This window comes from Coenobita brevimanus, chromosome 97 (assembly GCF_032717465.1).
Source record: "Coenobita brevimanus isolate Jiangsu-jjx chromosome 97, ASM3271746v2, whole genome shotgun sequence".
NCBI classification, from domain to species: Eukaryota; Metazoa; Arthropoda; class Malacostraca; order Decapoda; family Coenobitidae; genus Coenobita; species Coenobita brevimanus.
The window spans coordinates 32,612,887-32,757,065 of record NC_137050.1 but is presented as its reverse complement, the minus strand read 5'-3'; the positions used below and the strand labels follow the sequence as shown (position 1 = coordinate 32,757,065).

Below are 144,179 nucleotides of genomic sequence, written 5' to 3'. Positions count from 1 at the left end.
ATGGTGCCATCTTTCTTCTTGACAAGGGCAACGGGGGAGGACCATGGGCTAGTGGAGGGTGATACAACACCGGTATCGAGCATTTCCTGGACTTGCCAGTCTTCCTGAGCCTGTTGTTGTTGTTTTTTTTGCCGGGATGGTCAGCGAATGTTGGGTCCTGTGGTATGTATTTCATGCGTCAGGTAGGTGGTATGGCCGATGTTGGTAGGGCCTGATGCAAAGAGGTCTTGGAAATCCAAGAAAAGGTGGCGGAGGCTATCCGCTTGGTGGGGGAAGAGATGTTTTGGTATGGGTGGTAGGGCAACGGGGGGAGTGGGGGGGATGGCGCAAGGTTCGGCCTCCTCCATCTCTCCTACTACTAATCCCCTAGATAGTGTGAGGGTGGTGGTGGAGATGTTGGCAATTCTGACTGCTGCGACGTGGAGGGGGAGGAAGGTGGGGGACAGCAGACAGGCTGAGAGAGTCCTGGGTGGTAGGTTGGGGGAAAACAGGATGGAGGTGCCAGTAGGCCTGTTTAGATGTAACCAAGCCTCATGGTGGGGAGGGATCATTAAAGCGAAAGCAATAGTCGCTGGGAAGGTGGGGTGTGGGGGGTGGGCTGGGGGAGGAGCAGAGGGGGGAACAGGGGGGATGGAGGGGAGAGGGGTGTCTGCATGTGCATATGGGCTAGGGGGGGGAGTGGAAGGGGGGTCTGGGGGCTTCTGGAATTGGAGCTGCTGCTTGTGGCAGTCGATGTTCACACGTAACTTCTGCAGGAGGTCCAATCCCAGATATCCATCATACGCACGGCAGTTCAAGTCGAACACAATAAACTTGTGCTCAGTGGAGACTTCTTGGTGGGTGTCGGTGCATAGGGCCCGGGTTTCCCTACAGATGGGTAGGGGGCCATCCCCTGCATCCATGAGATGACCTGATGTAGGGAAAAGCGGGCCAAAAGCCAACTTATTACAGGAGCAAAAATTACTGTTGAGGCAGGATCTGGCCGCTCCCATGTTGACCAGTAAACTCGCTTTTACCCCATTCAGTCTCATCTTGTAATGGGCTGGGGGGCGGTATTTCTGAGAGGTGGCCCCCGCCACTATGGGGAGGTGTGGGGGTGGGCCTAAAAATCCAGCTGCTGCGGGGTCTTGTCTTCCTCCTGCCCCATTTCCTCGGGGTCAGTGTCTCCAGTAGGTACGCTGTCATCCTCGAGGCCCTCGTTATCGAGGGAGGACACTTTCCATCGTCCCTGGGTGGCTGGTCTACGCCTAGCAGCCTTTAATTGTTCTCTGATGTCGTGGAGTGGGCATCTGTGGCTTCAAGCGGTATAATTCCCATGGGTTAATGGAAACTAAATTTTGGTTCTCCTTAGGGTTGGGGTTCTTGTTGTTGGGGTGCACCCTGGGTAGGCTGGGTGTTGGCATGGGGTTGATGTGGGTTGAGGGTGGCTGAGGTTTGTTGTATGGCGCTGGTCTTTGTGTGGGGAATTTACTGACGACGTTGATCTGTTGTGGGGTGGAGTGGGAGGTTAGGAGGCGTTGTATGAGCTGGATGTCTTGATTTAGGTCTTCCGTAGGGTCATGTATATTAAAATGTTCCTTGACCATACTGGGGAGAACTCTTAGCAGCGTGTGAATGTGTGTTGTTCCTGGGTTAATACATCCATTTCCGGGTATGCGGCATTGACGAGTCGCCTGGTCTGTCATCCAGGTTTCCATCATAGGTCAAACCATCGAGTTGCGAGAGTGCCACAACTCTTCCTAGTGATGGCGTGATGGCCTGGATCATTATTTTGGTAAAGTTCGCCCATGTTAGCTCCGGGACGACTTTGGGTGCAATGCTGGCCGCTACTTTGCCCAAGAGGGGCAGGGTGACTGCTTTTTTTTGTCTGTTGTCCTTGAACCCTATGTCCAGCAGCAGTTTGATTATAGATAGGTAGGTGTGTATGTCATATTGTTCCTGGTCAGAGTTAGGTAATTGCAAGTGAGGTTTAGTTGCCATTTACGCTGTTGTTCCTGTTTGCTCCTCCCTGTATTCTGCCTGGGTCAAGAACCACCACTGGCCACCAGTGTTGTGGGTATAGGCTGACTTCTTGTCCTAGAAACACCGGCGATAGAGCCGGGGTCCTCTTTTGAGACTGGAGCTAGAACACAACGAGAGGAGCAGGACATAAAAACTCTGGACAACAATCTTACACATGTTTATTTAAATTACAACCTTCATACAGTACGGATGGGAGTTGTATACGATACACTATTTACTATCAATTGTGCTAGACAGACTAGAGGGTCCTGACTGGTTTGTGGGTATCATGCAGGATACTATCCAGTCAGAAGGACACTGCCCAATAAGGGATATTAGATTTCACATAGTTCATTACTTGGGCTCTGGTATCAATCTGAATATAAGTATCTCACTGTATACCACACAGTGGCAAGAGCACTAGTGCAACACAGTACACACATAGACATAGAGGCACACTACATAGTCACTAGGGCATTAGTTCGACACTGTATATATCACGAGCACTATAGTCACAATAGGTCTGGGCAGTCGCTGTTACACTAGGCAGGCTGGGGGACTCCGGCTAGGCTTCAGGAGCCAGGTGGTCCGGATCCCCATGTGTCGGCCAGGTGTTGGAGGGATCCCGTCTGGTGTCCCTTCTCTCAAGGGCCACGGCATGACCCTCAAAGGTGACGTCATCTGCTGGGGGCTGCAGTCGGGCGTGGTGGGATACCCTCTACTCATGGGACCTGGCAGGGTAGTCTGGTCCCCCGGGCTTGGGCCAAACAGCGCGAGCAGGTGCGCTTGTCTGCGCCTATCCTGGGGAGGAGGTCGCCATCATCTAGGGTTGGAGAGGTCTCACCCCTGGGATGTGGGTGCACTGCGGGGAGTCCGGCGTCTGTGGTCTCCCTTCCATTGGGCCACTGTCAGGGTCGGACTGCGATGTTGCTTCTGGCAGGAGTCCGTCAGCTGGTCGTCTCCCACGGGCACCAGCTGGATGGCACACACTCCCGGGGACAGCACAGGACCTCACCACACTTGCCTACCTCCTGGGGCTGCCTCAGTGGAGAAGAGCGGAGGAACATCCCGCTCAGCTACAGGAGGGGCAAGCTGAGCAAGGGTCGTCCTCCACTGGGGAAGTCTCAGGGGGTGAGAGGCTTTGGTGGTGATGCCTCTCCCTGGCGCGGCTGGAGGCCGTCACCAAGGTCCCAGAGGCAACAGGGGGAGGGTGGCTACAGGCGGTCCCTTCCCTGTCGGTGCGGCTGTAGGCCATCACCGGGGCCTGACTTCCTAACAGGATCGTGAGTGAGGTGCGGGCAGAGGCCATCACCTGACCACGGGTGTGACTGGAGGCCGTCACCTGTGTCCTGCAGGGGGAGTGACGTGCAGTCGAGGTGTGGGCAGAGGCCATCACCTGCCTGCTGGTGTGGCTGGAGGCTGTCACCAGTGTCTTACTCCCGTAGGCAGCTGCGGAAGGAGAGGGTGCATACCTTGCTCTCCCTGTGTGTGGCTGGAGGCCGTCACTGGTTTCTGCAGGAGGGGGGTGTCAAGCAGCACCTGAGTGGCTAGAGGCCATCTCTATAGTTGTGTGGCTGGAGACCATCACGTTTTGTGTGCGGCTGGAGGCCGCCATGTTTTGTGTGCGGCTGGAGGCCGTCATGTTTTGTGTGTGGCTGAAGGCCGTCACGTTTTGTGTGCAGCTGGAGGCCATCACGTTTTGTGTGCGGCTGGAGGCCGTCATGTTTTGTGTGAGGCTAGAGACCATCACGTTTTGTGTGCGGCTGGAGGCCGTCACGTTTTGTGTGCAGCTGGAGGCCATCACTAGTTTGGAGTGGCTAGAGGCCACCTCCTTGGTTGTGTGGCTAGAGGCCGTCACAGGGGTGCTGCTTGTGGCTGTCTTTTCAGCCCCACCCTGAACCTGTCGAGGGCTAGTCTGGTCAGAGGGTAATGCGCGTGGACTGCGGCACTCCCGCAGGGTCTGTTCCTGGGAATAAGGGCGCAAGGTACTCGGGGACATATGTCCATACTGCCTTGACATCGCACGTGCGTTCAGAGCCCCTCCGTGGTCACCTCCTGGGGGGTGTCACTCTGTCCCGGTGGTACTCATTTGCCTCAGTCGATATTTCAAACAACATAAAAGAAATCCCTATTGGTTTGTACAGTAAGTCCTCAGTATACAAAAACTCAGTGTATGAATTTTCGATGGTATGAAAGCAATGAATGTTAATCTTTTCTCTCCGTTGGGCTCCTTCAATCACAACCTTATTACCTTAACCCATCCTATCACTCCAGTACGGCCTGTGGACCCTCCAGGGAAACGTCGTCTGTGGCATTTTGGAGCCATGGACTGGAAGGCCCTCAGGCAGTACTTCTTTGATTTTCCCTGGAATGATTATTGCTTCCATGGCCGTGAGCCATCTGAGTGTGCCTTGCGCATTACGTTGGTTATTCTCTTGGGCATGGAAGCATACATTCCTTTCTCATATACTTTGACTAACGCAAGAAAGCCTTGGTTTAATCACGCTTGTTCTAATGCTGTCCGCAACAAGGAGAGGGCCTACAAAAGGTACCGGAGCCAACCCACCCCTGAATCACATCATCTTTACGTTTCTGCCCGGAATCGTGCTAAGTCTGTTCTTCGCTCTACTAAAAATAATTTCATCCATACTAAATGCTCTCAACTCTCCAACTCGAACTCTTCCCGCTCCTTCTGGCACCTTGCCAAAAATCTTTCTAACAACTTTACCTCATCATCCTTCCCTCCTCTTTTCTACTCTGATGGTTCTGTAGCTATTTCTTCTACTGATAAAGCAGATCTCTTCGCACAGACTTTCTCCTCCAATTCCACCTTAGACGATTCCGGTGCTGTTCCTCCATCACTTCCCCCCTCTGACTTCCTCATGGCTGACATTAAAATTTCTTCAGTTGATGTATTTTCTGCCATCACTGGCCTCAGTACTAACAAGGCATATGGGCCTGATGGGGTCCCTCCTGTTATTCTCAAGAACTGTGCTTCTGTGCTTACACCCTGCCTAGGCAAACTCTTTCGCCTTTGTCTGTCAACTTGTACCTTTCCTTCTTGCTGGAAGTTTGCTCTCATTCAGCAAGTCCCAAAGAAGGGTGACCACTCCCAACCCTCCAACTATCGTCCAATTGCTTTAACGTCCTGTATTTCAAAAGTTTTCGAGTCAATTTTCAATAGAGAAATTTTAAGGCATCTTTCCTATCACAACCTTCTTTCCGATCATCAGTATGGGTTCCATCAGGGACGCTCCACTGGCGATCTTCTCACTTACCTTTCAGACTCCTGGTCATCCTCCTTTCGGGACTTTGGCGAAAGCTTTGCCATTGCACTTGACATCTCAAAGGCTTTCGATCGAGTCTGGCATAAATCTTTAATTTCCAAACTGCCCTCCTACGGTGTCTATCCTTCTATCTGTGCCTTCATTGCTAGCTTCCTTTCTGGTCGTTCTATAGCCGCTGTTGTAGACGGCCATCGTTCTTCTCCTAGATCTATCAACAGTGGTGTTCCTCAGGGCTCTGTCCTATCACCAACTCTCTTCCTTTTATTCATCAATGATCTTCTAAGCTTTACATCTAACCCTATCCACTCATACGCTGATGACTCCACCCTTCACCTTTCCATTTGGTTCCCGCAATGCCCATCTCAACAGTTACTTCAACAAACAAGGGATGAGGCTATGGCACACCTAATGTCTGACTTGGCTCGTATCTCTGACTGGGGTAAAAATAATATGGTTGTTTTTAATGCTTCTAAGACTCAGTTCTTACACCTATCAACCCGACAAAATCTTCCACAGGTATACCCACTAATATTTAATAATATTCAGCTTAATCCTGCATCATCCTTGAACATGCTTGGGGTTTCATTTACTCGGGACTTATCTTGGAAAGATCATATTATATCTCTTGTAAAATCTGCTTCCTAGAGATTGGGTGTGCTAAGCCGACTCCGCTCTTTCTTTACCCCTGCACAATTGTTGATTCTATACAGGGGTTTTATCTGCCCCTGTGTGGAGTACAACTCTCATGTGTGGGGAGGCTCCCCACATACAGCTCTTCTCAATAGGGTGGAGTCAAAGGCTTTTTGTCTCATTAACTCTCCTCCTCTTACTGACTCCCTTCAACCTCTGTCTCTTCGCCGCACTGTTGCATCTTTATCTCTTTTCTATCGCTACTTTAATGGTCACTGCTCCTCTGAACTGTCTGCTTGCATTCCTCCACCTCTACGACGGGCGCGTAGCACCCGTCTGGCAGCAAACTCTCATCCCTTTTCTGTCCAACTCTCTAATGCAAGAGTTAACTGTTACTCCCAGTCTTTCATTTATGCAACAGGTCAACTCTGGAACTGTCTCCCTCTGTCTGTATTTCCTGCTGCCTATGATCTCCGGTCTTTCAAATGCAGTGTGTCCAGGCATCTCAAAATGATCAGATCTTGAATTTGGCTCTCTATTGTATTTTGTTTTTCTCTTGGAGGGAACTGTTACTGCGGGCTCATGGCCTTTGGTTCCTTCTTCCTCGCATTAAAAAAAAAAAAAAAAGGACAAATTCCATAATACAAAAAGTCTCTGTCTCAATGGTAGAAAAAGCGATATGGGAGGAAATACGAAAAATTCAAAATGGGCGTGCTGCACAGCACCGCGCTCGCTTGCGGTGAGTAAACGAACTAACCCCTCTATGGTAAACACATTTTTGTGCGCTTCTCAGTCAAGTCACATCCGTCCTCTCCTCTCAGCCTCACTGTACATTATGCTGTTTTTCGCTGTTCTTCACCTTTTCGTATTTTCACCATGCCTCCCAAGCGCCCTGCATCATCTCCAGCATCCATGGACCAGCTGCAATGAAGAAACAGCATTGTACTCTCACTCTTGAGAGGAAATTGGAAATAATAAGACACCATGCGGAAGGGCAGGATGTCTCGGAGGTTGGGCGAGCTTTAGGCCTTGCACCGTCTAATACTACAGTACTACAGTACTAATACTACAATAATTAGTTGGATGTTTGATTTTTTAATGTCTGTACAATAGTATAGTACTGTATACGTGTATTGCATACTTCAAAATAGGAGGGGTAAAGTTTAAGTGGGGAGTCCAGTGGGGTCCTGGAATGCATCCTCCCCTTTCTATGTTTATTTCAATGGGGAGAAATCGTTCCAATATACGAAATTTCGCATTACGGAAGTTTTTTTTTGGTTCCTGTCTCTTTAGTATATCAAGGACTCACTGTAATTGGTACCTTAACCTTTGGCCATAAGTGACCTTGAAAGGTCAAACTCAGTCACGGATATTCAGGGGGCTATAACTCGAAACTCGTTGAAGATAGATATGTACTATTACCAAGATATAGGAAGTCTCATGGGCTTTCATTTGGCAGCATGACCTTTGACCTTGAGAGACCATTAAAGGTCAAACACAAGATCACGGATTTTCAGAGGGCATAACTTGAAAACACTTGCGCCATTACTTTAGACGTTAATTGTGCACTGGTTAAATACTAGATGGCTTGTGTCAGGGGTGGGTGAGTATAGGGGTCTCTGGGCTAAGCACTGTACCTTGCAGTTGTAGGCTAGGCTATACGTGTATGACAGAACCTCCCCCAGTGGAGAGCTTCTCTTGGTCAATGTGCACACACTGGCTGCTGCTCCACCAATCGATGATACCATGCCCTCCCTAACTTTGGTGAAATCAGAATGGCAGTAGGCTTGGTTAAAAACTGGTAGGGCAGCAGATGTTCATATCATCCCTGCAAAACAAGTCAAAGCGTATGGCAGGTAGGTTGATGAAGCCATGATCCAGGGATTACTTGCAGTCATAGAAGCTGTTGACAGACTGATATCACTCCTGATGTTGCAAGGGATTTGGTTATCCCTATCTGGAGAGGGGAAGGAGACTAACGTGGCTGCAGTATCTACCCCACAGTGTTACAATGCTCAGAGTGCTTGATAAGGTTCTTATTTATGTGCTCTTGCTGTGTATCTGAGGCCATTGATAAAGTTTCTGCTCCTAAGTAATCCAAATATACCCTCAAGTAGTCTACATCTCACTAGATCACAAATTTGGGCTCTCGTGGAACGCTGTCGTAAGTTTTTTTTGGCAGGGACTCCCAGCAGCCGATGTTGATCCCAAGAAAAAGTTTGATCCAGTAAAATGGAGGCATTACGGGAACACCTGCTATACCATGGGACCTCTGCAGAGATTATCCAGTTTATAGCTGGCCTGTATCCAAAACACCGAGTGCCATCAAGTGTAGAGGAGGGAACGATTTGTTCTAGCAAATTCGTGATTGAGACAGGAAATGTGTTCATGCTGCCACACTTTTCAATACTGAATCGCACTGTAGGTCAGAGCAACTGTGGAGTATTAATTTTCATTTTCATGGATCCTTATCATAACTGATGATGATCAAGTTATTGTAGCAGTCACAGGAGACACTCTTGAATGCCCGCGAGGCACTTCAGGAAGAAAAGCCACTGGAACTAAAGGTCTCTTAGACCAAGAACAGAGTCCAGGCATTTGGTGGCTTGTTGCATGAAACAGTGCAGTCTGTTCATGTTGGTGGTAAGAACACAGAAGTCTTTGAGAAATTCACCTGTCTTTGAAGTGTGATCCATCGATAAGATGACAGTAGTGTTATTGACCCACTCATTTCGGGTACTTGATAATATTGGTATTTGTGCATCGTCAAGGCGCTGGAGCACCCCGTATTGTTTTATGGCTGAGACATGGACATTCAGCAGTACCCTGGAGAAGTGAACTGACTCCTTCGGTACTAAGTGCATCTACAGGATTATGGGGTACTGCTGCCACCACCAGATGCACAGCGAGGGAGTACTCAGTGAGTACATGAACACCTTCGCCAGGTATATGGACACGTTAACGTTTCCCTGAGGCTGATTCTGCTCACACAGTGATATATGAAAGAGTTAATTTGGGGTGGAGGAGACAAAGGGGAAGACCACAAAACTCATGGCTGGAGCAAGTCGATCATTCACGATAGGAGATACTTGGAAAGGGAAAAGTTGCTGTGCAGATGCTTACAAAGGCAGCTTGCGTAGGTGGAGTTGTAAGGTGAATGAGGCAATGGGCTGTGCAACATTTGACCTAAGTAAGTTAGTGAGTAAGGATTAACTCCTATAGAGGATGAATCCCATCTGGAGGATTGCTCATCCAAACTAATCCCTTGTGGAGAATCACTCCCTTGCAGAGGAGTAATCCTCTTCGGAGAATTAATTTTTAGAATATTAACTTCCTGTAAAATTATCCTTTCAGATGATCGATCCTATTGATTAATCCTCTTTGTTAGATTAATTCTCTTTGGAGTGGTTCTTCCCTTCAGTGAGTATAATCCTCTCTGGAGGATTAATCATCAGAGGATTAATACTTTTATTTATCACTCCAGCATTTATGTTTATTTTCTGTGTCTCTGACACTAGATGTAGATTTGCTAGTCCATTCCCTAAGGTTCAGCAGTATTACGCGCCACACACCTTCAGACGTCACCACTTCGGCATCAGTACCCACGGCCAAACTGAATATAGACGAGGGCTGTCTCATTTAGGGCTGGTGTAATGGTACTAATGTTTTTTTATTACATGTCAGTGGGTCTTGTGGAAAACTAATAAAATCTGTTTTACTGAAATGCAGGTGATCAAATTGTTCCCGGGTCCACTGTGGGATCAGGCTGTTTTTCTAACCACTCGACCATCACCTTCCTTTAGTGGAATGATAGCCTACAGAGGATAATTCTCTTTGAAGGATATAGTCCATAAAAAAAAAAAAAAAAAAAAAAAATCCCGTCGGGAAGACTTCGAGAATCAATTTCCCATAGACTTTGAGTGTACTTTACCGTTAGGGGATCGGGAAGACTAATTCCCCTCAGATAATAAAGATTATTCCTTTCAGAGAGTTTAATCCTTTTAATTCCTTAGGAGAATCGATTCTTTTTGAGGATGTAGAGAATTAGCTCCCTGTTGAGCGATAATCCTCTCTGGAGGTTTTGAGGATTCTGATCAGAGAAGTAATCCCATTTGGAAAATTAAGAGAATCAACTCCCTTACGAGAATATCCTTCTCAAAATAATCCATTCCAATAATCCACTTTGGATGATTACTCCTCTTTGGTGGATTAACTCTAGCCGAGTTGCAGACCTCATATTATGGGGCACAGTGAAGGTGCACGGGGCAAGCTGCAAGCTTTATAATTATGAGGTACAATGTACACTGGTTATAAAACAATTATTGAGGTGAGGTAAAGACGAATTAGCCCAGCAGGGGTTAAATCCTGCGGTAGATAAATACCATCAAATTAATCACCTCTAGAAGAATACTTCCTTTTGGATTAATCCAACTAATTCCTTTTGGAGGAGTTATATTCTCTGGATGATTTATCGCCCCAAAGGATTAATTTTCAAAGGAGTAATTCCCCTCAGAGGATTACTTACTGAAGGATTAGTCCCATCGAAGAATTAATGACAGTGAATTATATTAGTACCCCTGGGAAGGTTAATCACCTTTTAAAGGTAAATCTCCTTTCGAAGATTAATTATTTATGAAATATTAATATCCTCTGGAGGATAAATCCCCTTCGAAAAACATTCTTTTCAAGAATTCATCCACTTTGGAGGGTGAATTCCTATTTCAAGATTTGTCTCCTTTGGATTATTAATTTCCTGTGGGGGATGTATTAACTTTGTAAGCTAAATCTTTGAAGTAGTTGTTATTCTTACTTTACGTTCAACCCCGGTCTGCCTGGCCCAGCAGACCCGTCAGCCACAGGTAAGCAACTGCCTCAAAGGGTTCTCTACACCGTTGATGTTGCGTCTGCATCTTAGTGACATGCGCTGTGCATTGCTTCACTGTGTTGTGTGGGTTTATTCTACAAGCATGCCACGTGTCATCTGTGGTGCCACCCAACCCAAATCTAAGTTGGTAACTGGGAACGGCTGGTTGATGGTTTGACCCTAGCTACACGTAGGTGAACTCAATTAGGCTTATTTAAGGATATCTCTTATGGGTGGATGTATGGAGGATGGGCTTGTAGTAATTTTTTCTGACCTAGGTGTATTACCCTTTGCATGAAATGAGTATGTAGGTGTTCCTTCATTGCAAATGTTACAGTGTCTAGAGGTGGGAAATTGTTGAAGGGGGTCTGGTAATGTTTGCATGACCGTTTTCCGAGCTTAATCGTGTTGTTTGGTTCAACCTTACAATGACGGGTATTGTGACATCATTGGCTAGTGCATAGAATTTTGTACCTCTCATAATATATTCTTATAAAGGGAGGACTTTAGTTTCAAAGTGTAAGTGAGCTGTGGCAGTGGTATTGGTGCAGCCAGTGATGATGTAGAGCATAGTTCTGTATGGTCTGCAGGATGTAGTGAACGTTAGATGGAATGGGGACCCATGCTGAGGAGACACAGGACATCATTAATCTGATATATTGTCTGCAGAATGGGGAAAGTGTTCCTTTTTGCTGCCGAGAGTGTATCCCTGTATGTGCTCAGAGCGCATCTAGTCTGGAGGTGCACATCTCTTTATGCCTTGTCGGTGGTCCTTGACGGTAAATCCATTACCATGCGGCACTCCAAGGATCTCAGTGGAGGGGATGTGTGGCACAGTTACATTATTACCTGTGACGCTATGAGTGGACCTGTGCTCATGTTTGCTGTTGGTGATGAGTGCCGTGGAGAATTTGGCTGGAGCTATCGTCAGTCTGTTTTCCTTGACTCATACCTAAAGTGTGTTGAGTAGTCTTCTTGTTCTGTGCTGGCTGTACCTGCGATGTGGTGTGTGAATGTTGTAGTAAATGAAAAACATTGTGTGTGGGTGGCTGGGTTGAGAATATCTTCCATATATAGGCTGAAGCATGTAGGTGAAAGAATGGAGCCCTATGGAACTCCATTAGGGACGCTGTGTGTTTGTCATGACTTAACCTGGAGTGTAACATGTGTTTGTCTACCAAACAAGCAATTGGCAAGCCAGTATTTGGTGTTATTCTCCATGTCTGTGTTGTAGATTTTGGTGAGTAGCTGGTGATGGCATCAAGGGCCTTACTAATGTCTGTTGTTGTAAGAAGTGTACGTCTTGTGGGTCTCACAGAGTTGATGCCGTTAGATCCGTGTTGTGTGAAGTTGATTAGTTAGTTGTTTCTGGAGTGTAGCGCTGTAAAGCCGTTATGTGAGTAAGCAAGGGGGACACAAGGTGTGGCTCTGTTTGCTAAGTAGTGTAATGGGTTTATATGAAGAAGAGTGTGGTGGGTCCTTATTTAGGTTTAGTGATGATTGTTCCATGTTTCCAAGCGTTGCAAATGTTACAAAGTACAGTATGTAAAAGATGCTGAAGGTGATGGCCTGCATGCGGTGTGGTCCTGAATGTTCCAGGTGTAGGCTGTTGATGACATCCAGCCCTGTTTTTAGTTATCTTGATAAAGAGTCTGTTCTGCAGTAAAGGGCCGAGTGGAAAGGACTGCCTACGCAGAGGTTGTTTTTCAGACTTGAAAGGTGTTGGTGTTAGGAGACTTAGGCTTACGTTGTAGTCCAGGAGTATGTCTGCTTATCCTTTGGGGGAAGCGATATGTTGAATGTTGGGGGCGATTGTGAAATGGGTCTTGGAAGTACTTGTGTGTAATTAGTGATACTTTTAAGTGTTTTTGTATGGCCAAAAAGGGTCTTTGGAGTGGCTGAGTGTTGCTACAAAGATTTTCCAGTTTTCTGTTTTCTTTGTACTAATTTGGTTGTCAATTTCGTTGTTTGATTGCTGGAGCCTTGTGATGACGGTAGAGGGTAGTTGTGTTTGAAAGAGTCGCGTTGTTTTAGGAGGCAGGCAACCCCAGTATAAAGTTTGAGTTATAGTGTTTTCTGCTGCCTCGTGAAATGTAGTGTTAGTTAAGTACGATGTTGTTAAATTTCGCCATGGGTGTGATGCTTCGTGCGCTGAAGTACTGTTCTGTAACTTCAGTGAATTGTGTCCGGTCTGCTTTTTTTTTTTTTTTTAGCATGTGTTAGTGATGTTTGATCACTCTGGTTCGGAGTGTATTTCTATGGAGATAGTGATTGGGAGTTTGGGTTCTTTCCGCCAGACGGTGTTGAATTGTATAGGCGAACACATGTAATGTCTGAGGTGGTGAGTGGGGAGGTGGGGGAGCAGGGTGCTTGGTGTGAAATGTTTAGGTGTATTTGTCACTGAACATGTACTATCACGATCCAAAGTTTCTTTACCCCCCTGAGTGGAAGAAGGTCGAAGCCAAGGTTGTAGCAAGACCAGATGATCGGACACTGCCAGTATACAAGACTAATAATGGTTCATGATACCGTGATTCATAAATAGGCTCGTGTGTTTCATCCGGGTGATTCTTATTATCCTAAGCTTCAGGTTAGTGAACCCCTCCATCATGAACTGGCCTGTGTTCGGTGGCCCGTCACTTCTTCAACCTTGGCTTCGACCTTGCTCCACTCAGGGGGGTAAAGAAACTTTGGATCGTGATAGTACATGTTGAGCTGTTGTGTAATATCGAGGCCTCAGCAGTTGTTTTGTACATGTTGAGCTGTTGCATAATTCGAGGCCTCAGCAGTTGTTTTGTACATGTTCGTACCAGGCAGTAGTTTTAGCAAGAAAATCACCAGGAATAAAATTAGGTGCCTGAGTTAGGAGGAAGAGCTGAGGGTTGTCCTGCACAGGTATGGCAAAAAAGGTGTCAGGGGAAATGTATAATTTTTATTTCTTGTTTGTGACCAGAGCTGATATTGGGTGATGGTATTATTCAGGAAGAATGATTGTGTTGTCCCTTTGTGGGGATGTAATGATTCATGGCCATCATACCTGTGTGTGCTGATGTTTGAGTAGGGACTTACGTTGTGTGTGTGTGTGTGTGTGTGTGTGTGTGTGTGTGTGTGTGTGTGTGTGTGTGTGTGTGTGTGTGATGGTATTATTCAGGAAAAATGATTGTGTTGTCCCTTTGTGGGAATGTAATGATTCATGGCCATCATACCTGTGTGTGCTGATGTTTGAGTAGGGACTTACGTTGTGTGTGTGTGTGTGTGTGTGTGTGTGTGTGTGTGTGTGTGTGTGTGATTCTTTGTATTTTGTTGGAGTGCAGTGTGTATGTCGTGACTTTTTTTTTTTTTTTTTTTACGTGTCCAACTCAGGGCAAAAGCTTCAGGGACTATTTCTCGGGGGCAGTGGCCTATCCCAAGGCCCAGTAGTCCTCCTACACCTCCACATGTCATCAATTCGGCGCTAATACCCACCATCCATATTGAATACATGCTAGGGCTGTCTCATACAGGATTGGTGTATTGGTATCAGCAGGGGTATTTTTACGACATGTCGGCGGGTCATCTGGTAGATCAGGAAAGTATGCTTTCAGGGAATTCAAATCCTTTAAACTGTTCCCTGCCCCAGCTGGGATTCGATCCTGGGTCCATTAGGACTGCAGGCCACCTCTCTACCGATTCAGCCACCGCTGAAAGTCTTCATAAAGTGGTGTTTTGGAGCAGAGACCATCATCAGTGAAATAGCAGCCGTAGCAACCGAGGGCATCACAACACCCCCAGGAGGTGACAACGGAGGAAATAGGTAGGGCGTGAACAACCCAGTCCCGGGTACATTACCCTCCAACCAAGCCAGCCCTCGCCAGGATTGGGGTGGAGCTACCAACTTAGCTCCAGGCAGCACCCCAGTGACAGCCGGTAGCTGCACAACTAATAGACAGCCTGTAGCCGCTCAATAAAAGGAACGGCTTGCAGCTGTGCAACAGTGACAGCCGGTAGCTGCAGATACAATTGATGCCTGGTAACCGCGCACATAAAGAAACAGTCTTTAGCCGCTCATAGTGCTGCCCCCCCCCCCTGCAGAACCCATGACGGCCGGTAGCCGCACGTGGGGAGAGAAAGGTACACCCTCTCTCCTTTTGTAGTTGCCTTGAGGGGCACGACACCGGTGACGGCCGGCAGTCGCACCACTAGACGGGGGACAGCCAGTAGCTGCCCCTCGCCTACGTGTCGCCCCTCATACGGGATTTCAGTGATGGCCAATAGCTGCACCCATAGGCAGGTGATGGCCAGTAGCTGTGCTTCGTCTGCGGTCCCGTCAGGAAGTCGGGCCTTGGTGACGGCCGGTTGCCACACCAACAGGAAAGGGACGGCCTATAGCCGCCCTCTTCCCGTTGCCCAAGGGACCTCAGCGACAGCCGGTAGCCGTGCCAGGGAGGGATGCCATAAAAGTCCTTCGCCCCCTGTGACTTCACAACCTGAGGGTGACCTCTGCTCGAGCTGCCCCACCAATGGCAGAGTAGGTCCCACTTCCAACTCCCCAGACCGAGGTATCCCTCAGAAGGAGAACCTCCTTATAGAGGAGTGGTGGAGAGGCCCTGTATTGGAGTTGCACGTCATCCAGCTGGCACCAGAGGGAGACAAACGCCTGTCGGACTCCTACTGTAAGCCACACCGCAGCCCTACCCTGACAATGAAGCAACGGGAGCGAGACTGCAATAGACGGGCTCTCAACAACGTCCCTAGTACCTCGGGGTGCAACCTCCCCAGTCCCAAGTAGGAGCGGCGCCCTTCCTACACTGAGCGCCTTCAGAGGCTGTTCGGCCTCAGTCCTGAGGGTCAAACCCCTGTGCCCAGCCCTGCCAGCGCATGGCCTTTCACATGCTTGACCACAGCCCACAACGGAGGATGACGCCCCTGTGCTTGGTCCCGTGGACCCTAGACGAGAGGACGCCTGAAGGGACTCTACTGACACCAGGCCGACACCTGTGAGTCGCCGCCCGCTCCCTTACCCCATACACCTACCATGACTGTGATTCAAGTGCCTATGGAGTGAAAGTGAGAACTGACAGCCAGTGTTTAGAATGCTAGTGACAGTGCCTAACAATCCTAACTCCACTGAGTGTGAAACGGGACACAAACGCTAGTAACAGTGCCTAACCATCATAATTCCACTTAGTGTAACACGGGACATGAACGTAATAACTTTGAAGTACATGCAGCCCGAGAACAAAATGTGATTCCATCTCCACTGTCTTCCACTCTTGAGACTGCCAGTATCCTGCGTGATACCCATAATCTATCTGCCAGTTCGAGTCTTGACTCATGTGTAGAGTCCTGTGAGATTGTCTGTATGTCCTGTATTAGAGAATTTGGTAATATATGTGTAAGGTGGTTGTCCAGAGTTTCTCTGCCCTGTTCCTCTCACATTGTATCTTAGCTCTGATCTAGAAAGGAAACCCAGCTAAACCTTAGGTGTTGTTAGGACGGGAAGCCGACCTAAAAACACCTAGCATAACACTGGTGGACAGTGGTTCTTGACCCAGCCGAAATAGAATAGAGAGAGGAGCAAAACAGGGAAATCACCAAAATGGCAACAAAACCGTATGTACAGTTGCCCAGATTTGACCAGGAGCAGTACGACATACACATACCTATGCATAGTCAAGCCGCTGTTATTTTTGGTCTTGAAGATGACAGACAGAAAATTGCAGCCACCCTACCACTCTGGGGCAAAGCAGGCAGCCAGTATCGCACCCAAAGTTGTCCCCGAACTGACATGGGCAAATTTCACTAAAATAGTAGTTCAAGCCATCGTCCTTTCCCTGGGAAAAGTGGTGGCGCTGTCACAACTGGACAGCCTAACTTACGACAGGAACATAGATGACACCCTTATCCAGGTCAGGTGGCTTGTCACCACCGCATACCTGGAAGCAGGCACAGAAACCCAGGAACAGCATACCTTCAATACCCTCCTCAGAGTTCTCCCCAGTATGGTCAAGGAGCACTTCACCATACACAACCCTATGGGAGATCTGGACAGGGACGTCCAGCTGATACGGCGACTCCTGACCTGCTCCACCCCTCAACAAATCAACGTAGTGAGCAAGTTTCCTACAAATAAACCAGCCCCACCCAACAAACCTCAGCCACCACCAGCCCACACCAGCCCTATGCTAACACCCAACCTACCTAGGGCACACCCCACAAACAAGCGCCCTAGTCACAAGGAGAACCGGAACATAATTACAATCAACCCTTGGGAGTTCTCCGCGTGTAGCCACCGGTGTCCACTCCACGACATCCGGGAGCAACTCAAAGCTGACCAGCACAGACTAAACACCCCAGGCTGACACAAAGTATCTAAAGCTGCCTGGTGCAGACTAAACACCCCAGGCCGATGTAAAGTATCATCACTAGAGAACGAGGGCCCTGAGGACGACACTGCACCAACCGGAGACACTGATCCTGGGGAAATGGAGCATGAGGAAGATGAGATCCCACAAGCGCTGGATTTTTAGGCCCGTACCTGCACCTCCCCATGGTGACGGGGGCCACCTCTCATAAATATCATCCCCGAGTCTACAATAAGATGAGACTGAACGGGGTAAAAGCGAGGCTTCTGGTCGACACAGAAGCAGCCAGATCGTGCCTCTACAGCCTTTTCTACTCCTGCCATAAATCTGCCTTTGGCCCACTTTTCTCTATGTCAGCTCATCTCATAGACACGGGATGACTCCCTACCCATCCGTGGGGAAACCCTGGCCTTACACACCGACACCCACCAGCAAGTCTCCACCCAACATAAATTCATTGTTTTCAACTCAGCTTGTCGCACCTACAATGGATATCTGGGACTGGAACTCCTACAGAAGCTACGAGCAACCATGTGGCAACTTCAGTTTCAGGAGTCCCCAGTCCCCTCCCCCAACCCCTCACAACCCGTGTACCTGCAAACCTTCCCCCGCCCCTCCCCAGCACTGTACATCACCCACCTATTTCCCCTCCCCAGCCCCCCCACTCACCCCATCTTCCCCACTACTACCACCACAATTCCCCCTTATCACGAAGCATGGCCGCCATTGAACAGGCCTACCGGAACATGTCCTATTCTCCCCAGACCTGCCGCCAGTAACTCTTTCAGCCTGCCTCTTGTCCCCCACCTTTTTCCCCCCTCACATCATGGCGGTCCAAATCACCAACATCACAACAACCCGTCACACTACCTAAGGAGCTTGTGGTAGGAGAAATGGAAGAAGCAGAGCCATGCACCACCACCACCCCCTCCTCCTCTGCCCCACTGCCCCCCATACCCGAGCCTCTCTCACTCCACCAAGCTGACACTCTCCGCCATCTGCTCTTGGACTTTTAGGACCTCTTTGCGTCAGGGCTTACAGATACTGGCCACACTACCTACCTGGCGCATGAGATACACACCACAGGACCGCCTGTCCGCCAACCATCCCGACGGAAAAACCCGAAACAACAAGCAGAGGAAGACCAGCAGATCCAGGAAATGCTCAGTGCTGATGTTGTTTCACCTTCTATCAGCCCCTGGTCCTCTCCTGTCGTCCTCGTCAAAAAGAAAGATGGTACCATGCGAATTTGGATGGATTACCACCGCCTCAACGACGTTACCATCAAGGATGCCACCCCACTTCCCAGGATCGACGACTCCCTCGACTCCCTGCACGGCGCCTCCTGGTTTTCTACTCTGGACCTTCAATCAGGGTATTGGTGGGTCCCCGTACACCCAGAGGACAGAAGGAAGACAGCGTTTTCCATAAGAATTCAGTGTCCTGCCATTTGGACTCTGCAACACCCCCGCCACCTTCTCCTGACTGATGGAGTCCGTCCTGAGTGGCCTAACCTGGGAAATCTGTGTAGCATACCTGGATAACGTCATCATTTTTAGCAAGACATGGGCCGATCAGCTTCAGTGCTTCAGGAAAGTTTTTCAGTGCATCCACCAGGCGGGCCTCAAGCTCTGGCCTTCCAAATGCGTCCTGGCCACACAGACTGTTGCTTTCCTGGGGCATATCGTCTCGAAAGACGGAATCTCACCTGACCCTGACAAGCTGCGCACCATCGTGGAGCTCCCCCTGCCATGAGACGTCCACAAGGTCTGAGTCTTCTTGGGCCTCACCTCATACTATCGAAGTTTTGTAAAGGGGTTCACCAATATCGCCAAACCCCACCACGACCTAACCCAGAAGGGAGAACCCTTTACCTGAACTGACGAGCAAGGGCTGCTTTTCAAGAACTTAAGGACAGACTCGTAACTCCCCCAGTCATCACCTTCCCCGACTACAACTTGCCCTTCCGATCATGCACCGACTTCTCCCAGATCATGATTGGTACTGTCCTCGCACAAGTCCAGGAAGGACGAAAGCATATCATTGCCTGTGCCAGCTGCACCCTTAACCAGGCCAAAAAGAACTATGCCACCACCAAGCGAGAATGCCTGGGTATCGTCTGGGCCTTGGAGCATTTCCGGGCCTACCTATCCGGAACAAGTGTCACGATCATCACGGACCACTAGTCACTCCATGGCTACGACAGTCCAACACCGATAATGCCCAACTTATTAGATGGAGGGAGACAGTGGAGGAATTAAACTATGAGATCTACAACCCCAGCAAGCTCCATACTAATGCCGACGCACTCTCCTGCTTGCCCATCCACGCGATCCGATGCGAGCCGGAACTCCTCCAACAATGGCATGGCAAGGACTGCCCCCCCTGGATTCCACCCCACTTATTTGCCAAACTCCACCAGCAGGGCAACAACTTGTTCACCCCATCAGGGCACATTATCCTCGACCAAGATACAGCCTTGGATACCATGAGACACCTTCACTCTGACAATGAGATCCACCTAGGTTTAAAGAAACTCCTCCAGGTGTTCAGTGACACTTACTGGACCCAGCAACCTGGCCAAACAAGTCACCCAGTCCTGCTGAGCCTGTGCATTAGGCAAGGATACCACCCACACAGCCGGCCCATCAGTAAGTATAACTGACCACAAGCCTTGGCAGTTACTCTCTGTGGATATAGTGGGGCCCCCTACCACCCAAGTCAGGATACCGTTACATTATCACACCTTCGTGGACATGTATTCCAAGTTCCTCATTGCATGCCCATCCAAAGAACACCACACCGTCACCGTGGCCAATGCCCAAGTCCGCCACGTTTTTCCATATTTGGAATACCTCAGGCCTTACACTCGGACAACACCCCCAAGTTCACCAGCAACGTCTGGCGAGAGCTAGCCAACATATTCAGCTACCGCATCTCCCACTCCTCTCCATACTGGCCACAGGGGAACAGAGTTTGCGAGAGGAGCCACCACACTCTCATGAACCAGGTGCACACTAGAATCGAGGAAACTGAAAATGAAGATTGGCCAGCCTACATTAAAATCGTCCAGTGGGAAATCAACTGCTCCCGAGAAGAGAGTATATCCCCTCACGAGTGGATATTCGGGGAACCCCCTCTCCAGCCACTATGCCGACACCTACAGCCTCCCACCATGTCCCCCACGTCCGACCCCCTCCACCACCTCAAGAGATGCCTTCACCACATACAAAACAGCCTGGGCCTCCAACCTGACGCCACCCCCTCAAACCCCTACAAACCGGGTGATTCCGTGATGGTTGCAAAACTGCCAATTCCCCATAAACTCTCCCCCAGCTTTATGGGCCCATACACTATCACCTACATCCCTAACCCCTACCAAGTTACCATAGATTACCATAACACTCCACGAACTTTCAGAAATCACCGGGTGCTCCTGTTCCGCACCACTGCCTCCCCTCAACTCACCCTGCCCACCCCCTGCACTGCCTCACCTCCACTCGCCACCCCAGACCCCCCTCCCAACTTCTACAATTGCTACATCACACCCTCCTCCTCCCTCCCATTGTCCCCCACTACCTCACCACCAGCTCCCTAACCTTCCACCCTTCACGCCACCTCACCTCCCGCCCGCCACCACAAATCCTTTCCCCCAGCCAACCTCCTGCCCCCTCGCCACCATCTCCCTCGACTCCTACACCTCACCTGCCAAACTGCCACCGCCATACCGCCCAAGCACACCAAAACCACCCACAACCAGCACACACTCACACGCCCACACACCATCCCCTGCCACCCTCACCTCAGCATCACCACTCCCCGTCATCACCTCATGTAACCCCCTCTGCCCCCAAACCCCAACCCCAAATGCCACCACCTAACGTCGCCCACCCCAGTGCAACACCACGTGCAACCGGAGCACCACGAGGCAGCACTCCTACCTTGCCACCCACGCCCACCCTAAATACCACCATCACTTGCTCCGGCCACCTCACACCTTCCCACCAGATATACCGCCACCCCCTCTGCCTCACCTCCCCCACTAGACTCAATCACCCCCAGCCCCCCCCCCACACCCCGAACACCACTCCTATTACACTCAGATTACACCAAGCCCAACTGAAATATCCATCCACCTCTATCCCTGGGGAAAACACCTGTGCTTCTCCCCAGCATAAAACCACCACCCCTGCCTCAGTCGCCAGCATTCAGCTGAGACCATCGGAGAAGCGACCACCTACAGCCATGAGGACCCGACACACCACCTGGGCACTGACCTACGGCTGGAAACGCCGCATCCGAAGGCCTCATCACCCCCTCCAGATCCTCCGCACAACTTCCCAAGCCTCAACCCTCTACCTAACCTGCACCCCTCACGACAAAAACCTGGCAACCACGCAATAGATCACCCTCCTCGATCTGACTCCAGATCACAGCACCACTAAGACCTACTACTTCCAGCCACGGGGACGTGACTTTTCTCACCACAGTGGTGGTGAAATAGCAGCCAAGGCAACCGAGGGCATCACAACACCCCCAGGAGGCGACAATGGAGGGGTAGGTAGGGCACGTGCGACATCCATGTGATATGGGCATACATGCCATATGGCCGCACACCCCTCTTCCATGGAGTGCACCCAGCATGAACATCTCAGTCTGGGTGCATTCCCTTCCAACCCAGCCATTCCTCACCAAGATTGGGGTGGAGCTACCAACTTAGCTCCAGGCAGCACCCCAGTGATGGGTAGTAGCCACTCAACCAAAGAGACGGCTCAATCTGTAGAGGTGGCCTGCCGTTCTAATGGACCCAGGTTTAAATCCCCGCTGGAGCAGGGAACAGTTTAAGGATTTGAATTTCATTAAATCAGGCTTTACTGATCTACCAGAAGACCCGCCAACAAGTCGTAAAAATACCCACGCTAATACCAATACACCAGTCCTGTATGAGACAGCCCTAGCATGTATTCAATATGGATGGTGGGTGTTAATGCCAAAGTGGTGACATGTAGAGGTGTATGGTATGTAGGAGGACTGCTGGGCCATGATAGCAGCTGTGAAGCCTATGCCTAGAGTCAGACACATAAGAAAAAAAAAATAATAATAAAAGCAATAAAAATGCACAAGCAACGGCCTGCAACTGTGCAACAGTGACGGCCGGTAGCCGCACATACAAGTGATGGCCAGTAGCCACGCACATAAAGAGATGGCCTGTAGCTGCTCATAGTGCTGCCCACCCCCCCTGCAGAACCTGTGATGACCGGCAGCCTCACGTGGGGAGAGAAAGGTACTCCCTTTCTCCTTCTGCAGTTGCCTCAAGGGGCACGACACCAGTGATGGCCAGCAGCCGCACCAGTAGACGGGGGACAGACTGTAGCCACCCCTCGCCTACATGTCGCCCCTCATATGGAATGTCAGCGACGGCCAGTAGCCGCGCCCTTAGGCAGGTGACGGCCAGTAGCCGCACTTCATCTGTGGTCCCGTCAGGAAGTCGGGCCTCGGTGACGGTCGGTTGCCACACCAACGGGAAAGGGATGGCCTGTAGCCGCCCTCCTCCCATTGCCCAAGGGACCTTGGTGACGACCAGTAGCCGCACCAGGGAGGGACGCCATAATAGTCCTTCGCCCCCTGTGACTTCACAACCTGAGGGTGACCCCTGCTCAGGCTGCCTCACCAGCGGCAGAGTAGTTCCCACCTCCAACTCTCCAGACTGAGGCAGCCCTCAGAAGGAGAACCTTCTTATAGAGGACTGGTGGAGAGGCCCTGTGTTATCCCCAGGGTTGCACTCCATCCAACCAGCACCAGAGGGAGACCAACACCTGTCGGACTCCTGCTGTTAGCAACACCGCAGCCCTACCCTGACGATGAAGCAACGGGAGCGAGACTGCAGTAGACGGGCTCTCAACAATGCCTCTAGTACCCCAGGGCGCAACCTCTCTAGTCTTGAGTAGGGGCGGTTCCCTTCCTGCACCGGGCGCCTACAGGAGCACCTGCAGAGGCCGATTGGCCCCAGTCCTGAGGGCCAAACCCCTGTGCCCAGCCCTACCAGCACATGGCCTTTCACCACGCCTGACCACAGCCCACAACGGAGGTCGACACTCTTGCGCGTAGTCCTGTGGCCCCTAGACAAGAGGACGCCTGAAGGGACTCTACTGACACCAGGCTGACACCTGTAAGTCACCGACCCCACCCCCAAGTCGGCCTGCTCCCTTGCCCCATACACCTACCGTGACTGTGATTCAAGTGCCTGTGGAGTGAAAGTGAGAACTGACAGCCAGTGTTTAGAATGCTAGTGACAGTGCCTAACTATCCTAACTCCACTGAGTGTGAAATGGGACACAAATGCTAGTAACAGTGCCATAACCATCATTACTCCACTTAGTGTAACACGGGACATGAACATAATAACTTTGAAGTATATGCAGCCCGAGAACAAAATGTGATTCCATCTCCACTTAGGTCCAGTGTCTGTCTTCCACTCTCAAGACTGCCGGCATCCTGCGTGATACCCGTAAACTATCTGCCAGTCCAAGTCTTGATTTATGTATAGAGTCCTGTGAGATTGTCTGTCCTATATTAGAGAATTTGGTAATATACATGTAAGGTGGTTGTCCAGAGTTTTTATGCTCTGTTCCTCTCACATTGTATCTTTGCTCCGGTCTAAGAAAGGGAACCCAGCTAAACCTTGGGTGTTGTTTGGAGGGGAAGCTGACCTAAAAACATCTAGCATAACAATCAGTACTGTAATATATCTTGTATGTTCAAGGCGGTGTGCATCTGAAATACCGGCCATGGCAACCCAGGTCACCACCACACCCCCAGGAGGAGACTACGGAGGGGTAGACAGAGCGTGCGGCATGTCCAGTCTATGCGGACATAAGTTCACTCGGGCCACATGCCCTTATTCCCCGGAAGGCGCTTGACGAGATCATCCCAGTCCGAGTGCACTACCTCTCAGGCACGCTAGCCAGGATCGGGGTGGAGCTGATCCTACGGCTCCAGGCAGCACCCCAACAACAGCCCAAAGCCGCGCTAACCAAGAGATGGCCCAGAGCCACTCTGCTAATAAGGAGACGGCCCATAGCTGCTCTGACCAAAGGGCCAAGGCCTATAGCCGGACCCCAGTGACGGCCAAAAGCCACACACAAAAAAAGGCCACGGCCAATAGCCAGGCCATCAATAAGGAGACAGCCCATAGCCACTCCGTCATGTGCTGCCTATGCCCCCTGCAGAACCATCGACGGCCCATAGACGCTCCATCATGTGCTGCCTACACCCCCTGCAGAACCATCGACGGCCCATAGCCGCGCCGGGGAGAGACAGGTACACCCCCTTTCCATCTGCAGTTGCCTTGGAGGGCACAACACAGGCGACGGCCCATAGTCGCGCCTGTAGGCAGGAGACTGCACATAGCTGCTCCTCGTCTACACGTTACCTTCCATACGGGACTTTGGTGACGGCCCACTGCCGCGCCGACAGGCAAGCAACAGCCCATAGCCATGCTTCGTCTGCATTCCCATCAGGGAGTCAGGCCCCGGTGACGGCCCAAAGCCGCACCGACAGCAAGGGATGGCCCATAGCCGCCCTCCGTCTGTTGCCCAAAAGAACCCAGCGACCGCCCATAGCCGCGCCGGGGAGGGACACCAAAGCCCCTCGCCCCCTGTGACTCCACAACACGAGGGTGACCTGTGGTCAGCCCTGCCTACCAGCAGGAGTGCAGGCCACCCCTCTGTTCACCAAGACCAAGGCAACCTCCGGGAGGAGGACTGGTGGAGAGGCCCGGTGTTATCTTCAGGGTTCTTTTCCATCTAATCGGCCCCCGAGGAGGACCTCCACCTGACAGACTCTGGCTGGGGGCGATGCCGCTGCCCCAACCTGACGGCGACGCCACGAGAAGGAGACCACAGTCAACGGGCCTCTGAGGCCACCCCCAGGACCCTGGGGCGAGACCTCACCCCTCCCCGATAAAGGCGGTGCCCTTCCTCCACCAGGTGCCTGAGGAAGCTTTTCCAGGATCTGTTTGGCCCAAGCCCCAGAGGCCAGACCCCAATCCCCAGCCCCAACAGTTGGGGCCCTTTACCACGTCCAGCCCAAACCCTTGACGAGAGATGACGCCCCTGAGAGTGGTCCCGTGGTCGCGGAACAAAGGGACTCCTGAAGGGACTCCGCCTACCCCAGGCCAACGACTGTGAGTCCCCCAGGCTGCCCCCTTCCCCTTTGCCCAATCAGTGACATTCCCTAACAGTGACAATGATATATGACTCTTACAGACTGAAAACGAGAGGCCAGGACTGTGCAGTGTAAGTGAAAAATGTGATTCAGTGAAGTCAGGAAAAACACCTGAAACAGTACATATCTATTCTGTGTAAGGCGAGAGGCAAACACTCAGTGTCACTCTTATAACTTTGTGTCAGTGTTCTGCCACCCGGTGTAGATCAAGAAACAGAAAACCGTGACTTGACTCTTATAACTATCATGAAACTAGAACCAGAGTCAGTGCCAGAGCAAATTCCCCTGAACTAGTAAAACCTGTGTTTGCCTCCCTAGTGGAAAAGACCGTCTTGTGCAGAGATTGTAAAAGTCGTATATTGCCCCTCAGACCAGTTAAGACTCCTATCTATCTAGTGTCCTGTGCGATACTCCACACCCACCTACCAACCTATGTATTAATTTTGATTAGCATATTGTGTACACATCTTCTTGTTCAACAGTAAAGAATTTGTCAATACACGTGTAAGGTTGTTGCCCGTGTTTTTATGCCCTGTTCCTCTCATATTGTGTCTAAGCTCCGGTCTAGAAAGGGAACCCAGCTACACTCTAGGTGTTCTGGGGACGGGAAGCCGACCCTTAACCGCCTAGCATAACAGCGTCTAATATATGTCTGAGGTGTAGGTGTAGTGTTTGTGCGCAGGGGTTAAGTTGTGGTGGCAATGTTTTGTGTGAGCAGCGGGAGGGGGGGACTGATGGAGGGGGTAAGGGGAATTGTTTTTTGAGTGACAAGTGTTTGTAAATTCCCATTAAAAAAAAAAAAAAATCAACCCCATTGGGAGATTTTTCAAGTTTATCCCCTTCGGAGGATTAGTTCCCTTTGAATTATTAATCCCATCTTGAGCTTTAACTCCCTGTTGAATAGTAAACTTTCTGAAGATAAGTCCCATCAGAGAAATCATTCTTCTTGAGGGATTAATACTCTGCAAAGAATTCCTTTAAGAAGAGTAATAACCTTCCGAGGATACATTTTTCAGAATACTTCCCTTCAGAGAATTACTGACTTTTCAAGGATCGATCACCTTCGTTCAAGGGAATTCCTTTAAGAAGAGTAATAACCTTCCGAGGAAACATTTTTCAGAATACTTCCCTTCAGAGAATTATTGACTTTTCAAGGATCGATCACCTTCGTTCAAGGGAATATACTCTCCTACTCCATCTAGAAGGGTTATCCCCCAAGAGGTGTTGCCCCAACTCGCCTTCCGAAAGAGGTTACTGCCCCTCACCCCTATAAGTGGACCTACCCCCTTAGAGTAGAATGGCTGCTCAAAGGGAATTACCCCACTCTTACCCCTAAGGGGATTGGACCACTTACATCTCATAAGGGGATTACTCCCTAACTTGTATTAAGGTTACCATCCAAGGAGTTTGCCCCAAACTCTCTATGGGAGTTCACCTTCCCCTTTGCCATTCCATGGGAAGGTTACCCCTCAAGGGAGGTTACCATCCTTACCCCCCTTTCCCAGAGTGTTACCTTTACCCGCCAAGGGGAGTGCTGAGGAGAAGCCTGCATGTGGTGGTGTTACGTACCCTGGGTGGAGCAGTTGCAGTGTCCAACCAGAAGCCAAACCTCCTATTTCCTTGCATCACGCCTGGTCCGACTCTGGTGAGGCACTGCCTAACTCAAGAGGGTGTAGGTACCCTACATGGTATATGTGCTGTACTGTACTGTACGATGATCCCATAAAAGCAGTTGCTTACTTGTGGTCAACAGGTTTGCACGACCACAGAAAGGGTTAAGCAACAACTCCAAGGGATGAGGTGCCCCTTTACCCCTCCCCAAGTGTAGGCTGCTTTCCCTTACCTCCCCCAAATGAGAGTTTATCTAATTACCACCTAAAGGGAGTTACCCTTGATGGGTTACCTTCCATGACCCCCAGTGGGGCACTGGGCATTATTCATCCCAACCCTACCCATGGGTTTTAGTCCTAAATTAGGAAATATAACAGAAGGAAATTTCTAAATCCAGAGTTGCATTTTATCTCATAAAAATTACCACAAAGGTCAATGCATTCCAAAATGATATATTGTACTGTAAACAATAATGCTTTTATGATTCAATAATAAAATTCTTCATTGTAGCATCAGTGCCTGAGCAGTATATTACCTAAATATCCATTACAAACTGATTCTGTTAATAAAATTATACAAAGCAGCCATGTGTACTTGAAGATGTTTTATAAAACCAGTTTCAAATAATATGTGGAAAGGCAGTAAATTCCTAGTCTACATCTTAATTCCTGTAGATCCTTAATCAGTCTCCATGGAGTCACCCTGCAAAAAGAAATTATTTGTTTTTATTAACATATTTCCCAATCCATGAACAGCTGAAGCTTCATTGTAAGAATGAGGATGTAAATGTTTACAGTATTGCAAAATTTTCAGAATCTCTTATATTCAAACTTTTAAGATAGTCTTCCATAAAACAGCGGGTATCCAAATATGCCTCCACAATATCATCATGTTATCCACAATATCATGTTATACCAAAAAACTGAGTGAAGATATTGGAAAAACACAGCAACATATGATGCAGCTTTAAAAAAAAAAAAATAAATAAAAATAATAAACATACTGGAAAAACAAAGCAACAACATATGGTGCAAATTATTCAATATTGGTATCAAGGATATGTGTTTCTGTGCATTCTCTCAAATGTAAAGTTAAATAAACATATGGTTGCTAACTCAGGGCCTATTTGGTATCAAAAAGTGCTGGACATTTCATGCGGTAACCTGCCATACTATAGTCGTGGCGCACGACTCTGAGGTTGTCATTATTGTACCCTGGCAACCTACCATTCAAAGTGCATCTGATTTCGTATATGATTATACACGAATCATATTATTATGCACGAATATATTATACACGAATATTATTATACACAAATCACATGCATCTCATATTTTATACACTATATCATATGCACTTTTGAATGGTAGGTTGCCAGGGCACGATAATAACAACCTCAGAGTCACGCACTGTGACTGTAGTACAATTTCCATGCAGTGGAATGAGTAAGGCTACAAATTACAGACTTTGTACAAGTACACACACACACACACACACACACACACACACACACACACACACACACACACACACACACACACACACTCTCTCTCTCTCTCTCTCTCTCTCTCTCTGCAGATTAAACAGTTTAGTATTACTCACTTGAAATGATGAATAACTGTGAGTGAGTGAGGTGGAGAGAGGGAAAGGGAGGGTGAGACAAGGATGAGATGGAGAGGTATGTGAGTGAGGAGAGGTGTGAGCTGGTGGAAGCGCATCGAAATGGCAGGGGACAGGACAACATGGGGGCGATTTGTTTCCTAACAGGATTGGGGCATCTGGCAACAGATTGACAGACTGATGGATAAAAGCAAATCACAAATAGCTGCTGAACCATGTTTGGACTGACACATTACCAGTTGGGTGTCTGCCCACTTCATATGGAGCTCATATAGGGTATTACAAGTGAAACCAAGAGTATGCACAGGTAGGGGTCAAAGCGTCTAGAGCCCTTGCCTTTTTGCCATGCCATTTACAATGTGCCCTCTTAAACAGATCATAAAGGCTTATGGTGTTCTCTGTGAGACTTGTGTAACTGATGTTACTGTGCAGTGCCATCACATTCAAGATCAGTCTCATGAACATTAGCAAATCCACTGTAGCCAAACCAGGGAGGTGTCGTATTATATCATATCTTTTATAAAGGCTCCAACATGCTTGCATGCATCGGCCTTGCTTAGTCTTTGGCAGCCTCCCTATTCAGTCCCTTATCCCTGAGGTCAAACTCTATGACCTCGTCTCAAGTCTTTTTCAGTCTGCCTCTCACAACCCTACCCTGATGTTTACACTTCCCACTTTCCACACTCCACTGCCATCTTTCATCCTCTCCACAAGCCCAAAACATCTCAATCTGTCTTCCCTCATTACAACACCGTACACTTCAGTCCCATCCTTCCTCTCCAGCCCACCCAAGGGCCCACATTCAAGGACGCACTACACATCCATCTGACCACTCTTATTTCTGTAGGTCTGAACCTATGATTATCCTCTGCCTTAACTGCCCAGGTCTAACTACCATATGGCATTACACTCCAAACTGCGCTGCATACAATGATCCCTTAGCACAGATGGAATGCCCTCTCAATGTCAGGAGGGACAAAAACTCCCTGAACTTCCTCCAAACACTCCTTACCCTAGCCACAAAGCTAGCTCCAGCCCCACTTCCAGCACATAACATGTTCCACAAAGAAAAAAACACTCTTGCACACACTCAAAAGGCTCACACCTGATAATCTCCACATGCTGCCCCCAACACACCACACACACAAAATCAGCATTGTTTTGCAGCCTCCTCCTAATACCAGTACATGTCTCATGCACCCACTTATCATCAGTACTGCATAAGATGGAGTTACTTCCCACACCACTGTGGCAAACCACACACGGGCACACTCCCTCTGCTTTGACAGCACCACCGTGAGCCCTACGTATCATCACTTTTGTTTTATCCACATTTATTCTCAAACCCTTGTGCCCCAATCTGTCTCTCCAATTCCCAAATCTTTCCTCCACTTCCTTTTCATTCTCTGCTATCAACACCAAGTCATCAGTACACAACATCTCCCATGGGAGTCCATTTCCAAAGTCACATGACAAAGCTTCAAGCACCAAGACAAACAATAATGGGCTCAAGACTGATCCCTAATACACACCAACATTCATGGAAACTCATCCCTCACATCTCCAATCACTTCACCTGAGTGCAAGCACCCATATACATACCCATAATCACTCTAACCAGTCACTCCTTGATCCTGAGCTTTCTCATTGCCCTCTTCACCACCTTCCTAGAGGACTCTGTCAAAGACCTTCTCCAAATCAATAAAACAAAGTACAGCTACCTTTTCTTTCCCATATATTTTTCCTGATGCTGAGAGACAATGAATATGGCATCAGTAGTCCCTATGCCTGGCATGAACCCAAACTGCATCTCATCAACATTCACCATTTCCCTAATCATACCTCCTAGGACTCTCTCCATTACCTTCATTATCTGGTCCAAAAGTTTTATGTCTCTAGAATTTTCCTTTTCCAAGATATCACCCTTCCCCCTGTACACATTTACAATCAAACTCTTCAGCCAGTCATCTAGGTCAAAACACTCATATATAATAATCTTTTTCATATTTATCAAATCAATAACTAATGCCACACGTATTTCTCCTGAGACCTCCAGCATTGCAGCAGCAACCCAGAAACACCTACTGCCCTTCTCAACCGTATCCTGTCTACTGCCCAGCTCACAGTAGCAACAACACTCAAAGGCCAAGGGTCAAACACTGCATCCAATGACAAACCTTCCCAGCTCCAGTCAAAATCCTCATTCAGTAACTGGTTATAATGCTCTCTCCAGGCATCTTTAATATCCTCAATGTTCACCATTACCTTTCCTTCACCACTCTTCACACTGCTCACCTATGATATTCCTGTTTTCCCTCTTCATCTGATCTGCTGCCTTAAATACCATATTCTTCCCTTCCACACTATTTAGGTTATTCAGTAAAAGTCTAAGAGACTGTTTTTGCCCTGTACATCTCCTTTCTAGCCCTGCACTTGGCAGCCAAGTATTCCTCTCAATGACTGTAATTTTTCCATTCCTGGAAAAAAGCATCACTTCTTTCTAACTGTGGCTTCAACACCCTCATCCCACAATAATGTTACCTTATGTACTTACAGTACTTCATATTAAAGGAATACACTCAAACCTCGATTTAAGGGACTAAATGGGGAATCAACTTGTCCCTTACTTGAATATGTCCATTGTTTTACTACATATAAAGACAATCTTATTATGAAATGCAATGACTGTTTCACTTATTTATATGATTATGAATATTATTTTACATGTACTGTATAAAAAAACATATTAATGTGTATAACCTAGACATTAAGTATCATTTTTGAATGGTCATGTCCATTTGTCAGGTAGAATATGGAGTCTCTTAAATCCGAAATCCCTTAAATGGAGGTCCCTTAAATCGAGGTTTGAGTGTATACAGTTGACTCTCTTTTATCCGAAATTCTTTTAACCGTAATATGCCATTAACTGCAAGTTTTACTAAAACGTTCTCATTTTTGATTAACTGTAAAAATCTGAAACCTATCCAAAAATTCACACACGGCGGTCTTGTTTCACGCCACTAGTGTTAGTTTACGGTTGCTCTGCTAGTCACTAGAGCAAGCGTTGGTTGCACCAGTGAATTACCTAACTGTTTTGGTGAAGGTTTATTTACAGTAAGTTTATTTGAGTTAAGATTTAAGTTGACAATTTCTATTACAGTTACAAAAGTGCAGTTACATATGTGGTTACTACAGTGTATTAAATGTTTTGGTGATGGCTGTGTGGCTTTTAGGGTGCTGGTGCTGGTGGTGGGCTAGATGTCACCAGAAATGGATGATGAGTGAGTACATTACTGTTCCCTTATATCCTACATATTATTACAGTATCTTTTGTCTGAAAAAATCGATTAAACAAAACTTTGAAAGTCCCATGATATTCAGATAAATGAGACTCCACTGTATTCAGTTACATTGTTTCTACCCTTTTTCTGGCTTCAAGCATATGAGGCGTCTTGTGACAGAGTGACGTATGCGCCAAAAATGGCCGATGGTGAGTTATTCCCGCAAATATGTAGGTGGAGCCTTCTAGATCCTCCCTGTATAAAGCTACATACAAAAAGGACCCTTATGGCTGGCTGGCAGATGGGCAAGCATCGCGTGTTTTAGGCCCTGAAAACCCTTAGAGGAAGTCTGCTCCCACATGGCAGAAGGACATACGGGCCACGAGCAGCTAGCCATTGGGAGGCCGCGTCTCAGTACTAGCTCCCAGCCACAGCCAGTCCCTCACCAGTGTCTCCCAAAACCTCGCTTGTGGTTGATGGGCTGCACTGTCCTCTGCCCATTTTGAGTGTTTTGAATGCTTTTAATTAAAAATTTACAATATAGAAATTAATTAAAAAACAAGAAATTGCATTATTAATATAAAACTTTCACAGATTAATTTTTGTTTATTTTTATTTGGATCACATAATTATAACCCATGTTAATATTTTGTATATGACCCCCAATAGGGGGATGTGCATTTGTGTTTGGTTTTGGTTTTTGTTTGTTATTTTTTCTAAACAATGGATTCATTAAATTGCATTTTTTGAGAGCATTACATTGATATAAAACAACATTAGTTTTTTCTTTATACCTTTTATGTACACATTCTTCAAATTTAAGCTTTAATTACTAGAACGTAATCCCCTGGTGCATACATCACTCTGCCGCTAGACGCCTCATATATATATATATATATATATATATATATATATATACACTGCTCGTCAGAAGTATGGAGCGCCCTGCGTCCCTCCTAAGAAACAAACCTTTCAACATTGAAAAAACATATAAATAATGGATTTTATTTACCTTTAGTGCTTCGTAGGGTAGCCTTTACGCTTCTTCACAGACCTGAGACGTCTTGGAAGTGAAAGGGCGAGACTCCTGAGGTGCTGGAGGGGTATTTTGTCCCAGGAGTCACGAATGGCGGCTTCCAGCTTAGGCAGAGAGCTCACGTCCTTCCCTTGGAGACTCTTCTTTACGAGGTACCAGAGGTTTTCAATCGGGTTGAGGTCTGGGCTATTTCCTGGCCAGTCTTTCATGAATGATACCTCGCAGTCATGAAGCCAATTGGTGACCGATTTGGCCTTGTGAGCAGGTGCACCATCCTGCTGAAACACTCGTGCACCTGTTAGCTCAAAGGAGTCAGGTTAATGATCACACAGTAGCTCCAGGTAAACATCCTGATTCACTCTGAGGTTCTTGGGAAGTACAACAAGCTTCCCCAAACCCTTCCCTGAGAAACAACCCCATATCATGAGTGAATCAGGATGTTTTACTGTGCTTCCCGTATACCGTGGGTCAAGTGGGTCACTACCTTTGCGTCGATACACACGTGCTCCTCTGTTACAGGTAATACTAAACGTTGCCTCATCAGACCACAACACTGACAGCCATTGCTCCTCACCCCAGTTTAGATATTTATTAGCAAAGGCAAGCCTACGAATTCTCTGGCTCTTGGTGAGAAGAAGCTTTTTCACAGGCCTATGACTTGTGTAACAAAGCTCATGCACCCTACGAGACACTGTTCTCATTAACACACTCACCAAACACTTCTGGGTTGCTCTCCTTAATTTTCCTTGCACATACGAGGATTAAACTCCACTGCACGTTTTAAAACATTAACAGACCTTGGGGAAGTTTTCCTAGGCCTACCAGACCTCGGTTTCTTTGTGGAAACTTCACCACTGTTTTCCAACCGAAACCGCGCACACCAACGACGCACTGTCGATCGTGCCACACCAACCAATTCACTAATTTCCTTTGTCTGGTGGCCTGCCTCCTTTAGAGCAATGATCTGGGATATGATTTCACTCGATAGTTCACGGGTAGGTGCCATAACAAAGTGGTAAACCCCAAAACACTGCGGGACACTCGGTAAAAAATGGTGCAATTTGAGAGGGACACGCAGCGGAGTTCCTCTCTCTCAGGCAGCCCGTGGGCGACTGGGCCGGGAACCAACCAGCGCGTCGGAAGGCCTCAGGCTACCGTGACGTCATGCTCGCGGCGCAAACTTGTGGCTCAATTTTTACCCCCAAAAATGGGTGATTCTTTTTGGGCCATAAGTATTGCGCGCCCGGCGGACAATGCTGAATAATTTTGACGAGTACTGTGTATATATATATATAGTAATTGCTCCAATATCCGACATAATAGAGCCATAGGTAGGTCCGGATATTGGTTCTGTCCGGATATTGGGCCCCAGCTTATGGACTTGTACTTATGGACCCTAACTCAGAGAAACACCTATACAACTCCCTCTGGACATGCATAGCACCTATTTAAGACCCAAATCACACCAATAAGGCACATAAATGACTGAAATAAATGCAAAAGAAACATAAAATGAGGGTTTAGAAGTAGGTTCATACAATAATAAACATTCTGGTGACTGGCTCCTGGACTGGTACTTATGGACCCAAACGTAGCCTGACTCAGAAAAACACCTTCCTACTGCACATGCATAGCTTCTAACACCCTATTCACACCAATAAAGGACATTAAAGAGTGAAATGAGGTAAGTATAGTATGGAAAAAAGTACAGTATGAAACATTCTTATGTCCGGATAGTGGGGATGTTCGGATATTGGGCGTCCGGATATTAGAGTGATTACTGTATATGTATATAAACTGTATATGCTTGAAGCCGGAAAAAAGGTTTTATATATCCATCCATTCATCATCCAATCCTATGTCACCCCATGAGGAATGCACGAGCCCGGGGCTAGGCAAGTTGGTCCTGACATTTAAGATGAGAGTGACCAGCCTCACCCATCCTTGAGTAGCATTACATAAGCAATAAACCCCCGCCACTCCTAGGATATAAACCTACACAGGATCAATCTGATGGGAGCACCTTAACTACCCTCTAAACCACCAGGTGCCATAATTTGGTTAAATGGTTACCAACCGGCATAGTAAATGACTTCTTGGTGTACAGGAAACCATCTGGCTTGTCACTCAGTGTAGAGTCACCCATAGGCAGAGGGAAACGGAAAGCGTGAAGGAAAGAAAGACAGAAGAGGGAGTGTCAAGTCAACCATAGGCAGAAGGAAAAGGAAAGAATGAAGGAAAGAAAGACAGAATAGGAAGGAAGAAAGAGGAAAGGGCAGACACCCAAAGCAGCACTACATCGAGTGAGTGGATGGCGAGCGCACTCACCTATCGCTAACATATATATATATATATATATATATATATATATATATATATATATACATACTGTACAGTGGAGTCTCTTTTATCTGAAAATCATGGGACTTTGAAAGTTTCGTTTAATCGATTTTTTCGGATAAAAGATACTGTAATAATATGTAGGATACAAGGGAACAGTAATGTACTCACCCATTTCTGGCGACATCTAGCCCACCACCAGCACCAGCACCCCAAAAGCCACTCAACCATCACCAAAACACTTAATACACTGTAGTAACTACATATGTAACTGCACTTTTGTAACTGTAATAGAAACTGTCAAATTAAATAAATCTTCACTCAAATAAACTTAAATAAACCTTCACCAAAACAATTAAGTAATTCACTGGTGCAACCAATGCTCGTTCTTGTGACTACCAGAGCAACCGTAAACTAACACTAGTGGTGTGAAACTAGCCCACCGTGTTTGAATTTTCGGATGGATTTCAGATTTTTGCAGTTAACCGAAATGAGAACGTTTTAGTAAAACTCATGGTTAATGGCATATTACGGTTAAAAAAATTTAGGATAAAAGAGACTAAACTGAATATAGATACATATATATATATATATATATCTCATCACCATCATCAAATGATGAGGTAAAAGAGAGAGAGATTGTTCAGGTGCTTGAGGGTGCGAAAGTGGATGTATGTGGATTAACTGAAACAAAATGGCGAAGAAAGAGTGTGGGAGAATGGAAGTATGGATAGGGTATATGTGCAGGAGTAGGTGAGAATGAGAGGGCAACAGAAGCAGTGTGTATTGTCGTGAGTAACATTTCTGTTTTCATTTTTAAAGGCTCCAACATGCTTGCATGTGTCGGCCTTGGTCACCTAATGGCGGCTCTCCACGCTGCACGATCCATTGCAGCCTCCCTGTTCAGTCCCTTAACCCTGAGGTCACACTCAATGACCTCGTCCCATGTCTTTCTCGGTCTACCCCTCATAACCCCACCCGCAATATTAACACTTCTCACCTTCCTCACCAAATTATCGTCCCTCATCCTCTCCACATGTCCAAACCACCTCAATCTACCTCTCCTCATCACAACACCAATACACTCCAGTCCCATCCTACCTCTCAACTCTTCCATCGTAAACCCAGCCCCTCCAGGCCTGGGGCGCAGGGACGCACTGCACATCCACCTAATCGTTGTCATCTCTGTACGTCTGAGCCGGCGAATATCTTCCTCCTTCACTGCCCAGGTCTCACTACCATACAGCATTACACTCCTAACACATGCTGCATACAAAGACCCCTTAGCACGAAGGGAGAGTCCTCTCAATGTCAGGAGAGGTAAGAGCTCCCTGAACTTCTTCCAACCACTTCTCACCCTAGCCAACTCCAGCCCCACCTCCAGCACACAACATGTCTCCCAAATAACAAAACTCTTCCACACACTCAAGAGATTCACCAGCAAGTTCAATCTTTTCACGTCTGACAATCTCCACCAGGTCACCCCGACACGCCATACATATAAAATCAGCATTTTCTCGCAGTCTACCTCTGATAACACTACATCTCTTATGCACCCATTTATCACAAACACTGCACAAGATGGAATTACTTCCCATGCCCTTGTGGCAAACTGCACATAGCCACTCTCCCTCGTCTCTGACAGTACCGCCACCAACCCTAGATATCATCACTTTTGTTTTATCTGCATTTACCCTTAAACCCTTGTGCCCCATACCATCTCTCCACTTCCTAAACCTTTCCTCCACCTCCTTTTCGTTCTCTGCAATCAACACCAAATCATCAGCATACAACAACTCCCATGGGAGTCCGTTTCTAAAGTCACGTGAAAGGGCTTCAAGTACCATGAAAAACAACATGGGACTCAAGACTGATCCCTGATGAACACCAACATTCACGGAAAACTCATCACTCAAATCTCCATTCACTCTTATCTGGGTGTGAGCACCCACATACATAGCCATAACCACCCTAACCAGCCACTCCTCCAAGCCAAGCTTTCTCATTGCCCACTTCACCACCTCTCTAGGGACTCTGTCAAAGGCCTTTTCCAAATCAACAAAAACAAAATAAAGATCCTGTCTCCTACCAATATATTTTTCCTGAAGCTGTCAAACAATGAATATAGCGTCAGTGGTCCCCCTACCAGGCATAAACCCAAACTGCATCTCATCAATATTCACTCTTTCTCTAATCATACCTTCTAAAACTCTCTCCATTACTTTCATTATCTGATCTAAAAACTTTATACCTCTATAATTTCCTCTTTCCAGGGCATCACCCTTCCCTTTATACACATTTACAATTACACTCTTCAGCCAATCATCTGGGACAACACACTCATAAATAATCCTATTTATCAGGTCAGTGACTAACCTCACCCCTATATCGCCTGAGGCCTTCAACATTTTGGCAGTCAACCCAGACACACCTGCTGCCTTCCCCACCTTCATCCTGCCTATTGCCTCACTCACAGTAGCAGCATCAATCAAAGGCCAAGGGCCAGACACTGGATCTGCTGGCTCCAAACCTTCCCTGTCCCAGTCAAACTACACATTCAACAACCGGTTATAATGCTCTCTCCATGCATCTTTAATATCCTCACTGTTCACCACTACCCTTCCTTCATCATTCTTCACACACTGCTTACCTATAATGTCCCAATTATCCCTCTTCACCTGACCTGCCACCCTAAATATCATATTTTTCCTTTCTCCATGATTTAGGTATGGATCAGTTGGCTCAAGGATTGTGTGGGTAAAACTGAAAAGTCAGACTACAAATGTGGGCGACTGTGTGCGTGTATGCACCAACGCAAGATCGTGCAAGTAGGGAGAGAGAAGAGTTTTGGACAAATGTGGAAGTGTGCATGGAAAAGTCTGAAAGGAATGAGAGAGTGTTTTTGATTGCTGATATGAATGGTAAAGTAGGGAATGTGAAGGTGGATAAAGTACTTGGTGAGTGGGGTGTGCCTGCTGAGACAGATGAGAATGGCAGTGCGTTACTGGACATTTGTGCCGGGAAGGGGTTGGTGATAGCCAATACCCTCTTCAGGCACAAAATGATCCACAGGTATACATGGCAAGGGACGAGAAGGGTGGGTGGTGAACTGAATGAATGGAAGGCAATGACTGATAATGTGTGTGTGGATGAAAGGATGCGAAGATTTGTAATGGATGTAAGAGCATAAAGAGACTGGGGGAGTGGACTTTCTGACCACCACCAAGTGGTGGTGAGAATCAAGGTCCAAGTAAAATGGAGAAATGGAAGAAGGGAAGGACAGGAGGAAGGAGTAAATACAAGGAGAATGGAAATGTTACAAGAGGATGAGGAAAAATGGCAGAATATAAGAGAGAAGTGGTGAAACAATTGGGTAAATATGAACGAGCAGATGGGGGACGTGGAAGGTGTGTGCAAGATATTCACTGAAGAAATATGGGCAGCATGTGAGGTGGTGTGTGGGGTGAAGAGACAACGAAAGGGGGTGCAAGGAACAGCATGGTGGAATGAAGAGGTGAGACAGGCTGTGGCACAAAAGAAGAAAGCATATAATGAATGGATGAGAAATAGGGGCATGGAAGAAGTTGAGAGAGAGAAGAGAGAGTTATATGTAGAAAAGAAGAGAAAGGTGAAAAGATTAGTGAGAGAAAGAAGAGAGTGGATGAGGAATTTGGAAGAAATTTGAGTGTAAAGTGGAGGGAATGTCAAAAATGTTCTGGAAAGAGGTAAAGAGAGTTAAACAGGGTGGCAGTGAAGTTAGTAGGGGAGTGAATGATAAAAATCGTAGATTACTAGTTGAGAAGGGAGAAAAAAGAAGCAGATGGAGAGAACACTTTAAGGAATTGTTGAACACAGAGAATGAAAGTAATGTGCGTATAAGTGGCTGGGGAATGGCTGGGAGAAGGAGGGAGGTGAGAAGACAGGAAGAAATCAGTAGGATGGAAGTTGTAGAAGCAATGAAGAAAGTCAAAATGGGGAAAGCCCCAGGAATTGATGGAGTGTGTGGTGAAAGGCTGAGGCATGGGGGAGAGATAGTAGTAGAATGGATATGGAAGATGTGCAGATTGGCATGGGAGTAAAGCAGAGTCCCGGAGGATTGGAAATCAGGTATAATTATTCCCTTGTACAAAGGAAAACGGAAAAAAAGAGGTGTGTGGTAATCATAGGGCATTTGTCTTTGTGTAACAGGAAAAGTATATGGTAGGATACTTATTGACAGAGTTAGAGAAATAACAGAGGAATTACTTGGAGAAGAACAGGGAGGCTTTAGGAAGGGAAGAGGTTGTGTAGATCATATATTCATACTTAGATCTTTAGTGGAAAAGTTTCTAGAGAAGGGAAAGAAGTTGTATGTGGCCTTCATGGATTTGAAGAAAGCATACTGGATACACAAGGATTGTGGAAAGTATTAAGAATATATAGAGTAGATGGGAAGTTGTTGAATGCTGTGAAGAGTATGTACGAGGGTGCTAAGGCTGCAGTGCACGTGGATAGTGAACTGAGTGAATTTTTCTATTTGAAGGTTGGGTTGAAACAGGGATGTGTCATGTCTCCATGGTTGTTCAATATGTACATGGATGGGGTTATAAAAGAGATACAAGGTAGGGCAGTGGATGTTGGAGAGGCCCTAGTATGTGAGGGTAGTGTTTGGAAACTCCCTGTACTGTTCTTTCCAGATGATACTGTGTTGTCAAGTGAAGACGATGGGGAGCTGCAAGACTTGGTGGATGAGTTTGGGAGAGTGTGTAAGAAAGGGACTCTAAAGGCGAATGAAGGGAAGAGTAAAGTTATGGTCTTCGAGAGAAGTGAAGTCAGTGAATGTACAGTGAGGTTGGATGATGAGGAAATGGAAAATGTGAGTATGTTTAAGTACTTGGGTAGTGTGATGAGTAAGGATGGAAGTTTGGAAGGTGAAGTGCTTGAAAGGGTACAACAAGGAAGAAAGGTTGTTGGTTCCTTGAAAGCAGTGATAAGAAACAGGGAAGTGCGCATGGAAGTGAAAAAGTTACTACATGACGGTATTGTCATACCAACTCTACCGTATGGAAGTGAAGCTTGGACGTTGTTGGAGGGACAGAAGTCAAGAGTGAGAGCAGTGGAAATGAGTTATCTGAGAGGAGCCTGTGGAGTCACATGGAGAGAGAGACTGACAAATGAGGATGTAAAGGAGCGTTGTTGTGTGGATGTGGATGTGATACGAAGTGTTAGGAGAAACACACTGAGTTGGTTTGACCATGTAGACACGATAGAGAGTGAAGGACTGACAAGGAGAGTGTGTGTGAGTGAGGTGGTGGGAGAGAGAGGGAGGGGAAGGCCAAGGATGAGATGGAAGGATATAGAGTGGAGAGGTATATGAGAGAGGGGGGGTGTGAGTTGGAAGCAGGGCAGTGAAATGGCAGGGGACAAGGTGACGTGGAGGAGATTTGTTTGTGGCCACCCCAAATGGGATTAAGGCATCTGGCAATAGATAGATAGACAGATCATCATCCGGACCTCCTTTCCCACCCTATGGCAGGGTAAGGAGCAGCAATGTCCAGACAGCCCAAATTTGCCTAATCCAATGGGCCACACTTCCATTCACTCACCATTCAAGCCCCTTATATATATATATATATATATATATATATATATATACACAGTAATCCTTATAATATCCAGACGCCCATTTTCCAGACATCCCCAATAACCAGACATTTTCGTCCCAGGATCCATTATTCCCAAAACGGGCCAAAAACCACAAAAAATTTGAAAAAAATCAGACTTTTTTTCCCACCCGTAATCTGAAATTGCCATGTGGCGCCGAACAGCTGTTACACCATGGTCCCTTCACCCCTTCCTTCCTCCCCCCTCTCCTGTCAGGGTTGCCATTTGGTATTTTTCATTACCAAATGTGGGCCAATTTGGTAATGAAAAATTCGTTTGGTAATGAATCAGAATAATGCATTACCAAATGGATTTTTCACACGTATGAGGATACACAGGATGGAGATGGTGGATTGTTTGCTCTCTCTCATTAATTTGGTAGCCTATATAGCATGATAATAAACATGCTGTTAATTATAAGAAGAGTGATTACATGTATTATCACTTGTGTATATAATTAGTGAAGAATACATGCTAGCTTTACGGATTTGGTAATGAAAGTTAAAAATGGTAATGAAAATTGAGGAGTTTGGTAATGTGGCCATTGCGATCTGGCAACTCTGTTACCCTGCCATCATCAACAGTCATAGCCTAACTCCGATCGAGAGCAAATGCTTATAGCAATGCAAGCCACAGGTGCTCGTTTTTTGTGAATAAACAGTGAATAAACTGCAATACCTCGCCACTAGAACACACAGGAATTTACAGTGTTGTGCAGTATTAAGAAATTAGAATTTAGAGTGCAAAGGATTAACTGTGGACTGCAAACTGGCAGTTCAAACCAGTCCAGGAGCCAGGGACTTGTTGTGAGTACCCAGAATATTTAATATTGTATAAACTCACCTCTAAAACCTCATTTTATGGTTCTTTTGCATTTATTTCAGTCTTTTATGTCCCTTATTGGTGTGATTTGGGTCTTAAATAGGTGATGCATGTCCAGAGGGAGTTGTATAGGTGTTTTTTTGAGTTAGGGTCCATAAGTACAAGTCCAGGAGGCTGGGGGCCCAATATCCGGACAGGATCACTATCCGGACATGCCTTTGGCTCTATTACATCGGATATTGGAGGGATTACTGTATATATATATATATAAACTTTTTTTTCTGGCTTCAAGCATATAGATTCATAGATAGATATAGTCACTGGGACAGCTCTAAACAGCTGAATACTTTGTAAATCTATTGCTTTCTGTCAAAGTGTGTCACAACAGAGAGTTTTTTCATTAGGTAAGACGAATATGTGTAACAATAAGTTTAGTGTTCAAAAGTGCAAATAACCTTGTGACATCAGCAGCAGGTAATTCAAGTAGTAACCAGTTAGAGGTGTGTTGTGCCCCCCCCCCCCCTTTATATCTTGAGCCCCTACCCTGAAACTGTCTGTGCATGGCACTAAGTACACCTGTATGAATTCTATAAATTTTAACTTTACTCATCAAGTAAAACTGAAAGTACAGTACTGTAATCTGTAACTTCTTGCTTAACTCATTCTAGTATTGGTATTTTACATACTGCACCATAATAGTATCATGAGATGTTGGTTACTTACTGTGTCTGTTCTTCAGCTCAGAGTTACACACTTCAACAATCTTTTACATTTTTCCCTTCAGTGTGATCAGAAACACATAGCTTGGATACCTAAATAAACTTAAGGAACTGCTCTACCAGCTGTTACTTCATTTCTTCACATTATTTTAGCACCATGAAATGTGGCCAATGGGATGCCCTGTATGGTTTGGGTAAGACTGAAAGAACATCAAAGTGATTCCTCCTTACTGTTTACCTGTTCAGCTGGCTGTGAAAGAAAAAGCATCTGCAACTCACCAAACTTAAGCAATACTCAATTTTATTTCAAGCGTGTTTAAAATGGCTTAGAATTCTACTTACAATAATTAACTTGCTTAAACTCTAACTCAAAGATAGCAACAGATTGCAGTACTAACAGCAATATTCTGCTCTACATTTGTCTTCATTTCAAAGCTAAAGCTGGAATATGCACCGAGTTACAAAAAGATGATATACACGTTTTGAGGTATAGTATAATGTGTAGTTCAAGGGACTAAATAAACATCTGTTTTGAACAAATCATTTCGTCTCCAGACCAACTTACCAACAGGCCATTACTCTATTATCTCAATATCCTACTTTACCATGCAGTGACAAGGATCTAAAAACATAGAGAAAAAACAAAAAATGAAACTCAACAGAGTACCAGTGGTCTCAGTCCTACATATACACATCATTCAGATCTTCAAATTTTTCATCTCCACCCCACAAAACATCAACATAAGTTTCATTTCATTTGTAAGGCAGACTAATGAGGTGGTATGGATCCTGAAACAGAAGGTGGTAAGGTCCTGAAACAGAAGCTGGTAAGGATCCTGAAGCAGAAGGTGGTGAGGATCCAGAAACAGGAAATGAAAAATAAAGTAAAGCAAGGCTTGGTGGATGAGTTTGGGAGAGTGTGTAAGAAACGGAATCTAAAGGTGAATGTAGGGAAGAGTAAAGTGATGGTCTTTGAGAGAGGTGAAGTCAGTGAATGTACAGCGAGGTTGGATGGTGAGGAATTGGAAAATGTGAGTACGTTTAAGTACTTGGGTAGTGTGATGAGTAAGGATGGAGGTTTGGAGGGTGAAGTGCTTGAAAGGGTACAGCAGGGAAGAAAGGGTGCTGGTTCTCTGAAAGCAGTGATAAGAAACAGGGAAGTGAGCATGGAAGTGAAAAAGTTACATGACAGTATATATTGTGATACCAACTCTAACGTAAGGAAGTGATGCTTGGACGTTGTTGGAAGGACACAAGTCAAGAGTGAGAGCAGTGGAAATGAGTTATTTAAGAGGAGCCTGTGGAGTCACATGGAGAGACAGGCTGACAAATGAGGATATAAATGATAGGAAGCATTATGGGGAACACACTGAGGTGGTTTGGCCTTGTGGAGAGGATGGAGGGTGAAAGACCGACGAAGAGAGTGTATGTGAGTGAGGTGGAGGGGGGAAGAGGGAGGGGGATGCCAAAGATGAGATGGAGAGATGGGGTGGAGAGGTATATGAGAGAGGAGGATGTGAGTTGGGAGCAGGGCAGTGAAATGGCGGGGGACAGGGCGACTTGGAGGCGATTTGTTTGTGGCCACCCCAAACGGGATTGAGGTGTCTGGCAATAGAAAGATAGATAGGAAAAAAAAAAAAAGGGGGGTGGGGAGTGCAGCCCATGTTATGTATAATATTATAAACACATGTTTCTTGCATTATCACCATCTTTTATGCCCTCCTCCCTCCTGGGAATCCTCTGCCAGGGGATGATCATAACAGAACTGCCACCAAACTACTTTGTCCTCCCATACCTCTCTGCAACACACCTCTTCCTTCTCACTCACCAATTTACCGCTCCACTTTCCACTTTTTTCTTCCACACTAAACATTACATATGTACATAGTAAACTCTCATATCCACTGCCACATCATCTGACATGCATCTTTCTTTGTCACAAAAAAGGAGGGGAGAATTTTAAAAATCCACTGGAAGCTCAAAATTCAAAATCTGCAGGATTCGGCAGAAGTCCTACCACCAAAACACAGTCATTAGTTACTTTGCTAAAACACTGCTTTTGATGCCATCAAATTTGATAATTTTCTTTGTAAATTGTAACCTGCATGTCCCTGTATTTAGCTGTTTTCTCATGTTCAACATCAATAATGTAAATCTCTCCTCTTCAAAACTATTCATACTCTTATTTCATGTACCTCATCCCAAAATGGATAACATGTCAGTTCCCCCCCCCACCCTCAAGGCTGCTGCTCCGAGCTCCCCCTCCACATGGCAGTGTGCAGACAATGGAGTTTGTCGTTTGTTTCATCACCCCTGTCCTTCATGTCCTGCTGGCCTTCTGTTAACACACTGGCAGGTGTCTGCCTTCTGTTAACACATTGGCAGGTGTCTGCCTTCTGTTAACACATTGGCAGGTGTCTCAATTTCACCAACATGGGCCAAGCACGCAAAGAATGTCCTATCCAATGAAAAGAAGTGGAAGATTATCTAAAAACTGAACTAAGGCTGGAGTGTGAGTTGAACGGAGAAGATGATGCAGTGCAACATCGCCACCTGTGCCACTGGGCCTGGGCCATACAGGATTTATGTCATTAACCACATGAGATTAACTGTAATGTAAAATACTTTAAAAAGAAATTCTCCGAGTACTTCCTCGTGAGTTTATTTCCCCTAATATCTTCGGTTTTATTTCTGTCATTCATGCCTCAAACGTCTCTCTCCTCATGCTTGGTTTAGACTGTCTGTTCTCTTTCTGCCTAGCTTGCTAACCTGTCTTACTCTGCCTAACTCTGCATCCATGTGTCAATAGTACAGTGTGTGTACTGGTTTAAGTAATGTACTTTTAATCACTGGCTTAAAATTATGCGATATTATTGATCTAATGTAAAAAAGAAAAAAGAATAGAAAACTAATGTATACTATCCATTACATTGGGCATATGATGCAGGCCTACTAGATCACTCCCAGTGCATGGGATGATTCAGAATGTAGTTACCAATCCTGGCGGCAATTTTTCCCATCCTTTCCTTCTCATCATTACTGACTTGTTATACTGTACAAGGCTGTAATACTGTGATAGTCATGAAGAAGCATTATGACAAGGGTGTGAAAGTATGGGTAGAAAATGAGTAAAGTTTTCATTTTTAGTAACAGAATATGCTATTTTGCTCATTTATTTTTAGTTGTGCGCTTGAAATCCCACTTCATGGGGGGAAACACTGGAACTGCCGGATTATCGACTTTATCGCATCAGGCTTTCCCCCAACTGGTCCAGTATAAAGATGGTTTACTGTGCACTTTATGTCTGAAACTACCTGAGTTTGTACATGAGAAAAAGAAGGATATATTTAACCCTCCAGTCTGAAAGGTGAACCAAACAGCAAGTTTCTATTAACATCCTCTTGGTAATGAAGATGAACACTGCTGCAGAACTAACAGCTTTACAGGCTAACAATTTTAATATTTGAGGCCCTTAAAACCACAGGAGGAAAAGTGCCAACCCCCCCCCCACCCCCACACCTTTTTTTTGCTTTGGCAATTATTCCTCTATCCAGAAAGACACTCTCTGCCCTAAGGAGGAAGTAAACATAAGGCTGGAAGTCATAGTAACAAAGATAACTGGTGCATTGTAATCGGCACCAACCACCTGCGGGAGGTTCATTTCATGACCACACCACGACAACTCCCCATGCAGAGCATTCAGGCTAGAAATAGAAATTTGGGCCAATGGGAGTGCATCTTGTAAAACAGGGTTCAGGAGTAGCGTTTTAGTACAACAGAAGTGAAGTTAGGGGTTTAGGGGGGTAGGAGGGATGGACGGGGGTTGGGACTGAGGGAAGTAAGATAGGTGCCAGGTGGTGGGGGTGAATACCGTTTCCAACATCACCATTACAGCGTTTTCCCCACAGAATGTCAGCCGATGAGAGAGCTTTATTGTGGCAGGAAAAAGAAAGGGAGCAAGCAAGAGAGGAAGGCAATAGGAGTTGGGCAGGGGGGGGGGGGTAGTGCTGGAATTGTGCTAGTGCATCAGGAAATAGCTGACTGTGTTGACATTGTTTACTAACATTGTTTGTAGGGCAAGACTGACATTTCAGTATGATTACTATTTTGTTATCATTACTGACAATGACTAATTGGGGTAGAAATTCCTGAGTGGCAGATGAGAGTGAGGGCATTGGAATTAGCATCATGAGTGAAGCTGTTGTCTAACTGTCCTTTCAACTGTAGCTGTTTGTTTATTCTGTTTTGTTTACAGTAAATGAGATAAGTACATTTCTTATGTTTGTATTAACTCCTTGTGATTATTAGTGTTCTTGTATGGTTGTATGTGCATCTATTTCCCCTACTTTCAAACATTTGGTTTGGAATTGTGTTTGTTGTTTCGTATAAACAATATTTTTATCATTTACCAATTTGCTTGCTTGTTACTAGTACTAAAATCCTCATTAGGTGAGCTACACCCTGCCCTTGAATCACTTCAATATCTCAATTAGTTAGGATGTTACAGGTCTTTGAATGTGTGTCAACTTTAACCTGAAATAACTCAAAACAATGATTTTGGTGCTTGTGCTCCTGTGGTTCTAAGTGCCTCATTTGTTCTCTACTGGACAAAAGAATTTCCATATATTCTAATATACCATCACCAAAGTAGTGATGAAGTGCATACATGAGCATAACATAACCATAAGAGTTTTGTTACTGTAAAAAACATCAACATATGGCAACATTTACTCAGCACAGCACTGCCAAGCCTTACGCCTATGTAAGATAATGAGCAAAATTTTCTTGTCACTATCAGCTGAATCTATAGCTGGTGTTACATGAACCGTTTTTGTCATGGCAATATGAATTAAACAAGACAGTATATGAATGCAGAATATTATGCTGTCTGGTTAGTGGTGGGTGGGGGCGCTCACCATCCACTCACTCGATGTAGTGCTGCTATTGGGTGTCTGCCATTTTCTCTCCTCCAACCTTCTTTCCTTCCATTCTCTTCTGTCTTTCTTTCCTTCATTCTTTCCTGGTCCTTCTGCCTACGGGTGACTTTACACTCCCTCTTCTGTCCTTCTTTCCTTTATTCTTTCCTCTTCCTTCTGCCTGTTGGTGACTCTACACTAAGTGACAAGCCAAATGGTTTCCTGAACACCAGGAAACCATTTACTACGCTGGGTGGTAGCCATAAAACCAAATTTTGGCGCCTGGTGGTTTAGTGGGTAATTATTGCACTCCAATCGGATTGAGCCAGTGAAGGTTTATATCCAAGGGGTGGTTGGGGTTGATTGCTCATGTAATGCCACTCAGGGATGAATGAGGCTGGTCACTCTCATCTTAAATGTCGGGACCAACTGCCTAGCCCCGGGCTCCTATGCTCCTCATGGGGCAATGTAGGATTGGATGATGGATGGATGGGAAAAATAAGAAATATGGATAACAGTGCTCCATGTTGGGACATCACAAAATCTTGCCTCATGCAACAATGATCCTGAACCATTCACTTTGATGCCCCCCTACTCTTATGCATGCTTCACTACCAAAGTGGCTTATTTCAAGAATAAGAAAATAGTCTCCCCAAGTAATTACTGGCTTCTTGGCTAATATAACCTAATTGTACAAGACCTATGTGGTACTAACCTGTGGCTGCTCCCCAGCTGAGGATGGTGGTGGATCTGCATCAGAGGATGCAGGAGCATCATCGCCTGCAGACGGCTGAGCATCACTTCTTCCTGTGCCACCCCGTCGCTCCTCTTGATCCAAACCCTCCAAATATGGGTTGACATCTTCATCTTCGTATATGCTCAAGTCTTCTCCTTCACCAACTACAGCAATACTGCAGTTCTGTTAAATAAAAATCCATCATTTTTTCAATTTACAAATACACACACCAAAATTCACAGTTCAAAATGATTTAGGGATGGTTCTGTTACAGCTTAAATACTTTTAGTATATATGCAAGCATTTGGTGCCAGCCTGCCTCCTTTGTGTTACGTTACTTACGTAGCTAGTTGCCTGCTTTCAACTCTGCTCATTTCCATCTACACATCTTACTCTCACTTTTAATAAATAACAATGTTCATAGTGCTTATAATTGAACATCCATTTGATACACATGAGACAGGCCTATGGTGGAGTATGTACAGTATAAGTGAAACACATGTTTACTTGTTAAAATTCCAATAACGAGTGGTTGGGTAAGAACTATATAGTGGATGAGATGGGATTACAACTGTAGAATTGAGTGGAAGGATGGGATGGGATTATACTGGTGTTGTGAAGAGGAAGGGTACATTGAGATGGTTTGGGTATGTTGAGAGGATGGAGGATAATAACTGGGTGTGGGAGGTGAGAAGTGTGAACACTGGGGGTAAGGCTGCAACAGGCAGACTGAAGAAGACCTATGAGGTAACGAGTGTGACCTCAGGGATAGAGGACTGAATAGGCAGGCTCCCAAAGATCAGACAGTGTGGAGAGCTGCCATTAGGTGACCAAGACTGATGCATACAAGCATGTTGGAGTCTTTAGGATATGATGCAAATATATAAAAGGTGGTCATTGGAAAACTGGTATCAAGACAGGATTTGTGTACTGACATGGAGACCTATATGGTACAGAGCTTTACAGGAGCTACATCCCCTGTAGGGGGATTGGGAGAATTGTAATGCACCATTAAAGAAAAAAAAAATGCATTATCCAACAGGGCCTTGGCTGAATTATGATGGATGAACAGGGGACTGCAGTAATGGCATCACTATACAATCAATCGCAATGCAACTGGTTGTCATGATGCAACCCAATCATACAGAGAGGCTGAACAGTACACTACAAGGAAACTACAAAAAAATTATAATAATATTAATAATAATGATAAATAATAATAATAATCATCATCATCATCATAGTCTGGACTTCTGTTTCTCCAAAGCGCTAGTTCTTCCAAAGGGAATTCACTAGTACTCGACACACATGTACATTATTTTTACTATTACAAGAATTGTGACATCTCCCATAGTCCACACACAATACAAACTATCTATCTATATATCTATTGCCAGACGTCATAATCCCATAAGAGGTGGACATTTGTCTTTGAGTTATTTGTTTGACAGGGAGGGGCACTAATGCTCCACCAACCCACTTGTTGACACGTAGGAAGCATGTATGGTTTGGTTATATGGTTACCGCCCAACATTGTAAATGGTTTCTTGGTTTACAAGAAACCACTTGGCTTGTCAGTCAATGTAAAAAAAAACCTGTAAAGGAAAGAAAAACAATAAGAAGTGACAGGAAGATGGGAGAAATAGGAAGAGAGGAGGGCAGGCACAGAAAAAGAATGATACAGGCTAAGGAAGAAATAGGCAGCACTACATCAAGTGAGCTGATGATGGTCGCCACCACCTACCACTACTTACAATACAAACTTCACCAGTAAAATAATATGAAAGTGGCAATAATTATACCCCATAATCATCCGTCACAGTACCTCTCTCAAGGTCGTCGCATTTTGAAAAAAGAAAGGCTTTCTGCTGTCTCTTAAAGGATTCAACAGAAGAGAGTTGTCTCATAGACAATGGCAATCTATCGTAAACTCTAGGGGCTCTATACACAAATGAACGATAGGAGAAAGATGACTGGTGAATGGTTCCAGGCTCGTCAAGATGCAAGGAATCATTTTCACTAAGTAACATCACAACTGGGTGTGCTGATGGGAGTTTTAACATTTCAGCAAGATACTTCGGTTCGCCAAACTTAAGAACCTTGAATGTAATAAGACACAGTTTAAATTTAATTCTAGCCTTTACTGGTAACCAACGCAGCTCAATTAGGAACGGTGTAGTCGAGGTTCTTGGGGGGAGACCAAAGATAAGCCATGCTGCCCTGTTCAAAACATTCTGAACTTTTGTTGGTATATTATTTGGAAGACCAATCCACAGTGAATTACAATAATTGGCAAGAGACAAGACCACTGCATGGACCAATGTTAAGAGGCAACACCTATCCAGGAATTTTCTCACAGAGTACAGATTTCTGATATGCAATTTACACCCTCTGACAACTTGATTAATATGTTCTTTGTAGTTTAACTCTGAATTAAAATAAACATCCAGATTTCAAACAGAACTGACTGGATGACACTGTGACATGCCAATGTTCATAGCCAGCGCATTATCAGTGTCATCACTCTTTCTGTTTCCCCTCATGATGATGATCTCAGTCTTACCATCATTCAGCTTAAGTTTTTTTCATGCCATCCAGATCCTAATATCAGACATTAGAGATTCAGGCTTGATATAAGTATCGTTTATATCAGACATCTTAACACAGAGCTGGGTGTTGTCAGCATAAAAATGATAGGACATGTCATGAGCATCAAGTAAAGATGATAAACTACTCATGTAGACTGTAAATGGAACTGGACCCAAGACTGATCCTTGAGGGACTCTGAACAGAAGGGGAGCAGTATCAGAGCTAGTATAATCAACAACCACTCTCTGAGATCTGTCCAACAGATATGACTTAAGGAGCAAAACAGAACTATCACGAATGCCATAAACATACAGATCATCCAACAATATGGATGACCTGCTGTGGCAAAAGCTGCAGGCAGATCCAACAGAACCAGCAGAGACGAAATCCCACTACAGGTGTTTGCCACCAAGTCACTATGAATCCTTGTTAGTGCAGTTTCAGTTAAATGGTATTTTCTGTAAGCTGACTGAAAGACAGGAACAACTCTGTTATGTTCCAGTAGTGGTAAAAGCTGACTACCGGTAAGTATGGCACGCTCAAGAATCTTGAATAAGAAAGATAGGTTAGAGACAGGACGATAATTTGTCATGCTCTCGACATCAAGGCCAGGTTTCTTGATTAGGGGCCCAAGCAAAGCACTTTTCTCAGACTGCACAAAATTGCTTTCTAAGAAGCATCTATTTCTTATGTTGCAGAAAAAATCTGCTGCATGCTCGTACACATCAGGCAGTTGTAACATGTTACACAGATCGAGTGGACAAAATGTTTTGTTAAGTTCTCTGATGTAACATTTGATTGATTTTATTTACATCCAGTGGATGAGCATGTGGAGTGACATGGAGGGACAGGCTGACGAATGAAGAAGTGAAAGAATGTTGTGGGGTGGATGTGGATGTGATTGAGAAAATTAAGAGAAATACACTAAGGTGGTTTGGACATGTGGAGAGAATGGAGAATGAAAGACTGACTAAGAGGGTGTATGTAGGTGAAGTGGAGGGAAGGAGACGGAGGGGGAGACCAAGGATGAGGTGGAGGGATGGAGTTGAGAGGTATATGAGGGAGGGGGGAGTGAGTTGGGGGGAGGGCAGTCAAATGGTGGGTGACAGAGCAACTTGAAGGCGTTTTGTCTGCGCCCACCCTTTGCAGGAATAGGGCGTAGGGCTATTGACAGATAGACAGATAGGATGAAATGTTGAAAGTAAACGACCCCATGTGTGCTGTGGCTGGAAGTCATATGAGTATATTTCACTGGAAGAACTGTTGTCTAAAGCATTTCTTAGGCAAGATATCTCAGTTGTAAAAAAATGAAGCAAAATCAGAAGCCAATGGGGCATCAGATACAGAAGTTGGTTTAACAATTACATTCCTCCACCCAACCAAATTCTTCACAACTGCAGACAGTTTCTTATGATCACCACCGCATGAATCAACATTATTTTGATGATACCTTGTCTTTTGGGCTTTTACAGTGTGAACAACTGCTCTTCCTGCACAAACATAACGCAAACACATTAATACAGTCCACTGCAAGTGCCACTCACATTCTCCCTTTCTACATTGTCAAAGCAAAGAATTAATGGATGGACCATACCATGGAGAATTATCACATACAATTACTGTTTTTACCACCTCAGAACAATGATCATCAAAAACTGACCTAAGTTCATTGTTATATAAATCAAACAAATCACCAGATGAAAGATTTGAAGAATCAGTTGTGCTCTCAACTCTCCAACTCGAATTCTTCCCGCTCCTTCTGGCACCTTGCCAAAAACCTTTCTAACAACTTTACTTCATCATCCTTCCCTTCTCTTTTCTACTCTGATGGTTCTGTAGCTATTTCTTCTACTGATAAAGCAGATCTCTTCGCACAGACTTTCTATTCCAATTCTACCTGTTCCAGTGCTGTTCCTCCATCATTTCCCACCTCTGACTTCCTCATAGCTGACATTAAAATTTCTACAGCTGATGTATTTTCTGCCATCACTGGCCTCAATACTAACAAGGCATATGGGCCTGATGGAGTCCCTCCTGTTGTTCTCAAGAACTGTGCTTCTGTGCTTACACCCTGCCTAGGCAAACTCTTTCGCCTTTGTCTGTCAACTTGTACCTTTCCTTCTTGCTGGAAGTTTGCTCTCATTCAGCCAGTCCCAAAGAAGGGTGACCACTCCCAACCCTCTAACTATCGTCCAATTGCTTTAACGTCCTGTATTTCAAAAGTTTTCGAGTCAATTCTCAGTAGAAAAATTTTAAGGCATCTTTCCTATCACAATCTTCTTTCTGATCGTCAGTACGGGTTCCGGCAGGGACGCTCCACTGGTGATCTTATCACCTACCTTTCAGACTCCTGGTCATCCTCCTTTCGGGACTTTGGCGAAAGCTTTGCCATTGCACTTGACATCTCAAAGGCTTTCGATCAAGTCTGGCATAAATCTTTATTTCCAAACTGCCCTCCTACGGTTTCAATCCTCCTATCTGTGCCTTCATCACTAGCTTCCTTTCTGGTCATTCTATAGCCGCTGTTGTAGACGGCCATTGTTCTTCTCCTAGATCTATCAACAGTGGTGTTCCTCAGGGCTCTGTCCTATCACCAACTCTCTTCCCTTTATTCAACAATGACCTTCTAAGCTGTACATCTAACCCTATCCACTCATATGCTGATGACTCCACCCTTCACCTTTCCATTCGGTTCCCGCAACGTCCATCTCAGCAGTTACTTCAACAAACAAGGGATGAGGCTATGGCACAACTAATGTCTGACTTGGCTCGTATCTCTGACTGGGGTAAAAATAATCTTGTTGTTTTTAATGCATCAAAGACTCAGTTCTTACACCTATCACCCTGTCAAAATCTTCCACAGGTATACCCACTAATGTTTAATAATATTCAGCTTAATCCTGCATCATCCTTGAACATGCTTGGGGTTTCATTTACTCGGGACTTATCTTAGAAAGATCATATTACATCTCTTGTAAAATCTGCTTCCAAGAGATTGGGTGTGCTAAGCCGACTCCGTTCTTTCTTTACCCCTGCACAATTGTTGACTCTATACAAGGGTTTTATCTGCCCCTGTGTGGAGTACAACTCTCATGTGTGGGGAGGCTCCCCACACACAGCTCTTCTCAACAGGGTGGAGTCAAAGGCTTTTCGTCTCATTAACTCTCCTCCTCTTACCGACTCCCTTCAACCTCTGTCGCTTCGCCGCACTGTTGCATCTTTATCTCTTTTCTATCGCTACTTTAATGGTCACTGCTCCTCTGAACTGTCTGCATGCATTCCTCCACCTCTACGACGGGCGCGTAGCACCCGTCTAGCAGCAAACTCTCATCCCTTTTCTGTCCAACTCTCTAATGCAAGAGTTAACCGTTACTCCCAGTCCTTCATTTATGCACCAGGTCAACTCTGGAACTGTCTCCCTCTGTCTGTATTTCCTGCTGCCTATGATCTTCAGTCTTTCAAACGCAGTATGTCCAGGCATCTCGAAGTGAATGGATCTTAAATTTGGCTCTCTCTTGTATTTTGTTTTTCTCTTGGAGGGAACTCTTACTGCGGACTCATGGCCTTTGGTTCCTTCTTCCTCGCATTAAAAAAAAAAATAAAAAAAAAAAAAAAAAAAAAAAAAAGGTAGTTTAAACGCTGATCAATTTCATAACACATCAAATGGCGGTCAATGTTCCTGTAATTTCTGAACCTGATGACCTTTTTATAGATAGAGAATTTCATAATATCAAAACTAAAAGTGAGCAAAGCATGATCCGAGATGAGGGGGTCAAATGAGTCAACCTCCACATCAGATACACACCTGCAACCAGCAGGGAACAAGATCAAGCCAAGGACACGTCCTGAGACATGAGTTGGATTACTCACATGATTGCAAAAATTATTCTGGGTGATCAACTCATGGAATTCTGAAGAAAATGGTTTTGACTGCGGACTGTCATCCCAATAACTGAAATCACCGCAAACAAGAAGTCCTCTAGATTTAAGAGAAAAGGTGGATGTGTAGTGCATCCCAGCGTGCAAGGTCTAGGGGGGCCTGGGTTTTCGATGGAAGAGTTGAGATGTAGGATGGGACTGGAGTGTATTGGTGTTGTGATGAGGAGAGGTAGATTGAGATGGTTTGGACATGTGGAGAGGATGGCGGATGATAATTGGGTGAGGAAGGTGAGAAATGTTAATATTGGGGGTGGGGTTATGAGGGGCTGACCGCAAAAGACATGGGACGAGGTCATTAAGTGTGACCTTAGGGTTAAGGGACTGAACAGGGAGGTTGCAATGGATCGTGCAGCACGGAGAGCTGCCATTAGGTGACCAAGGCCGACGCATGCAAGCATGTTGGAGCCTTTAAAAACTAAACAAAACAATACTTCAAGAAACTGCCCAAATTCCTCCACAAAACCTCCATCTGTGCCTGGATGACCTGGTCAATAGACAATTGCAATGCAAATGGTATTCTAATGGAAATATATTAATACTTCCATAAATTCAAATGAAGATGAGGCCAGATCTATGAGAGAAAAGTTCGCAAATGCTGCCAAGTAGATGAGTGATACACCTCCTCCCGGACAGTCAGCAGCAGGCCTGGGACTACTTATAACAGAATGTGTCTTTGGCAAAGCACTACGAATAATACCAATATAAGACTCATACAACCAGGTTTCAGTTAAGCACAAAATGTCAAGCTCGTGCTGAGTTAGAGCTTCATTAATATGGTCTATCTTGTTACGGATGGAACGAATATTTAAGACCCATCCTTAACTGGTTCAATAGGGATGTGGTGAGTTTTTTGAATGATCATAATTGGTATTTTCAATCAATCTAATCCTATGAGAAATCATAAATGGACAGATGCAAAATGGGCACCTGACTCTGAATTAGTATTAGGTTCTTGATGTCTTAAGGAGGAGCAGTTGGTGCATCTGGGAGAATTTCTGTTACTACAATCCTTAGTCTTATGGGCTCTAGCACATTTTAGGTTCATCATTTTTTCTAGAACACCTCTCAGATGTATGACCAAAACCCTGACAGTGATGACACTGTGTAACCCAGCATCTGTCGAAAGTGCAGCATCTTGTAAGATCCACATAGATAATGTTGCCCTGTTCTATGATGGAGGATCTCACCTCTGGTGACATCTTCGAGACAGCAGTTTTAGTGTCATTCCTTGATTCAGAATGTTAGGAATGATGTCAGACTTGCCCAAGGAAGAAAAAAGGCCCATCAGGGTCATTTTTGACAGCACTTTCTTTGGCTCTGATACTCAGAAAGTACCATCAGAGCCAAAATGATCGTCCAGTATCCCAGCTGCTTCACCTTTGGCCTCGGCTGATGGAAATTTCATTACTGGCCCACCAGCCCTGGCCTTATGGCAGCTATCAACCGGTACTGAGTAAAGTACACCTCTGATGTCTTCTGGTCCCATATGACTTCTCGGAGTGTCAGCACCGCTCTTTGGTTTTACAATCAATACCTGCTGACTACGAATGGCTTTTTTTCTGGCCATGAGCACTGATCTCAACCACGTCCCCAGGCAGATCCTTCCCCTCCCCCACAGGAGACCCCAGAACAGTCCACAAATGATTTGGCTGGTCTTGGGTGACAGCCATGGGTAATAAGACCTTTGTCTCTAGTGCCTCCAGTCTGTTTGAAACATCTCTGATAGCCTGAAAGATTGCCCCAACAACCCAATCTTCCAGCTCCTCCTTGGTGGCGTACTTCCTTAACCAGCCAAGACCTCATCTGCTGGTGCAACACATTGGCTACACAGCCAGTGAAAGGCCAGCTAGTGGCTCTTTCATAAATGCATAATCATTAGCATCCATATTTTTGCATGTCAAATGAACCCACTCGCTGCAGCAGGAGCACTTTTTGCTACAGACCTACTACAATGAAGGCACTGGTGTGGTTTGCTCATGAATGGCAAAAAAGAAAAGAATAAAACAAAAACAAACAATGACAACAACAGCAAAAAGTATATACAGTTCAATACTACCCGGGATAAACCCTGGTAGCACCGCCCCCATTTGTGTCACCCTAATTTGGAGGGGGGGGGGGGAACAGGGACTCTGCAAGGTCGCCACAAGCAGGTGGGGTACAACCTGACTATCCTTCTAGGAAACATAACCCAAACTGAGGTGACGCAAAAGGGCTGAAATGGTATTTTACAACTTTTCCCACTTTCAGCTTTATGGCAACAGCAAATACATCACTTAGGCAAGACCTCACTGGTTACAGTACTGCCACTGCGCAAATCCAAAGATGCAAACTCTTCTTTCAAACAGTCTGATACAGAGTTCAGAGCTTGGCAGTTTTACTTTATAATTTGGTTACCAAGTGTGCCTAAGACAGAATATATCAGAAAATGTTTTTTAAAAAGTACAATATTTTGGCAACTGTATCTGAACGTGGTACAGCACAAGAACTGTATACCCACACACAAAGTACAGGGTACCCTGGTTTAATGACGCAACTGGTTCAGAAAAAACTCATCGCTAGGCGGGGTATCGAATCTCGGAGTAGATTTAACATACAGTAGAGGGATGCATTTTTGAGCCTTGGGTTTCCCCCCAACAAACTCCTAAACCCACACAAATGAGTCCAAAAACAAGATTCTAGCTAACCTAAACCCTCAATAGCTTTAAAACAAGCTAAACTATGCCTTAAAGTAGTTTATAACTCACCTAAACCCAAAAATAAAATCTGGGAATCTTCATCATCATCATCATCATCCTGACCTCCTTTCCCACCCTAGGGCAGGGTGAGGAGTGGCAATGTCCAGACAGCCCAAATTTGCCCAATCCAATGGGACACATTTCCACTCACTCATCATTCAAGCCCCTGGAATCCTGGCTCTATCGGATTCGCCAAAAACGTTCACCACGTTTTGTAAGCGTATCCGATAGAGTCAATCCGGACGCTGCCACGTTATAAAGGGGTGCCAAATCCCCGATCATGCATTTCTCCTCACAACATTCATCCAGCCAGCTCGATCTCTTGTCAGTTCCCTAGCCTCACCGACTTCCAAACCTCTCTTCCTTGCACACTCATCCACCATATCCCTCCACCTTCTTGGCCTACCTCACCTCCTTCCTCCTTCAGATTTGCTCAGATATACCTTTTTCACCACTCTGTTGTAATCCATTCTCTTCTCATGACCATTCCATCTCAGTCCATTCTCTTCGATTCTGGTGTCCACAGACTTCTTCGCTCCACATCTTTCTCGAATCACATTATTTCATATCCTAACCACTCTCTGTACTCCACAAACATTCCTTAGCAGTCCTATCTCCACTGCTCTTACTCCTGACTTTTCATTTTCATGCCACACCATAGTCACATCCATGTGTTAAAGGTGGCATTAACACTCCTTCGTGTAAGCAACACTCAAGTCCCTGTTCCTTATCATGGCCTTCATCACACCAGCTACTTTTCTTCCTTATGTCACTCTACTTTCAACTTCTTTTGCACATTTTCCTCTCATCTATCACTGTACCCAGCTATTCAAACTCTCTCACCAATTCCAGTCTCTCTCCATTCACTGTAACATCGCACTAGGAGTCACCTTCTCTCTCAGTAACCATCACTTTACTCTCTTATACATTTACTTTCAAGACATTAGCAAAACTCTGCACTACCCTATCAAGTTCTTGTCCAGTATTTGCATGCAGTACTGCATCATCAGCATACAACAAATTTGAGATATTCCATCCATCACCATTCATTACCAGCGTCATCCCTCTCTCCACTACTCGTGTTTTTACTTCTCTCATCATCCCATCCATATACACATTGATCAACCATGAGGACATCACGCAACATTGTAGCACGCCCACACCGATCGTGAACCATTCACTTAGATGCCCATTAACCCTTACACATGTTTCGCTACCATCATAAAAACTCTTGGCAGCACCTAGCAGCTTATCATCTACACCGTACATGTGCAAAACTTTCCACAATCCTTCTCTGTCCACTTTGTTGTATACTTTTTCCAGATCCATGAATGCCATAAACACCTTATGGTCCTTCTCACAAGCCTTCCCTCCTATCTGTCTCACTGCAAATATTTGATCCACACATCCTCTGCCACTCCTAAAGCCACCCTGTTCATCACTCTAGGACTTCTGATATCTCTCTTACTCTCTCTATAATGATTCTTCCATATACCTTCCCTACCTATCTATCTATCTATCTATAGCCCGACGCCCTAATCCCGCAAAGGGTGGCCGCAGACAAAACGCCTCCAAGTCACTCTGTCACCCACCATTTGACTCCCCTCCCCCCAACTCACCCCCCCCTCCCTCATATACCTCTCAACTCCATCCCTCCACCTCATCCTCGGTCTACCCCTCCCTCTCCCTCCCTCCACCTCACCTACATACACCCTCTTAGTCAGTCTTTCATTCTCCATCCTCTCCACATGTCCAAACCACCTCAGTGTATTTCTCCTAATCTTTTCAACCACATCCACATCTACTCCACAACGTTCCTTCACTTCTTCATTCGTCAACCTGTCCCTCAATGTCACTCCACATGCTCCTCTCAAGTAACTCATTTCCACTGCTCTCACTCTTGACTTGTTCCCCTCTTGCAAGGTCCATGCCTCGCTTCCATACATCAGGGTAGGGATCACAATACTTCCCTACCACACTCAATAAACTTATGCCACGATAAATCTTGCACTCACTTTGCTCACCTTATTTTTGTACAGGGGTACAATCACAGCTTTTTCCACCCTGCTGGCACAGTTTCACTCATCCATGCCTTCTTACATATCTCCAACAGGCACTTCATTCCACTCCCTCCACTACACTTTATCATCTCTGCATACACCTCACCAACCCCAGCTGCTTTCCAATTTTCCAACCGCTTCACAGCACTCTTCACCTGTGCGAGTGTCACGTTTCCTGGCATTGCATTCCTTCTCTGCACACCCCCAAAACCAATGATGTTTATAGCCACTCTGCTCTCTCTATTCCCATTCATCAGGCTTTCAAAATATTCTTTCTATCTGGTCCTTACTTCATCCCCATGGATTAATAATCTACCACCTACATCCTTCACACCATCACATTTCCTTCCGCTCTTGCTTCTACATTTCCACACCTCTTTCCAGAATAACTTCCTATTTTCAGAGTAGTTTGCATTCATTTTTCTTCCTAGAACATCATTTACTCCTTCTCTTTCCTCTTCATTAGTCTCTTTATGTGCTTCTTGCTCTCAGTATATTCAGTTCTTATTTCAACTGAACCCCTGTCCTGTAACCATTTTAGCCACTTCTTCCCTTTTCCTCCACCATTCTCTTAACCTCATCATCCCACCATGCCGTACCTTTCTTCTTTGTTGTTACTCTTGCCACACCAAACACCGCTTTAACATTCCTAACTAAACAGTCTCTATGTGCGTTCCACAGGCTGTCCAGATCCATCTAATTCAAGTTCACTGATTCTAACTCCTCCTCTACTTTGGTCCAGTAATCATCTGCCATTTCTTTGATCCTCAACTTCTCAACTTTCAGTCTTTCTCCCTGACTGCTCCTCTCTCTCCTGATCCACCTCACTCTTCTCAGCTTGATCTTGCATACCACAATCACATGATCTGACAGACCTCCACACCGTCCTCTCACGGCCCTGGAAATCATCAAAAATAAGTCTGGAAAAAAATCAAACACAGTAAACTATACCCCAAAATGACAATGTTCACCCCACCTATGACTAAAGCACATTAATCTATGTCTAAAAACAGATCATAAATTAATCTAAACACAAAATTTAATTGGTAAAAAAAGAAGAAGAAAAAAAAAACATTATACTGGGGTATGGCCATCATTCGGTGGTGTTGGGTGGTATTTCTACTCACATCGGTATGCCAGGCTATCGCATCTAGGGGTTTCATATCTAGGGGTCAGCCTGTATGCATATCATTGTTGGCATTAACAGAAACTAGCACACTATGATCAACAGGGTGCTAACACCTGCAATATATTAATATGGAAGACGTGCATAGACAACCAGAGGAGCTTCTGCCACAGCCATGCCTTGTTGGGACTTTCTAAAGAGAAATCAAGTCATCTGGCAGTGGTGGCAGCAGTAGTGGTGGTGGCACAGCAGTGACAAAATGTCCCCTGCTCAACAAATAATACAAACAAACTTATACAAGAAATGGACAAAAAAGCTACCTTGTTGGTAAGTTCAACATCATTGGGCAAAGTATCCCTCAATGCCCTGAGAGCATGACGTATGAGCTCCTCTCTCGTGGATGGTCTGAATTCCTCCAGGTGACGCTCAAGGTATGTGCGTGCACTCTGCGACCGTGCTCCTATAGCCATGGCTTGGCAGTCATAGTAGTTAGCTGATGGGCAAGTCTGGTAGATGTGTGGCCCATCACCCTGACAATGTTTAGAAAATAATATTGGACAGTGACATGAATGGCAATATTCTTGGTACTCAAAAAGGAAAAAGTTTGGACTCTACCTTTCAGAAAATAAGAAGTTTGTTTATTAAAAAATTTATGTTAACAAAATGGCTTGTTGTTGCTGTTGTTCAGTAACCCCAGTCCATCTAGACAAGCAGACCCCATCTACCACAGGCAAGCTATCATCCCTACAGGACCATCCCTCGCAGAGAACTGAAGTTCCCTTCTGGCAGACAGTGCCTTGCCACTGCAAGGTGCAGGAAAGAGTGTAGAGGTTTGGTTCCTGGATGAATGCCAAATTTACAGCTCTTCACTCAACACTGACAACATAGTAGACTCCATTTCACCCCATAATATGGTTCTATGGTTACCACCCAGTGCTGTAAATCATTTCCTAGGTTACAGGAAACCATTAGGCTTATCACTCATTGTAATCATCTGAAGCAAAACGAAGTGTAACATGAGGTAGCAGGAGAATAGTACAGTAGGAAATACAAAGAGAGAAGGGCAGCCTCAGAAGAGGAATGAAAATGGCGACGGAAGAAGTAGGCTGCATTCCATCAAATGAGTGGATGATTGGTGCCTCCACCTTCCATTAAACATAATGGGTGAAATGAACATTAATAACATGGGTAAAATCCAAGGTAATTACAGTAACCTTTTCACTATAACAACACACTTTTTGCTCTTAATTTCAAATGTACAATAAAACCACATCTATAATTCAGTACATTACTGTCATTTCTTGATAAACCCAGCTGTTACTGATTGCAAAGTAAAAGAAAACTAAGACCTATTCTGACAATAATGCATACATTAAAAGTCATGTGTAATTAGTTTCTTATGTATGTTCCTCTAATTTACAACTAGAAACACGTTCAGTTGAAACTCAAATATTCTATGTAAAATCCATTATTATTTATTGTTATTGTTGCTGTTTGTACTACCTTGCTGTTATTGCTGCTACTGTAGCCCCAGGCTCTGCTGGACCTGACCCCAATGGACTGCAGGAATCCAACCACTTCAGTTAGGTGCTAACAGATTTTTTTTTTTTTTTTTTTTTTTTTTTTTTTTTTTTAAAATCTGTGCTGAGACAACTATTTGCATGAGGTAATTGTGCTGTGGTGTGAGAGTCTGCATTATAGCAGAAGCACTCTACAAGTTGCATTTTCTGTTGGTAATAAAGAGAAGAGTGATGGCCACATCACAGTCTGGTTAGGTGAAAACTTATTGTTCTGGTAGGAGTACTGTACTTTCAGTGAGATAAATATATGGTGGGGGTTCATGAAGGATACTGTTAGGATAAAATGTTTACAATGTGATGTATATATGGTATGTTTGTGCAGTTTACTGCTGGGTGGAGACAGTGCGATGTTGTCAAGGCAGTCTCTGTAATCTCTGCAGTCTCTGTAATTTCTCTGTGCTGTTTACTTATCCCCTAATTCTAGTATCAAAAATTCTTCGGCTATCTTACTTCTACGATGGAACACATTCTATCCATTTCTCCTTTCTCTGAAATCTCCATTCTAGGAGATTTCATTGTTCACCATCACCTTTGGCTCTCCTCTCCTTTCACTGATCCACCTGGTGAATAAGCCTACATTTTTACTATCCCTAATGACCTAGAGCAGCTTGTACAGCACCCTACCCGTATCCCAGACTGCCTTTGAGAGAGCTCCAACATACTTGACCTCTTCCTTACAACTAATCCTTCTGCTTACACTGTTAATCTTTTCTCTCCGTTGGGCTCCTCCCATCACAACCTTATCACCTTAACCTGTCCTATCACTCTGGTACAGCCTGTGGACCCTCCAGGGAAACGTCGTCTGTGGCATTTTGGAGCCACGGATTGGGAGGCCCTCAGGCAGTACTTCTTTGATTTTCCCTGGAATGATTATTGCTTCCATGGCCGTGAGCCATCTGAGTGTGCCTTGCGCATTACGGAGGCTATTCTCTCGTGCATGGAAGCATACATTCCTTTCTCATATCCTCTGACTAACACAAGAAAGCCTTGGTTTAATCACACTTGTTCTAATGCTGTCTGCAACAAGGAGAGGGCCTACAAAAGCTACCGAAGCCAATCCACCCCTGAATCACATCATCTTTACATTTCTGCCAGGAATTGTGTTAAGTCTGTTCTTCGCTCTGCCAAAAATAATTTCATCCGTACTAAATGCTCTCAACTCTCCAACTCGAATTCTTCCCGCTCCTTCTAGCACTTTGCCAAAAACTTTTCCAACAACTTTACCTGATCATCCTTCCCTCCTCTTTTCTACTCTGATGGTTCTGTAGCTATTTCTTCTACTGATAAAGCAGATCTCTTCGCACAGACTTTCTCCCCCAATTCCACCTTAGACGATACCAGTGCTGTTCCTCTATCACTTCCCGCCTCTGACTTCCTCATGGCTGACATTAAAATTTCTTCAGCTGATGTATTTTCTGCCATCACTGGCCTCAATACTAACAAGGCATATGGGCCTGATGGAGTCCCTCCTGTTGTTCTCAAGAACTGTGCTTCTGTGCTTACACCCTGCCTTGGCAAACTCTTTCGCCTTTGTCTGTCAACATGTACCTTTCCTTCTTGCTGGAAGTTTGCTCTCATTCAGCCAGTCCCAAAGAAGGGTGATCATTCCCAACCCTCCAACTATCGTCCAATTGCTTTAACGTCCTGTATTTCAAAAGTTTTCGAGTCAGTTCTCAATAAAAAATTTTCAAGGCATCTTTCCTATCACAACCTTCTTTCTGATCATCAGTACGGGTTCCGGCAGGGACGCTCCACTGGCGATCTTCTCACCTACCTTTCAGACTCCTGGTCATCCTCCTTTTGGGACTTTGGCGAAAGCTTTGCCATTGCACTTGACATCTCAAAGGCTTTCGATCGAGTCTGGCATAAATCTTTAATTTCCAAACTGCCCTCTTACGGTTTCTATCCTTCTATCTGTGCCTTCATCGCTAGTTTCCTTTCTGGTCGTTCTATAGCCGCTGTTGTAGACGGCCATCGTTCTTCTCCCAGATCTATCAACAGTGGTGTTCATCAGGGCTCTGTCCTATCACCAACTCTCTTCCTTTTATTCAACAATGACCTTCTATGCTGTACATCTAACCCTATCCACTCATATGCTGATGACTCCACCCTTCACCTTTCCATTCGGTTCCCGCAACGCCCATCTCAGCAGTTACTTCAACAAACAAGGGATGAGGCTATGGCACACTTAATGTCTGACTTGGCTCGTATCTCTGACTGGGGTAAAAATAATCTTGTTTTTAATGCATCTAAGACTCAGTCTTTACACCTATCAACCCGTCAAAATCTTCCACAGGTACACCCACTAATGTTTAATAATATTCAGCTTAATCCTGCATCATCCTTGAACATGCTTGGGGTTTCATTTACTTGGGACTTGTCTTGGAAAGATCATATTACATCTCGCGTAGCACCCGTCCAGCAGCAAATTCTCATCCCTTTTCTGTCCAACTCTCTAATTCAAGAGTTAACCGTTACTCCCAGTCCTTCATTTATGCACCAGGTCAACTCTGGAACTGTCTCCCTCTGTCTGTATTTCCTGCTGCCTATGATCTCCAGTCTTTCAAACACAGGGTGTCCAGGCATCTCGAAATGAATGGATCTTGAATTTGGCGCTCTCTTGTATGTTGTTTTTCTCTTGGAAGGAACTCTTACTGCGGGCTCATGGCCTTTGGTTCCTTGTTCCTTGCATTTAAAAAAAAAAAAAAAAAAAAAAAAAAGAGAGAGAGAGAGAGAGAGAGAAGATGCTTATAAATGTTTTTGGTAGAGGGGAGGTTTAACATATTAAATGCAGTATTAAACTCCAGTCAGAAGTCATCATCATCTAGACCTCCTTTCCCACCCTAGGGCAGGGTGAGGAACAGTAAGAAGTGATTGTAAATATTGTGACTAAATAAAGAAGTTAGAACTAGTGGTTGCAGGCAGTTCACACTTATGTCCACAATGTGGAAGTACACCATTTACCTACTTAACCCATATGGACACCATACTTACATCATTATCTAATACTGTGTTGCCCTATGAGAAGAGTAGGAGCCCAGGGCTAGGTAAGTTGGTCCTGACATTTACGATGAGAGTGGCCAGCCTCACTCATCCCTGAATGGCATTACGTGAGCAATAAACCCCAACCACCCCTTGGATATAAACCTGCACAGGCTCAATCCATTTGGAGCACCTTAATTACCCACTAAACTACCAGGCACCATAATCTGGTTATATGGTTCTCACCCAGAGTAGTAAATGGTTTCCTGGTGTACAGGAAACCATTTGGCTTGTCACCCAGTGTACAGTCACCCATAGGCAGACAGAAGAGGAAAGAATCAAGGAAAAAAAAAAAAAGACAGAAGAGGGAGTGTAGAGTCACCCATAGGCATAAGGAAGAAGAATGATGGAAAGAAAGACAGAAGAGAGCAGAAGGAAGAGGGAGGGACTATAGGAAAGGGCAGTCACCTGAGAGCAGCACTACATGCCACAAGTAAAGTAAGCTTAATATACCTCACTCTCAACTTGCTGCTTTTGGCCTTGAGGGTTATATGCCCCCTTTTTTTTCTCTCATTTTCCATTCACTCACAATGATTCTAAATCTTTAATGGTTTGTAGTACAACTGTTCTTTATTAGGCTGCAAAACAGTGTCAAGTTAACTACAATCTTTCACACACAATCAAACTAAACAATGAACAAAATTTTGAATAAAAGGCATATTAATTTTGATTCATTTGTATCCAATGTGCCGATAGTAAATTCAGTATCAGAAAAATGCAAAAATCGGCGACATATTGGTTCAGCACGCTATAACGGTTACAGCACTGTTCTTGGAGCAGGTTTAATGCATTACACACACACACACACACACACACACACACACACAAAAAGGGTTTTACTGTTTTTGTTTCCAGCACAATGCAAATGTCTTATGGCACTAAGCCTCTCCAAGAAACAGTATTACTGTACACCACTCTGACCAGACATACAAGTTTGTTTTGTTATGTTTTTAAAGGCTCCTACGTGCTTGCATGCGTCAGCCTTGATCATTCAATGGCAGCTCTCCATGCTGCTCAATCTCTAGCAGCCTTCCTATTCAGTCCCTTATCCCTGAGATCACATTCAATGACAGTCCCAGGTCTTTCTTGTTCTAACTCTTGCAACCCTACCCATAATGTTTACACCTCTCACTTTCTGCACCCAACTGTCATCCCCCATCCTCTCCACATGCCTGAGGTCACACTCAATGATATAGTCCCAGGTCTTTCTTGTTCTAACTCTCGCAACCCTACCCGTAACGTTTACACTTCTCATTTTCTGCACCCAACTGTCATCCCCCATCCTCTCCACATGCCTAAACCATCTCAATCTACCTCTCCTCATCACAACACCAATACACTCCAATCCCATCGTACCTCTAACTCTTCCATTATAAACTTAGCTTCCCAAGGTCTCTCACTCAAGGATGAACTCCACATCCATCTAATTATTGTCATTTATGTACATTTGAGCCTGTGAATATCCTCTTCCTTTACTGCCCAGGTCTCACTACCACACAGCATTACACTCACAGCACTTGCAGCATATGAAGATCCCTTAGCACAGAAGGAAAGCCCTCTCAATATCAGAAGACGCAACAGCTCCCTCAACTTCTTCCAACTATTGCTCACTCTAGCCACAGAGCTAGCTGCAGCCCCACCTCCAGCACATGACGTCTCCCAAATAACAGAACTTTTCCACACACTCGACACTCACCAGGACAATCAATCCCTTCACACCTCACAATCTCCACGTTCTCCCCGAAATACTGCACACATAAAATAAGCATTATCTCACAGTCAACCTCTAATAATACCACTGCATCTCTTATGCACCCATTTATCACAAACACTGCACAAGATGGAATTACTTCCCATGCCCCTGTGCCAAACCGCACATGGCCTACCTCCCTCTTCTTTGACAGAATCGCCATGTTTTGTTTTTAATGGCTCCAACATGCTTGCATGCGTCGGCCTTGGTCACCTAATGGCAGCTATCCATGCTGCTCGATCTCTGGCAGCTTCCCTATTCAGTCCCTTATCCCTAAAGTCACATTCAATCACCTCGTCCCAGGTCTTTTTCAGTCTACCTTGTGCAGCCCTACCCCTAACATTAACACTTCTCACTTTCTGCCCCCAATCATCATCCCCCATCCCCTCCACATGCCCTAGCCATCTCAATCTCCCTCTCCTCATTACAAAACCAACACACTCCAATCCCATCCTACCGCTCAACTCTTACATCGTAAACCTAGCCCTCCCAGGCCTCACACTTAGGGACGCACTCCATATCCACCTAATTATTGTCATTTCTGTACATCTGAGCCTGCGAATATCCTCTTCCTTTATTGCCCAAGTCTCACTACCGTACAGCATTGCACTTTTAACACATGCTTCATACAAAGATCCCTTAGCATGGAGGGAGAGCCTTCTCAATGTCAGGAGAGGTAACAGTTCCCTCAGCTTCCTCCAACCACTCCTCACTCCAGACCCACCTCCAGCACATAACATGTCTCCCAGATAACAGAACTCTTCCACACACTCCAGAGACTCACCAGCAAGTTTAATCCTTTCACGCCAGACAATTTCCACCTGCTCTCCCCGACACCGCACACATGAAATCTGCATTATCTCACAGTCTACCTCTACTACCACTACATCTCTTATGCACCCACTTATCACAAACACTGCACAAGATGTATTTACTTCCCATGCCCCTGTGCCAAACTGCACATGGCCTATCTCCCTCTTCTTTGACAGTACTGCCATGTTTCATTTTGTTTGTTTTTAAAGGCTCAAACATGCTTGCATGTGTCGGCCATGGTCACCTAATGGCGGCTCTCCATGCTCGACTTCTGGCAGCTTCTCCATTCAGTCCTTTATCCCTGAGGTCAGCCTCAATGACTTCATTCCAGGTCTTTTTTTGACCTGCCTCTCACAACCCTACCCCTAATGTTAACACTTCTCACCTTCTGCACCCAATTATCATCCCCCATCCTCTCCACATGCCCAAACCATCTCAATCTACCTCTCATCATCACGACACCAATATACTCTTCCTACTCAACGTCTCAACTATTTCCCCTGCTCTACCCCTCAAATGTCCTACATTCCATGATGCCACCCTGATCCCCTTGGGTGATTTAGTTTCCTCAGACTTGCTTTGATTCCCATTCATTGGTGAAAATAAATAGGGAGAGACAGACCACAGGCCCTACCCACCAGCACAGTCCCAAGCCACGACATGGGATCTGGGACCCATAGCCTACTAGCTGTGACCAGTGGATGTGGCAGTGGCCTCTGGGTACCCTGCCAAGACAGCTACAGGGACACCCTCCAAGCATGCCTTGGCACTTAGCTGCCCCACCATTATACAACCACTGATAGGGCAGACTCCTGGGGCACTACTCCCAGGTTTAGGACCCCCCTCTCTATTGGGTGGAAACCACAGCCTGAGAACCACAATGCCCTGTACCCTCTTGCACATATCTGAGCCCCATTCCATCCCAGCCCCAATATCTATGCTGGCAGAGCCCTCGTCATGCCTTCCCTCAATTGGTCTGCCACTGGGTAGTGGGGGCAAAGTCTTCTGGCTGCAAGCCCTTGCTGTCATCAACCCCTGTAACGCAGTGGGGTACATTGCGTGATGTGTAAAGCGCATGTGGAGTAGTGCATGAGTTAGTTAGAGGAAAGTGTTTGGGAGAGTATGCTGGTCAACTCTCCATGTTAGTGTCAAACTTAAAAGGTCAGCAAAGAGGGATGGCCACCAACCTTAGATACCATCACCTTTGTTTTATCTCAAGATAAAAATGGTAGATTACTAGTGGAGAAAGGAGAAGAAGTGAGCAGATGGAGAGAACACTTTAAGGAATTGTTGAACATACAGGATGGAAGTAATGCGAGTATAAGTGACTGGGGAATGGCTGGGAGAAGGAGGGAGGTGAGAAAACAGGAAGAAATCAGTAGGATAGAAGTTGTGGATGCAATGAAGAAAGTCAAAATGGGGAAAGCCCCAGGAATTGATGGAGTGTGTGGTGAAATGCTGAAGCATGGGGGAGAGATAGTAGTAGAATGGATGTGGAAGATGTGTAGATTGGCCAGGGAGGAAGGTAGAGCCCCGGAGGATTGGAAGTCAGGTATAATTATTCCCTTGTACAAAGGAAAAGGGGAAAAAGAAGTGTGTGGTAATCATAGGGGCATTTGTCTTCTTAGTATAATAGGAAAAGTGTATGGTAGGATACTTATTGACAGTTAGAGAAAGAACAGAAGAATTAGTTGGAGAAGAACAGGGAGGCTTTAGGAAGGGAAGAGGTTGTGTAGATCAGATATTCATTCTTAGATCTTTAGTGGAAAAGTTTCTAGAGAAAGGAAAGAAGTTGTATGCGGCTTTCATGGATTTGGAGAAAGCATATGACAGGGTGGATAGACAAGGATTGTGGAAAGTATTAAGAATATATGGAGTAGATGGAAAGTTGTTGAATGCTGTGAAAAATGTATGTATGATGGTGCTAAGGCTGCAGTGCGTGTGGATGGTGAACTAAGTGAATTTTTCTCTTTGGAGGTTGGGTTGAAACAGGGATGTGTCATGTCTCCATGGTTGTTCAATCTGTTCATGGATAGGGTAATAAAAGAGGTACAAGGTAGGGTAGTGGATGTTGGAGTGGCCCTGGTGAGAGAGGATAGTGTTTGGAAACTCCCTGTACTGTTGTTTGCAGATGATACCGTGTTCTTGAGTGAAGACGAAGGGGAGCTGCAAGGCTTGGTGGATGAGTTTGGGAGGGTGTGCAAGAAACGGAATCTAAAGGTGAATGTAGGGAAGAGTAAAGTGATGGTCTTTGAGAGAGGTGAAGTCAGTGAATGTACAGCGAGGTTGGATGGTGAGGAATTGGAAAATGTGAGTACATTTAAGTACTTGGGTAGTGTGATGAGTAAGGATGGAGGTTTGGAGGATGAAGTGCTTGAAAGGGTACAGCAGGGAAGAAGGGTTGCTGGTTCTTTGAAAGCAGTGATAAGAAACAGGGGAGAGAGCATGGAAGAGAAAAAGTTACTACATGACAGTATTGTGATACCAGCTCTAACGTATGGAAGTGAAGCTTGGACATTGTTGGAAGGACACAAGTCAAGAGTGAGAGCAGTGGAATGAGTTATTTAAGAGGAGCCTGTGGAGTCACATGGAGAGACGGGCTGACGAATGAGGTTATAAAGGAGCGTTGTGGTGTGGATGTAGATGTGATAGGAAGTGTTATGAGGAACACACTGAGGTGGTTTGGCCATGTGGAGAGGATGGAGGGTGAAAGACTGACAAAGAGAGTGTATGTGAGTGAGGTGGAGGGGGGAAGAGGGAGGGGGAGGCCAAGGATGAGATTGAGGGATGGGGTGGAGAGGTATATGAGAGAGGGGGGTGTGAGTTGGGAGCAGGGCAGTGAAATGGCAGGGGACAGGACGACGTGGAGGCGATTTGTTTGTGGCCACCCCAAACGGGATTGAGGCGTCTGGCAATAGATAAACAGATAGACTCTCAGCATCTGGCAATAGATAAATAGATAGACTCTCAAGCCCTTGCACCCCATATCATCTCTCCACTTCCTAAATCTTTCCTCTGCCTCTTTCATTCTCTGCATATGTCAAAACATAAAAGATAATGGGACAGGCAGCACAAGATGAAGCACTATGATTTGGTTTGGATAATAAATCATAATAAATGGAAATCTTGCTAGAATTACGAGAAACTTCTCAGTCATAAGGACAATAATTAACGTCAGTGCTGCCTTGAATGGATGAGCACCCATATTTGATGGAAACACTGGATTTTGGATCTGGCCCACTCTTGCCAATCAGTTTTATGAACAGGTACCATGTACTATGAGTACTGTGCACACACATACAGTACTACAAGGATGCACTGTACTGTACTGATGTTAGTAAGGCAAACTGAGCCCCTTCAATATGATAACATCATTAGCAGTTTATACTTTACAGTTACTACCGGACAATTTTACTCAGCTTACAAGAGCCCTAAGTAGCTGCTGTTGCTGAGTAACCCCAGTCTGTCTGATCAAGCAGACCCATCACCTGTAGGCATCCAGCTGCCCCTGCAAGCCTATAAGTAGTGAAGAGGTTACTGAAAGCTATATTTAAACCTTTCATTTTGAAAAGCAGTTCCCTTACAAAAATATACCACTTGGTTATAAAAAAAAAAAAAAAAAAAAAAAAAAAAAAAAAAAATGGGGTGGGGGGGGTAATCAGGGCAGGAGACAGTGGTACCTACATCATGGCCGGCTATAAGAAGTCCAACACCATACGGTCTTTTGTCATAGCGTTGGGTTGCCACCTGCATTTTTACCCCCACTCTCTCCATCAGTTTGTCAAGAGATAGTGCCTGGTCATGTGCAAAGTGTTCATTCAGGCACTCCGTACGCATGTATCTGATCAGTACACGGGCATCTGCAGTCAAGCCTGAAAGGGCAAAATGTCATGGTTAAATAAGATATCATAAAGGGCTTATCAATAGTTCTGTGCCATAATTACAAAGCAAAAATAACAATTCATTGAGCTGATGACATCATTATGCTAATCGTTCTGGGAGCAGGCACAAATCAATTTACCCTATCCATGTATACTACTAAGGTAATATTTATGAAACTCTTATTTCTAAGACTTTTCCAAAAAGCATGGGATAACAGAAAAAGATATTAATTTCTCCAGATCCATAAAAATTATAATCATCATCCAGACCTTCTTGGCAAGGTTTCTGTACTACCTGCCTTACTGCAAATATTTAATCCACTCCGGAAACCACCCTTTTCATCTCACACCAAATATTCTGGTCTCACACTATGCTACCTTTTTTTGTTACGAGTACAGTGAGCCCTTATGTTTTGCGTGATTTGGGTTCGCGAATTTACCTTTCGCAAGAAAGCCCAAAATTTCCAAGAACTTATGTCTCACAATAAAGAATTCACCTTTCGTGTCAATATATGGGGTTCCGGCAGGCAAGGCGATCATCAGCTGTTGTCTGCCCTGTTGTTTGCACAGTTCCCATCAGCTGTGAGACTGTGTGTATGGTGCTATGGTAGTGATCGCAGCAGTGGTCACTTTTTTTTTTTGCCTTTCCCTTCACCCAGCTATTGTTCTCGTGTGGTTTACTATTACTGTATTATGGCTTCCTCTTCATTCACTGGAGGAATAGGTAATAGTGGTGACAGTGAAATACTGGGAAGTTCAAAGGATGGAGGCAAGAAAAGAACATCTTGAGTATCAAGTCAGTGTGAATAGGGAAAAAGTATTCAGTAGAGGATAACACGAAGATTTTTCTGGCTGGTGATCCATTTATTTAATGTTTCTTAACATTTTTATCAAATTCATATGGTTGTCAGTTATTCTGGTATCCTATTATATGATTTTTATGTCTCAAAATTGAGAAAAAAAAAAAAGAGTGATTTTGGGAGGGGCTTTAGAACCAATTAGATTTTTCACCACTGAATTAATACTTTCGGTTAACGAAATTCTGGTTTCACGCCAACCTCATCGTACCAATTAGACACAAAACTTAAGTGCTTACTGTACTGTTCTTCCATACAGCTTATCCAAAATACCAGGCAAATTTTTCTCAACAATAATTTCTACCCTCACTTCAGATGCCTTTACTTTCATACAATGACACAATCACAACCCTTTTCCACTCTATGGGTACACCTCCACTCATCAAAACTTTACACAATACTTCTCCAAAACAAATCACTGTACTATCTTCATTTCTGTACATACAGTGCACCCTCAGTCTTCCCATTCTCGAATATTTTAAGAGCATTCTTCACATCTGCAACCACTGTTTTTTTTGTAAAACATCCAGTATCAACATTTTCACCATTACTCTGCTTCCGTCACTTATGTTCTTTTTAATTTTTTACGTCTTAATTCACTCTCATTTGTTAGTATTCTTCCATTTCCATGACTTACCTTTCCTGAAGAGATTTTATTTTCAAATAAATTTGCATCAAATTTCCTTCCAAGTTTTTCATTTACCTTTTTCTTCCTCTTTATCTCTTTACAAACAGCATCTGGTGGTACGTGATGGCATACATCATCCACTCACTTGATGTGCTACTGCCCACTTCTTCCTTCACTTCTTCTTTTTTTTTTTTCCCCCCCTCTTTGTATTTCTCCCATCCTTTCTGTCACTTTTTATTACCAGTACTCTTCTTTCCACTCTGGATGGCTCTACAATGAGTGACAAGCCTAATGGTTTCCCGTACCCCAGCAAACCATATACAGTACAATGGTGGGTGGTTAACTATATAACTGAATACTGGGGTGATTTGGAGCCTACTATGGTGCCCCTGTTAAGTAGATAGGAAGATGCAAATGAAGTGTCCATCAAAAACCAAACCTCCATATTCTTCCCCATGTCTTGCTGTCCACCACAAGGGAACACTGGAACACTGCATGGGAGTGCCCTTCAGGGGAAGCTGCTTGTCTGCAGCTGATGGTTTGTTCAGCCAGACAGACCAGTGTTATTCAACATCAATATACAGTATCTAGCTACACACTATGACTCTTGTAAGTTAATGATTAGATGAGTTCACACAAAAAATAATACCTTCAATAATCAAACATTTTAATTTTAAATAATAAACTGTACAGTAGAGTATCAACAAATACAGGTACTGTAATGAGACGCTGGTAGATTAGATATTATCTAACAGTTGTTATATGGAACAGGACAAAATAGTAAAGGAAGAGAGATAAAAGAAAAATTTAAAAAACAGCCATGCATGTGTTCATTTTCAAAAACTGAATCCATGAACTCGCTTGCAAGATATGTGTGTAAAGGTGAAAATGAATGTAAGCAATACACGACAACAAGAAGAGCTTGTATGGCATACAAATATGGACCACAGAGTCAATATAAGTATTTCAAGCAATACAACTGCAACATTACTTGGCCAAGGATATCTGATTGTACTGTGTTTTTTGAACCTATAAAAAGGTGGGCAATGAGAGAGCTGCGAGATGAGGAATGGACTGGGGTAGTGAAGGTGGCATATCCAAATACTGTGTTAACAAAGAAGAGTTCAAGGTTTACACCATGGAGCAGTCCTTAGCCCACTGCTGTTCATAACAGCAATGGAAACAGTATCATGATATCTCTGGGAAAAGTGCCCATTGGAACTCTTTATATGGATGATCTCTTGCTGATGGCATAGAGTATGAAGGTTAGTTGAAAAACAATGAAAGTGGAGACAAGGTATGGAGACAGAAGAACTCCGAGTAAACATCAGGAAGACAAAAGCCATGATCTGTGGGTCAGACACTGGGCCATTTACAGATTCAGGTGACTGGCCATGTGCTAGAAAAGTGTGGGTGAGAACAGTATTTTCTGTACAGTACCGAATGTAAACATTGGGTACACAAGAGATGTCATGAAGAAAGTGGCAGCTTTAGGCTGGCAGTGAACTTCTGGTGTGGAAGATCACACAGATGATGTATTTAATTTTTTCTTGCTAGATTAACCATTACACTTATCAGAAATTTTTTTAAATTAGAAACACTGCTTTCCAAGTTGGGATTTCAGAAAAGTTAATTACCAGTAATCTGCATTTTCCCACCATGATTATCAGAGAAACCAACAAGAAGCAATGCTGCAGGTTTTATGGCCAATGACTCAATGCTGGTGTGGACCTGCTGTAAAGCAGGAAAAGACAATCAGTGATGAATAATATGACCTGTAAGAGCAGAAGTCTTTGCCTGGATACTGTGTAGGCTACTAGTGGCTAAGGTTTTTGCCTTTGATGAGTGTAAGGTTAGTTGTCAAGCTTACAGCCACAAATGATGTGTAACATATTACTGTATATGCAAAGGGTAATGGTAGAGAACAATTTACATGTCAGACAAGATAAGGAAAAATGGAGCAGAGATTTGTTACTCTACATCTTTCAACTCCAGCAGTGCACAAGGTTTTTTGCATCATGAGCAGTCAGTGGTGGAGCCATCACAAACTTATCCCCCCAATGGCAAAAAATACTTGTGAGAATGGCATTTACTAACTACAATTGTATCTTAATCTACACTACACCATATATATATATATATATATATATATATATATATATATATATATATATATATATATATTTTTTAATTCGTGTGCGAAGTAGCTCCATTTTGTTTTGTGTCTGTTATAAGTGCATGCATATACAGCAGGTAGGCTGCAAAATATGCTGATTTTGTGTGTATGGTAAGTGTCATGTCTCCATGGTTGTTCCATTTATATATGAGTGGATATAAATAAGACATAAGGGCAGTGGATGTTGAAGCTGCCCTAATGAAAGAGGGCAGTATCTGGAAACTTCCTGTTTTGTTGTTTGCAAACGATACTGTACCATTAAGTGAAGATGAAGTGGAACTGCAAGGCTTGGTGAATAAGTCTGGGAGAGTATGTAAGAAATGGAATCTAAAGGTGAATGTAGGAGAGAGTAAAGTTGTGGCCTTCAAATGAAATGAAATCACTGAATGCACAGTGAGGCTGGATGGTGAGGAAATGGAAAATGTTGGTGCATTTAAGTACCTGGGCAGTGTGATAAGTAAGGACGGAAGTTTAGTGGATGAAGTGCTTGAAAGGGTACGACAGGGATGAATGGTTGCTGGTTCACTGAAAGCTGTGATAAGAAATATAGATGTGAGCATGGAAGTAAAAAAAAGTTACTGCAAGATAGTAATGTAATGGCTGCCCACTCTAACAAATGGAAGCGAAGCTGGGACCTTGTTGGAAGGACACAAGTCAAGAGTGAGGGCGGTGGAAACAAGTTGTTTGAAAGGAGCATGTGAAGTTATATGGACAGACAGACTGACAAATAAGGAAGCAAAAGTGTGTTATGGTGTGGATGTGCATATGACAGAAAGTGCTAGGAGAAATACACTGAGGTGATTTGGCCATGTGGGGAGGATGGAGAGAGAGAGAGAGAGAGAGAGAGAGAGAGAGAGAGAGAGAGAGAGAGAAACTAACAAGGAGAATGTATGCGAGTGAGGTGGATGGGGGGAGAGGGAGGGAGGAAACCGAGGATGAGACAGAGGAATGGAATGGAGAGGTACAGTAAATTCTCAATTATCTGTCATCGCAACAAACAGCTCAACGCAATATCTGGCACTTTTTGCTCGGCTCTATTAAAGCAACATCCAGCAGAATTTGGCAAGATCCAGCGCCCAAACAGGAAGCAACTGGCAGTTCTATACAGTATCCGGGGCAAGGCATATTATCCAGCTCAGACCAAGGAGACATCCGGCACCTGGAAAAACCCCTCAAAGCACCAGCCAATCAGAAAGCACTGCAGGGGTGGCCCAGTCAGCACCCCAAGCCTACCATCACTTCCTCATTCTCTCCCGTGGATCTCATACCGTGAAAATGTATCTTTGCGCTCCGCTCTTGTGACCATGTGGTGGCAAAACCCTAGTGCTGTGACTTACTCTGTGGCATCCCATGCCTCACTTGATGTTATTGCAAAGCTTGTGGCCTATCAGTGCTTCATGTCCTGGTACTCTATTGTGATTCTGAAATTCATGTACATGTGGTACCCAGACCATATGGGATTAAGTGCACTGTACTGTACTGCACGGTGTACAACTCTACCCTCCACTGATGCCAACATTAGGTGAGTATATAGTACACTATGTACTGTATGCCTGTACTGTATCAAAACTGTATTATATTTTATGCTTAACTTTCATCTTTTACTCATGGAAAAGTTTCTTAGGATACAGGGCCGAGACGAAGAGCAACATATTATTCAGCTCGAAGCAAAATGCCAGTGCAGGAGGCACCATGCAATATCTGGCATTCTGCAATATCCGGAGTGGGGGTTGGCTAAATTAAGCCAGATAACTGAAAGTTTACTGCATATGAGAGGAGGGTTGTAAGTTAGGGGAGGGCAGCAAAATGGCAGGGGACAAGGTGACATGGAGGCAATTTGTTTGTGGCCATCCTTTATGAGACCGAGGCATCTGGCAACAGACTGATAGATAGGTATGTAAAGGAGAGCATACAGAAGCAGAGACACAAGAAAGGATCAATCTTGCTAGTGATTCTCTTGAGTGTGTGGAGGAGATTTTGTTATTTGGAAGACATACATCTTGGAGGTGGGTCTGGAGCTAGCTCGGCAGCAAGGATAAGGAATGGTTGGAAGAAGTTCAGAAGTTGTTGCTCCTCCTGACACTGAGAGGGCTCTCCCTCCATATTAAGGGGTCCTTGTGTGTCTGGCCAAGCTGACCCATCAACAGGAGGTAAGCACCTGCCTCTACAGGGGCATCCCAACCTGTGAACCAATATTTCCTTGCAGTAAACAGCACCCTGCCATGGCAAGGCATGGGAAAAAGTGAGAAGGTTTGGTCCCTAGATGGATGCTGCATTTGCATATCTTCACCCAGTTAGCAAGGACACCATAGTAGGCTTCACATCACCCAACTATTTGGTCATGATTACCACCCAGCACTGTAAATGGCCTCCTGGGTTAAGGGAAACCATTACCCTTGTTAGTCAGTGTGGACCTACCTGAAGTGGAAAGATGGGTACAGTAATAAAAATGACAGAAAGGATGGCAGCAACATGAAGAGAGGAGGGATGACATACAAAATGAATGATGAGGGTGATGGAAAATGTATACAACATTACCAACATTACATCAAGTGAGTAGATGATGGTCAGCACCACCTACCACCAGTGAGTTTTTGTATTTGGCATGTGTTAGGAATATAATGCCATACAACAGTGAGACTTTGGGAGTGAAAGACGCGGATATTCATAAGCTCAAAGGTATCAAGCTAAGAAAAGATATTCACTGGCTCAAAGGTACAGAGTTGAGAATGGATATTCACAGCCTCCAATGTACACAGACAAGAATGACTCGATGGATGCATAGTGCACCCATGAATGGCAAGACTGAAGGGGGTTAGGACTATAAGTGAAAAGCTGAGAGGAAGGATGGGACTGAATGTACATACAGGACCACCTCCGATTTTCTGGCACCATTGGTTTCAGAGCCTTGCCACATGAACCATTTTGCCAGACTAACAAAGGTCACATGTCTCACACTTAACCCCTTAACCGGGGGGCGTCACTTTCGTGATGCTTGGGAGCAAGGGATCATACCGTGGGGCGTCACTTTTGTGATTCTGTGTTATTTTGAATTCGCCCGGGCTTTCAAGTGGTGGCTTGTATCATCTATCAGTACTGTCAATGTCCAACACTAGTCAGCACTCCTAATCTCATCTGTACTCCCATCCATTGTTGACAATTTAGCCATTTCTCCCCGTTCTTGACTACCCTCCCTACCTCCCCTCCATTACCCTCTCCTCTCGCCTGCCCAGCCGTGCTACGATAAGTAAATCTTCCCTGGAATTTTCCACTGATTTCATACATTGAAATAAGCCCTATGTCCTATTCTTATACCAAATAATATATACAAAAAAGAAATAAGGTAAGTAATAGTGCCATACACCTGGAATTGGCTAATTATCACCTGACAACACCTCACGTGCACTCGTTCGCTAATTTTCGCTGTTTATTTCCCCTTGAAATATGCCGTATAATCTATTCTCATAATAAATACTGTATATATATATAAGAAAGGAAGGGAGAAGCCTAAGTGATATTTACATTCACCTGGAACTACCTAATTTATTAGGTATTGTCTAAATTTCCTGCCAATCATTTCATAGCGTATATATTAGCAGCTGTCACCACGCTGACATTGGCAGCATTGCACTCCCCCTAGGCCACCACACTGTATTCAGTTTACTGTCGTCTTTCAAGGTGAAACCATGTCGGATTCACGCCTGTCCAATTCCGCCGCTTTTTAGCCCCATGCAAAGGGCCCTGTGACCTCTACCCCTACTAAACCTCGTGTGGAAAGGGGTAAAGGGCTAAGTGACTAGTGTGGAACGTGAACTGGCTAATATATCAATGAAAATGATGGACAGTGACTACGATCTTTCTGGTGAGTAAAACAGTGCAAGTGGAAATGTAAATAATGTGTAAACAGCAAGTGAAAGCAATGAATGTAAATATAAGCGAATAGTGGAAAATAGTTTTATAAGTTACTGCAAGTGACAGTGCATAACACAGTGTAAATAAAATAGAAATGTAAATAATGTAAATAAAATAGAGAATGTAAATAGAAATGTAAACGAGTAGTACAGTAATATAAGAATAGGAGTATATATACTAGGGGTAATGAAAGTGAAAGTTTCACTCTAGCATGTATGAATACTATGAGTTATGAAATGAGTTACTTGAGAGGAGCATGTGGAGTGACGTGGAGGGACAGGTTGACAAATGAAGAAGTGAAGGAACGCTGTGGGGTGGATGTGGATGTGGTTGAGAAGATTAGGAGAAATACCCTGAGGTGGTTTGGACATGTGAAGAGAATGGAGAATGAAAGACTGACTAAGAGGGTGTATGTAGGTGAGGTGGAGGGAGGGATAGGGAGAGGTAGACCGAGGATGAGGTGGAGGGATGGAGTTGAGAGGTATATGAGGGAGGGGGGGGGTGAGTTGGGGGGAGGGTAGTCAAATGGCGGGTGACAGAGCGACTTGGAGGCGTTTTGTCTGCGGCCACCCTTTGCGGGATTAGGGCGTCGGGCTATAGATAGATAGATAGATAGACGAAAGTGGAAGTGAAAGTGACAGATTCACTCTCAACGCCAGTATAAAGGATGAGAAAGTGAATGTTACTGATTTTACTAAAAGAGAAATTGAACGCCTACAGTGACAATAAACTACTATTACTGAAGGAAACTTATGGATAAAGACTGTAGATATATATAAGTGTTATATAAGTAAGAGAAATATAAAGTGTGAGTGTTTTTATGAATAATAAATGACAGAACACCAGCGGCGAACGAGCACAAGTGGGAAGGTCATCCGCACTCATAATTTTCATTGCTTTCACAGTGTTTTTTTTTTGCAGTATGGATTCCAACTATTTGAGAATCATAGAATAGTGTTTCTAGTGATAATATCAGGCTGTGGTAATCATATTACGGGTTGTCGGGAAGTGTAAAGTGGAGACTTCGTTACCCAACTTCAGAGGTCTCCACAAGTCCTAAGGTACTCGACGAAGGCTCAACAAACATCCCAGGAGAAAGCTGAAGGTATGTGCCATATGCATACTGTATGTAATTTTAATATTCTAGGACTAATAACTGATTTCTGGCAAATATTTTTAGAGAGTCTGTCGGAGCGCGAATATGCCCGCGAGACACGCATGTCAAGCAAAAACAACCCCGCGGTTTAGGGGTTCATACATTAATTCAACAGGGACCAACAGAGGTCATGTATAGTAGCTTAACAATACACCTCTGCCCCACTATGCTTCACTGTAATCACACTCATGTTCTAATTTAAGTTCTTTATGGAACAACTCAGCCTAGTACAACCTGACAAGTCCACTCCATCACTCTGATGCTGTCAAAGACATTCCATGAACACTTAGTCAATCTCAGTCCTCATACCACCTTTCAGTTTTTCTAATGTTCATTTGTTTCTCTAAATCGCTGTCTGAATAGAATTTCAATATTTTTCCTTTTTATTTCTTTACAATATATCATAAGCAGCTGACGAACCATTATCATACCGGTACGTGTCACACAACTTTTGCACATGAACACCACACTCCAGTTTCTTCAAAAGTTCTACCTTATCTTATTTACTGTTTTTGCTTTTAACCATATAAAAACGTCTTACTGCATTAAAACACCAGTCCTGTATGAGACAGCCCTAGCATGTATTCAATATGGTTGGTGGGTGTTCGCGCCGAAGTGGTGACATGTTGAGGTGTATGGTATGTAGGAGGTCTGCTAGGCCTTGATAGCAGGCTGTGAAGCCTATGCCCAGAGTTGGGGGGGGGGGGGGGGGGAAAATCCCACCAAACAGTGTTAATACACCATTCTGACCAGATGGGAGAGTGAAAAAGTACATGAAGATATGGGCAGCTAGTGTGGCAGGTCACTGGGTAGCTCCGTGCTGGTTACTGTGGTAACAGTGTGCCTCAAGGCAATTAGCTTCCACATGCAAACAACCCCAAAATGCAGTAACACATTATGCACTCCACACTCACTTAAAAGGTGTTTCAGCAGATACCAGTGATGGAAATACCTGGTAAGCTTTTGATTTTACTGTGACTAATTAAGAATAAACTAAAGTATACAGCATCTAAGGGTAAACTCACCTAAAGAAATGAGAAATGTTATCGGAAGTGTTGTGTTCTCAAGTACAGAAACTGATACAGAGTAGTTAGGGTTAATTGTGAAATTCGTATTCACAGACAAAATACAAAAACAACAATGCTGGTTCACAAAGTTAGTTAGAACATATAGGAGAGAAAAGGGTTGTCTGGTTCATAATCAGGAGTAGCAGAATCGATGTAAGCATGCCTGATCCAGTCCCTCCAGTATTCTTAGGAGTTATCATCTGGGTATTAAACAATATATATATATATGGATGGGGTGATGAGAGAAGTAAAAACATGAGTAATGGAGAGGGGGATGGCACTGATACTGAATAATGATGGACAGAATATCTCAAACTTGTTGTATGCTGATGATGCAATGCTACTTGCAAATATTGGATAAGAGTTTGGTAGACTTGTGCAGAGTTTTGTAGATGTCAGTGAGTGTCGTGCCTTGAGAGTAAATGTAAAAAAGAGTAAAATGATGGTTATTTAGAGAGAAGGTGACTCCCTGTGTGATGTTACAGTGAATGAAGAGAGACTAGAACTGGTGAGAGAGTTCAAATACCTGGGTACAGTGATAGAAAAGAGAGGAAGATGTGCAAAAGAAGTGGAGAGCAGAGTGACTATGAAGGCCTTGATAAAAAACAGAGACTTGAGTGTTGCAGCTGCGTAAGGCTTACATGGACTGTTAGCGCCAACTTTAACATACAGATGCGAGACTATGGTGCGACATGAAAATTAAAAGTCAAGAGTGACAGCAGTGGAGATGGGACTGCTGAGGAATATATGTGGAGTACAGAGAATGGATAGGATACGGAATAATGTGATTTGTGAAAGATACGGAGTGAGGAAGTCTGCAGGCACCAGAATTGAAGAGAGTGTACTAAGATGGTTTGGTCATGTGGACAGAATGGATGACAACAGAGTGGTGAAAAAGGTATATCTGAGCGAATCTGAAGAAGCAAGGTAGGCCATGATGAAGGTGGAGGGATTTAGTGGATGAGTGTGTGAGGAAGAGAGGTATGGAAGCTGGTGAGGCTAAGGGACTGACAAAAGACCAAGCTGGCTGGAGGAATTTTGTGCAGAAAAGCCCATAACCAGGGATTTCACACCCCTTTTTAACATGACAGCATTCAGACTTACTCTATCAAATAGGTATATGTGAAGCTACAGAACGTGGTAAAATTTTTTTAGCCTATCTAATGAAGCTAGGATTCCGTGGGCTTCAAACTGAATGATGAGTGAATGGAAGCATGGCCCATTGAACTGGGCAAACTTTGGCTGTCTGGACATTGCTACTTCTCACCCTGCCCTAAGGTGGGAAAGGAGGTCCAGATGATGAAGACAAGCAAAAAAAAAAAAAAGAAAAGTGAGAGTAAACTTGTGGGCACTGAACATTTATTCCCATTTGAGGTCTGGATGATAATGATGATGATCATGATGAGAGAGAGAGAGAGAGAGAGAGAGAGAGAGAGAGAGAGAAGTGAGAGTAAACTTGTGGGCCCTGAACATTTATACCCATTTGATGCTTTGTTTGGTTTTTGACAGTTTCGTCACTGCAGTTGTTTGGTGGACCAATTAACCACAATCAAGGAGGTTTGACTGTACTGCAATAAACGGGTGTTTATGCTTGACACCACCATCAACACCTGCATGTATCTTAGAAGCCATGGCTTGAGTTAAATGTAAATAAAGTAAGCTAAGAATCAGACAGAATACAGGGACCACCACCAAGACATGCACTATAAGCAATTCAGGTAATAATGCACTGAACTCAACACTATCTGTAGCCATCCAAATAAACTCATTTGGCAAATGCAGGAATTTCAAGTGAATTTCAAACGGTGCTGTCCGCATTAAATGAGGTGCTGGACCATCTGATGCCAGGTGGTGTACCCAATTTTGTGTTGTGATGAGATGGTCTGGGCACGTGGAGAGGATAAAGGATGGCAACTCAGTGCAGAGGATGAGGGGTGTAAACATTGAGGGCAGAGCTGCGAGAGGCAGATCGGAAAAAACTTGGGATGAGCTCGTAGACTGACCTCAGGGATAAAGGAATGAAATGATATTGCTAAATCAAACAGCATGGAAAGCCACCATTAGGTGACCAAGGTCAACACATACACGCAAATTGGAGTTTTTTTTTCTTTAAACGAACAAACTATTAAGAAGAATAACAATGGAAAACACTGCCTGGGGTTGAGAAAAGTGAAGGGTTTAATCTAGTTTTAACTAACCTGTAATTCTTTACAAATGCTACTGTTCTGACTTATGCTATGCATTCTGCCATCTTTCCACATTCCTGGAAAGTAATTCTTCATGAGGAAGTGACAAAATAAAGATCTGCTACAGCTGTATCTGACTGATAGTGAAGCTAGGTCCGAAGTAAGTGTTTTTCACGGGTCAGGCTGGTTAGGTCTGGTTTGGATGGCTTCTCTATTCTCTTTTCACTCAGAAAGATGCCTAGCATGGGTCCAAAGGATGTCTGGGGGAGGTCTATTGAATGCCATTTTTCAGTCATTATCACTTCTTTGGAGTCAATAGTGTTTTGTTAATAATGAGTTTTTTTTCGGAAAAATGGTCAGTTATTGCAAATATGTCTTCAGAGAAATAAATTTATATGTTTAAGAATTTATATTTGCAAGGATGATGGTACCTGTATGGATGGCGAGATAGCTAAGTCACAGCATTTTACAGATGAAGAGTGACCAACTTCAGAATTGTTCTGGAAGAGGGACATAAGATGCTACTTTAGTCCAGAGTTCTTTTCCCAAGTAGTACTGTATATCTTGGTGTGTGCAACATGTACACTGAGAAAGGAGATGTACTTAATCATCCCAGCAGCTGAAACAGTTTTCTCAAGTACAGCACTAAAAGTATAAAAACTGCACTGATGGCATAAACAAGTACAGGTACACAATCTTTTAACTGGTCAGCCAAAAAGAAGATCTCTCTGAACCATCCATTTTCTCAAGCAAACAAAGAAAATACAAATTTGAAGGAAAAACTGAAGATTCCGTGATTTTCATAATTTGTATATGGGGGGGGGGGAAGTGAGTTTGGGGGAGGGTAGTCAAATGGTGGGTGACAGAGCAACTTGGAGGAGTTTTGTCTGCAGCCACCCTTTGTGGGATTAGGACATTGGGCCACAGACAGATGGATAGATTGTATATTTGCCACTTTGTTTTGATGGCACTGTGGTATTTCCTACCCAATTCACACTGTAACTGGGTGACTTCTCTTTTCCCTGCCATTCAGCCACCCCTCAGTCATTCCCTCCTGCTCCCTCAGTCATGTCTTGAGTCATGGTGCTGCTTGTTTACCCACCTGCAGCACTGCACATCTTGTCAATATTCATCGGCTCACCATGTCTAAAAGACTTGGTGAAAAGAGTGAGGGCCCTGGTAATGTGGAGAGAAAGCACACATCACTCCACAATGAGAAAGGTGGAGGTATTAAGGAAATCTGACAGGTGCCTCCATGAAAGCACTAAGAAATTAATATAGCTTTTTTTTTTTTTTTTTTTTTTTTTAAATATATAAAACTGCTAACTCTGAATATTTACTATCAGCTGTTTTAGTGATTTACAAACCACTGGTTGCATTTTTCCTTGGCTACTTTTCTTTGGTATGGAAACACCCAAACATTATCACATGTTCCTATTCTCCCAGTCATTTTCATTTCTCAATCTCCCTTTCCTTTTCTGTTTAAATGAAGAAAAAATATCACCTAGTACAGTGTTGTGCCTGTTACTTACTAGGCTGGAATTGTGGTGGGGATGGGTGACGTGGATGCTTGACGATGGAGGAAGCACAACTTGGCCACGTTGGTGGCCAGGAAGTGGTGTAACTAATAACTAAATCTGTAGTCATTTACCACACTGGTACTTTTACTTTATAATTATTATCACCATATAGATTCATGCGCACCTAGTTATCTGAAATCAGGTCAAAAAATTTTGCTTAATTTAACCCGCCCTGTCCTGACCGATTTTCCACCACTGACTCCCCCCAATCCCGACCAATTTTGGGAAAATTTTTTTTTGGCTCAAACTTCCGCTTTTGGTGAGAGACATCGAAAATTCATAGAGAAATCGCTCACCTGAGGTTTAAAATACTCGACAGACGTAGCAGTAACCCTTACAGGGTTTCCTATCAGACTGGCTCCAAAGAAAATGAGTTCTATGGGAAGGTAACTATTCCACACCACTCATAAACGGTATTTATTTATTTATTTGGTACGAATTTATATGTAGTACGAGAGTATATTGGCTTTCACACAGTAATATGGGCAAAATAAGCATTGTTTCACTAACCAAACACATCAACATACCTGACCTTTTTTGGCGACATTACCTGATCATCATTTCTTCCTCTAATGCTACATAAACGTTGTCCTCCACACTGTCACTGATTGGGGAATCATTCTGGCCCTGAATTTCGTACTGTGGAACGACATGTCTTTACTGGCCAGGTCACTGGTAACAGGTGAATTGCCGAGACAATGGCATGGGGGGGGGGGGTCATGCAGGGTAAGGCATTGTCCCTGCCTGGCATCTTATAGAGAAAGATGTCCTGTGTATACATACCAAAAATCATTCACGAAAATTGAAAACTGTGCAATTGATGGGTATTTATATATGTCAACGGGACTGACAGTGACAAAACGTGTGGACGTATATATACTGTACGTCAACGGGACGCGGCGGGTTAACTATTGATAAAAACATCAGGATTTAGAGTGAAAACATGCTAAAGTTAGCAAGTGTTTCCCTCTTAGGTCACCAACATGCCTTAAATGATTTCTATTTTGCATAAATATTGATTTGAAGTTTAAATAAATGTATCTGCATTTTAAATCAATATTTATGCAAAACAGGAATCTGTCAAGGCGAGTTGCGAACTAAAGGCAAAACACTTCCACTAACCTTTGCAAGTTTTCATTATGAATCCTGAATCCTGAATTTTTATTAAGTTAAATCAAACACAATTTTTTGACAATTTCAAATAATGAGGTGTGTATGAACTTATATGGTGATAAAAATTTTATGCATCCATCCATCATCCAATCCTACCTTGCCCAATGAGAAGCGTAGGAGCCCGGGGCTAGGCAAGTTGGTCCTGACATCTAAGATGGGAGCGACCAGCCTCACTCATCCCTGAGTGGCATTACGTGAGCAATAACCCCAACCATCCCTTGGATATAAACCCTCACCAGCTCAATCCGATTGGAGCGCCGCAATTACCCACTAAACCACCAGGTCCCATAATTTGGCTACATGGTTACCACCCAGGATAGTACTGTAAATGGTTTCCCGGTGTACAGGAAACCATTCAGCTTGTCACTAAGTGTAGAGTCACCCATAGGCAGAAGGAACAGGGAAGAATGAAGGACAGAAAGACAAAAGAGGGAGTGTAAAGTCACCCATAAGCAGAAGGGCGAGGAAAGCACTGAGTGAAAAAATACAGAATGAGGTGTGTATGAACTTGGTAATAAAATTTTTAAAATTTTCCAAGTAAAAGTGCTGATCTGGTAAATGACCACCGATTCAGTAATTCGCCACACTAGCCAGGCAGGGGATGGTGAGACGAGTGGTGTGTGCCGCACCCATTAGTTATACAGTAATCCCTCGATTATCCGATGTAACAGAACCAAAGGCATGTCCGGGTAATGGCTCCATCCGGATAATGGACTTCTTCCCTGGCTCACTTTCATACATAACCTAACTTTGAAAGCCAGTGTAAATGGCCACTACAGTACATCATGCACCCTCAATTATCCATTGTAATAGAACCAAAGACATTTCTGAGTAATGGCTCCGTCTGGATAATGGACCTCTCTCCTGCTCCCCCTTCATACATAACCTAACTTTGAAAGCCAGTGTAAATGGCCACTACAGTACATCATGCAACATTTGCTCCTGTTCTTTAACACTGCCTTATCTGGTCAAGCAGACCTACAAACCACAGCCAAGCAATTACCATGGTTAAGCAGACCAATCAACCACAGACTGTTAATCACCACAGCAGGGCCATACCCTGCAGTGACATGAAAAAAAAACAGCTACACACACACAAAAAAAAAAAATGCAGTGGGCACGCAAAACATAATGGTAAAATGGAATAAAATCATGGTACAGTACACTACACTAGAAAAAAAATCAACATCAACACTTATGATTCAACCATCCCGCATCAATCTTACTCTGGATCTCCTGCTTCTCCAGAGTCAGTACTACCCTCTTCCTTTATCCTGGTGGAGAAGTCATCATCACACACCCTAGGAAGAGGAATGCAAGGAATAACAAGGCTTAAAGCAGGTAGGGAACAACCACAAAAGCTGTCATAACAACTGTCCAAGAGGAGCTGTTCAATACACTGTCTCCGCACGGGAACTGAGAGCAGAGGGAGTCTCTAGCGGACGCTGGGTGAACAACTCAGCCAGACAGGGCGGCGCCACCAGGTAACAGTATTTCTGCTCGGCCAGGTGAAAATGCACAGCCATAATTTCTGCCCAGATGCATGCTTTACGTCCAGAGAAAATGGAAAAAAATGTACGAATAATGGCTTTGAACACCCAGATCACAGCATCCAGGCACTAGATTGTCCAGGTAGTGGATGTCCAGATAACAGAGGGATTACTAGTCAAACCCTGCTATTTCCGGGTTCACCTATTCGCAAATTTTTCTGGGAAATTATTTCAAGATACAGCATTTCCAGCTTTCTCACAGTATCGGCTGTTCCTAGAGGTTCATAAGTGATTTTTTGGCATATTTTCTGTGAGAAATACAGTCTTATACAGTTAAAGTGTGCAGTTACCCTGTATGGGTATGTGCCGTTCAGCACACTCTAATCATCAACACATGGGGAGTACCATACACTGTAACCAGAAGGGCTTGTGTATCATTCTGTGCTGTCTTTGTAGGAAGTATTGGTGTGCCACAAAATGCATTTACAGGCAATGTCATGGGTTTGTAGATAATAGGAGTAGATAAAACACTGAAATCAGTGGCTTCTCTAGTAGGTGTGGGTTATTTGCGGAATTCAACATCCGCAGGGTTTTCTGGTACGTTACCCAGCGAACAGTGGGACCTGACTGTACATTGTGACTTACCAGACTCATTTCCACAGGAATTCAATCAATAAAATATATAGTATTCCAAACTTTTTATACTGTTTTTGCTACCTTTGTTGTAACTGAGGTGCTTGGAGGGAAAACCAGGTAAGTGCCACCCTGGCCAGAAATGGAGTTACATATACCATTTTATTCCCCAAATCCTCTTCTACCACTACAACAAGGGTTTAAGTGAAAAAAATGTCCCTAAGATGGTTGAAAATTACGATTTTTAAAGGGCTGTGAACGACCGTACTGCTATTGATAGCCAACCACTCCATGACATTACCATTAGGTCCATTTTGGCTTAGTATTTTCTTCTCTCAAGTACTGCATCCTTGGAAACCAACATCATGTCCAGTTATCCTACTTCAGTTAAGGCGATTTTACCATAGTATTCATGTCAAAACACCCACTTATTGTAAGCCGCATGTATGTGTGGCTAAGAGTGAGAGGGAAAACCAGGCGAGCGCCACACAGCAGGAGGTGGCTGCAAGACGCGCCAATCGCGTGGCTCAACGCATACCACCAAGCTTTTTTTTATGACACCACCATAAAGGCACATGTCCTTACTTACCTACTGACATATTTTCAGTCTCAATATCTTATAGCTGACCTACAATAACACATATTATGGGTAAAAGTACTGCTACTTTGTCATCGATTGTTGTCTAACAAGAGGAGAAAGAAGATGTTATTGAATTTTTTCATTTAAAATACCACTAATTATCAGCGTCTGATTTTGGCGCTTACCTGGTTTTCCTTCTAATGGCCTCAATTATGTGTGGTAATAATAATACTGCACTGTAATGGAAAACGATGTTACTGTGGAAGATAATACGATGCAAGATGACTGCACCACTTACGTAAGTGTAACAGACTGAAGATTTAGGGAGATATAATGCATAGTTACAGTAATACTGTACATTAGTTATGTAACTGTAAAAGTGAGTGAAGCTCTATCAATGAGAATGCTGAATTATGAGTTGCCTATACTGAACATTTGGGGATGCCATATTGGAGTTTAGGCCCATTCCAAAAACTGAAAAGTCCCAGAAACTGGAAACCCTCAGGTCTCAAGCTTGTCGATTAAAAGATTGTGTACCTGTGCTGTACAATATAATGCAAGACTCAAGGGAGAAAGCAGATGGTAAGGAATACGTTAAGTGGATGAAATGAAACACAATAAGGTGGTATAAACATTTGTAAACAGAATGTAGTAGTACATACACAATAGGCAGTACAGTCTTTGAGGGGGGGGGAAAAAGAAAGGGGGGGGGAACCTCTGAAACTATTTATTGGAGAAAGCTGGCAATGGATGAGAGGATGGGAGCAAATGAGACATGTAAGAACACAGCAGCCTGGAGCCTCTTTTATCACTCCCACCAACTATGGGGTTGTTCTACGGACAGCACATGGCAGCATCAACATTTATTAACAAATACTGTATAGAGAGTATGTTGTTGCTGCTGTGAACCAAAGCTTATCTGAATATGAACCCGGTGAACTTCAGGCTGAAAAGTTCCTTTTCCTACAGTCCACCATCTCCCTTTCAGAGGACAGACAGGGAGCTAAGGGACCTTTTCTACAGCAGAACTGCCCAGTCATATCAGTGCCACCACATGACAGCACTGAAAGCATCCCTCTCCTGTACCAGATTTACAAAGCCAGAAAGAATGTTACCTGAAATAGAGACAGCAATGTGCTTGTCAAGAGGCATGATCTTCTTTTGATGTGCTGCAAGTTCCGATGAAGCACGCTTGAGGGCTACTAGCACTGCATGAGAAGAGCTCTTTACACCCACTGTGGCTGATCCCTGCTTCACTGCTTCCATTGCATACTCCACCTACAGAATGAAACAACTATAATTTAGGAGTTTCACTAACAAGACCATAACAATTCTATAATGTATTCATCTATTCAATATGGGAAACAGATCTACCTCTTGCATACACTGTACTGTATTGTACTGCAGTACATAGTCTCATTTTTACTCATAATCTATTCCTTGTGCAGTTTTACACCACGTTCAGCAATTAAAGGGCTGTCGTTAGCATACCAGTACTTATGCTGTTACAGTGTACATTATATTTATTATTTTGCAAAATAAACAGAAAACTTCATGTATGGAAACATTACTTATTACAGTATAAACTGCTAAACTACTGAAATGACACAGAGTTATAAGATGGAAATCTGCACAGTAATTCCTCCTCCAAAACTAGAAATGTGTTCCTAAATCTACCAGGTTAAATGAAAACTGTTTTAGGTGAGTTTTATATTCTAATAAGACAGATTACCTTCTCAAATATTCAATAATCATACCCACAGCAAGGTATAACAATGTATCTGATGTAACTGGTGTTTTTTATGTATCAAGCATGAAAAAAGAATGAGTGATATTGGGATAAGTAATTATGTAACTTGTATCAATCATGACCCTGCACATCCCGAAGGCTTAATAATTAACAATGATGTGTTTAAAAGTAAAAATTATGCTGATGAAGAGCTTCATAACAAAAACCATATGCAAAAGAAAAGCATGTTAAGTGTATATATATATATATATATACAGTATATATATACTGTATGGAGAATGAAAGACTGACTAAGAGGGTGTATGTAGGTGAGGTGGAGGGAGGAAGGGGGAGAGGTAGACCGAGGATGAGGTGGAGGGATGGAGTTGAGAGGTATATGAGGGAGAGGGGGGTGAGTTGGGGGGAGGGTAGTCAAATGGTGGGTGACAGAGCGACTTGGAGGCGTTTTGTCTGCGGCCACCCTTTGCGGGATTAGGGCGTCGGGCTATAGATAGATAGATAGATATATATATACAGGCGGCCCTCCACACTTGGGGAATCAACTTTCACGGGTCTCACAGATTTGTGGATTGCCCCTCTGTGGAGCCAAGACTGAGTTTAATGGGTATGGTTGTAAGAGATTGGGGTAAATTCATATGTAGCCGATTGCCTGCCAAGTCATCAGCTATTTGTGATATTTTATGCTCCTTTCAGGTCCCAGATATGGTTTATTAGGTACAGTATATGCACACTTGCTCACAGGGGTTGAATTGCAGCTGTGGAGGGAGGGTACACCAAACATTCGCAGAAAATCCACATTCGCGAGGGTCTGTGTCCCCTAACCCCCATGAATATGGAGGGCCGCCTATATATATATATATATATATATATATATATATATATATATATATACAGTATATATATATATATATATATATATATATATATATATATATATATATATATATATATATATATATATATATATATATATATATATATATATATATATATATATATATATATATATAATTATATATATATATATATATATATATATATATATCAGGTGAGTGTAGCCTAAACACTGTATATACACTGTATATGGCTAGTGAGGGAGTGATCGCCCTCTACCTACACTGATCAAAAGCCCTCAGGAGCAGGGGGGTGGTTGCTTTCTCAGGCAGAGGAACTCCTTGAGAGTGAAATGGCTGGGAAGCATGCCAGCACGTGACTGGCTACAGCATAGCTGGGTCTTTCGAGTGTGGGAAATCAGGCAAGTTAGCTGCCTACTGCGACTGCAACACAATGGCGAGGTGTTCAGGAAGTTAGCCAAAGAAACCTTGATGGACTCTGAAAGAACAATAATGGCCCCCAGTCCCGTGCAGCCCTTAAGTGGGCAGTGGGTGCTAGGAATCTCACGGTTGCCTCAATTACAATCTAATTTCTTTGTTAATGCAAAAAATACAATTAAAATTGGTAACTGGAATGTGAGAACGCTAAATCATGACGGTAAAATCGATGAGTTAGTGAAGGTTTTTCATAATTACGGACTTGATATTTGTGCTCTGACAGAAACTAGATTAACTGGAGTCGATAAGTTGGATTTGGAGAATGGTATACGTTTATTGATATCTGGCCGACAGGATGGAATGCATTATCAGGGAGTAGGATTGTTGCTGGGTTGTAAGGCAAATAAGGCTTTATGTGAGTGGGATCCTATAGATGAGCGATTGTTATACGCACGGTTTAAATCAAATCATGGCAACATCAGTCTGTTTGTGTGTTATGCACCTACTAATGATGCACTCGATGAAAGGAAAGACACATTTTATGAAAAGTTGCAAGTAGGAGTAGGAAGAGTACCTAGACATGATGTTTTGATCTGCGTTGGAGACTTTAATGCAGTAATGGGCTGTTCAAATGAGGGATTTGAGGCATGTATGGGTAAGATGGGAGTTGGTAGTAGGATGAGTGAAAACGGAGTGAGGTTTGGAAGCTTCTGTCTAGCAAATGACTTAGTCATCGGGGGCACACTCTTTCAGCATTGCAATATACACAAGACAACTTGGGTGTCGCCGTGTGGAAAATATAAAAATCAGATTGATCACATCGCTATCAGTAGGAGGCATAGAAGTTCTCTGCTAGATGTTCATGTTAAACGGGGAGTGGATATTGGTAGTGACCATCAACTCAGCATTGCAAAAATAAGGTTTAAACTTAAAAATCAGAAGAAAGAAAAATCTGGTGTTGGTAGATACGATATTGTTAAGCTTAGAAGGGAAGGAGAAGAAAAGGAGGAATTCAGATTAGAATGCAGAAATAGGTTTTTGGTGTTGGAAACGTTGGAAGAGGGGGAGAGAAGTGTAGATGAGATGTGGGAGGATGTGAACAAAGTTTTGCATGAGACTGCTGAATGTACGATTGGAAGGAGACATAGATTCAGGAGAAAGAAATGGATATCAGAGGAAACGTGGGATATGATAAAAAAGAGAGGTGAGGCTAAATTGAGGAGTGAGATGCAATGCGTTGATGAACGAGAGATTGAATTAGTAAGAGCTGCGTACTGGAGTTTGAATTCAGAAGTAAGAAGGTTAGCTAGGAGAGATAAAAGAAGATGTGTGGATGAAAAGGTTGCAGAGACTGAAATCTTAATAAACAAAAATGATGGACAGGGTCAAAGAATAGCATATGAATCGATTAGAGAACTGAGTGGTAATGCAGGTAAACGCAAGGAAATACCAGTTAGAGACAGGGAAGGAAATTTATTGACCAAAGATGGAGATATTAAAAATAGATGGAAAGAGCATTTTGAGACAGTTCTTAATAGACCAATACCACCAGAAGAGGATATACCGTCTGCTCAGGAAGATTTAAATATAGAAACAGGAGAGTTGAGGCTTGCAGAAGTGGAGAAAGCAGTAAAACAGTTAAAGAATAATAAGGCACCAGGGGAGGATGGTTTATTTCCGGAAATGTTTAAAGTGGAGGGGGATAGATTAATAATGATCTTGACCAAGCTATTCAATAAGATATGGGTGACAGGGTTACTACCATCAGTTTGGAAGAATGGTGTAATTGTTAAAGTTCCGAAGAAGGGAGACCTGAGTGAATGTGGTAATTGGAGGGGAATCTCTTTGTCACTGATAGCTTTGAAAGTTTTCAGTAGAGTGTTGTTAAATAGGTTGGAGCCGGTGGTTGAGGGTATTCTGAGGGATGAACAGGCTGGTTTTAGAAAGGGGCGTGGTTGCAATGATCAGATCTTTATAGTTAGGCATTTGATGCAGCAAGTTAATGAAATGAGAGTACCGTTAAGTCTTTGTTTTGTTGATTTTGAAAAGGCTTTTGATAGTGTTTCGAGAGAGACTATGGGGACGATCATGAGACATTATGGAATACCAGAGGAGTTTGTGAGGGTCATTATGAACATGCATGAGGACACATTTTGTAAAGTGATGGTTGATGGTTGTCTGAGTGATTCGTTTGAAGTCAAGTCCAGAGTAATTCAAGGTGGTGTTCTATCGCCTTTACTATTTATATTGGTCATTGATTACATTATGAAATGCGTTGGAACAGAAACCGGTGCAGGTATACTTTGGGGAGAGAACAGGAAACTTTTGGATTTAGATTATGCAGATGATATAGTTTTGATTTGTGATGGGCCAGAAGAGATGCAGAGAGTGTTGGACTGTTTGGTGAGTGAAGGTCGCAAGGTGGGTTTGGTTATTAATTGTGGAAAAACTGAAATAATCAATATGAATATGGAAAATGCGCAGGAATGTGTAATTGGAGGTATGGTTGTAAAGCAAGTTCATAGGTTTAAATATTTAGGTACTTATTTAGCCAAGGATGGTTCTTTTAACTTTGAATTCGAGGAAAGGTTAAAGAAGGCTAATCAGGCAATGGGAATGCTTAAAAATATTTGGAATAATAACAATTTTTCTTTGCATACAAAAAATCAAACTTTATAAGGTAATGGTTAGGAGTATCTTAATTTATGGACACGAGTCTTGGTACAGCACGGTGACTATGGAAAATAAATTCTTGGTGTTTGAAAACAAAGCACTTAGAAGAATATTAGGAGTTAAGTGGTGGGAAAGGATACCAAATAGTAGAATTAGAGAAATAACAGGAGTGCAGCCGGTCGATGAATATGTTAGGTTCTCACGATGGAAGTGGCTAGGACATGTGTATAGGAGACAGGGAATAGTACGAGGTACACCAGGGTGGGTGGCACTTGGTAGGAGAGGTAGAGGAAGGCCAAAAGAGACGTGGGTGAGGACAATGAGACGGGAAGCTGGAGATGAGTGTTGGGGAGATCTTGAGGAGTTAGCACAAGATAGGATGTGGTGGTGTGAGTTCATCGAGGCCCTATGCATCCCCGAGGGTGCTACAGGAAATGATTGCTATATATATATATATATATATAAATACATATATATATATTATATATATATATATATAATATATATATATATACAGTAATCACTCTAATATCCGGAAGCCCAATATCCGAACATCCCCACTAACCGGACATAATCATCCCGGGATCTAATATTCCCAAAATGGTCCGAAAACCGCAAAAAATAAAAAAAATAAAGAATTTTTCCGCCCTTAATTTGAACTTGCCGCATGCGGCTCGGGAGAGCATTGTTGTGGCGCATCATTCCTCCGATGTCCGATAGAGCGACGCTGCATCCTCCCCACTTTACGCCTGTCTCTCGCTGCGAGTGCACACTCGTCGTTATGGCTGCCCACGTGATCGCTTTTGTGGTGGTGCCTTACCTGCTGCTCTTGGGCCTCCTCTTAGTGTGTGTGATGATGGCCCCACCACCTGAGAAAAGGAAGAGAGTGGTGTTGACTCTGGAGAAGAAACGGGAGATATTGGAGAAAGTAGATGCGGGACGGTCTTCTTCCCGCATCCTCCGCGAGTTCAACCTGGCCCGATCTACTTTGTTCGATATTAAGAGATCCCGAGACAAACTCATGCAGTACACGGCTGACTTCTCGTCGAGAAGCAAACGCAACGTGGAGAGAAAGGTGATGTTTACTCCCAAGTTTGCTGAAATCGACCGCTCCACATTGATTTGGTATCAACAGCAACGTGCTGCTGGCGTGATGGTACGTGGAACGGAGCTGAAGGCTGCTGCTGAGAAGTTCGCCAGGCTTCACGATGCCCTAGACTTCAAGGCATCCGAGGATTGGCTCTTTGCGTTCAAGTTACGGCATGGCCTTACCAACCGTAAAGCTCATGGCAAAGCTTTGGACGCTAACGAGGATGGAGTTGACGAGTTTCGGCACAAGGTGAAGGGCTTGATCGACAGGGAGGGCCTCACTCTCGGTCAAGTCTACAACGCAGACGAAACTGGTCTATTCTATCGCTCGCTGCCAACGAACACTCTAGCCGAGGAGACGGAGAAGCGTGTACCTGGCCGCAAGCTCTCCAAGGAACGGATACCTGCTTTGTGTTGTGCCAATGCTAACGGCATGCACCGGCTTAAGCCCGTTGTTGTTGGCCGTGCAAAGCAGCCTCGGTGTCTTCGTGGGGTGATGGATGTCCTTCCTGTCATCTGGTACCATTCTTTGAAGGCATGGTTTACAGCCGTGATCTTCAAAGACTGGTTCCACCGCCAATTCGTCAAGGAGGTCATCAATTACCAGACGAAGACACTGGGAATCCCGCGCAACCAGGTAAAGAACCTCCTTCTCCTCGACAATGCACCTGCCCACCCGTGCGACAAGGACTTGGTGGCTGAGAATGGCCGGATTAGGTGCATGTTTATGCCACCTAATATGACTGCTCTCATCCAACCAATAGACCAAGGAGTGATCGTGGCAACAAAGCGCCTATGCCGAAGGAAGTTCCTGGACGAGGTAATGGTTGTTCTCGAGGATGAGCGCAGGGAGGGACGGGAGACACGAGGCCAGCAGACTTTGGAAAACCTTCGCTGCTACAACATCAAGTCTGCACTGTACAACTGGGCTAGTGCATGGAAGGAAGTCCCTGTGAAGACTCTGGGAAATGGTTGGTCTCGTCTGCTTCTCGGAACAGATGTGGAGTACGATTTTCTAGGGTTTGATGTGGATGACTTCCATGCACGGCTACGTACGCACGGCGACGATGTTCATGCGGACGATGTTCGTGAGTGGTTGGATGACGACGAGGGCGATCCTGGGTATCAGACATTGTCTGATATCGAGATCGCGTCTTCAGTTGCAGGTGTCAGTACCGAGCTTGAAGATTCCGACGAGGAAGGCGACGATGATGCAGACTCCTCTCAGCGGGACACTACTTCAGCCATCCCCAAGCTGAGCGCACTCCGGGAACATCTAGAGTTCGTCCTAGACTACCTGGAACACCCGGACTGCGACAGGGAGATGGGGCCCTTGGGACTCGTGGAGGAAGTGCGTGCTTTCAGGCAGCGCATCATCAATCGTCAGAATCGTCGGTCATTGCATCAATCAACCATTGACAGTTTTTTCAGGCCCATGACCCCCGCTGTGCCCAGCCCTGGCTCCACTCCGTTGCCTCCCCAAGACAGGGCCTCACGCTCCGAGCCACAGCCCAACACATCGGCCACGGTGGAGTCACCGCTCGACGTGAGTTTGCGGCTGTCTTCAGAGTCGTCTGCAGTGGGTACGCCATCACCACGACCCAGCGACGCACCCCTAGGTCACCTGCCAGTGAATAAACAGCAAGAACTTCTCCACTAGACCACACGGGAATTTACAGTGTTGTGCAGTGTTGTGTTAAGGATTTACAGTTGTGAGAGAAAAGACTAATTTGGAACAAAATTTAACGTAAATAGACTTGTTTGTTTTTGCTTTAGAAAATTATTAGAAGAATGGGAAAAGTGCAGAGTGCAACACTTAGTAAGTTACAATGAAGCATTAGTTAGACAAGAGTGAGTGCGCACTGTGAAGAGAACGGACTTCTGAGTGCAACTGACTAAGTTCAGTGCAAGACTTCATGACTGGAAGTGCTTCAGGATCTCCTTCTTACTGTCAGAGTCCGAGAGGAGGCAGTTATTCATCGAGGTGGCCATGGACTTGCTGTAAGTAGGCAGAATGTTTCATACTGTACTTTTTTCCATACTATACTTACCTCAATTCACTCTTTAATGTCCTTTATTGGTGTGAATAGGGTGTTAGGAGCTATGCATGTGCAGTAGGAAGGTGTTTTTCTGAGTCAGGCTAGGTTAGGGTCCATAAGTACCAGTCCAGGAGCCAGTCACCAGAATGTTTAATATTGTATGAACCTATTCTAAACTCTCATTTTATGCTTCTTTTGCATTTATTTCAGTCATTTATGTGCCTTATTGGTGTGATTTGGGTCTTAAATAGGTGCTATGCATGTCCAAAGGGAGTTGTATAGGTGTTTCTCTGAGTTAGGGTCCATAAGTACAAGTCCATAAGCTGGGGCCCAATATCCGGACCTGCCTATGGCTCTATTACATCGGATATTGGAGGGATTACTGTATATATATATATATATACCTGTATATATATACATATACAGTACCCTCGCGTCCAACACGGTAATATTGTCATGCTCAGGTCCCGTGTTGGACCAGAAACGTGTTGGACAAACAACAGAGCTTATGGGGAAAAATGAATTCTGTCAGCAACCCTAGGAAAATTCACCCTAAATACCTACCATATACCTTTACATATATTGGTACTACTGTAATTATAATAAACGGTGCTGTACTATGAATGATAACTAACCTTTTAGGATAGTGTTGGTGGGCTTGCTGGGAATGGAAGGTGGTATCCAAGGCTGTAGGTAGTCCTACTGGGTCCCCGGAGGATGGCTGCTGGTGTCACTAGCGGGTAATGGCTGTGCTCCTCCTCAACCTCCCTCATAAATCCTGTGAAATCACACTCAGAAACACTATCCTCATCCACATCCATGAAAAGTCCTGCTTCTGCCTGTCCTAGCATTCCGTAAGCCTTCACTGCTGCCAGGATCTTGTCTTGGTTTTTTATTATGGTCCTCACGCTGGCTTCATTCACTTCGTAGGCCTTGGCGATGTCCACTTTCCTCTCCCTTTTCTTCTTCCTCTCGATGATTTCTAGCTTGGTGGCCTGAGGGAGGTGCTGCCGCTTCTTGGGGTTCTCAGAAGGCTTCCTAGGCATCGTGAGCAGGATAAAATGCAGTAGCAAGGGCAGAAAATGCGGCGAGAAAAAAGCAACTTCCAATGCGAATTATGCGACTGAGTGGCAGTGTGGCGGGAGAAATTTAAACAAAGCATCACGTGAGAGCAGAAGCATTTTTGATTGGGTGACATTACGATCACGTTACGATAGCGGGTGGGGGAGGCAACTTGATCAGAAGTTTTGATTGGCTGTCAGCATCACAGGAACGTCCAGTATGACTGTGTTGGACCGGGGGTGATCGTGCTAGAGGCGAACTCTGCAGATTTCGCTCACTTCTCGGAGCTCCGTGCGTGTTATGCTAATGCACCCATGTTACAGTAATTAAATTGTATTAAATCGTACTAATTTTTTGCTCTCCGTGCTGGAAGCGAATCGTGCTGGACAAACGCGTGTTGGACGCGAGGGTACTGTATATATAGTAAAAGTCCTCTCATTTGGCATCTGGTCTTACGGTATATCCGGTCTTTTGGCAGTTTTCATAAATACTGTAGTCCCCTTACGAAACTTCTCTGCTCCTCCGGCACATATGCTGGGCCAATAGGCCAATTTGGTGCTGTTGGCGCTAGATCTAGCACTTTTCATAATAATTTTGCACCAATAAATATAAGATTTTCTTCTATATTTAGTGCATTTTGAAGTTCAATTTAGCATGAAAGTTTGAATAGTTAGCTTATAGCGTAGCGTATTTTAAAGTTGAGCTTAGCGCTTTTGAAGATTTCTGCTTGCCAACCCTGCATGCGTCGTCAGCCATCATGACTTGTAAGTGTCTGGCTATGTGAGCGAGACCTTACGATCGTTTAGAAACTTTGTCATGCCATTTTATGGTCATCCTCTCGTTCTCATGTTGTGCTATGGCTTCTACTAGTGAAAAGCCTACTGGTGTTGCAAAAAAACGAACCCATAAGGTGCGACTATTACCAAGGAGACCGAATTACTAAAAAAATTGGAGGCGGGGCATTCATAGGAAGAAGATAAAGGAAGATTTTGGTGTGAGCTCTTCCACTATATACAACATTAAGAAACAGAAAGCCAATTTAGTGCTTAGGGTTGACTAATAATACTTGCTAGACACTGTGATTGCATTGGGGTGACCAACCATGATTGCTAAAAGCTTTTTTGGCGCGTTTTCCCAGTCATCCGGCAGTTTCTGCTCTTTTGGCACCTGCTTGGTCCTGAAGATGCCAAATGAGAGGACTTTCAATGTATATGTGTGTGTGTGTGTGTGTGTATACAGTAGAACCTCTCTCATCCGGACTATATGGGGGGAAGGGTTGTCCGAATTAGCAGATTGTCCGGACCATCAGGGTAATCTTCAGTTCATACAAACTCTATCTACATATGGTATGTTTGTTAATTATTAACATATGTGGCATATGTCAACCCTACGTAACTGCAAAAGATGAAAGGATACCGGTACTAAAATAACAAAACTAATCATGTAAGATAGTTTTGTATTGCATAATTTACAGGTAAGGCCATGACAAGAAACTAGCCTACATTTTAAATTGTAGTAAGTGACTAAGACCCGTGTAGGCAAAAAAATAAATTAATTAATTAACTAATATTTGGAATAAAAATAAAACCTATGTAGGCAAAAAATACATTGTCATCTTTGGCATATTGATAACGCCCATATGGGCAAGAAGCTAATGTTTGATGTACAAGTAAAGCACATTTAAGTACAAAAAATAACCTGCAGTAATCACTAAACACTGCAGAATATTCTGACCCATTTATGTGTAAGCAAACTCCTCCTTTAACACCTTTATTCATTACAGAAGCTACACTTGCATTAAGGGGCATAGTAAGGAGGATTAACTTTTGAAATACAGCGTAAAAATATAAATGGTTGGTGAACCAGTTGATGGAACGAATGCTAGCGTGTGTTTAAACAGGCGCCCATGTAGCGATCTAGCGTGATCCGAGACTAAACAAATGACGATCGCTTTCCGCGCCGATACTGAAAATGCCTTTAGAAGTACTTACAACATATTTTTGGAGCTTATTATTTTTAAATTTTGTCCGGATTAACAGAAGTCCGGATTAAAGGGGTCCGGACTAAAGAAGTTCTACTTATATATATATATATATATATATATATATACACACACACATACAGTATATATATGTACAGTAAACTCTGTAATATCCGGTTCCCCAATTCCCGGACATTTTGAGCCTGGGCCTTCGGAACCGAAAAATGACCAAAAAACAAAAAATATATAAAAAATACGAATTTTTTTCCCACCCGTAATTTGAAATTGGAGTGCGGTGCCGAACAGCTGTGTTTATGTACGGGCCCTTCTCCCCTTCCTCCCTCCCCAGTTACCGCCTAACTAGCATCGTGAGTAGATGCTCATCGCAACGGATGCCGCTCGTTCTCATTTTTGTGAATAAACAGTGAATAAACTACAATACCTCACCACTAGACCACATGGGAATTTACAGTGTTTTGCAGTGTTAAGAAATTAGAATTTGCAGAGCAAAGGAAAAGTATGAAGTGCAAATTGGCAGTTGAAACTGGCATGGCACAATTAAGAACAGAATGTGCAGCGTTAAACAATTATAACTCACAGCGCAAAGAACTAAGTGAAGCACAACACTGGATTACTGTATGTGCTTCAAGAGCATTTTCACCACTGCCAAAGCCTTAGAGGAGGTGGCCACAGATGTGCTGTAAGTACCCTGTACACTGCTAAATATAGTATTTTCCACACTCATTTCTTATTCCTCGTTCTCAGGTTCCTTTTCATTTATTTCATGCTTTATGTCCATTATTGATGTGAATAGGGTCTTAAATAGGTGCTATGCATGTCCGGTAGGGAGTTATGTTGGTGTTTTTCTGAGTTAGGCTGGGTTAGGGTCCATAAGAACCAATCCAGGAGGTAGGGGCCCAATTTCTGGACATGCCTTTGGCTCTATTACGTCGGATATTGGGAACATTACTTATATATATACTCTTTATCCATATATATATATATATATATATATATATATACACTATGTAAGACCCTATATACTATATAAGACCCCACTATAACGGACTACTTGGGGCCCAAACCATTCCAAAAAATGCAAAATTCCAATAAAGGGAACATCTGGACTTCCCTCTGCTAATCCGGACCTTTTCCGATATACCAGACATTAGTCCACATAGCATGAACAGTTTTTAAACTGTTTCGACTACCACTGTAGTACTGTACTGTGTTATAACTTCACTACATTAATCAGATGGCATATATATAATAATGCTGTACTGTACACTGAAAAACATGTTTTTTATTTACCTTCTTGGTTTTTTATTTACCTTATTGTGGTGAACATAGCTGAAGTGGTCAGGCAGTCCAGACTGCTTCTGGCTTTATTGGACTTTATATATATATATATATATATATATACAGTAATTCCTCCACTATCCAATGTAATAGAACCAAAGGCATGTCCAGAAAGTGGTCCCATCTGGAAAGTGGGCACCTGCCTGCTGGACTGGTACTTAAGGACCCTAACCCAGCCTAACTTTGAAAGCCACCTAAATAACTCCCTACTGGACATGCATAGCACCTATTTAAACCTATTTAAGAACCTATTCACACCAACAATGGACATAAAGCATGAAATAAATGAAAAGGAACCAAAGAATGAGGAATTAGAAGTGACTGTACCTCAGCCAGGGTACTTACAGCACGTCTGTGGCTGCCTTCTAAAGACTTTGGCAGTGGTGCAAATGCTCTTGAAGCACGTACAGCAATCCAGTGTTGTCCTGCACTTACAGTAATTCTTTGCACTGTGAGTTATAACTGTTTAACACTGCACATTGTTAATTGCACCACACCAGTTTCAACCGCCAGTTTGCACTCTACAGTTAATCCTTTGCACTCAAAATTCTAATTTCTTAACACTGCACAACACTGTAAATTCCCGTGTGGTCTCCTGGCAAGGTATTGCAGTTTATTCACTGTTTATTTACAAAGAAACGAGCACGTGTGGCATCCACTGCGATAAGCATCCAGTCGCGATCGAAGTTAAGCAGTAACTGTTGGAGGCGTTGGTGACAGGGAAACAGATTTGCCAGATCGCAACAGCTACATTACCAAACTCCTCAATATTCATTACCAAATTCATAAAGCTAGCATTTATTCTTCACTAATTATATATACAAGTGGAAATACATGTAATCACTCTCCTTATAATTAACAACATGATGATTATTTTCACGCTATGTAGGCTAGCACATTAATCAGAGAGAGCAGACAATCCACCATCTCCATCCTGTGTATCCTCATACATGTGGAAAATCCATTTGGTAATGCATTATTCTGATTCATTACCAAACGAATTTTTCATTACCAAATTGGCCCACATTTGGTAATGAAAAATACCAAATGGCAACCCTGACAGGGAAGGGGGGAGGGGGGAGGAAGGAAGGGGTGAAGGGGCCATGGTGTAAACAGCTGTTCGGCACTGCAAGGCAATTTCAAATTACAGGAGGGAAAAAAATTGTTTTTTGGGGGGGATTTTTTTCTTTTTTTGGCCATTTTTGGGATCTGAAGGTTCAGACCCCCAATGTCCGGTAAGTGGGGCGTCCGGAAAGTACAGGGATTACTGTGTATATATATATATATATATATATATATATATATATATATAATAGAGAGAGAGAGAGAGAGAGTGCTGTGAAGCAACTGAAAAATGGGAAAGCAGCTGGAGTTAATGAGGTGTATGCAGAGATGCTTAAATGTAGTGGAGAGAATGGAATGAAGTGCTTGTTGGAGATATGTAAGAAGGCATGGATGAGTGAAACTGTGCCTACAAAGTGGAAAAAGGCTGTGATTGTACCCCTGTACAAAAACAAAAGTGAACGAAGTGAGTGCAAGAATTATCGTGACATAAGCTTACTGAGTGTGGTAGGGAAGGTATATGGAAGAATTATTATACAGAAAGTAAGAGAGATATCAGAAGTCCTAGTAAGTGATGAACAGGGTGGCTTTAGGAGTGGCAGAGGATGTATGGACCAAATATTTGCAGTGAGACAGATAGTAGAGAAGGCTTGTGAGAAGGACCATAAGGTGATTATGGCATTCATGGATCTGGAAAAAGCATATGACAAAGTGGACAGGGAAGGATTGTGGAAAGTTTTGCACATGTACGGTGTAGAGGGTAAGCTGCTAGGTGCCGTCAAGAGTTTTTATGATGGTAGTGAAGCATGTGTCAGGGTTAATGGGCATCTAAGTGAATGGTTTACAATCAGTGTGGGCATGCGACAAGGTTGTGTGATGTCCACATAGCTGTTCAATGTACATATGGATGGGGTGATAAGAGAAGTGAAAACACCAGTAATGGAGAGAGAGATGGCACTGGTAATGAATGGTGATGGATGGAATATCTCAAACTTGTTGTATGCTGATGATGTAGTACTGCTTGCAAGTACCAGACAAGAACTTGGTAGGCTAGTGCAGAATTTTGCTGATGTCTGTAAGCGTCGTTCCTTGACAGTAAATGTAGAAAAGAATAAAGTGATGGTTATTAGAGAGAAGGTGACTCCCAGTGCAATGTAACAGTGAATGGCGAGAGACTGGAATTGGTGAGAGAGTTCAAATACCTCGGTACAGTGATAGAAAAGAGAGGAAAATGTGCAAAAGAAGTTGAAAGTAGAGTACACAAGGAAGAAAAGTAGCTGGTGCAATGAAGGCCTTGATAAGAAACAGAGGCTCGAGTGTTGCAGCTGCACGAGGCTTACATGAAGGAGTGTTAGTGCCAACTTTAACATATGGATGTGAGACTAAGGTGTGGCATGAAAATGAAAAGTCCAGAGTAAGAGCAGTGGAGATGGGACTGCTGAGGAATGTATGTGGAGTACAGAGGGTGGATAGGATACGATATAATGTGATTCATGAAAGATGCGGAGTGAGTAAGTTGGTGGACACCAGAAATGAAGAGAGTGTACTGAGATGGTATGGTCATGTGGAGAGAATGGATAACAATAGAGTGGTGAAGAAGGTATATCTGAGCGAATTCAAAGGATGGAGGAGGCGAGGTACACCAAAGAGAAGGTGGAGAGATATGGTGGATGAATGTGTGAGGAAGAGAGGTTTGGATGTTGGTAAGGCTAGGGAACTGACAGGAGATCGAGCTGGCTGGATGAATTTTGTGAGGAGAAGTGCATGCTCAGGGATTTTTGGCATCCCTTTTCAACGTGGTAGTGTCTGGCTTGACTCAGTCAGATACGATTATGTGAAGCTACAGAACGTGGTGAATGTTTTTGGTGTATCCAATAGAGCCAGGATTCCGGGGGCTTGAATGATGAGTGAATGGAAGCGTGGCCCATTGGATTGGGCAATTTGGGGCTGTCTGGACATTGCTACTCCTCACCCTGCACTTGGGTGGGAAAGGAGGTCCAGATGATGATGATGATGATGATGATGATATATATCTATACATCCAGTAATCCCTCATTTATCCAGACATAATACAGAAGAACCAAAAGCACATCCAGGTAGTGGCAACATCTGGATAATGAACACCATTCCCCTACCATACCCAGACCCTACCTATACCCAACATCCAACCTTTACCTAACTAATTTGTACAGTACCTACTGTATGCTTAATTTGGCAATGTTTTTTGGTCATTTAGGCATATTTAGATATCGAAACACACAAAGGAATATCCAAAGTAATGCTAAACACCAAGAAAACCATGCAGAAAAAACAACGAAAACTAAAAAACACCCTACGTGCTAAGGGGTCTTTGTATGCAGCATGTGTGCGAAGATGTATATTGGATGCAAGAGTTTATAGAGGTTGGGGGAATGGACTTTCTGACCACTACTTGGTGGTGGCCAGAGTTAAAGTTCAAGTAAGATGGAGGAAAAGAAGAAGGGAATGACGAGAGGAAGGAGTAGTTGCAAGGAGAGTGGAAAGGTTACAAGAGGATGAGAAAAAGGCAGAGTATAAGAGAGAAGTGGAGGAACGATTGGGCAAATATGAGTTGGAGCAGATGGGGGACGTGGAAGGTGTGTGTAGAATATTTACAGAAGAAATATGTGTAGCATGTGATGTGGTGTGTGGAAGGAAGAGAAGACGGAGGGGGGTGCAAGGAACAGCGTGGTGGACTGAAGAGGTGAAACGGGCTGTGGCACAAAAGAAGAAAGCATACAATGAATGGATGAGAAATAGGGACGTGGAAGAAGTTGAGAGGCGGAAGAGAGAGTTATATGTAGAAAGAAAGAGAGAGGTGAAAAAATTAGTAAGAGAGAGTAAGAAGAGAGTGGATGAGGAATTTGGAAGGAATTTGAGTGTAAAGTGGAGGGACTGTAAGAAAATGTTCTGGAAAGAGGTGAAAAGAGTAAGACAGGGTGGAAGTGAAGTTAGCAGGGGAGTGAAAGATAAAAATGGTAGATTACTAGTGGAGAAGGGAGAAAAAGTGAGCAGATGGAGAGAACACTTTAAGGAATTGTTGAACGTGGAGGATGGAAGTAATGCAAGTATAAGTGGCTGGGGAATGGCTGGGAGAAGGAGGGAGGTGAGAAGACAGGAAGAAATCAGTAGGATAGAAGTTGTGGAAGCAATGAAGAAAGTTAAATCAGGGAAAGCCCCAGGAATTGATGGAGTGTGTGGTGAAATGCTGAAGCATGGGGGAGAGATAGTAGTAGAATGGATGTGGAAGATGTGCAAATTGGCCTGGGAGGAAGGTAGAGTCCCGGAGGATTGGAAGTCAGGTATAATTATTCCCTTGTACAAAGGAAAAGGGGAAAAAGAAGTGTGTGGTAATCATAGGGGCATTTGTCTTCTTAGTATAATAGGAAAAGTGCATGGTAGGATACTTATTGACAGAGTTAGAGAAAGAACAGAGAAATTAGTTGGAGAAGAACAGGGAGGCTTTAGGAAGGGAAGAGGTTGTGTAGATCAGATATTCATTCTCAGATCTTTAGTGGAAAAGTTTCTAGAGAAGGGAAAGAAGTTGTATGCAGCTTTCATGGATTTGGAGAAAGCATATGACAGGGTGGATAGACAAGGATTGTGGAAAGTGTTAAGAATATATGGAATAGATGGGAAGTTGTTGAATGCTGTGAAGAGTATGTACGATGGTGCGAAGGCTGCAGTGCATGTGGATGGTGAACTAAGTGAATTTTTCTCTTTGAAAGTTGGGTTGAAACAGGGATGTGTCATGTCTCCATGGTTGTTCAATCTGTACATGGATGGGGTAATAAAAGAGGTACAAGGTAGGGTAGTGGATGTTGGAGTGGCCCTGGTGAGAGAGGATAGTGTTTGGAAACTCCCTGTACTGTTGTTTGCAGATGATACCGTGTTCTTGAGTGAAGACGAAGGGGAGCTGCAAGGCTTGGTGGATGAGTTTGAGAGAGTGTGTAAGAAACGGAATCTAAAGGTGAATGTAGGGAAGAGTAAAGTGATGGTCTTTGAGAGAGGTGAAGTCAGTGAATGTACAGCGAGGTTGGATGGTGAGGAATTGGAAAATGTGAGTACGTTTAAGTACTTGGGTAGTGTGATGAGTAAGGATGGAGGTTTGGAGGGTGAAGTGCTTGAAAGGGTACAGCAGGGAAGAAAGGTTGCTGGTTCTTTGAAAGCAGTGATAAGAAACAGGGAAGTGAGCATGGAAGTGAAAAAGTTACTACGTGACAGTATTGTGATACCAACTCTAACGTACGGAAGTGAAGCTTGGACGTTGTTGGAAGGACACAAGTCAAGAGTGAGAGCCGTGGAAATGAGTTATTTAAGAGAAGCCTGTGGAGTCACATGGAGAGACAGGCTGACGAATGAGGATATAAAGGAGCGTTGTGGTGTTGATGTGGATGTGATAGGAAGCGTTATGAGGAACACACTGAGGTGGTTTGGCCATGTGGAGAGGATGGAGGGTGAAAGACTGACGAAGAGAGTGTATGTGAGTGAGGTGGAGGGGGAAAGAGGGAGGGGGAGGCCGAGGATGAGATGGAGAGATGGGGTGGAGAGGTATATGAGAGAGGGGGGTGTGAGTTGGGAGCAGGGGAGTGAAATGGCGGGGGACAGGGCGACTTGGAGGCGATTTGTTTGTGGCCACCCCAAACGGGATTGAGGCGTCTGGCAATAGATAGATAGATAGATGTGTTAGGAGTGTAATGCTGTACGGTAGTGAGACTTGGGCAGTGAAGGAGGAAGATATTCGCCAGCTCAGACGTACAGAAATGACAATGATTAGGTGGATATGCAGTGCATCCCTGCATCCAAGGCCTGGAGGGGCTGGGTTTACGATGGAAGAGTTGAGAGGTAGGATGGGACTGGAGTGTATTGGTGTTGTGATGAGAAGAGGTAGATTGAGATGGTTTGGACATGTGGTGGACATGTGGAGAGGATGGGGGATGATAATTGGGTGAGGAAGGTGAGAAGTGTTAACACTGGGGGTGGGGTTACGAGGGGTAGACCGAGAAAGACATGGGACGTGGTCATTAAGTGTGACATTAGGGTTAAGGGACTGAACAGGGAGGCTGCAATGGATCGTGCAGCATGGAGAGCCGCCATTAGGTGACCAAGGCCGACACATGCAAGCATGTTGGAGCCTTTAAAAACGAAACAAAACGAACCCAACCTATACACTACTGTATGTACAGAACCCCTCCTTATTCTGGCAGTGTTTTCCAGTCATTCTGCCATATTTTGACATCAATACATACACAGGATTATCCCAAAAAATTTACAACGCCAAGAAAACTATGCAAAAAAAACACTGAAAACCAAAAAACACCCTACCTATACACCATTGTATGTACAGTACCCCTCCTAATTTTGGCACTGCTTTCAGGTCAATCTGCCATATCTAGACATCAAAACACACATAGGAATATCCAAAATAATGCTAAACACAAGAAAACCATTAAAAAACAAAATGAAAGCCAAAAAACATCCGACCTATACATTACTGTACTGTACTGTACGTACAATACCCCTCCTAATTTTGGCACTGTTTTCCGGTCATTCTGCCATATTGAGATATCAAAACACACATAGGATTATCTATATTAATGCTAAACATCAATAAAACTGCATAACCAACAAAAATCCACAAAGAAAAAAAAAATGAAGACAGTTTGAAAATCAGATTAATGCTAAACATCAAGAAAACAATGCATGACCAACAAAAATCCACATAAAAACTGAAAACAGTTTGAAAATCAGTTATCTGTGACGAGTGAGTGCTCCCAGGGCTCAAAAAAAAATTCCAAGGCCAAATATGCCACCGGAAATTGGTTATACTGGTATAAATGTACACCATCATCTTTGCTGGTGTTTATACTATAAGACAAACTGATAAAGACACACAAAACTGATAAGTAAAAGTACAGAAATGAAGTGAGAATAAAGTGTTCAGGAGTAAAACTTCTCTTCATATAACTTCCCACCATCCTAGTGCAAAATTTTGCCAGCACCTTCCAAGAGTTAAACATATGTCCAGATGCAGAATTTCATGAGTTTTCTTGTGGGTTTTGCAGAATTTCAATACAACCAAGAGTAGTCAAATAAACTGCAAAAAAATTTGAAAACTCATGAGTCTATGTTACCACCAAAGAGGAGGGTAGGGACTGAGGGGGAGCCAAGGAGGTATGAAGGAGGGACAGGAGGGGAGAAGAAACGAGGCTGTGGGCAGGATTATCCCTCTTCTGTTAACAGGTGGACAGGAACTTTCACCGTACATTTACTCGTGGCTTGCAGTCTGTTAGACGCTGAGTGGTCATGTGGAAACACAACTCATGGTGACCGGGGCTTTCAATGTTCGGTAGAGAGGTGGAGGCCGCTGTCACCGAACACGTACAGCAACTCGTGGCTTGTAGCCTGTGTTCAATGATGGTGGCAGTTGGGAAAGACTTAGCCCCGTGGCCGTCCGACATTGGACATTCGGTGGGGATGCGTATGGACTTTCTGACACCGCTTCCAGGTTACAATTGTATTACTCAGGTGCTAGAGGTTCATTGGGAGTGACTGGACCAGCATACGACTTTGACCATTCAGTACAGGGGCGGACGGACATTTTACCTCTGGTTGTGGGTTATGGACTGCTTCCCGCTCACAGCTCGAACCCAGCAGCCACGATACAGAATGTTTGAACATGTTGGCTGGCCAGCCAAAGTTCGCAGGACTTTTACATCTAGATAATAGCAAGTAAATAGAGCCAAGGTCCAGCATCCAGAAAATGAACACATCCGGATACCATGCATCTGGATAAATGCTGGACTACTACACAGTACAGAGAGAGAGAGAGAGAGAAAAAAAAATAAGCAGAGGAAGGAAAATCAATCAATCAATTGCCAGACGCCATAATCCCGTAAGGGGTGGCCATTGACTACGAGTTATTTGTTTTACAGGGAGGGGCACTAACCCTCCACCAACCCACTTGTTGACAGGTATGGAGCACGTATGGTTTGGTTATATGGTTACCACCCAGCACTGTAAATGGTTTCTTGGCTTACAGGAAAAACAAATTTAAAAAAATAATCCATACACTGGATTACAGGTATCCTCCATTCATAAAGAATCTGTAACAAGAGGACTTGACCTGCAGCAAGTTGAAGTTTAGAGAGAAGCAATTCTGGGGAAGTGAGTTCCAAATAGATGCAGTTTGGACAATAAACGAATTCTGATAGGCAGAAGTTCTGCAATACGACATGTGACAGTCCAGTCATCAGTGTTAACAGATGCCTGTGTTGCACAGGGGAAGGCATGGAGAGGTGGCACAGTGGATGCAACTTCATACGAACATTTGCCGTAACTATATCTGTAAAATAATGCAAGGGAGGCAACATTCTTTCTTACTTGTATGGGAGGTACTTCATTTGTAACTACTAATAATTCTTACAGCTTTGTTCTGAATTTTGTCCAGTTGTTTTAGTGCAACCTCTTAACATCCACTTCACAAGGGTGAGCATGAGCAATAGTCCAGATGAATGCGCACAGGATTCTTGTAAACTGTAGCTAACTGCTCTGCAGTGAAGAAGTTACGAATTCTGTACAATAATCTAAGTTTCTTTGAAGCAGTTAAACTTTAGCCAGTGATCTTACATGAAAGGTCCACCTGGGGGCACTGTTAAGTGAATCATCAAGAATTTCAATACTTTTAGAGACTGGAATATTAAGAGCATTGAAGGTAATCAGATATACCTGTCTACTGGTAAACTGTATATATTTGGCTTTCCTAGCATTCAATGAGACAATGTTATTTTGTCTCCATTTAGTGAACTAAAATCTTGATATATGAAGACTGCTGTACTGAGTTGTGGGTTAAAGATGTTACACTTTTAATGGGTATTCATGTGTGAATGAACTGTGAAGTATATCACTAACTGCAATAAAACAGAGTGTAACCCTTAAAATTTTCTGAATCACTTAGGAACTGAATAATCTCCTGGAAATTGAAGAGAAAGCATATGCTATGCTGCAATCAGTAACTAAAATGGGTAGAGAAAGGGACTGCAAATCCTCTTTAAACATTTGTTGTTGCTGATAAAGAGCCACAACTCTCAAAGAAGTTACAAAGAATCATTCGTGTTGTGAAAAATTGTGATTTTGGTATTAATGTCGATTAATCCCAATCTGTCTGACCAAGCAGACCCATCAACCGCAGGCAGTCAGACCATCCTGTTCAGCACCTCACCACAGTGAGAGGTGGGATATAGTGTGGAGGTTTGGTTCCTGGATGGACACCACATTCACATCTCTCCACCCAGTTAACTGGGCACCACAGTAGGCTCCACTTCACTTTTTATACTGTAGTAAAAATTGTACTGAAATATACAGTACTGTTTTAAAAGTGGCAACTCCACATCATGCCACTGTTTACAAGGCCTTGCATCTCTTAGTTCCCTGGATGGAGCATGCATATGCACTTCCCTAACTACTCTTGTATCTCATGACATTTTTGTCAACTTATATGCAAGAATACTCATATTCACTGCAGTATACAGTATTAAACACCAGGTTTGCGATTTCAAGCTATTATTCATTAGCCTGCAATCCCGTGGGTGAGCAGGACTGCATCCAGACTTTACTCACTTAAACTAGACGCGGAAGTCGTACGCCAATTCAAATTAGGCAAAGTGGATTTTGGATAAAAACAAGTTCAGACTGGGTGGATATTGTCACCTAATGCTTTGGCTTTCAATTACCAGAAAGAACAGAATGAAAATACTCACCTGGTGGAGGCGACCTTGAGGTGACCAGACTGTCACATCATTATCATACTGGTTTCGAAACTGCAAAGAAAACAAATTAAAATGAAGGACACTAACTAAACATGTGACAAAAAAGATTTCTCTTCTAGATTATATATATATATATATATATATATATATATATATATATATATATATATATATACATATATATATATATATATATATATATATATATATATATATACAAATATATATATATATATATATATATATATATATATATATATATATATATATATTGTGGTAGGTGGGGGCGCTCACCATCCACTCACTCGATGTAGTGCTGCTGTCGGGTGTCTTTTCCGTCCATTCTCTTCTGTCTTCCTTTCCTTCATTCTTTCCTTGTCCTTCTGCCTTTGGGTAACTTTATACTCCCTTTTCTGTCTTTCTTTCCTTCATTCTGCCTGTGGGTGACTCTACACTGAGTGACAAGCCAAATGTTTGCCTGTACACCAGGAAACCATTTACTATGCTGGGTGGTAACCATATAACCAAATTTTGGCACCTGGTGGTTTAGTGGGTAATTATTGCGCTTGAGTCGGTGAAGGTTTATATCCAAGAGGTGGTTGGGGTTGATTGCTCATGTAATGCCACTCAGGGATGAGTAAGGCTGGTCACTCTCAATCTTAAATGTCGGGACCGACTGCCTAACCCTGGGCTCCTACGCTCCTCATGGGGCAATGTAGGATTGGATAATGGATGGATATACAGTATATATATATATATATATATATATATATATATATATATATATATATACATACATACATACAGTATATATGTTATAAAACTATTAACTGAATGCATGTCATATAAAAAGAAATTAAAATTATATCCTAAAACTATAAGGAAGGCTACTGCAAACATCTGGAGACAATGATTCAAACACCCAGTACCAAAGTGTGCACAGAAAAACAGGTAATTTTCTTACTTCAGCCCATACAGCATACTAGACTTGGCAATAAATCTATTGTTTTTCCTTTTTCTGATTTATTCAAATATAACCTTCACTTCCACCAGAAACTGTCAGTTTTAATGATAATGTAACCCCTCAATTTCCATCAAAAATAAGGGGCCCAGTGGGATATGACAATTTCTGAGGGGAGAAAATGGCAAAATTGATTACTTCTGACGGAAAAGATGGTCGAGTTGCACAAATTATTTTGACAAAAAAGGATAAACCATGCATTTATAACCAACCCCTTCCTTTTTTTCAATGAGCGAAATATACAAAAATTAATTATAACAGCATTTTTGGCATTAACCTAACTTTGCCAAACTTAACCAAACCTGAATCTGAGCAATTCATTTCTAATCAAAATCAATTCTGAACTAATCTGAATAACAAGCGCAAGAATTGGCGAGCACCTGTTACACTGAACTGAATTCAAAGCAGACCTTGTAAATGATCACTTACAAGTTCTGGACTACATAGACGTTGAACCATCCATCCATCATCCAGTTCTATGTTGCCCCAAGAGGAGCATAGAAGCCTGAGGCTAGGCAAGTTGGTCCTCTCATTTATGATGAGAGTGACCAGCCTCACTCATCCCTGAATGGCATTACATGAGCAATAAACCCCAACCACCCCTTGGATATAAACCTACACAGGCTCAATACGATTGCAGCACCTTAATTACCCACTAGACCACCAGATGCCATAATTTGGTTATATGGTTATCACCCGGCGTAGGAACTGGTTTCCTGGAGTACAGGGCACCATTTGGCTTGTCGCTCAGTGTAGTCACCCATAAGCAGAAGGAAGAGGAAAGAATGAAAGAAAGAAAGAGTGTAAAGTCACCCATCGGCAGAAGGAAGAGGAGATAATGGAGGAAAGACATATGGGGATGGACAGAAGAGAGAAAAGGACAGACACTACATCGAGTGAGTGAATGATGAGAGCCCCAACTACCACCAATCAAAAATAGTAATTTTTGTGATATTTGCACAAATCACATTTAAAATAGAAAAGCATCATGTGAACACAATTTTTACATACTGAACAATGTCACGTTATGACAACCATAATGAACGTACAATAGCAAAGACTGTATGGTATATCTTTTCAGTGTTTGAAAAACTGTTCCTTATTTAAGGCTAACTCAAAGCATAACAGTGTTCAGCAAGCACAGTACAGTACAGGTTCTCCCTTACTTATAAACGGTCAACTTATATATTTTCACACTTATGATTGTGCACCTTCAGTAAAATATTAATAAATTACATGGAATTACATGATATATTCAACACTTTATTATAAAATAGGCTTTGCATTAATGATTTTGCCCAACTGTAGGCTAATGTAAGTGTTCTAAGCAGGTTTAAAAGGCTTAGTAGGCTTGGCTAGGCTATGATGTCAGGTTGGTTAGGTGTATTAAATGCATTTCTTGACTACCGAAAATTCAACTTACGAGCAGTTTCCTGGAACATAACCGGTTCATAAGTAGGGGAGGGCCTGTACTTGATATGTCAATATTACTAAAAGCTATGTACCTATATGACTCTGTATATGATCTATACTGATACTGTGTTAATATTTTCAACTTCCTAGCAGCCCAAAACTCACAAGTGGCCAATGCAACAACTCAACAAGCAAAAAGCCACAGTAAATCCTGTAATGAGGCCCTGCCCACCCCATTGGTCAGATTAAAAGTTTAAAAGAAGACTGCTGAGCTGCACCATATCTGACCAGGATGCAGTGAATCTGGTGGGGAATGCCAGCTGCTTTCATGTGTTATTTATATGTGCTTTATCTCCATTCTTCAATCTATCTATAGCCAGACACCACAGTCCCATAATGGATGGTCATTTGTCTTTGAGTTAGTTGTTTTACAGGGAGGGGAACTAACCCTCCGCCAACTCACTTGTTGGCAAGTAGGGAACATGTGTGGGATGGTTATTTGGTTACCACCCAGTGTTGTAGCTAAATGGTTTCCTGGCTTACAGGAAACCCATTTGGCTTGTCACTCAATGTAAAGCCATCTGAAATGGAAAGAATAATAATAAAAAGTGACAGGAATGGTTGGAGAAATAGGAAGAGAGAGGAGAGACATAGAAAAAGAGTGATAAAGGTGAAAGAAGAAGTAGGCAGCACCACATCAAGTGAGTGGATGATGGTCGCACAGAAGTGTCATGGAAGAACAGGCCTTTGTTTGGATGACATCATATGGTAATCATCAAGGAGACACAGATTCAACCAATTTTGTACTTTTTTTTTTCTTTACCAAAGCCTTTCATTGAATTTTTTTGAGTATTTTCCATGTGTGTTTTCACATTCTGATGTTTTTTATTTCTAAGTGATGAAGAGCACTTAAAAGGCGGTCTCCAAAATGGTTTGATAGCAACTGTGCCAGAGCAACAGCCCAAAAGTCTTCAGCATATAACTATTACTTGAAATCAAAAACATCTGAATCACTCTCTCAATTTAAAATTGCTAGAAACCAGGCAAAAGCTGTAATAAATCTTGCTAAATCAAACTTCCTTCAAACCATGCATCAAAACTACTTAACAACCCTAATGACAACAGAATATTCTGGTCAACTCTCAATTCTTTCAATAATAACTTTAACAAGTCATCATCTATTCCCCCACTAAAATCTCCAGATGGCAACATTACTAATGACCCACGTGGGAAAGCAGATATCTTTGCCAGTACATTTGCCAGAAATTCTACCGTAGAGGAAGCAAGCCAGAATGTTCCAGCACTAGAACTTGCCTCTCCTGACATTGTTCCACTTAAAATACAGACAAGGTATGTGAAATCCATCCTAGACAATTTACCAACCAACAAAGCTCCAGGCCCAGATGGAATTCCACCAATTGTCTTGAAAAAGAGTTCCCCAGAACTTGCCTCTGTTCTTGCAAAATTATTCAGACTATGCATATGTACTTCTTCATTCCCTAATTCGTGGAAAAAAGCCAATATCCACCCAATTTCAAAGAAAGGAAGTTCCTCTGACCCCTCTAACTACAGACCAATAGCTGTCACATCTTCTCTTGGTAAGGTTTTTGAAACTGTAATTAATAAACACATAGTTAAACATCTTGATTCCAACAACTTAATTAGCGATAGACAATATGGTTTTCGCCAAGAAAGATCCACCATTGACATACTCAATCTCCTAACTCATACCATCCATCAATCAGTTGATCTACATGGTGAAACTCATGCAGTAGCCCTGGATATTTATAAAGCTTTCGACAAAGTGTGGCACCATTCCCTGTTGTCCAAACTCCCTTGCTATGGACTAAACTCTTTTGTTCCTTTGATTTCCTCATATCTCAGCAATAGAAAAATAAGAGTAAAAGTAGATGATGTACATTCCACTTTCCACTCAGTTAACGCCAGCGTGCCGCAGGGATCAGTTCTGGCACCAACCCTGTTCCTCGTTCATATTAATGACCTCTTATCTGTCACCCACAATCCCATCCATTCATATGCAGATGACTCAACACTTCATAGTTCATTCACACTCAGACATTCATTTGCAAAGTCCGATATCTCTAACTCTCACCTCAGTGCAGCCATCTCTTTAAATCAAGATTTATCCACGATCAGTGAATGAGGACAAAACAATCATGTCTCATTTAATGCTAGTAAAACTAAATATATACAATTTACTAATAGGCAGATATTGCCAGAATTGTATGTTACCTTCAATGCTACAAATATTCCCATTTCCAAAAGTACTGAAATTCTCAGCGTCTCACTTAACAATGCCCTCAGCTGGACCTCTCATGTCAGATCACTTGCTAAAACCGCCCCAAAGAAACTTGGATTATTGTACAGAGTCCGTAACTTCTTCACTGACGAGGAGTTGGTTATCATTTATAAGAGTCATGTGCGCTCACAACTTGAATACTGCTCACCCTTGTGGAGCGGATGTGGAGAGGTTGCATTAAAACAAGTAGACGAAATTCAGAACAAGGCTGTCAGAATTATTAATAATCCTGCTATTACTAATAAACTACCTCCCCTACAAGTAAGAAGGAATGTTGCCTCCCTTGCGTTATTTTACAGATATTTCTACAGCAAATGCTCAGTCGAAGTTGCGTCCATGGTGCCACCTCTCCATGCCTTCCCTCGTGCTACACGGGCAGCTGGCAGCGCTCATGACTGGAATGTCACTCAGCCATACTGCAGAACTTCTGCCTATCAGAATTCTTTCATTCCCCGAACTGACAGCTCTCTGGAACTCGCTTCCCCAGAGTTGTTTCCCTCCAGACTTCAACCCAATGCTGTTCAAGTCTAACTGTTACAGATATTTTATGAACTGCGGACACCAGTAATCTGGTGCATGGATTTGTTTTTTATTTATTCATTTGTTTTTCCTTCCTCTGTTGTAAAAAAAAAAAAAAAAAAAAAAAAAAATCTCCCACAACACTGAAGCACTGATGAGACTGACATATCTTGTGTGTGCCAAAGACAGACAAACAGCATCTTAGAATGCCATGTTTGGCAATCCAGGACCCACCAAAAAATACATATGTCCAACATACTCAAAACCTATCACATCAAGCCGACAGACAAAGGGTTCAGTTCAGTGCAACTCCTCCAAGAACTGGACCCATTACACCTGCACAACACTTGCATCCAGAAAACATTACACAAACACCTGGACCTGCTCCTTATGCTCCTTCCCCCCACCCATCAACCCCCCTTCCAATCCTACTCCTACTTCCTTCACACCTCCACAGCCAAACCCACTGGCCCTTCCCACACCATCCAGTCCCCCAACTCCTCCCATTCCAACCCATCCTAATCCACCTCAACCCTTACCTCCATCATAACCTCCTCCTACCCATTCCCCTCCACCCAAACCACCTCCCCTCCGTGCTGCAGCAGCCAACACACATCGCACACACAACATAAACATCCTTCAGTTAACCCCTAAAACGCGGATCATCGCATTTGCGACGGTCGGCCCAAAGGGCAGAACGGCGGATCGTTGCGTTTGCGATTTGAGTTAATTTTGAATAACCGCGGGCAAGCAGGCTCCAGCTGCTATTGTCTATCAGTCCCGCCACCCGTGAGCTACGTTTAGCACACTTGACCTTTGTACTACTGACCTCAGTTGTTGCCAAGTATCATTTTTTTTACCCACAGACGCACCGATGCGCGGCCCTCCCTCGTCGTGCGATATGGCAACGCGCGGACGGCTGATACGTGTCAATCTGCGCCGTCATCTCGCAAGCACTTTTTGCTACTGGGAAACGCCTGTTTCCCCAGTTGTCACACTGTCATTTTTTCGCGCGGTTTGCCCCAGAATAGCGTCAGTCCACGCGAATCTTCCACGGTGACACCATGTCCAACTCGAGCTCTTCCGAGTCTGTGCCTTCTAGCCCTCCGAAAAAGGGTTTTGTTACCTCAACCCCCTTCAAAACCTTACCAGGAACTACTAAGGGCCTAAGTGACTCTGCAATAGCCTCTGAACTTATGAAAGACTCAATGGACTATGGCAGTGACGTCGGTGTGTGGTCGAGCCTGGCTGAGTCTGACACACAATCCAGTGCAGAGTCCGGGCCAGAAGTGATTGTTTCTGTGCCTGAAGAGAGTGTGTCAGTGCCTAGCACCTCAGCAGGGAAGGCTCCTGTGAGAAGGGGCCTTGAGTATGGGAAGGGGGCAAAAAGGAAAAGGAGCGGTGACCCCAGCTCACCGCCATTGTCCCCTACGCCACGTCACGCCACCGCCAGCCCGCCACATACTCCCAGCCCTATTCTCTCATCCTCCTCCTCTGCTGCCCTGTCTCCTGAGTCGTCAGAGTCGCCTTCACCACCTCGAAAGGGAAGTAGACGTGCAACATTACGTTCTAGAGGTTTCCGTAGGCCTAGTGTTCGTGTTGGTAGAGCAAAAACTTTGTCCCCTAGTATAAGGCTAGCTCGTAGTAAGGAAACTCGCACTAGGCAACTCGGCAGTCACGCCACCGCGAGTGACCTTGAGCCCAGTGATAATGTCCCCACCACCACCACCACCACAACACCAACACGACCTGGGATAGCCTCAGCCTCACATACTGTCGCACCGCCTGCCTCACCCACTCCCACACGACCTGCCTCACCCCCCGCCGCCCCAAGCACCTCCCAGCCTAGGCAGGGAACGCTGGATGCCTTCGTGTGGTCAGAGGGATCAGATTTTGTGCCGGAGGATCTGCCCTTTGACGACAGTGGGTGTGTACTTCAGGCTGACTTCCCTGTCGACGAGGATGGTGAATGCCTTGACTACCTGTTGGCCTTCCTTGACGACGAGGTTATGGAGCACATCTGTACCGAGACAAACAGGTACGAGGGGCAATGTGCTCCAGTTCGCGAAGGAGAAGGTGAGGCGGCCACGCCATCCACGTCGCGGATGGCAGCATGGGTGCCTCTTACGATCCGAGAACTTTTTGTATTTATTGGATTGATGTTGCTAATGCCCCACAACTGGAAACACAAGCTAGAAGAATACTGGACTTCCGACGAGCTGTGCCCAACACCCATTTTCAATAAATACATGAGCCGCGATCGTTTTAGGCAGCTGATGACTTACCTTCACTTCGCGAACAATGATGAGCCTTCCCAAACTGACCCATTATGGAAAGTGAGGGGAAACCTGAACATGATCAAGGATAAGTTTACGAGGTTCCTGCGCCCTTTCAAGAAAGTCGTGATTGACGAGTCCTTGGTTTTGTTCAGGGGCCGTCTTCGGTTTGTCCAGTACATTTCAAGCAAACGGCACCGCTTTGGAATCAAGTTTTTCGTGCTGTGCGACTGCAAGACGGGGTTCATCCTAGACTTCGTCATTTACACCGCCAGCAATGTCGATTTGGATAAGACTGACCCCCTTGGATTCTCTGGTTCTGTGGTGAAAGTGCTTTTGGAAAAGTACTTTGGCGAGAATCATGTCCTGTATACAGACAATTACTATACCGCTCCTAAACTCGCCAAGTACCTTTCTGAACACGGCGTCGGCTCCTGTGGCACTGTCAGAAGCAAAAGGGCACATTACCCTGCCTTCCCCGAGGCTGAAAAGTCAAAGCGGGGAGACGTGCACCTGAAGAAATCTGACAAGTTGCTTGCGATCAGGTGGCATGATAAGAGAGTCGTGAACATGCTCACCACAGTACACAAGGGGGAAATGCTGGCAACAGGGAAGGTCGACAGAAGGACTGGCGAGCCTGTGATGAAGCCTGATGCTGTCATTGACTATAACGTCAATATGCGGCTGGTGGACAAGTCTGATATGATGATTGGAGAGATTGACTGCCTGAGGAAAAATCGTCGTTGGTACAGGAAGGTGTTCTTGCACTTGATTGATATGTGCATGTTGAACGCCTTCATCCTGTATAAAATCAAGAACAGGAAGCCAGCCAACTACTCTCTCAGACGATTTTCCAAGACTTGTGTCTACCAGCTGCTTCAGCGTTACAGCCAGGTTCTTTCAACAGGTCCCAAACGCCACCCTCACACACCTCCAGACCGCCTACAGTGTATGGCCTACCTTCAGCAACACCGCCTGGAGCCACTGCCAGCCACTGCAAAGAGGGGGAAAGCACTGAGGAGGTGTCATGTGTGCAGCCACACTACCAGGCAGGACAGAACCTTTAGGCGCACCTCCTTGCAGTGCAAAGAGTGCAAAGTTCCCCTCTGTGCTTACCCGTGTTTCTTTGACTACCACAGCCTAAGTAGATTTTGAAAATAAGGGTAAGATTCTTTGAAATAATACTGAGAGTGACAGTGATAATATTGTTTAGTTTTCTTTTACGTGCTGACAGTGACAGCCTGATGAGTGTAAATTAGTGTATGTACTTGTAAAAGCACTGACAGTGACAGTGTTTTTTGGTGTAAATAATTGTACATAGTAATAATATAAGTATTGCGAGTGACAGTCACTCCAGTGTAAGAAGATGAAAGCATATTTTCCTATTCTATGTTCTGACAGTGACAGTTTGTTGTGTAGAAAATATTATTTTTATAACACTGGACAGTGACACTGATGAATAAGGCAAAAAAAAGAACAGATACAGTGAAAGTGAGCGATAGAAATGAAGTGCGAGTGGCCAACAGGAGCGAGAATAAAGTGCCTGCCGTAAGGCTGAATAAACTCGCACCGCGGTGGTCTTCCTCAGTCCCAATCCACAATACTGGCAGTGACAGTGATTTTTATGGCCATAATAGTGACAGGCAAACGTTTGCGAAGTCCTATGATGGAAAAAAATGTAGTATACGTGTTTTTTGCCGAGAAAAGGCAAATGTGACAATAGTGACGGGAAGATTGCCACCGCGCTGCATGTCGGCCGTGCGCTCCGTTCATTTTAGCCTTATTTTCAGTGCTTATTTACAAATACGGATTCCAAACAACCTGTACGTTGTTGTATAAAGTGTACTGTGACAGATTGAGGCTGTGGTAGAAAGAAAACCGGGTTTCTGGAGGTGTGAGAGTGAAGACTTTGTTACCCAACTTTGCAAGTCTTCACAAGTCCTTCGGTAGTCAACAAAGGCTCAACATTGGCTCAGGAGAAAGCTGAATGTAAGTACTATATGCCATAAAAATTTTAATGCTCTAGGGTTAATCTATGATTTTTGGCAAATATTTTCCCACAGGTACTCAGACCCCGCTACAACCCTGCCACAGCGGGGGGATTGGCCGTACACAGCCGCGTTTTAGGGGTTAAACATAGATGGCGTAGACACCAAAATACATGAACTCACACAATTCATCAAACAACAGAACATACACAATGCCATCTTACAAGAAACAAAACTACACAGAGCACAGAAAACACCAACATTTCATAACTTCACCACCATTCGACAAAACCGGGCCAACGGTGGTGGCGGTGGACTCATCACCCTGGTAAACAAATCCATCAACTTTGCAGTTACCAGTGCACACACAAAGTCACTTCTTCCCCCACGACACCACAACAGAAATACAGTCAATTAAAATACGCACTGGTAACAAATCACACATAACAATCGCTAACACATACATTCCCCCCCAATCGTCCCCCACAGTACCACACAATTACTCTCCACAGATACACCACATCACTAACATACCCAACATCATCCTGGGTGGTGATTTCAACGCCAAGTCGTCGGCCTGGCATGTCAACAACCCTGACACAGACAGAGGGCTGGTACTACAATCCCAGACAGATCATCTTTTCATACTAAACAGTCTAGACCAACATACCCATATCCCACACCAAGCCCTCTTCCTCCCATCATCTCCAGACATCACCTTCTGCTCCCCAAACCTCGCCCTCACTACATCATGGAGAGTGGTCAAAACCCTAGGTTCTGATCACCTCCCAATCATCATCACTACCAAAACCAGAATCACCCCAGCTGGCCACAAACACACATACACTAATTATAAGAGAGCCAACTGGGAGGCCTTTGTAACTGAAACAGAACAACATTTCGAAACACTAAACAGTACTCCCATCACAAACATCAACACCGCTGTGCACACTTTCAATACAATCATATAAAATGCAGACAAAAAACACATCCCTAAAGGCAACAGAAAAAGATACAACCCCAACTTCACACCAGAAATTCAAGGCCTCATCAGACAACGGGACACACTGCGACACTCCCCAACACCCCATACACAAGACACCATACAACAAATACAAGAACTCAACACTCAGATAAACAATAAAATATCAGAACAGCAAACACTAAACTGGAAAAATTACCTCCAAACACTTGACCACTAAACAAACATCAGCAAACTCTACAAAACACTAAACAGCATCACACTTTTCAACAGCAACACCATACAATCACATGCTGCCATCACAACAATAGACACCATACCCTCAAACAAACAACATGCAAACACTCTCATCAATCACTTTTCACAAGTCAGCCATCTAATCCCCCATCCCGAAGACCGACGTCTCATCCGACATAAGAGACAGTTCCCCACAGACCCAGACTACGCACCTTTCACTTACAACCAGAGGAAGCACATCATTAACAACCTCAAGCACTCATCTGCCTGTGGACCAGACAACATAAGCAACATTCACCTTAAACACCTAGGTCCACAAGGCATACAAGCACTCACCAACATATCAAACTACAGCTACTCACACAACATAATACCCAACATCTGGAAGCATGGCAATATCATCACTATCCCTAAACCCAACAAAGACCCCACGTTACCCTCCTGACATCGCCCCATCCCACTCCTCTGCACCCCCTCTAAAGCCACTGAACGACTGATACTACAACTAGTCACACCTCACATTCCCCTAGCCCAGTCACAACATGGCTTTAGGCCACTACACTCCACAAACACCCTTCTTACAGACCTTACACAGAGAGTTTTCGATGGCATGAATTCAACTAGGCCACCACACAGAGCACTCCTATGGTCATACCATTCTAAAGTGGCGGTTTGGGTGGGGCACCAACCTCTGTACAGTGTTGCCACGTTTTCCATACTCGCGATGCCTCTCTCTCTCTCCTGGGGGTAGATGTGCATCACCCTAGGGAATTTTGTTTCTTTTACGTGTCTTATAAACTTGTGCTTTCATTTCTTTATTTTGTTTTTTATTATATTATTGTTTTACATATGGCACCAGACGACCTCGGTGTTGAGGCACCTTGATTTCTTTTCATTCAATAATTCTCGCCCTCCTTCCTTCCCTCCCTTCATCTTTCCCTCAGCTTGATAATGCACTCAACACTGCCCCTTGCCTGCCTTCTCTCTTTCTCTCTCTCTCTCTCTCTCTCTCTCTCTCCTGGGGGAGATGTGCTTCACCCTTGGGAATTTTGTTTCTTTTATGAGTGACATAAACTTGTGCTTTCATTTCTTTATTTTGTTTTTATTTTATCTAATTATGTTTAAAAATATTATTGTTTTACATATGGCGCCAGATGACCTCGTTGTTGTGGCGCCATTATTTGTTTTCATTCAATCACTCTCTTCCTCCTTTGTTCCCTCCCTTCCTCCATCTCTCACTCAGTTGCACTCAACACTGCCCCTGGTCTGCCTTCCCTCCCCCTTTCTCTCTCTCTCTCGTCTGTGGTATTTTAGGATACATTTTGGTTATTTTCTTTTATGTTATACCGTAATGTACATATTGTAAATTTGACTTTATTTCCACACCACCCAGGAGGTAAAAGTCTTGTAGATGTGAGTAGTGAGCTGGCTGAGCTGCCATCCTGTCTGAGTCAAGGACACAAAGGAAAGAGATAGAGGAAGCTCTGGCCAGGTCGGGCTGGGTGTGTGTGAGTGTTGCCGCTCACGAGGGTTTTAATGTATATATTTTTTTTACTAAGAAATTGGCATATTTTTTCTTATATTCCTGCACATTATCTTATAATCATAATTGTGACATTATTACCCACCCCAGAAATACAGTAACAGCCAATAAAAGTGACTACTTTTTTTTTAAGCAACCCATCCATCCATCCATTGCCAGACGCCATGTATCCCAAACGGGGTGGTCAAGGGCTTAAGAGTTAATTGTTTTACAGGGAGGGGCACTAATCCTCCACCAACCCCACTTGACACGTAGGGATGCCAACAGCATCTGGTGTTCCCAGGCGGTCACCCATCCAAGTACTAACCAGACCCAACACTGTTAAATAATTATGCCACGTTTCTTTATTGACATATAAATAAGTTTACTGTTCTTTCATATATTATAATACACACATTACCATTATATTCTTGTGTGTTTATCTTATTGTGATGCCTATTACATATATATATCAGAGCCGTTCACATAGCGAGTATGGAACACGTGGCAACACTGTACAGAGGTTGGTGCCCCACCCAAACCACCACTTTAGAATGGTATGACCATAGTCACACTAGACATTAGCAAAGCTTTTGATGCCATCCCCCGCCACAAACTCACACACAAAATACTCAACACAAACACGCACAATAACACAAAAAGATGGCTGGCAAACTACTTAGCAGGCAGATGTGCACATGTAACATTTGTCAGTCAGTCTTCTAACATCAGAAACTTCACAAACGGCATCCCCCAAGGATCTGTTTTGTCCCTTACACTCTTTAATCTATACATGCACGACATACCCACACCCCACACACCACAGATACACATAGCATCCTACGCAGATGATATAACACTTACATGTACGCACCAAAATGCAAACATAGCTGCACACATCATTCAACCTTACCTCAACACACTACAAGAATGGTTCACCACAAACAGGCTCAAAATAGCCCCAGCCAAATCTACAGTGACTGTTCTCACAAACTGGACAGCAGAACACAGTCACATCCCACACCTCACCATAAACAACACTCCCCTACCACACACACACACAAAATCCTTGGCGTAACATACAATACATCAATGTCATTTAAACAACACATCACAAACATTAAAAATAAAATAACACCAAGACTCAATGCTTTGAGGTCACTTGCCCATACAACATTTGGACACAACAAAGAAACCACCACCACAGTATACAAACAATACATATGTTCAGTGATGAATTATGCAAGCCCTGCCTGGGCCTCTAACCTGACCAAAACACACTACAACACTCTACAGACCATACAGAACAAGGCCCTAAAAATAATCACAGGCTGCACAGCTACTACACCCACAGACTACCTACATCAAGAAACCAAAGTCCTCAAAGTCAAAGGATCACCTAGACATGAGAGGCGCCCAGTTTCTTGCTGCAGCCTCCACAAACCTACAACATCCACTACAGTACATGGCAGCACATCCACCCACACCAAGGAACATCAAAACAACACCCAGCACACAATACCATACACAAATACTGTCATCTCTCCCCCTTCGCCCACCTCAGACCAGCTTCCAGAAGCATATCCACACTCAGATCACTCGCTGCTCCATTCAGTCACTTAAAGACAACACACAGCCGCATGCACGGCCTCCTGACATCCACCCTTCTGAATCCTATCTTCCTCATGAGGACAGGGTCCACCTGGCCAGGCTGAGATGTGAGCACCATTCAGCCCTCTTAAGCTACCAGAAGAGGCTGGATGACTCCATTGCTGATGCCTGTCCAGGATGCAACACAGCACCCCATACTATTAAGCACATTATGGAAGACTGCATTGCTCACAATCACCTACGCCAACAACACAACATACACTCTTAGAGAGCTCTGTGGGAAAGCCCGGTCTCGGCCATGGCCTTCCTAAGGAACTCGGGGCTGTTCAGCCAGACTGCCTAGGGAACAACTATTACTACTACTACCTTTGCCATTGCTGATTTATCCAAACTTACCTTTATTTTTCACAACTTAACCCAACCTATTTATGTTTCTATCCTAATCTAATCCATTTTATGATAATCTAACTTATCCCAACCTAACCTAACCTCGTAACATTTATAAAGGGCTCCAACGTGCTTGCATGAATCGGCCTTGGTCACCTAATGATAGCTCTCCACACTGCTCAATCTCTAGCAGCCTCCCTATTCAGTCCCTTATCCCTGAGGTCATATTCTATGACTTCATCCCAGGTCTTTTTGGTCTGCCTCTCACAATCCTACCCCAGACATTCACACTTCTCATCTTCCTTACCCATCTGTCACCCTCTATCCTTTGAACATGCCCAAACCACCTCAATCTACCCCTCCTCATCACAACATCAATACACTCTAGTTCCATCCTTCCTCTCAACTCTTCAATCGTAATCCCAGCCCCGTCAAGGTCTCGCATTCAAGGACGCACTACACACCAATCTAATAATTGTTGTTTCTCTAGTTTTAGCTAACAAATATCCTCTTCCTTTACCACCCCAATCTCACTACCATACAGCAATACACTCCTTGCACATGCTGCACACAAGGATCCCTTAGCACAGACAGAGAGCCCTCTCAATGTCAGGAGTAACAACTTCCTGAACTTCCTCCAACCACTCCTTACCCTACCCACAGAGCTAGCTCCAGCCCCACCTCCAGCACATAACATGTCCCCAAAACTCCTCTACACACTCAAAACACTCACTGGCAAGATTAATACTTTCAGGTCTGACATTCTCTACATGTTCCTCTCAACACACTGCACACAGGGAATCAACATTATCCTGAAGTCTACCTCTAATACCACTATATCTTTTATGCACCCACTTATCACAAACAATGCACAGGATGGAGTTACTTCCAACACCCATGTGGCAAACCACACATAGGCACACTCGTCTGCTCTGAAAGTACTGACACCTGTCCTAGTTATCATCACTTTTGTTTTATCTGCAATTACTTTCAAACCCTTATGCCCCATTCTGTCTCTCCACTCCCTAAATCTTTCATCCACTTCCCTTTCATTCTCTGCAATCAACACCAGGTCATCAGCTTACAGCATCACCCACGGGAGTCCATTTCTAAAAGCATGTGAGAGAGCTTCATGCACCATGGCAAACAATAAGGGGTGTCAGATTGATCCCTGATACATGCCAACATTCACAAAAATCAGCCATAACCACTAACCAACCACTCCTTGATCCCAAGCTCTCTCACTGCCCACTTCACCATCTCCCTAGAAACTGTCAAAGTCCTTCTCTAAATCAGCAAAATTAAAGTACAGCTCCCTTTGCTTTCCTATACTGTATATTTTACCTAAAGCTGTCAGACAATGAATAAGGCATCAGTGGGGCCTCTGCCTGGCATAGTTCCAAACTACATCTCATCAGTGCTCACTCTTTCCCTAATCATACCTTTCAGGACTCTCTCATTACCTTCATTATCTAGCCCAAATGCTTTATGCCTCTGTAATTTCCTCTTTCCAGGGTATCACCTTTCCCCGTGTACACATTTACAATCGCACTCTGCAGCCAGTCACCTGGGCCAACACACTCATATATACAGTAATCAAATTAATCAAATTAGTGATGAAACCCACTCCTTTATCTCCTGAGGTCTTCATCATTATAGCAGTCAACCCAGACACACCTGCCACCTTTCCCAACTGCCTTGTACCTACTGTTCTGGCCACACGTTCAGCAAAGGCAATGGTCCCAACCACTGGATCTGCTGACTCCAAACCTTCCCTCCTCCTGTTAAACCCCTCATTCAACAACCAGTTATAATGCTTTTTCCTGGCAACTTTAATATCTTCACTGTCCACCACACCCTTCCTTCATCCTTCTTCACACATTGCTCTCCGATGATATCCCTCTTCATCTGACTTGCCACCATAAATACCATACTCTTCCATTCAGTACAATTTAGTTTATCCAGTAAACGCCTCTGAGACTCAGATTTTGCCCTGCATACTGTTTTCCTAGCTTTCCACTTGGCAGCCAAGTATTTCTCTCTGTTACCATCCTTTTTTCATTTCAAGAAAAGCCTTTTCTCTTTAACTGTGGCTTCTACACCCTCATCTCACCGAATATGTTCTGTGTCTTGGAGGGCCCCTTGTCTATTTACACAATGAATCAGTAAGTCCCAAGAGATGGTTCTTGAGAGCTCTGTATTAAAACTTCTGTCAACACTGCTCTGTTCACCCACAACTCTACTCATCTCAATACTAAAGGCATCTGTTACTGCTTGGTTTTTCAACTTCCACACTTTCCTCCTAGGTGAATAGGTCTTCTTCAGCAACCACTCTTTAAGCACCATGTCATATATCAGTACAGGCATACCCCGATATCTGACGCCCCAGTAACCGATCACTCATTACTCCGAACAAAAGAAAGTGGGGAACATTCTCACAATCTGAACAGCTGTCAAGTCGCTTGTCGCCGCTACCTAGGTCTGAAACAAGTGCGTCTGAACGCATATGTGGTGATGCACACGGCTCTCCCCATCTTCCGTCCATTCCCTCACTTCTCCCTCTGGCCCTCCTTCATCCCCTGCCACACTCAGCGCTGCCAGGGATGTCTCCATCCCCCCACCTCCACTTAGTGGGCTGCCTGCCTGGCCCACAATCATACATATATATATTTTTTTTGTCATCAATAAATTGCCAAGTTTGTATGTGGTCTGATGTCCCATCTTTTAGCAACAGGACTGTTTATGAGGATGGTAATATTACCTTTAGTGTTTCTGTGTCAGTCTCTATTGGCTAAGTAAGGTATAGTATATGAGAGTTTGGGTTTGGGCCTGGAATGCATCTCTGGCTTTTCTTCGGTATCTTATAGGGAAAACTGCTTTGATGTCCAGCAACTCGCTGTCCAAACACTCCTAAATCTAACAGACTATTAGGAAGAAGAACTGATTTGGTAAGGTGCTTCCACCGTTAAAAGTAATGCGTATGCTTACTGTAAATTTTTATATATGTTAGACCGCAAAACTTCCAGAGGCCATTGTAGTTTTTTAGTCAACACCACCAGATATCATGGTATGCCTGTAATTTGTTGCTGCACAAACTCTTCACTCCCTATAACTTTAACATCCCTCACCAAACTCTTATCAGCCCTGTTAAGCACGAAATAGTCAATCTGGCTACTATTTTCCCCATACTCATATGCAATTACGGTAACCTATAATACTGTCTTGAATTTAATAATTATCATATTTACTTATTTATTGATGGATCCTCTTCCTACATGTAAAAGCATTTCTGTACACCATTTCAAGGTTACTGAATCAATTCCAAGGTAGGTATAAATTTCTTGTAATATGTAACAGGTTATCCTGAAGCCGCTATTACACAGGGACACCGTGTGCAAAGTTCAGAAGAGAATGATCATCCTAAAATAGCATTCCCTATCACATGGTGTTCTTCAACAAAACCACCTTCTTCCTCATAGAGTTCACCTCACTTGGTTGGACACAACGTAGTCACTTGTCCCGACTCCCTTGTGACTAGGTGTTTATAGTACAGTATTAACAACAGTAATGGATGTGAACCTGCTAATGACTTTTGCAATGGGTATTGCAGTCCTCACCCTGCAAGAAGAGGAAGAAGCCTCTGCTAGAAAACAAAGGAGAAGGAAGGCACTGGGGAGTTCAAAAAAGCAGACGATGCATGCTACTTGACTACAACTAGGGAAAAACTCTGTAAAGAAGACTACCAGTACAGAGTTTTGGACAGCGACAGCGAGTGTGGAAGTCCACAAATGGATCTGATGGCATTCCATGCTTAGTTGTCCTCAAAACTCATGCAGCAGCAAATTTGGACATCCACAGGTCTCTGTGTGATGGTGGTTTGAGTTTCCTTGAAGATTAAGTTACCCATAAAACTATGGGACACCTCCAAAATAAGTGCATTAATTATGGTATGGGCTCAAACTAGAGGGCTACAGAAAAGCGCTAAAAAACTACAATGGCCACTGGAAGTTCTGCAGTCTAACATATATAAAAATTTACAGTAAACATACGCATTACTTTTAACGGTGGAAGCACCTTAACAAATCAGTTCTTCTTCCTAATAGTCTGTTAGATTTTTTTTATTATTTCTGGGAGAGTAAACAAACGTTTCTGGTAAATCTGTTATCGGCTGTTTTTAGCTGTTCCTCTGTGAACACTCTTGTTTGATTCATCAGCATAATGGCAGAAGGGACTGTCCTAACCTGAGTGTTTAACGAACTTAACCTAACCTTGCTTAACTCGTTCGTTCATTTGTTTTTGAAGGTTCCAACGTGCCAGCCTTGGTCACCTAATGCCAGCTCTCCATGTTGCTCAATCTCTGGCAGCTTCCCTATTCAGTCCCTTATCCCTGAAGTTACATTCAATCAGCCCATCCCAGGTCTTTTTCAATCTGCCTCTCACAACCCTACCCCAACCATTATGACTTCTCACTTTCTGCACCCAATTATCATCCCTCCCTTGCATTATTTTACAGATATTTTTTTGGCAAATGCTCAGACGAAGTCACGTCCATGGTGCCACCTCCCCATGCCTTCCCTCGTGCTACACGGGCATCTGGTAGCGCTCATGACTGGAATGTCACTCAACCATATTGCAGAACTTCTGCCTATCAGAATTCTTTCATTCCCTGAACTGCATCGCTCTGGAACTCGCTTCCCCAGAGTTGTTTTCCTCCAAATTTCAACCCACAACTGTTCAAGTCTAACTGTTACAGATATTTTATGAATAGAGGACACCAGTAATCTGGTGTATGGATTATTTTTTTTTTCCCCATTTGTTTTTCCTTCCTCCGTTGTAAAAAAAAAAAAAAAAAAAAAAAAAAAAAAAAAAAAAAAATCCCCTATCCTCCCCACATGCCTAAACCATCTCAGTCTACCTTTCCTCATCACAACACCACCACACTCCAAACCCATCCTACCCCTCAACTCATCCCTCGTAAACCTAGCCCTCCATGCCTCACACTCACTGACACACTGCACATCCACCTAATCACCGTCATTTCTGTACGTTTGAGCCTGTGAATATCCTCTTCCTTTATTGTCCAAGTCTCACTACCATACAGCATTATAGCCTCCTAACACATGCTGAATATAAAGATCCCTTATCATGGAGGGAGAGCCTTTTCAATGTCAGGAGAGGCAACAGCTCCCTGAGCTTCTTCCAACCACTCCTCACTCTAGCCACAGAGCTAGCACCAGCCCCACCTCCTGCACATGACATCTCCCAAATAACAGAACTCTTCCAAACACTCAAGAGACTCACCAGCAAGTTCAATCCTTTCAAACCTGACAATCTCCACCTGCTCTCCCCAGCACAACACACACATGAAAACAGCATTATCTCGTAGTCTACCACTAATACCCCTACTTCTCCTATGCACCCACATATCACAGACACTGGAAAGATGGAATTACTTCCCACACCCTTGTAGCAAATTGCACATGGCCACTCTCCCTCTTCTTTGACAGTATTGGCACAAGCCCTAGATACCATCACGTTTGTTTTACCTGCAACTCTTAAGCCCTTGTGCCCCATACCATCTCTCCACTTCCTAAAGCTTTCCTCTGTCCCTTTTTCATTCTCTGTAATCAACACCATATCATCAGCATACAACGTGTTCCACGGGAGTCCATTTCTGAAGTCCCATGACAGAGCTTCATGTGGCTACCATGATATACAACAAGGGTCTCACAACTGCCCCCTGGTGCTAACCAACATTCATGGAAAACACATCACTCAAATCTCCATTCGCCTCTACCTGGGTGCGAGCATCCACATACTGTACACAGCCATTACCACCCTGACCAGTCATCCCTTGATCCCAAGCTTTCTCAATGCCCACTTCACCACCTCTTTAGGGACTCAGTCAAAGGCCTTCTCCAAATCAATAAAAGCAAAGTACAGGTACAGTTCCATTTTCTTTCCTATATATTTCTCCTGAGGCTGTCGAACAACAAAAAAGGCCTTTGTCTGGCATAAATTCAAACTGCATCTCATCAATATTCACTCTTTCTCTACTCATACTTTCTAGAACTCTCTCTACTACCTTCATTTCTGGTCTAAATCCTTTATGCCTCTACAATTTCCTCTTTTCAGGGCATCATCCTTCCCCTTGTACACATTTACAATTAAAGTACACTCTTCAGCCAATCATCTTGGACAACACATTCATCCATCCATCCATCCATCATTCAATCCTACGTTGCCCCATGAAGAGCGTTGAAGCCCGGGGCTAGGCAAGTTGGTCCTGACATTTAAGATGAGCGTGATCAGCCTCACTCATCTCTGAGTGGCATTAAGTGAGCAATAAACCCCAACCACCCCTTGGATATAAACCTTCACCAGCTCAATCCGACTGAAGTGCCATAATTACCCATTAAAGCACCAGGCACCAAAATTTGGTTATATGTTACCATCCAGCATAGTAAATGGTTTCCTGGTGTAAAGGAAACCATTTGGCTTGCCACTCAGTGTAGTCACCCACAGGCAGAAGGAATAGGAAAGAATGAAGGTAAGACAGACAGAAGAGGGAGTCAAACGTCACCCATAGGCAGAAGGACGAGGAAAGAATGAAGGAAAGAAAGACAGAAGAGGATGGAAGGATAGGATGGAGGAGAGAAAAGGGTGGACACATGAGAGCAGCACTTCATCGAGTGAGTGAATGGTGAGCGCCCCCTCCTACCACAAAACACATTCATATATATAATCATATTTATCAGGTCAGTGACTGACTTCAATCCTATATCTCCTGAGGCTTTCAACATTTCAGCAGTCAACTCAGACACACCCACTACCCTCCCCATCTGCATCCTGCCTATTGCTCTGCTCACAGTAGCAGCGTCAAACAAAGGCCAAGGGCTAAACACTGGATCTGCTGACTCCAGACCTTCACTGTCCCAGTCAAACTTCTCATTCAATAACCAGCTGTACTGCTCTCTCCATGCGTCTTTAAAATCCCCACTGTTCACCACTACCCTTCCTTCATCATTCTTCACACACTGCTGATCTATGATATCCCTATTCTCCCTCTTCATCTAACATGCCACCTTAAATGTCACAGTCTTCCTTTTCAACTTGGTTTAAGTTATCAAGTAAAAGTCTCTGTGACTCAGACTTTGCCCTGTAAACATCTTTTCTAGCCCTAAGCTTGGCACCCAGGTACTGTATTCCTCTCTGTTGCCACCCTTCTTCCATTCCCAGAAAAGCCTTCTTTACTCCTTAACTGCGGCTTCTACACCCTTACCCCACCACCAAGTTACTTTATGTCTTGGTGGGCCTCTTGTCCATCCATATACTGAATCAGTAACTTTCAAAAGGTTCCTCTTGAGGGTTCTGTACTGTATTCATTAACACTTCTGTCAACGTCTTGCTGTTCAGTCACAACTCTCCTCATCTCACCATAGACGGCATCCCTCACTGCCTGGTTTTTCAACATCCATATTTTCCTCCTAGGTGCACAGGTCATTTTCATCACCCACTCCTTGAGTACGATGTCACATATCAACAGCTTGTGCTGCTGCACTCACTCCTCGCTCCCTATAACTTTTACATCCCTCACTAATCTCCTATCAGCCCTCATGACCAGGAAATAGTATATCTGGCTGATATTTCCCCCAGACTTATATGTAATCAACTTATTCTCACTCTCTTCCTAACAGTAACTAATAATTTAACCAAACTTAACCTAAGCTCCATTTGGAAAATTGGGAAACATACACAGCCTCTGAGTGCATTGACTAAGATTCTTCCATTATGCCCCAAATAAACAATTGTGGGTATAGCTTAGGGCAGGGGTCGGCAACCCTAGGCACGCGTGCCAGACTTGGCACGTGAAGTGTTATACTATGGCACTCAACGTGATCCAGTGTAACAAAGAAAATATTGAAAATGCAAAGAGAGAGAGAGAGAGAGAGAGACAGAGAGAGAGAGAAAGAGGTGGGCACATCCTTTCTTACTAAATCAATTAACACTGTCGCTACAGTGTTAAAAAATCTTACCTGACACGCAAAGTGGCGAAAAAATTGGCATTAATTATAAATTGACACACCATGTTCAAAAGGTTGCCGACCCCTGGCTTAGGGAATGTGATGATAAAAGTGGGGGAAAATTTTTCAGCAGGAAAGGGGTACGGTAAATATGATATGAAGCAGATGGGGGAGGTGGAAGGTGTGTGCAAAATATTCAAGGAAGAAATCTGTGCAGCATGTGAGGTGGTGTGTGGGGTGAAGAGGAGACGAAAGGGGTTGCAAGGAACAGTATGGTGGAATGAAAAGGTGAGAGAAGTTGTGGCGCAAAAGAAGAAAGTATATAGTATGTGGATGGGAGGCAGGGGCATACAGGAGGTTGAGAGACAGGAAAGAGAGTTTGATGTAGAGAAGACAAGAGGTGAAAAGATTAATAAAAGAGAGTAAGAAGAGAGTGGATGAGGAATTTGGAACAAATCAGAGTGTAAAGTGGAGGAAATGTAAGAAAATGTTCTGGAAAGAGGTAAGGAGAGTTAGACAGGGTGATAAAGAAGTTAGTCGGGGAATGAAAGGTAAAAATGGTAGTTTGCTAGTGGAGAAGGGAGAAAAAGTGAGCAAATGGAGAGAACACTTTCAGGAACTGTTAAACATAGAGAATGAAAGCAATGCGAGTCTATGCAGCTGGGGAATTCTAGGAGAAGGAGGGAAGTGAGAAGAGAGGAAGAAGAAATCAGTAGGCTGGAAGCAGTGGGAGCAATGGTCAAAAGGGGGAAAGTCCCACGAACTGATGAAGTGTATGGTGAAATGCTGAAGCATAGACGAGAGATAGTACCGGTAGTAAAATGGATATGGAAGATGTGCAGATTGGCCTGGGAGGAAGGCAGAGTCCCAGAGGACTGGAAGTCAGGTATAATTATTCCCCTGTACAAAGCAACGCTGGGTCTGGTTAGTACTTGGATGGGTGACCGCCAGGGAACACAAGATGCTGTTGGCATCCCTACGTGTCAAGTGGGGTTGGTGGAGGATTAGTGCCCCTCCCTGTAAAACAATTAACTCTAAGCCCTTGACCACCCCGTTTGGGATACATGGCGTCTGGCAATGAATGAATGAAATGAACAAAGGAAAAGGGGAGAAAGAAGAGTGTGGTGATCATAGGGGCCTTTGTCTTCTTTGTGTAATAGGAAAAGTATTTGGTAGGATGTTTACTGACAGAGTTAGGGAAATAACAGAGGAATTATATAGTTGGGAAAGAACAGGGAGGTCTTACGAAGGGAAGAAGTTGCATATAGGCTATCTGATATTCATTCTTAGGTCTTCACTGGAAAAGTTTTTAGAGAAGGGAAAGAAGATGTATTCGGCCTTCATGGATTTGGAGAAAGTATATAACAGGGTGGATCAAAAAGGAAAGAGGAAAATATTAAGAATATATGAAGTAAAGTACACGGGAAGTTGCTGAATCCTGTGAAGAGTATGTATGAGGGTACTAAGGCTGCAGTGCATGTGGATAGTGAACTGAGTGAATTTTTCTATCTGAATGTTGGACTGAAACAGGGATATGTCATGCCTCCATGGTCATTTAATCTGTATATGGAAGGGATCATAAAACAGATACAAGGTAGGATGGTGGATGCTGGAGTGGCCTTAATGAGAAAGGGCAGCATTTGGAAACTCCCTGTACTGTTGTTTGCAGATGATACTGTATTGTTAAGATGAAGGGAAACTGAAAGGTTTGGTGAATGAGTTTGGAAGTGTGTGTAAGAAATAGAATTTAACCCGTGGCATGCACAATTACTTTTTTTTTTTTTATCCCACACTGTGGTGCACAAAATATGATTTTTTTTTTTTTTAGTTTTGTTTTGGTAGAGTGTTTTAAATATCTAGGGTCACATGTTGCTGTGGATGGAAGAATAGATGCAGAAGTGAAGTTTAGAATAAATGAAGTAGGAAAGGTGCTGGGAGGAATGAAAAAAGTGTTAAGATGTCGTTCACTTAGAATGGATGTAAAGAGAAGGCTGTATGAGGGTGTTGTGGTACTGACTGCGTTATATGGGGCTGAAACATGGAATATGGGTGTAGCAGAGAGGAAAAGTTTGAACGTAATGGAGATGAGGTGTCTGAGGAGTATGTGTGGAGTGACGCGTATGGATTGAGTGCGAAATGATGAAGTGCGAAGGAGAACTGGAGTTGTTTGGGAGATGGCTGGTAGAGTTGAGCAGAGGGTGTTACGATGGTTTGGGCATATGGAGAGAATAGATAATGAGCGATTGGTGAAAAAGATAACTAGATCTGATGTGAGAGGTGTAAGGCTGAGAGGAAGACCACGAACAGGATGGATGGACAGTGTGAAGAGAGCACTGGATGCGAGAGGGATGTCTGTTGAGCATGGAGGAGTCGCTGTGCGTGACAGAAATAAATGGAGAGAAATTGTGAATGAATAAGTGATGACGCAGCCCTGAGGGGATATTCTCCCGCATTTGGTCTGATCAGCTAGTCAGGTCAGGTGTGGGTAAGGGGATGAGTCTGTTATGATGTGGCAGGGGTAAACCAGCTCTGCTGTCGGGCCCTGCTGCGGATGTCACTGATTGCATTGCGCAGTTGACCCTTGTGCGGTGTGGTGCAGTGAGGATCTGTCCGTTTTCCCCTTTGGGGCTAAGATGCGAATGAATGTGTTTGAAAGGATGAGTAAATGGGGAGTGTGTTGTCCTGTCTCGGCTACCTCCCTTTCCTTGGGGGAAGCAGCCCAGGTATATAGATAGATAGATAGATAGTTTTATTTATTACAAACCTGAAGATAAACATCCAGGTCATCATCTGGTGAAAAAAAGAAATCTCTCTCTCTGTCTTTGCACAGCACCATGTGTAAGTTTGTGTTAGGGTGTAGTGGGGGGGGGGGGAAATGTTTATTAAAAACTTGAAGATAAACATCCAGGGCATCATCTTGTGAAAATGAAAAAAATCTCTCTGTCCATCTTTGCGTTACGCCGTGTGGAAGTTTGCACAGAGGTGGAGTAGTTAGCTGTGATGTATGGCCACAGCCTGAGCTGTGGTGCGCAATGTGGCGCTTCCCAGCCTAAGCTGTGGCTCGCAATCCATGGGTTAAAGGTGAACATAGGGAAGAGTAAAGTTATGGTCTCCGAGAAAAATGAAGTCACTGGATGTACAGTGAGGCTGGATGATAAGGAAATGGAAAATGTGAATGCATTTAACTGTGCCATCCTTCCCCCAAGTATCCTACTTAGGTAGCGTGACGAGTAAGGATGGAATTTGGAGAGTGACAAGCTTGAAAGGGTACCATACAACAAGAAAGGTTGCCGGTTCTTTGAAACCAGTGACAAAAGCGGGGAAGTGAAAAAGTTGCTGCATGACAGTATTGCGATATCAACTCTAACATACGGATGTGAAACTTGGACCTTTGTTGGAAGGACACAAGAGTGAGAGCAGAAGAAATATGTTACTTAGGAGGTGCATGTGAAGTCACATGGAGAGACAGCCTGACAAATGAGAAAGCTCTAGTGTGGATGTGATAGAATGCGTTAGGAGAAATACATTGACAAGGTTTGGACATGTGGAGAGGACGGAGCGCAGGAGACTAACATGGAGACTGTATGTGACTGAGGTGGAGGGGGGGAGGCCAAGGATGAGATAGAGGGATGGAGTGGAGAGGTACCGGTATATGAGAGGGGGGGAGGGGTGAGCTGCATGCAGGGCAATGAAATGGCAGGGGCAGGGCGACATGAAGGCAATTTGTTTGTGGCCATCCCTTATGGGATTAAGGTGTCTGGCAATAGATAGATATATAGAAAAAATAACTTACCACAGTGAAAAATGAAAAATATTGAAAACAAACAAAGGAATATGAATTGAATTTGTGAGGTTTTTCTACTCCTTCAAGTAAAGCATACGTTTACCAAATTTACCCTCTGTTCTTTCAATTATGCCAAAGCCCCTTCAGTAAAATGCAGCTAGAAAATGAACCCAAGCTTCGTTTCCTTAAAAATGTGCTTTTTCATTATCAAATTACGGATCGTATTTTACTCTCAGACGCCCTTTCAGGGTATGATATACCTGATTAACTTAATTCTCGTTACCACCATGTGATTTTACCTTGCATGGAAGTGGTCTGTTGTCCTCGTTACTTTGGGTCATGGAAAATGTTGAACTGATATACGAAACAGTATAATTAAAAGAGGGTGGAGATGAGTTTATGTACAATTACTCATATAGCTCTAAATATATATGCCCAACTGTCAACACTAGTTCAGTAGATAAGGCTATTTTCTTACAAACAGCTCCACACTAGCACTAACCATGATGAGCGTAGACCCTTGGCTGCTGACGGCTACCACAACACAGCGGTGTAATGTTGTTGTCACTGAAACTTCGACTTGATTTTTATGTGCTTCATTTGTCAGAGTTATGAAACTACATGACTTGAAAGTGTTTAATTTTAGTTAAATTATGCTACATACAAATTCTTCTGAAAAACGATGTTTATATAAAGGAAAATTCGTCCCCAAATTTATTTTACAGTACATGCGGGGCGTGCCAAGGTGTATAGTGAGGGGGGTGAAGTCAGTGCGCGGCCATCTTACTCAATAGTCAGTACTTTATTAGGGTAAATTTTCTGACTTACCCTCATCTCTGTTTGAAGCCTAAAATATCCTCTTTTTTTCGAAATATTTTAGTGCTGTATATTTGATCCCGACATCCAAATTTGTTGGTAAATCATTCGATTTTCCAATTCCACTGGTAACCAACCTCAGGAGTGGTCATGACTCAGCCTATCTCCAGGGAGGAGGAGGAGGGGAAGAACTGCATCTGATTGAAACCATTGCCTAGCAACCATTACAGAAAACTTGGTGGGCTAACCATATACCTGTAGTACTTGTTTGATGAGTCACCAGGTTTCATTGTTTCCTGCTGCAGAATATTGTTTCACAGTTTTGCTGAGTTTATTTAGTTATGATCCCCCTCCAAACTGACCATCATGGGGGACCCGTGAAAAAGCAGACTTTTCAGGCAACATAAAAGTGAGATGTGACAAAAATGAATGTTAAAAGATCATTATCATCATCATCATCCAGACCTCCTTTCCCACCCAAGGGCAGGGTGAGGAGTAGCAATGTCCAGACAGCCCAAACTTGCCCAGTCCAATGGGCCATGCTTCCATTCATTCATCATTCAAGCCCTCAGAATCCTGGCTCTATCAGATATGCCAAAAACATTCATCGCGTTCTGTAGCATCACATAAACCTATCCGACTGGATCATCCACTCACTCAATGTAGAGTGATGCCATATGAGCTCTACACTGAGTGACAAGCCAAATGGTTTCCTGTACCCAGGAAACCATTTACTACGCTGGGTGGTAACCATATAACCGGGGTTTCTGGCAGGGTTAAGTGTCCCCCAGATTCCCCTATCCAAAATCACTTAATCATGGCAGTCATTTCAGTGATTGTTAAAAGCTAATGAATAAAAAAGGTCAAAGAAAACTTATGTAACACTGATTCAGCTTAATCTAAACAATTTATCCTAGACAAATTTAATACAATATCAGTATTTCAACAAGTCATTGCAGACATACCTGGTATGTTTATAGAAGAAAACTAGCTTGGAAGTGCAAAGGATAAATGCTAATTATTTTCTACAGGGGCTGTGGAAAATATTAAGCAAATATGGAGTACGGTAAATGGGAAGTTGTTGAATGCCGAGAAAAGTATATATGAGGGTACTAAAGCTGCAGTGTGTGTGGATAGTGAACTGAGTCAATTTTTCTGTGCGAATGTTGGACTGAAACAGAGGTGTGCTATGTCTCCATGGTTGTTTAGTCTGTGAATGGATGGGGTAATAAAAGAGATACAGGGTAGAGCAGCGGCTGTTGCAGCAGTCCTAATGAGAGAGGGCAGCATATGGAAACTTCCTTTATTGTTGTTTGCAGATGATACTGTATTGTTTTATGATGATAAAGGGGAATTACAAGGCTTGGTGATGAGTTTGGGAAAATATGTAAGAAACGGAATCTAGAGGTGAATGTAGGAAAGAGTAAAGTTATTGTCTTCTAGAAAAATTAAGTCACTGAGTGGTCAGTAAAGTTGGATGATGAGGAAATGGAAAATGTGAGTTCATATAAGCACAGTACAGTACTTGGGTAATGTGATGAGTAAGGATGGAAGTTTCTAGGATGAAGTGCTTGAAAGGGTACAACAAGGAAGAAAAGTTGCTTATTCTTTGAAAGCAATGATAAGAAGTAGGGAAGTGAGGATGGAAGTAAAAAAAAAAGTCGCTGCCTGATAGTATTGTGATACCAATTGTAATGTATGGAAGTGAAGACTGGACCTTGTTGGAAGGACACAGGTCAAGAGTGAGACCAGTGGAGGCGAGTTATTTGAGAGAAGCGTGTGGAGTTACATGGAGAGACAGACTGACAAATGAGGAAGTGAAGGAGCATTCTTGTGTGGATGTGGATGTGACAGAAAACATGAGGAGAAATACATTGAGGTTGTTCAGCCATGTGCAGAGAATGGAGAGCAAGAGACTAGCAAGAAAAGTATGTGAGTGGGGTGGAGAGGGCGAGAGGGAGGGGGAGGCTGAGGATGAGAGGGAGGGATGGAGTGGAAAGGTATATGAGAGAGGGAGGGGGGTGAGCTGAGGGAAGGACAGTGAAATGGCAGGGGACAGGGTGTCATGGAGGTGATTGGTTTGTGGCCACCCCTTATGGGATTAAGGCATCTGGCAATTGATAGAGACAGATAGTGTTCTACTGTTGTGCATGAGTTGGATATAATACAAATACAGTATACAGTACACGATTATCCTAATGTCATTTTCTTCCGTGTCTATCTATTGGCAGATGCCCCAGTCCAGGAAGGAGTTGCCACAAACAAATTTCCTCAAGTTACCCTTTCCTCTGCCACCAAGATACCCTTCTTCAACTCATTCCACCCTCACAGTATGTCTCTTCACCCCAGCGTTTCATCTCATCCATGGTCTCCTCCCTCACCTCTCCCCTTTCACCTCACTCATACACTCTTCTAGTCAGGCTGTCATTTTCCTTTCTTTCCACTTGGCCAAACCATCTCAGACTGATTTCTCCTAACACTTTCCAGCACATCCACATTCACAGTAATTGTATAAACGGGATTTTTTTTCTTTTTTTTCCAACATAATTTTTTGCCCCGGGGTATCTCTTGCCACTGTGACAGAGCCTACCATGTGAAAATTGCTGGGATGCACCCACACACACTACTTGGACAGAAATGTCATGCACCCACCCAGCGACACATACAGTTCCATGACCTACCTATTGACAGTTGTAGCCTAATCTGCATGCTTGCAAGTGCCTCCTATGCTCTTCACCAGCTGAGACACAGGAGCCTGCCATGCCACATGCTTGTTACTCCCCAAGTAATTCCATGCAGACTGGCTGCACTGCCACTGCATGGCTTCTGAAAGGTGGACACAGACTGCAGACCTAGCCCTACAACAAAATCATGCAGGCAGTACCCTAAGAGCAGTATAAGTCAGGGTCCTCAGCACCTGGCTGACAAATAAACTCTCATCCCTTTTCTGTCCAACTCTCTAATGCAAGAGTTAACTGTTACTCCCAGTCCTTCATTTATGCAACGGGTCAGCTCTGGAACTGTCTCCCTCTGTCTGTATTTCCTACTTCCTATGATCTCCAGTCTTTCAAATGCAATGTGTCCAGGCATCTTGAAACGAATGGATCTTGAATGTGACTTTTTTTTTCTTTTTTTTTATTGTTTTTACTTTTCTTGCAGGGAACTGTTTTGCGGGCTCCTTGCCTTTGGTTCCTTCTTCCTCGCATTAAAAAAAAAAATATCAGGCTTGCTTTCACTTCATAGAAATTTATTCACCTCCTTTCCACCAACCAAGCTTGTCTGCCATGCTTTTTTCTGCTTCACCTGTCCCTTGCTCACTTGCCTTACCAACCTTCTCATTCCTGTCTCCTGTCCTATCCAATTCATGTCCATCCACCTTGCCAGCCCCTGTCACACCTACCTTGCCTGTTCTACATCATTCTTCTCCTGTTCTCTCTTCCTCCCATATCATTTAGTCTATACCATCCACCTTCCACCTTTCTTATTCATCCTCCTAATATTCCCACCGATTTCTGAACCTACCTATCTCATGTCAGGCCCACTAGTAGGCCTGTCTGCCTCCTGTCACACTTCTGATCTTTCTGCGTGCCCTCTTTGGCAGTGTATAAAAGAAAGTAGACATTGATCAGAGCTGCAGCACAGTGGTGTAATGGGGTGTATAAAAGCCCTCATTGCTTAGAGGCAAAGCAGGGATCCTCTCTTTGGCTAAGTGGTATCATGTGCGGCTAAGAAGCGCAAGGGCCCAGGATCGAATCTCGGCTGGAACAGTGTGATTAATTTGTTAAGTTTCAGTTTGGTTATTACACTACTTGGCAGCAGTGTGGGATGTGAGGCGAGGCTTAGAGGGCAATGATGCTGTTGTTGGCAGCATCTTAGGCCTTACATCCCGGGGGTGAGTTGTCCGGTGTGGTCCGCAGCGCCCCCAATGGTGGCCTCCAATGTGCTATGCTACCATGTGTGTTTGAAACTGGCCAAATTCATCACCAAGGGGAGAAAAGAGTGATGTAATGGGGTATATAAAAGCCCGCATTGCTTATAGGCAAAGCGGGGATCCTCTTTTGGGCGCAGTGGTAACGTACATGCTTAAGAATCGCAAGGGCCCAGGATCAATTCTCGGCTGGGACGGTGTGATTAATTTGTTAAGTTTCAGTCTGGTTATTACAGTGGTCAAGACATGAAGTGAGCCAGGCTCTCCTCTTAACCCTAGTGCGAACAGCCATCAGGGGAAAAAAAAAAAAAAATCCACGGAACTTACTATGGGGCCAAAAGCAGCGCTACTCACCTGCAAAACCAGAGCCACACTGCCAAACCTTGTTGATAATAAGGACTTTGAGGTTACTGACCAGTATACAGAATAGTACCACAGAAGATTATTTTAGTAATGGACAGTGTACCAGTAGTGTCTCTCTACCTATCCACCAGACCAAGAGTAGATGTAAGAGAGAGTTCAAATGTAAGACAGGAATACCCCTCTATAGTGATAATATGAAGTATAAACAAGAAATAAAAAGATTATCTTGGAAGAAAATTGCTCTGAAAACCAGAAACTACTTAGGAAAGAAGTGTAAAAGTAAGTGGAAATGAGTTATTTAAGAGAAGCCCATGGAGTCACATGGAGAGACAGGCTGACAAATGAGGATATAAAGGAGCATTGTGGTGTGGATGTGGATGTGATAGGAAGCATTAGGAGGAACACACTGAGGTGGTTTGGCCATTTGGAGAGGATGGTGGGTTAGAGACTGACGAGAAGAGTGTATGTGAGTGAGTTGGAGAGGGAGGGGGAGGCCAAGGATGAGATGGAGGGATGGGGTGGAGAGGTATATGAGAGAGGGGGGTGTGAGTTGGGAGCAGGGCAGTGAAATGGCGGGGGACAGGGCTACGTGGAGGCAATTTGTTTGTGGCCACCCCTTACGGGATTGAGGCATCTGGCAATAGATAGATAGATAGTAAAATAAGAAATAAAAATGGAACAGTAAGAAAGTGGAGTGACACAAGGCTGTGTGATGTCCCTGTGCTTATTCAATATATGTATACCTTGTATATGTGGGGTTCCAAGAGATGTAAAAACTTGAGTTATGAGGAGAAAGAAGAGGTTGGTAATGAATGGTGAAGGGTGGAATATCTCAATTTAGATGCATGCAGACACTGTGCTTCTTGTCAATAATGAATAAGAGCATG

The 144,179-nt window shown here is 43.9% G+C and overlaps 1 protein-coding gene across 3 annotated transcripts; it reads right to left on the bottom strand.

Annotated features, from left to right (window-relative positions):
* Nucleotides 1-27,355: 27,355 nt before the first annotated feature.
* LOC145413600 (proteasome subunit alpha type-1-like) lies at nucleotides 27,356-138,759 on the bottom strand. 3 transcript variants are annotated; one of them, XM_080283253.1, is made up of 7 exons: nucleotides 138,688-138,759; nucleotides 112,093-112,152; nucleotides 90,145-90,307; nucleotides 71,395-71,582; nucleotides 60,846-61,055; nucleotides 48,056-48,259; nucleotides 27,356-27,665 (listed from the first exon to the last, which is right to left on the bottom strand). In XM_080283253.1, exons 1-7 carry the CDS (start codon nucleotides 138,688-138,690, stop codon nucleotides 27,642-27,644), a joined length of 852 nt encoding a protein of 283 aa, XP_080139379.1. In that variant the 5' UTR covers nucleotides 138,691-138,759; the 3' UTR covers nucleotides 27,356-27,641. The 3 variants fall into 3 exon arrangements, with proteins under 3 accessions (XP_080139379.1, XP_080139377.1, XP_080139378.1); XM_080283251.1 differs by lacking the exon at nucleotides 138,688-138,759 and adding an exon at nucleotides 138,485-138,628; XM_080283252.1 differs by lacking the exon at nucleotides 138,688-138,759 and adding an exon at nucleotides 114,999-115,109.
* Nucleotides 138,760-144,179: the final 5,420 nt, after the last annotated feature.

Excerpts from the sequence above, each read along its gene's own strand:
- LOC145413600 (XM_080283251.1), bottom strand. The coding sequence starts at position 138,526 with ATGACCCAAAGTAACGAGGACAACAGACCACTTCCATGCAAG. Across the intron at positions 90,308-112,092 it reads CTCAAGGTCGCCTCCACCAG|GTGGAGTATGCAATGGAAGC; the intron begins GTGAGTATTTTC and ends TTCATTCTGTAG. Across the intron at positions 27,666-48,055 it reads CAGCTGGGGAGCAGCCACAG|GGTGACTCCATGGAGACTGA; the intron begins GTTAGTACCACA and ends TTCTTTTTGCAG.